General features: G+C 41.9%; 1 protein-coding gene, 1 long non-coding RNA gene and 1 pseudogene across 5 annotated transcripts; 1 reads left to right on the top strand and 2 right to left on the bottom strand.

Moving 5' to 3' along the window:
- The first annotated feature begins 9128 nt into the window (after nt 1-9128).
- On the top strand, nt 9129-28897 carry LOC138445779 (uncharacterized). 2 transcript variants are annotated; one of them, XR_011258993.1, is made up of 4 exons: nt 9129-9227; nt 20396-20750; nt 25771-25874; nt 27545-28897. It is a non-coding gene; the product is annotated as an uncharacterized lncRNA (long non-coding RNA). The 2 variants fall into 2 exon arrangements; XR_011258994.1 differs by lacking the exon at nt 9129-9227 and adding an exon at nt 19828-19994.
- RAB2A (RAB2A, member RAS oncogene family) lies at nt 20995-86454 on the bottom strand. 3 transcript variants are annotated; one of them, XM_069600081.1, is made up of 9 exons: nt 85776-86100; nt 73792-73847; nt 61297-61368; nt 52826-52893; nt 44880-44962; nt 44360-44452; nt 38263-38374; nt 24331-24399; nt 20995-22320 (listed from the first exon to the last, which is right to left on the bottom strand). In XM_069600081.1, the coding sequence occupies exons 2-9, from the start codon at nt 73808-73810 to the stop codon at nt 22225-22227; spliced, it is 612 nt and encodes a 203-aa protein (XP_069456182.1). In that variant the 5' UTR covers nt 73811-73847; nt 85776-86100; the 3' UTR covers nt 20995-22224. The 3 variants fall into 3 exon arrangements, with proteins under 3 accessions (XP_069456182.1, XP_069456183.1, XP_069456181.1); XM_069600082.1 differs by having other exon boundaries at nt 85219-85782; XM_069600080.1 differs by lacking the exon at nt 73792-73847 and having other exon boundaries at nt 85776-86454.
- Nucleotides 86228-104057, bottom strand: LOC138445854 (elongation factor 2-like; annotated as a pseudogene).
- Nucleotides 104058-121960: the final 17903 nt, after the last annotated feature.

Raw genomic sequence — 121960 nt, 5'->3', positions numbered from 1 at the left:
TTTGTGTTGCCATAAAGATTTCCTTTAAGATTAAAAATATTAATTGAAAAGGGCCAATTGTTATAAAAACCGCTTAGTTTTGTCTTCAAGATCCCCTTAATTAGTATCTATGACGATTCATGTGATATTCTCTATAAAAATGTAAGCAGTATAGATGATATATACATATATATTTGTGAAATAATTATTTTCTATACAGTACAACTTCTCTGGGTCTTAGTTTCCTTACACGTTAAAAAAGGATACGGGGCTGGTAGATTTCCAAATTTGCTTCCATTGTTAACTGAATCCAGGCGTAAAATCCTGATACATCCTATGTACTGGATCATATCTCAAGGCCTGGGAATAGATGAGACCTTTAGAAGAATCCTTGAGAAGATTATAGTTCTCCTCGGACTGTCTATGAAAATAAGTGGGAGTTATTTAAGTGGAGCTGTAATCTTTTAGTGTGTAATTTTGGCATCAAGGAAAATGAGCAGTAGAGAAATGTATGGAGATGAATCAGTTATTAGCCAACTTGAAGAGCAGGGTTTACTTTCGTTCTCCGTAAGTTTTCTGGGTAATAGAATATTATAGTAGGGAACAACCGTCTTTCCTATTTTGTTTTCAGTATCGAAGCAGTCAGAAGATGGCAAAAGAGAAGACACACATGAAAAAATCGATCAGAAGAGAAGATGTTTGGAGAGTTTTTAATAAAATTAAATCAGTATTTGCTTTAAAAAATACTGGATAGGAAAAATTATTGCAGAGTTAAAAGCAGATATGTTGATACAAATAATATTTTGTAGCTTGAGTTTCATGCCTTTTTCAAAACTTAAAAAAAAAAATCAGTGCTTCCATTTAATTGAGCAATCAACAAGAATTAGAGACTTGGAAATGACAAAATGAAGGAAGGAAAGTATCCAGAAAAGAAGATAAATTTAATGGGCATGATTCATTGCAAGAGACATGACCTCATTCTTTAATAGAGGGATTTCCACTAAACCAGATTTGATGTTAAATAAATTTAGTTTACAGACTTTCCTCAAAATTATATTAATTTGATAGTGCCCCCCCCTTTTGGTATGGAAAAGGGAAGAAATACTGAGAAAAGAAGAAATAAAAGCAAGATATTTAAACATTGTAGCTTTCTCAAATGACAGTTATTGCAGGCTCCTCACCCTCACCCATAGTAATAAAGAAATGAAAAAGCAAAAATCATCAGTATAAAGACTCTAGCTGTCTCCAGAAGTGAAACATGAATAACTGTGTGGATGTCTGTCAGTGAAGCAAATGTACGTTTGATAATTTAAACTTCTAGCATTTAAATTGTTGATTTTTTAAATTAAATGAATTTTACTTAAAAGTTACTAAATTTTACTAGAGATTGTCAAACATTGTAGTAAGTTAGAAAAGAGGAAAACAAATATATATTAATGCATACATGTGGAATCTAGAAAAATGGTATAGATGATCTTATTTGCAAAGCAGACTCAGAGACACAGGCATGGAGAGAACAAATGTATGGATACCAAGGGGGAAGAGGCGGCTGGAAGAACTGGGGAGCTGGGATTGACATACACTATTGATACTAGGAATAAAACATAACCAATGAGAACACATGGTATAGCACAGGGACCTCTGCTCTTTGGTGGATTAAATGGGAAGGAAATCTCAAAAAGAGGGGATATATATATATATATATATATATATGCATAGTTGATTTATTTTGGTGCACCACAGAAACTAACAGATTATAAAGCAACTATACTCCAATAATAATTAATTTTAAAACGTTATTAAAATTTAAAGGTTAACATGAGTGCAATAGGTTGTTTACAATCAACACAAGCAGCAAATAATATGATACAGTCTATAAGGCATGAAATGTCTTACCAAAGAAGTTTTAGACTCTTCCAGCAAGTTTCTTCCTTCAGAGTTTTGCTTTGGTATTTGATGTGTAACTATAGGCTTGTCTGTATAGAGCAGTAAGGTTTATGGAACACTTGGTCTATGCCAAACCCTGTCCTAAGTATCTTCTTTCATCCTCACAAAAACCTTGGGAGCAGGTATAATTACCCCCATTTTAAAGATTTGGAAACTGAAGCTCTAGAGGTAGGGTAGCTTGTCCAAAGTCAGGTAGTTGGTGGGTGTAGAGCTGGGACTCAGGCCTAAAATCCTGAGTCTGCTCAAAGCTGCTGGCTCTGTCATTCACTAGATAGACTTAATTATTTCTATGAATATGATTATTCATTTTTATAGTTCTTTTTGACAGTTATACATTTAAATACTTTTTTATTAGCCCTTTCATTCATCTTTTGGGTGACTATGTAGATACAAAATTGCCACCTGTATTTACTTTGCTACTGAAAGCCAAGCATCCCTGTCATTTTTAAAGAGAAAACTCCACTCAGATTTCCGTCTCCTGTTCTCTAACATACAGACATGGACATGGACAGTAGCACATGAGCAAGCCCCCTCACCCTCTGCTTTTCTCTCTTTTGTCTTTTTCTTCTTTCGGACATACTGCTTCTCATGCTGTGTGCTAAATCTCTTCAGTCATGTCTGACTCTCTGCAACCCCATGGACTATAGCCCACCAGGTTCCTCTGTCCATTGGATTCTCCAGGCAAGAATACTGGAGTGGGTTGCCATTTTCTCCTCCAGTGGATCCTCCCAACCCGGCATCTCCTGTATCTCCTGCACTGGCAGGCGAATTCTTTGAGGATCCCCTTAATACCTATTGGCTGGTTAGCTACATCTCAGACTGGTGTCAGTCTGAGAATAGATCTAGGGTGTTCAGTTATTCAGTTAGTGTCCGAATGCTTACAAATCAGCCAGTCCTTCAGAAGACAGAGAAAGGAGGAGGAATCAAGAATGCAACACAGGGACTTCCCTAGTGGTCCAGCGGTGAAGAGTCCATCTTCTGACGCAGGGGATGCAGGTTCGATTCCTGGTCGGGGAACTGAGAGCCACATGCCACAGGACAACTAAGCCCCTGTTCTGTGATAAAGAGCTTGAGTGCTGCAACTTAGACTTGATGCGGCCAAAAATAAGGAGTGGAAGCATATTTTAAATAAATAAAACGAACATAAGACAGGAATGTGGGACATTCAGTAGCATAAAGCTGAAGCAAAGGGCTGTACCTTTAAGACTTTTTCCCCCTGCCTTTTTTCTTCAGTCTGTACCTTTAGCTGAGAAGTGGCACATCCTTAATGACAGTCAAGGATGCAGAAGACAATCAAATGTCCTCACATTTACCTTGCTCTGTGGAGGCGCTGGTTCCATGCTTAGTGGCCATTGTTATCTTCAGCTGTAGCTCTGCCCAGGACGGGGAGAGTGGGCAGCCTGCCTCAGTTCTGGCCATCACTCATTCCAAGGGCTTGTACCAGGAGGGTTAAGAAATTAGAAATAAAATTATTCTGGAGGGGATCATTTGTGGTTCATTAATCCATGTGATTTCTGATGCTCATTATCACAGGAAATTGAGTTGACCAAGTCTGTTTAACTTTTGTGATGAAGGATCAGTGTTAGGATTTGATGTACCTGGGGGCTGAGCAGCATAAAAAGATTGCGTTCAGCTGTCCTCCACTCCCCCGAGCACCCGTGGCAGCACTCCCCACTCTTCGTCCTTGGTCACCAGGCCTCCTTCGTCTCCAGCGAAATGCTGGCAGGGAAGCCCCCCAAGTGAGCAGCATGCAGGGCAGCACAGTGCCAGGCAAGCCACCAGCGGGTGACAAGCACGGCCACCATCAGTGTCTCACCAGCTCAGGTGCCCAGACAGGCAGGGGAGACCCTCTGCGGGCCCCACAGAGAATCATCTGGCTTCTAATTAACCAGCGGTTGTCTTTTTATTTACGTGTTTTGTTTTTTTTTTTAAACAAACGTCCATAATTAAGCTATTATCGTCTGATATTTCTCAAATCCAAGTATTAAGAAAAATATTTTACACATTACAATTATTGTTAGGTGACTAACAAGTCCCTGTGCTGTGCTTAGCCGTGTCTGACTCTTTGCAACCCCACTGACCGCAGACTGCCAGGCTCCTTTGTCCATGGGGATTCCCCAGGCAAGAATACTGGAGTGGGTTGCCATGCCCTCCTCCAGGGGATCTTCCCAACCCAGGGATCCAACCCAGGTCTCCTGCATTGCAGGCAGATTCTTTACCGTCTGAGCTGCCAAGGAAGCCCAAGAATACTGGAGTAGGTAGCCTATCCCTTCTACAGGGATAGAAGGAAGTTCCCTGCGGGGGAACTTCCTGACCCAGGAATCGAACTGGGCTTTCCTTCATTGCAGCAGGATTCTTTACCAGCTGAGCTACCAGGGAAGCCCTACCTGCTCTCTCATTTCTTCCTGTCCTAGTACTTCTTAGCATTCCACATATGGCCACCGTCTCTTCCTGGGCTTCAGCACACAGCCAGATTCTGGAAATGCGGCCTTCTTTCTGTGATCCGCAGCCTACGCGGGCATGCTGGTCCCCGGGTGCCTTTCCTTGTCGGTGAGTCCTTTCAGTCTGCCCACACTTCTTTTTATTTGTTTATTTATTTATTTTTGGTTGTGCTGGGTCTTCATTCTTGCACTCAGACTTCCTCTAGTTGGAGTGAGGGGAGGCTACTCTCCAGTTGTGGTACACGGGCTTCTCATTGTGGTGACTTCTCTTGTTGCAGAGTGTGGGGTCTAGACAGTGTGGGCGTAACAGTTGTGGTGCACAGGCTTAGTTGCTCTGCGGCATGAAGGGTCTTCCCAGACCAGGGATCAAACCCATGTCCCTTGCATTGCAAGGTGCTTCTTAACTGTTGGACCACCAGGGAAGCCCCGTGCCCAGACTTCTTAAAAGTCTTTCCCAAAAGCCCAAATGAGTGTGCCTCTTCTTTGCTCCATTCTCTCCCACCTCCCACATCCATCAGGACCTGGCCCCAACCCACTCCTCCAGTGTAGCCTGTACCTGGCCCTTTCTGTATCCTTTCTCTCCTATAGTAAACTCCTCCTCCTCCTCTTCCCCACATACTTGGACCCTCGAGTCCACTGCTCTTTCTGTCCCAAAGACACTATGAACACAACCTGGGCGCCTTCCACATGGGCTGTCTCTCCTGTTCACTGACCACATCACGTTTGAATTAATGTCCTACCATTCCCAGATGGAGGTTCCCTGAAATCAAGAGACCACGTTTTATTCACCTGTGTACCGTGGAGCTTAGCACAGTGTGGAACGCATCAAGAACATCAAGAAACCACTGCTAGACCCCAGCTGAAAAGGTTTTGTCTCCTTGATTGATCCATTCGGGATATCAGCTTTCTAGCTCTTCAAATTTTAATCAATTCAAAATTGAAGAGTCATTTATTTCAAGTATAAGTATGTGTGCATGTGTAATAAGTCGCTTCAGTCGTGTCTGACTCTGTGTGACCCTACGGGATGCGAGATTCCTCTGTCCATGAGATTCTCCAGGCAAGAATACTAGAGTGGGTTGCCACGCCCTCCTCCAGGGGATCTTCCCCACCCAGGGATTGATCCTGCATCTCTTTTGTCTCCTACACTGGCAGGTGGGTTCTTTACCACTAGCGCCACCTGGGAAGCCCAATTATATCTTACAATTAATATTCACATGATAGCATGCTCACATTGTACACAACAGACATGCTCTCAAAGCTTGAGTAGATTAATATTTCTAATTCAAATGTTTAAAATTTAAGATAATTTGATTTATTAGTGGTGAGGCTTTTTATTTTTCTTTTGTAGAGCAAATAGTCATACTCTAGGTTATTTATTTTGGAAATACTACTTCTCTTACATCAGATTTACCTTAAGAAAAGTAACTATGTTGTACTCTACAAACTACAAGTAGATTGAACTGAGAAGTGTCATTTTACTGTAAATATAAAAGTAAAGGTAACGACGTAACAGTTGTATTTTCTCTCAAGACAGCGCATCATCTCTGTGTGCTGAGCAGTTGGAGAAGGGCGGGGGCACGTGTTCCTCTGTCCCTCCCTGTGCTTCTCCATCTCCAGCAGAGACGTTTTCTGTAATTGGTTTTCCACATTTGCCAAGAGTCTGTTTCCTCTTAACATTTAACATGTTTAACAGAAGTCTTGTAATAGTTCCAAAGACAATAAAACCGGTCCCAGCCATACAAATGATACACATACACAACACGTTGGGCTGTTTTCTTTCTTTTTTTTTATCATGGCTTTGGTTTTGTTCTTTTCAATAATTTTCAGTGTCAAATCATGCGACAGAAGTAAAAAGTCTTCCTTCACAGTAACAAAAGCCCCGAAAGAAATGCCATCCGAGGGCTGCCTGCACAGAGGCCGTCCGGGACAGAAGGGCCTCTCACTGTTCCACCCTTCTTCGTAATGATGAAGTGGGGTTATGGTTCAGTTTAATGCTGTGTCATCAGAAGGAACTAAAACTTGTTTGAGATGCATGCTTCTGATGCATTGGTAAGGCAGTCCTTAATTTGACAAAGTCCATTTCTCACACTGTCAAATGTTAACATAAAAAAGCAATGCTGTCTTCTATTTGATCCCACCCACCATCACTCCTAAGAAGGGGGTTCAAAAGTCCCTAAAACAAGTAGATGTTGGACAGGTGAAAACAGTATAGATTTCTTTTTCAATTATGATTTGATTGAAATATTACAAGTTGTATTATTATTAAAGCATCTTTATTTTAAGTGCCCAAGGAGCTGGATTTAGGAAGGGCTTTGAAACCCCAGAGAGGAATCAGAGGTACTGACAAGCTGGAAACTGTGGCGCTGATAACAAAATCTCGATCTCATGCAAGGCATTCTAACCCTGTCTTCATTAGTAAACTGGAATCTAAAAGATAAGACTTTGGCAATAAAAAGAAATAACCCTGGAGAAGGGATGTTGTCCTCTGTCACTGCAGCAGGGAGCGTCCCGGAGCTGGCAGGGTTCTGTACGCCCTGACTCAATGCATGTCAGGGAAGCCCGTTCATACATTCCCCCATCCAGCCTGGCTGTTCTCTCGAAGAGCCCAAAGTTTTCTATCTGACCCCAATGCGCCGTGAACTAAAAGCCCGCTGGTACTCCAAGCCTGTTGGGAGTGACCAACAGTACAGCATCGGGGTGATCACTGGAAATGCAGAGGCTCGGGTGAACCCCGACCTGCGGAATCTGAGCCTGCATCTGAACCTGGTCCGCGGGGTACCCCCCACCCCGACCTCCCAGTTGAAGACCAAGCAAAAGCTGGTGAATTGGGAACCACCCCCTCTCCGCTCCCCGCCTTGGATCCTGTGGGCGTCATGTGAGCAGCCGTGGCCCAGGAGTGGGAGATTTGAGGGGGAATAATAAAGAGGTACTTACCTCATAGCGCCCCATCAATACATGGAGTTCAAATTACATCATCACTCGCAAGGTCAAAAACAAGACAAAACAAAGAAATGGCAGGCGCGCTTGTCAGCTAGTGGAGAAATCTAACATTTCAAACCTGCACCCATTTCTTAGGGTTGCTGTTTTAGCAAAGAACTGGTTGACTCTGCAAGCCCAGCTTCTTTTTTGAAGCCAGGGCGCTGGTGGGCGGGGCCGCTCCGCCCTGGGCCCTGGGCGCATGCGCGCGGCCTGGTAGAGCACATTGGCTGGTACCTGCGGTCCTTGGCTCGCTGCCCCAGCACTCACCGCTTTGTCCTGGGTGGCACGTAGCCTCTCCTGGGGGTGTGCTTCTTCACAGGCTCTTTTCATCCTCTGGAAAAATACAGTCGTGTTGGATTAAGCTCCCCTCCCGATCCTCCAACCCTAGTGTGACCTCACATGAAAATATGTCATTTTTAAATAAGGTCACCCTCTGCCAGCCTCGGGGATGCGTAGGTGAGAATACAGGGGAGAGGGATGTGGGGGAGAGGGCCGAGCAGCCTGAAAGTCTTGCAGGATGTCTTTCCAGCCGGACTCTGTGACCGCCCCCATTTCAATCCTGTGGCCCTGGAACAAGCCCCAAGCGACCCTGACGCAGACAAAGCCTCACTTGCCACCCAGCGCCATGGGCTCCAGGATCCTGGTGGGGGGGCCTAGCTTGCCAGCCCGCACTGCCCCCCAGCTGGGGAGACCCCAAGGGTACAGGCCTCGTGGGGAATCATTAGAGTATAGCGACAGCGACAAGGTCGCTTAACCGCATCCCGACGCACACTTTTATTGTTCTGAGGTCCCTACACCAACCTCAGTAGTTTCAGGCTAGAGGCTGTTCACTGACTCATCAAATGTTTTTTTTCTTTTTCTTGGCCTCGCCATGCCACAAGTGGGATGTATTTCCCTGACGAGAGATGGAACCTGTGACCCTGCATTGAGATTGCACTGGACTGCGGGGGAATTCCCACACTCATCAAATATTTGATGCAGAGTTGGTGCAAAGCCTTGTATTCAGTGCTGCAGGATTTGAGGGTTTTGCTATTAAAAACAAACATCAAATTAAATAAAATTGGGAAATTAATCCAAGGTTGCAAATAAGTTTTTAAAATTTTGCCAATTATATTTAAAAATTGCCATCATAAAAGCAAGGACTTCAATTACTTTATTTTTATTTAAAATTTGCATTTCTTTAAACAGGTGATAGGAAAAAAATACTAAGGATGATCATGAAAAATAAATGTACCTCGCACAGGGGCAAACACTATTTCTTGAAAAAAGCCATTTCAACAGCAAAGAGATGGGAAGAAAATATTCTTAGAGAAAAAGAGATTTTTCAAAAAAGGAAACAGTTGGAAAAAATATATGGATGAATGAAAATATAAGCGGGTGAATAAAAAAGGGAAAATATATTTTTTAATATATATTTGTTTTTACAATATACTTGTATATATACAAAATATATATTTCAATACATATTTTTACAATATGTATATGTATACATATATATTTTTTCTTTATCCATTTTTTTTCTACAAATATTTTTTATACTCCTCATATGAATGAGGCATTGTTTTAGATGCAGGAGATACATCAGAGATCAAAACAGTTAAAATAGCATTCTCTGCCCCCTTGGACTTTATGTTTTGGTGAAAACTGAATCTGAAATTGAGACACAGGAGTTCAGGTAGATGAGGCTATAAGAAGAGCATGTCTCTGGCCAAGAGCCACCTGGTTGCCTGCGGGCCCACGTGACATGACGATGGTGTGAGTTTAGAAGTTGCCTCCCTGCCTGCCCCAGGACTCGTCAGAGCCGGGCCAGGCGGGCCAGCTGAGAATCTTCACGTGTGGTGCTGAACAGACTCAAGAAACAGCGTCTGACAATTGGTCCAGGTGTGAGTGAAGATGCAGGAAATGGGTGTCGGAGGCGGGGGTTGGAGTGATGTTATGGGGCCGGGAAGAAAGTGATGTTTAATGTTTTGATGGGGTTTCTGCTCATGCAAAGAAACCAGCTAAATCTGTCTGCCATTTGCATGCTTCCTTCTTCCTTCTTCAAGCATCTGGGTGGGGCTCTAACCTAGGGAGCAGTTAAACTGTGATGATTACTAGGCTCTGCCTGTGATTCACCCATCAGGAGATCTGGTGAGAAGCATGCACCTCACCCTTCCCATTTTAAAAAAAATTAATAGACTTAAAAAATATATGTTTTAATTGGAGGCTAATTATTTTACAATGTTACAGTGGGTTTTGCCATATATTGACATGAATCAGCCATGGATGTACATGTGTTCCCCATCCTGAACCTCCCTCCCACCTCCCTCCCCATCCCATCCCTCAGGGTCATCCCAGTGCACCAGCCCTGAGCACCCTGTCTCATGCATCAAACCTGGACTGGCGATCTGTTTCACATATGATAGTATAGATGTTTCAATGCTATTCTCTCAAATCATCCCATCCTTGCCTTCTCCCACAGAGTCCTAAAGTCTGTTCTTTACATCTGTGTCTCTTTTGCTGTCTCGCATATAGGGTCATTGTTACCATCTTTCTAAATTCCATATGTGTGTGTTAATATACTATACTGGTGTTTTTCTTTCTGGCTTACTTCGCTCTGTATAATAGGCTCCAGTTTCATCCACCTCATTAGAACTGATTCAAATGCACTCTTTTTAATAGCTGATTAATATTCCACTGTGTATATGTACCACAGCTTTCCAATCCATTTGTCTGCCAATGGACATCTAGGTTGCTTCCATGCCCTGGCTATTGTAAACAGTGCTGCAGTGAACATTGGGGTACACGTGTCTCTTTCAGTTCTGGTTTCCTTGGTGTGTATGCCCAGCAGCGGGATTGCTGGGTACTATGGCAGTTCTATTTCCAGTTTTTTAAGGAAATAGACTTTTTTTTAAGTAGAAAGTTTAGGTTTATAGAGAAGTTTCCATGTACTTCCTCAGCCATCCCCATATCCCCTATTAGCATCTTGAGTTAGTGTGATAAGTTGTTACAATGGATAAATGCATACTGATATATTTATCATTAACTAAAGTCAGTATATTGGGGGCTTCCCTGGTGGCTCAGATAGTAAAGAGTCCGCTTGCAATGCGAGAGACCTGGGTTCGATCCCTGGGTTGGGGAGATCCCCTGGAGAAGGGAATGGCAACCCATTTCAGTATTCTTGCCTGGAGAATTCCATAGACAGAGGAGTCTGGCAGGCTAGGTCCATGGGGTCAAAAAGAACTGGACATGACAGAGCAACTACTGCTACTTCAAAGTCAATGGATTACATCAGGGTTCACTCTTTGTATTGTACATTCTATGGGTTCTGATGAATGTGTAATGACATGTATTCAACATAGTAGTGTCATACAGAATAATTTCCCTGCCCTAAAAGTCCCCTGTGCTCCATCCTTCCCTCCCCAAACCTCTGGCAATCAATGATCTGGCTCTGTAGTTTTTGCTTTTTCCATAATGTTTTATCGTTGGGACCATTCAGATATGTGGCTTTTCAGATTGTCTTCTTTCACTTAGCAATACACATTGAAAATTCTTCCAATGTTTTTCCATGCTTAACAGCTCATTTCTTTTTAGCATTGAATACTCTTTCATTGTCTGGATGTCTCACAGTTTGCATTTCCATTAATCTATTAAAGGACATGTTGGTTGCTTCTGTGTGTGTGTGTGTGTGTGTGTGTGTGTAGGTCACTCAGCTGTATCCAACCCTTTGCGACCCCATGGACTGTGGTTCACCAGGCTCCTCTGTCCAGGGGATTTCCCAGGCAAGAATACTGGAGTGGGTTGCTATTTCCTTCTCCAGGGGATCTTCCCAAACCCAGGGATCGAACCCAGGTTTCCTGCTTCGCAGGCAGATTCTTTTTGTCTGAGCCACCAGGGAAGCCTGGTTGCTTCTAAGTTCCTAAAAGTGAATGAAGTGAAGTCTCTCAGTCGTGTCAGACTCTTTGCGACCCCATAGACTGTAGCCTATCAGGCTCCTCTGTCCATGGGATTTTCCAGGCAAGAGTGCTGGAGTGGCTTGCCATTTCCTTCTCCAGGGGATCTTCCCGACCCAGGAATCGAACCCGGATCTCCCTCATCGCAGGCAGACGCTTTACCGTCTGAGCCACCAGGGAAGCCCTCTAAGTTCGTACATTAATGAATAAAGCTGCTATGAATATTTGTGTGTAGCATATCCGTATGAACGTAAGTTTTCAACTTATATGGGTGAACACTAAGGAGAGTTATTGCAGGATCATATGATCAGGTTATGTCTCACCGTTATGCTTTTCTTTCAAGAAATTCTTTCTGTTATATAAAATTTCTAATGCCCCAAAAAAGCAGCATCATATTTTTATCTTAAAATATTATGTTGCATGCAATCTCTTCCTTGATATGAGTGTGTCAGTATTTGATATCAAACATAGAGCTAGAAATAAAATGTCCCCCTTCATCATTTTATGAACAAGTAAACCTTTAATCTGAGATGTTACTAAGTATTTGTATTTAATTTCTGCAGCACCGTGCATCATTCAGGATCTTAGTTCCCTGACTAGGGATCGAACCTGTGCCAGTGGGAGCGTGGAGTCTTAACCACTGGACTGCCAGGGAAGTCCCCAGAGAACCCATCTTTACATTGTCTCTAAGGTGGAAGGATGGGCCAGGGAGCCAATCAGCGCAATTTGTCCTGGTGACAGAACTAAAAGAGCCCACCTGCTGGGCAGGACACCATGTGGAAAACTCAATTAGGCCATAAGCAAGGACTCCCATAGTCATTACTTTTCAATGATTTGGAGGCTAAATATGAAACAATATCTCATTATCTTATCTAGTAGTGTATTCATATGATTCACTCTACTTGGCAAAAATGCAGTATTTGCTGCATGTTCATTTACATTGAATTGAATCAGGTGCACACTGAGTGAGTATCTGCTGTTTATTCCTGGATGACATTTCATAGCAAAAAAAATGAAAGGCTGTATTTTAGGATCATGAACCAAAAGAAGTATAGAAGAGAAAACAAATAGTTGAAAAATAAACATAAATGAGAAATGATTAAAATAAATGGAAATCATAAAATGCCTAAGATTTGATCAAATAAAAAGCAAAATGAGCAGAAATTTCCTCCCTAAAATGCACTGAATTTAAAAATGCAAAAGTCAGATTAATTTTAGATTTTTGAAAACAAACTGAGCTCCTTAAACTTCTGTTTCTGGAATGAATGTCGTTATCATAAAAGTCCTTGCTGCATAGATAGACATATCTTATTCCTGGATGACAGCATTTAATCTCATAAAAATGTGGATTTCTGTACCAAATTAAACGGTACATTTAAAACACTCTAAAAATTTTTAAAAATTCCCCATAGAATTTTGGGAGGTTTTGAGAGATGGTGCCAACACAGAAATGTAGTCATCTATGACATGATAAAAATGTCAGAAACAAGTCGAATACACACATAAAAACTTTTGTCTGAAGTCAAAGCAGTTAAATGGAATGAGAGAAAGAAGAACTACTTAATATATGACATTGAAACTAGAGATTTTCAAGTTGCCAAAAGTGTATTTTTTTAATGAAAATTCCCACTGTCAGTAACTGAATACAGGAAACAGGGAGCTCTCATGGTCTGGTGGGAATACAAATTGGTACATTTCTGGAGGGAAATTATTTATAGAAAAGCTTTAACAAAATCTATATTATTGTTGAGTCAATGGGCATGAATTTGAGCAAACTCCTGGAGACAGTGAAGGACAAGGAAGCCTGGTGTGCTGCAGTCCATGGGGTCACAAAACAGTTGGACACGACTGAGCGACTGAACAAGAATTTCTGCCTAAGGGCAAGTGTGCCTCGTCTGGGGCAGGCCTGGGAGCTGAGGTCCTGGCAGCAGTGCTCCCCTGTGAAGGAGGGGCCCTTGGCTGGGGCGTGTCCTTCTGTTTCTCAGAGAGTCCCCGGTGGGCAACGAGCCTCGGGCACCTGCAGCAGCAATACCTCTGATAACGCTGCCCATCGTAGGCATGGTGTCCTCTCCCCTTTGATTCTGCAGGTCTTCACTGTACCCCCGACATCCTCTTCCTTAAAACTCTCTTGTAACCAAATCTCTTCTTTGTGGGGTATCCAAACTTGGAGAATAGTTTCACAATTTTCTTTTGTTTACATTTTCTGCAGCAAATAGATTGCACTTTAACAAGTTATAAAGGAAGGCAAAGTTTTTTGAAAAAAGGAATTCACTGGGGACTTCCCTGGTGGTCCAGGGTTTAAGGACTTCACCTTCTAATGCAGGGGGTATGGGTTTGATCCTTAGTTGGGAAACTGAGATCCCACATACCTGGAGGTCAAAAAGCCAAAACACAACCTGTAACATATTCAATAAAGACTTGGTCCACATCAAAAAAAAAAAATCTTGAATTTACCTCCTCCCCAGTTAGTTATGTTGCTCAGTTGTGTCTGACTCTTTGCGACCCTGTGGACTGTAGCCCACTAGGCTTCTCTGTCCATGGGATTCTCCAGGCAAGAATACTAGAGTGGGTTGCCATTTCCTTCTCCAGGGGATTTTCCCGACCCAGGGATCGAACCCAGGTCTCCTGCCTTGCAGGCAGACACTTTAACCTCTGAGCCACCAGGGAAGACTTACCTCCTCCCCAAGGTCTCAGCAAATGGCATTAAAGATAAATGGACAAGCACACAGGGCAAAGAGGAAAGGAAAGGAAATTGGCCGTGTACAAGAAATGTCCACAGTACTCTGACTGAGTAGAGGGAAGGTCTGTGAGCAGGGAGCCAGTCACTGAGGAAGGGGAGCTGGAGGCACGAGGCTGGCTCCCATCATCTCCCACTGATGCTGAGCCGGGGTGCCCATCTCCATCCCTCTGAGCACAGGGCCTGGAGATGGACAGGGATGCCATGCACCACAGGGCAGGCGAGGAGCAGGGCTGAGAGCTCCAGGGAGGGGGTTATCAGAAGGGGACGGGTGGGATGGAGGATGGTTGTTTTTACCTATGCCTTCTAATACTGTTCGTCTTCCTTTTTCATTATGTATTTATTTTTGGCGGTGCTGGGTCTTCACTGCTGCACGGGCTTTTCTCTAGCTGCAGCAAGTGGGGGCTGCTCTAGCTGCAGTGCTCAGGCTTCTCATTGCAGTGGCTTCTCTTTTTGCAGAGCACAAGTCCTAGGCACGGGGGCTTTGGCAGCTGTGGCACGTGTGCTCAGTAGCTGTGGCTTGCTGGCTCTAGAGCACAGACTCAGTAGCTGTGGTTCATGGGCTTAGTTGCTCTGCAGCATATGGAATCTTCCTGGACCAGGGATCAAACCCATGCCCCCTGAGTTGGCAGGCAGATTCTTATCCACTGAGCCACCAGGGTAGTCTGACTATTCATCTTTTAAAAAATCTATGCGCAAGCATCATTTTAATACTTAATAAAATGTTGAAGCCATGTTTTTGTTATTTAAATGCAGGAAAATCAGAACTAGGTTGGCGCCAAGTACTATCAGATCATCAGACTGATTCACACACACACTTGTCCATCGTAGATGTCATCACAATAGCCACATGGTGGAAACTGGCCAAATGCCCACCAGTGACTGAATGGACAAGCAAACTGTGGTTGATGCACTCGATGGAGCAGTATTCAATCACAACCAGGAATGAAGTACTGATGCATATTACAACATGTGTGGACCTCAAAAACACACTTAATGAAAAAATCGGACACAGATGGGCACATATCATGATTCCATTTATACGAAATGTCCAGAATAGGTAGATTCACAGCTATAGGACACAGATTAAACGGTCACCAGGGGAGGGTGGAGAGGTAAGGGAGAATAACAGATGAATAGGTATAGGGTATCCTTTGGGGATCGTACTGGCCTGTTCACGCCCCATGTGACCGCCAAAGCCTAGCTTCATCATAAACACAGGCGAGGCTGATTAAAGGGCCAATTGGCTCCCTTTCTTACTGTCTAAAATCCACAATCCAAAACCACATTGGTTATGGACTTAATTGCGTAGCTCCCCTCCCAAATTCGTGTTGAAATCTTAAACCCCAGTGTTTTAAGATTGAGTGTGACCTCATTTGGAGATACAATCTTTACAGAAGCCATCCAGTTACAATGAGGTCATTAGGGCGGGCCTCAATCTATAAGACTGGCGTCCTTGTACAAGGAGGAAGTTTGGATTCGAAGACAAACACAAAGCAATGATGATGCGAAGAGATACAGGGATGACAAGGCCATCTACAATCCAAGGAGAGAGGCCTAGCACAGCCTTCCCTTACAATCCGCAAAGGGGATTAGCTCTGCTGAGACCTTGACCTTGAATTTTTAAGCCTCCAGAACTGTGAGATAATACATTTCTGTCATTTAAGCCCCCCAGTTTACAATACTTTGTTATGGCAGCCCTAGCAAACTAACAAAACATTGTATAATAATCCTTTTTACCTTAAAAGGCACATTAGTTGCATAAACACATCACCTATCATGTAATAGCTGGTTGCATGGAATAAACTCGTGGTCCCCTGAGACAGTAAGTTTCCAGTGGACAGGTTCCATGAACAGGTAGTTTTGTGGCCAAAGCCCCTGACAGAACCGTCTCTGACTGCAGTCCTTAGCAAAGGCTTTCATAATTCTGACTGCAAAGAGGATGCTGAATTTTAGTGCTTTAACATAAATCAGCACCAGCTTGAAAGCCAGATATGACACGTGGTATGTATATTTGTATTGGCCACTCCCAACACACACACAGGTGCATGAAAAGACACAGCCAAGGGCTCACTCTGCGGCCTGTTTCCACGTTCTTATGTGAATTCAGTATAGCGGCTCCTGGGGACTAGAATGTGGCAATTTGAATGCAAAATTGATTGTCAAACATTAAGACTGCAGCGGTCTTCTCCCTAGTGACCACCTCACCCTCCAGCTAGTTGTTTTCACTCTTGTTCTGGATGCTCTGTACCTTGTTGGCAATATTCAAATGATCAAAAATGATCTCAGGATCCCAAACAACCCCTCTTGATTGGCTTGAACCCTCCTTTTAATTTGTTCTCCCTTATTTTCACAACAGGATGTCATTGCTGAACTTGCTTTATCTCCACTTCCACAATCATAAGATCACTCTTATACACATTTGACAACTACTTCAATTTTAAACTGAATTCTGGGCTTAAGTAACATTAAAAACTGTATCTTTAATATCGTATCAAGGAAGTCCTGCGTTGTATCTGATTTTTCATGCAATCTCTATGTACAAATGTTTCATATTTTGAATAGCAGCCGAATGCGTATTCCAAAGCAGGAAAATGTAAAAATAATATTCTGCTTCTCTCAGGATGACTTTTATGTGTGCCACACAGTGAAGCAGGTGGTACATTTCCATGCCTCCAAATTTCAACATGACCTTTCACTGAAGGGACACAGACAAGCCGTCAAAAAATGTCTTGATTCATCAGATATAAGGGATGTATTAATTTCCTAGGGCAGCTGTAGCAGAGTGCCGCTGAGTGACTTGAAATAGCAGGAACTTACTCCTTCACAACTGTGGAGGCTCAACCGCTGAAGTCTGGAATCGACAGGGCTGTAACCTCTCTGAAGCCACAGGGGACTCATCTGGGCTGCCAGTGGTTTGGTAGCCATCTCTCAGGCTCCTGGGTTTGAGGCTGTCTCGTCACACAGCCTTCTCCCTGTGTCTTCACATGGCCACAGTCCTGCTTTCATATGACTTCATGTTAACTCATCAGATCTGCAGCCATCCTATTTCCAGAAAAAGACAAATTCTGAGGGACTAGGGGCTAGAACTTCAGTTTATTATGGGGGCAGGGATAGGGAGCACGATTCAACCCACTGAAAGGGGATAGGGTAAACTTCACATATGTAACTTTTGAGGGCAACTCATGAGGCAGCATTTTTGTTTGATGGATACAAATTCTTATTTACAAGAAAGTGCATACTGCACATTGCTTAGTCGCTAAGTCGTGTCTGACTCTTTACAACCCCATGGACTGCAGCCCACCAGGCTCCTCTGTCCATGGGATTCTCCAGGCAAGACTACTGGAGTGGGGTGCCATTTCCTTTTCCAGGGGGTCTTTCTGACCCAGAGATCGAAACTGTGTCTCCTGCATTGCAGGTGGATTCTTTATCACTGAGGAACCAGGTTAGCCATACTGCACACAGGTACAAAGAATTATACAGCAAGTACCCCTGTAACTCCCTTTCAGGCCAAGAAACAGAACACTGCTACACCAGAGATGCCCCACACACCCCTCCATCAACACCCCATCTAGGACTCATCCAGCACCCCACATTGCATCTAGTTGTCATGTTCGTCTCTTCCAATCTGTGGCTGTTCCTTATCTTTCACAGCCTTGAATTTTTTATTTGGCTATGCCACATGGCATGTGGGATGTTCCCAGATCAGGGATCAAACCTGCACCCCCTGCAGCACAAGTATGGAGTTTTGTAAATCATTGGACCACAGGGAAGTCCACAGCCTTGATAGTTTTGAAGCGTACTGGCCACTTACCTTGTAAGATTTTCCTGTTTGGGTTTGTCTGAGGTTTCCCCATGGCTGAGGTTATACATTTCGGGCAAGAATTCCACAGCATTGTGCCGTGTGGTCATGTCACTTTTTCATCCTATAGAGGTCCAATCATTAGTTTTTATTTCGAGTTCCTGGTACATTATGCTTGACTTTGGTTATTTTCAGAGTATGTAAAATATTACTATAGTTTTGAGTCAAACAAAAATGTATATTGAAAGGTGCTACTTGTCCCAAATACCCCATTCCAGTTCCTCTTTACTTGCTACTCTGACCATTCTCTGTTAGGTAACCAGTCTCTTTAGTTTTTAGTTTATCCTTGTATTTCCTCTGCACAGATGAGCAGGTACATACATATTTTCTTCTACTGCCTTTCTTATTAAAGGATGGCAAACTGCAGACATGCTTACATGTTGCTTTTCTCACTGAACAATATATCCTGGGAATGACGACATGAGCACATAGAGCTCTCCCACACACTTTATACAGCTGTGGACTGTATCCTGTGATGTTCCAGGTCACTGAATTACTATGTGTAGACATTTAGGTCAGTTTCAATGATCTTGTCATCACAGCCAATGCTGCACTGAGCAACCTTGTGCACATGGGCTTTCACACTGCTGGAAGGTATCATCCGGTATCTTCCTAGAAGTGGGAAGGCCAGGTCAACAGCTAAGTGTCTCCTAGTTCCATAGGGATTACGAGTTCCTCTCCAGAAGGGGAACGTTAAGTCTGCACTTTAACCAGGAACACAAGACATTTCACCGACAGAATGTGTTGTCATACTTGTGTATTAAACTTCTTCCAATCTCATAGGAGAGAGATGTTATGTTTTAATTTGCATTTCTCTAATTGTTTGAAGTTTATTTTTTGGCAGCACCGTGCAGCATGTGGGACCTTAGTTCTCTGGCCAAGGGTCAAGCCTGTGTCCCCTACATTGGAAGCATGGTCTTTTTTAAATTTGGCTATGATGCTTTGACACAATGGGTCTTCACTGAGGCATGTGGGATGTAGTTCCCTGACCAGGGATCAAACCCGGGCCCCCTGTGTTGGGAGCAGAGTCTTAACCAGCGACCACCAAGGAAGTTATAAGTTTCGTTTGAATTTTGAAATACATTTTAGGGGCACTTCTGTTTATCTTTCTTTGGTGAACTTTTTCCTAGCAGGTTTTTGCCTCTTGTCTTTCCGTTTTTAAGAGCTGACCTGATGATTTTCCAAAGCTAATGGATGAACACCAAGTATATACACTGGCACCTTATTTCCTATCCTGACTCCAAGCAAGTGAGCCCTGTTGTCTAGTATATACCAACACGACACGAGAAACTCTACTTCTGGGGTTAGGCTCTATTCTCATTTGAATACCAAAGCACGTGTGAACTCTAAAAAACACAGGGAGGTATATAGTCAATTACATATCATGGAAGAGGGTCATCTTTTTCCATTATTATGGTTTCCTTTTTGTATTATTTTTTAACTCACAGTCAAACCTTGGGCTGCCAACTTTAGTACTGTGCTTCACTAGCTACGAGAAAATAAATGTTTAATGTTTTCCAAAGCCAAACAGAATTTTTGGAGTGATTAGACATTTTAGTATCATATAAATTCCTACTTTCCTATTAGAAGAAAATTATGGACTATTTTCCTGTGACAAGGCTACTTTTAAAAAGCATATGTACACACGTATGTGTAACCAAATCATTTTGCTGCACACCTGAAACTAAAACAGTACCTAAATCAACTATACATCAATAAAAAATTAGTAAGTGTATGAAGATACAGTTTTGCTTTCACGTATTGTTTGAATTGTGTATCTAATTATATGCTACTCTTTCAAAAATTTGGTCTTAATTCAGTTTTGTTAAATCCAGAAGGCAAATTATAATGCTGTCTTTATGAAGATTACCACTTTGTAATGTTACATGTTGAGATATTAAAAGTTGTATTTTTTAGTGACTGATTTTCTAGCTCTTAAAATATGTCCATGGATGCTACAAAAATTGATCAAAGATCATCTGAAGACTCAAAGTTTTAAAAGGTTCGGTTCCAGGCATCACCATTACATTATCTGTGAAACAGGAGAGCAGAAGCTAGACAGTAATGCTGCTTTGTTGACTGAAGTAAAGGATTCACCACACGTTTCTTACTGGCAGGTGAGGTGTGCATAAGCGGTGTTAACTACAGAGAGGCCCCTACATGCCCCTGCTGCCCAAGTCCCGAGGCAGGGAAGGCTGTTATAGGGGTTGCATTTGAGGGCTCCAGCTCTTCTTAGGGCTTTCCTGGGGCTCAGATGGTAAAGAACTCAAGTGTGATGCAGCAGACTTGGGTTTGATCCCTGGGTCGGGAAGATCCCCTGGAGAAGGGAATGGCAATCCACTCCAGTACTCTTGCCTGGAGAATCCCATGAACAGAGGAGCCTGGGGGGCTGGTCCACAGGGTCGCAAATGTCGGCTGTGACTAAGCACATATGCATGATCCTCTTAGATTATTAAAATACATGTGCTTTGTTGTTGTTTTTTAACCATTACTTTCTGTTTTTATACTTGATTTATAGAAGAATTAGAGGAGACAGCGTGGGAAAGGAATATGTTAAGCTTCTGGAAAAATTAATGGCAGTTGAAGAATCATCCTCTTCCTGGTTGAGTGGAACAAGTCCCCGTTGTTTCAACTTGTCCTGCCCACCACCGATGAGTGAATGGGAAGACTGGGAATTTGGTAACACCACTTTCAGGGAAAAACAAGTATCATAAAAATACTCAGGAACCTCGATTTCCCCTCACCTTTCCCTCTGCCCTCGAGGAGCTCGTTAAAACTAAGATGGCATTAGGTGACTTCTCCCAAGAGCACTGTCAAAGCTTTGACAGAGCATTGCTGAATCTTCCGGAAAGACGGGCAGAAAGCTAAAGTCAGTGAGTAGATTGAAAATAGCTGCTTTCATTCTTAAAAATACTTGCTTATATATGTCATCAATAACAAAGAATTTTAATACTGTTGAAAAGATTTTTATCACATTCTAGCAAAATTTTTAAAAAGGGTAGTGTTAAAACATTCTGACCCTTTAAAAAAATATGCTTAAATACACATCAAAGCTGTGGATGGACTAAAAAATTAACTTCTAAAAAAGGATGTGGTCATAATAAAAAAAAAAGAACATTTTTATACATAGGATTTTATTTTGCACTGCTATAACAATTTCATTATAGACCAAGGGAGATAAAAGAAAAAGGGTAAAACCACCACACTGAGTAAATTACTAAAGCTTTTCTACATTTAACAGGATTTTCCATCCGGTAGATTTATTGTCATATCCCCTTCAAAACAGACAAGATGCTTACCATATTTTAAAGATTATAGGTTGCCACTGAAAGAAAAATTTTACACATTTCACTGTACATCAAGGTTGAAAAACTGTCCTGCATGAAAAATATACTTAGAAATCATGTGAATAAAAGGGAAAGAAAACATTATTGTTGAAAGAAAGGGTAAAGCCCTCGCAGCGTGCCACCTGCACACGGACACTTGTTCCTCCTGCAGCCGCTCAGGGAGGAGCCCTTGCTTCTGCGCAGCTCTCTCGTCATGCTGTGTTCCTACCCAATGGGGTGCATTAAGGCAAACAAATCCTTCTCTGAAGAGGTCTTACAGAAACTGTGGACAAATAGCAAACTTTTGGCATTAAAACAGGTTAACACATACACAGCCTTTAGTAATAATGTACATTTAAGCATATTTCTCTTGGACTAGTGACAAGGAAAAATGAACATGCTTGTTAACAATGTCAAAAAGTTTTAAAATTCGGTGTCCAAGCAATTCCTAACGATGCTTCTGTAGCTTTAAGCTCTAAACAGTATAGAATTTATGCAAATGCATTAAAGAATTCAAGCTTGGCAAATTACACCCAAGCAGGTTATTAAACTATATATACAGAAAGTAAATGATAAATACAGAATTAAAAGAGTCCTTCTGTTTTCCTTAGAGCCTTGAAAATTGACAAACTTTTGAGGACAGTTCTATAATATTAAACATTAGGTAACCACGCGTGTGGGGAAACCTAACTCCACAAACTGATTTAAAATACTCAGGATGACTCTGTAGTGTTTCATACAATTCAGTTTGTAGGTAGGGGCACGAGACAACATTTAACAAAAATAATCACATCAATTGACCTAGAAATCAAATGCAAATAGATATGAATACAATCTCCAAAATCTGTCTTTTTTAAGTGAACATTAACCATTTATTCAAAGTTATACAAGAATTTGAAGGATTAAAGTCTTCTGTGACATAAAGCCATTTCAAACAGTTTCATGTCTCAGCTGAGCAGGAGGAGAGGGTGAAAGGATAGGTGAGCAGCCCCTTTTGGGCAGCAAGACCGTACAAACAGACTCAACAGCAGCCTCCGCCGGCCTGCTGTCCTCCCTGACTGCCTGCGTGTGTGGCATTGGTAGCAGCATGCTGAGGGCCAATTTTAATGCCATTTGCCTGCAATAAAAGAGAAAAGGATAATATAAAGGTCAAGTTTAAGAAATCCTTTGGTTTCTTAATTGTACAATATTACCAACAACTAAAATATATTTTTAAAACACATCTATTAAGCAAATTTTTGGCAACAATTAAGACAGTATCTCTTAGGGAATGTTTCTTTCTTTTAAAGTAATACTGTGGAAATATTCCTGAAGACTATTCCTTATCACGGTCAGGTACTAGGTTAACAGAAACCGGAGTGCTGCTTTTAAGGGAATTCGCACAATGGAGAGACTGTTTAAAACAAAAGCATTAAAGGAGGAAAATGTGCAAATCTTAGGCCACTCCCACACAGCGGACAACCTTTCCTCTAGACAGCGTTTCTGCTCCATGTTGAATCAGCTGTACAGGCTAAGGGCATATGAGTGTTCTGTGTCATCAATAATTTCTATGATCCCCAAAGACATGGCAGCTTGCCAGGAACCCACACACAGAGTGGTTCTTTCATTCATCAAACTCACACTTATGTCTTAACCCTCACTCCCTCAAGTGGATTTTACCTAAAAATACAACGCACGGAGAAAAGTAATACAGTAGCTTCAGAAATTAAGCTCTTAAGGAAACTTGACGTCACAGTAAATCTCAGATTTATAGTGCTTGGCAGTTGTTCTGCAACAGTAGTAGCCTTGGGGTTTCTGGCACTGGCTCAGTATTGACAGCAGCTGATGTGGTTTCTTTTCGCTCTTTTGACTCCTCTTTAATAAAAAGCATGCCCTATGGCTCATTGGTTTTGCCCCCTCTGGGCTGGTAGCAACTTCTTGAGGAATCAAGGAGTCAGACTTGGCAGCAGGCCAAATAAATCGCACGGCCCGCTGGCTCCTGGCAGCACGCTACAGTCAAAGCCGCACCAGGCACAGTGGAGCAGTCAGCTGCTATAGGAGACCAGACAGACACAGTGAATGTGCCCTTTTGCACAGAGGCCCAATTACTGTTCAGTTTATACGGCATTAGTCTCTGAATGGTGTCACCGCGAAATTAACTCAAGATCTACTGCCATAGAAACTTTATCACTACAGATTAAACTTTATCACTACACATTAAAAGAAATCGAAAAATCAAGTACTTTTTGGAAACCTTGGGTGAACTGTTGCTTGTGTTAGCAAAGAACACTGAGGAAAATAAAAAGAGCCTCTTGCGTCCTGGCCAAGAGAGACACACATATAATGTCCTCCCAACACAGGGCCTTCCTCACTGCACCTGGGGGAGGTAGAAAGGGTTTTCTCTCGGAAACAAGAAAACCTAACATGGACTGGCAAAAACATTTATGTAAAAGTAAATAATATACCCTGTTCACATAAAAATTCTAAAATAAGGATAAATGCATAGTGGGGATTTAGGTCAAAATAATGGCTTTTGGTAAACACTCTGAATTATTTGCTTCAAACTTTTAATATTTTATCCTAATCATCTTGATCAAATCTGGCTCAGAATAATTTTACAAAAAGAGAGAAAAGAAAAGCTACCCACAAAAACGAAACAACCAGCGCCAACTGCCAATTACATGTATTAACTTGGTCTCCTGAAAACACGCTATGCTGAACTGGGAGTAATTTCCAAATTGGGCATTTCCCTCTTCCGCACCAGACAACAGGGGGAGCATCCTGCACTAGGAACACTGCACATGCACACTTACACACTAGGAAATTATTCCCCAAGGCAGGCGACATCATATGGATGTGTGGATCAAAGTGGATTTTCTTCTCTTTGGAGGATTTCTATTATTTTGCACTGCTTGCAATAAATGGATAGGGTCACTTACTTTAATCTGTTTTCATAGATAAACTGATGCTTTACAAAACATAAAGATTCAGCTATTAAACAACACATAACAAACTTTCAATTACATGATTATAAACTAATGTTTAACTGACAGCATAGATCCATTTTAGGAATTTTTAAAAATATAAATTCTTGACTCCAAGTAATTAAAATTCAATTATAGATTATTAGCCAATTATATGTTTATACCTCATTATTAATGTCAAAGACTCCTTCTTGGATTTTTTCATAAATTTCTTTTGCTGTATTAATAAATGCCTGAAATATAAGATAGAGAAGTTAATTTATTTAAAACCACATAGTAAAAGAACATTATATAAAAAGGTCTATAAAATATCATAATGTTCAACATAAGAAAATCAACCAATGTAACACATCATATTAATAAAGGATAAAAATCATATGGTTGTTTTAATAGATGCAAAAAAAGCATTTGACAAAATCCAACACCTTTTCACAATAAAAGCATTCAACAAACTAGATATTGAAGGGGACTTCCTCAACCCGATAAGCCATATCTAAGAAAACCCAGAGCCAGTATCAGACCCAATGGTGAAGTGTGAAAGCCTTGCCTAAGATTCAGAACAAGATGAAGATGTGTGGGAACTAACACAATCAGTCATAAAGTAGAAACAACACACCTGTTCACCAGCTGGTGAATGAAAACCAAAATGTGGTGCAACTCATACAATGGAATAATATTCAGCCCTAAAAATATAAAGCACTGATTCATGAGACAAGGTGGATGAACTTTGTGAAGTAAAGTAAGCCCAATATGAGAGGTCACATAATACGATTCCATTTACGTGAAACGTGCAGAAGAGGTCAATCCACAAAAGGAAAATAATTATTGGCTGCCAGGGATTATGGGGAGGGAGGAATGGAGTGATGAAAATATTCTGGAAGACAGTGGAGATGGTTGCATGACTCTGAACATACTAAAATCCATTGAATCATACCCTTTAAAAAAGGGTGAATTTTATGATATGTGAATTATATTTCAAAAGAAAAAAAAATCATAGCTGGGGAAAGGGGAGACCAAAACGTAAGAACAGCACACATGTGAAAAACACATCAACCAGATAAGCTGCACAGACACCCATGATGTAACCAGCTTATTCTTGGAGGTCACTGTTCCACATAGGATCCTGTTTGCCTGACAATGTGTTACTTAACATACAGTTCAGGGGGGAAAGGATCAAAGGGTGCTTATTATAAAGAGATAAAGGCAGTTCAACTTCTATGTCATGTTGAATCAAGTTTCATCCCTTTCCCACACAGCATACTACTAAATTAATTCAGAAACAGCTTACATTTATGTTAAGATAATAAGATATTTTACACATTATTCCCAGTGCTACAGAAGATGTATACAAACTCAGCTTTTAAACCACCAGATTTGAGAGGTAATAGTGTTATTCAATTAGCATTCTATGAAAATTCATAAAAGAAGGTTGTTCTCCACTACTACTGATACAGACAATTCAAAATTTAAAAAGTAAACAGGTCCATGGAGCAGAACACATCATACCTTCCGTCTTTTCTACACTGGCAACAACTGACTGCTGAACTTGCCACCAGAGCTTTTGTTTCCTAATTAACAGGACTGATATGTTTTCACCTTTAAAGGCCTTACAGCTCCCCAGAGTAATCAATCTCCTGCAGCTCAATTACTGCACCAAGAACACACCAGTCGGTGTCGGGACGTGCGCGACAGTGGCGGAGGCACAGAGGTATGAATATGCATCAGCTCTAAGTGGCTGATCGAATCATCAGAGAGGGTCATGAGAACTTGCAGCAAAATAATGAGAAGAATTAATCACTGCAGATTCACAAGGCACTCAGGAAGCCAATGTGCTTTTCATGTGTGCACACTGGAGTTAAAGTGAAGGAGCAATTGGCTTTCAGCCAACTATGAATTGATTCACATTCCTCAAAATGGAGGTTATCCTTGTAAGTAAGGGAAAACCTAACTCTATTTCCAATAACATGTCAATTACAGTGATGGCCGGGCTAACTAAACATTAAAAGTCAACAGATTCATAAATTCACAGGGTTATAATCCTTTTCAGGGGCACCCACACTGTGTACGTTTCATTAGAACATCAGACAGAACTACAAGGTCGCATAAATGAGCTATAACTTCATATAAACAAGGATTTTTATTATGAAGATCACTACATGTGCCGATGGATGTAAATAAATTGACTTTTTTGCCAATCTGTTGATGAATTTACTTAAAAAATTGGCTTAAGAAAGCTACATTTTTATTTATGCTAAATTTTCTAAATCACTATTAATTTTATCATTTAAACAGTACATTAAGCAAGCACCTTCAAGAATAGTTGTACCCAATGGACGTAGGATGTATTTTATATCTGAAAGATATGCAATTAACTCAATTATAATTAAATATAACAGTCATCTTTTATAATTCCTATCATCTCAATGAAATGCTATTTGGACAATACTACATTTACTTGTCATCCAACTCTGATTACATATTAAAGACACTGAAATAAAAATATTTCCCACTTCTTCCAGCACATTATAGAGAGGATACTATATAAATGGATCGGTTCATTTACACCATACCAATGATTAATAGTTAATATATATTACTAAGTGATTAATTTTAATGATACCTCAAGAGTTTAGAATCAATGTAACAGATGTAGGCAGTAGTATACCTCTTTTATGCACTGAAATTGAGTTCCCAAATATAATGACACATTAACAAAATACTGTTAAGGTTTAGTAGCGATAAAACTTTTAAGAGAAGAGCCTTGCCTGTCACAGATAGTAACTGTCCACTAAAGCTGCAAAGCATTTCAAAACTCAGAAAGACAACAGATACATTATCTGTTATAATAATTGACTAGAATTTTCTTTCATTGCTCATTTCACTCTAGTCACTAAAAATCAATCTCCATAAATATTTTCCTTTTTTTGTTGGAGGATAATTGCTTTACACTGCTCCTGCTGTACAGCAGTGTGAATCAGCTGTATGTATACACATATCTTCTCCCTCTTGAACCTCTCTCCATCCCCTATCCCACCCCTTCATATATATTTTTTTAAGGAACAGATGTAATAGTGTGAAATACCTCTAGAACATAGAAAAAATCGAAGTAATTAAAATTAAATCATTACAAAGCCTTTATACCAGGCTCATGTTTTGCTTTTTTATTTTTATTTTTTTGGTTGCACTGCATTGCATGCATGATCTTAGTTTCCTGACCAGGGATTGAACCCGGGGCCCCGGCAGTGAACGGGCCAAGTCCTAACCACAGGTCCACCAGGGAATTCCCTAAAGCTTATGCTTTAATAGGACAGTCTTAAATTGAAATTCCTTCCAATTTTAGACATCATTTTAACTAGTTTTACTTTTTCTACTCCCCAGGCTACCAAAGCAAATTATGAAAAGGAGGGGAAAGAAGACCGGGAAAGCGAACGAGTGAGAAGCGTGTATCTTGAGTGGCCGGTGGGGATGTGCACGCACAGCATCGGGGACCGAGCCAGGCTCTGGATTGGCTGCGGAGCCGTGGGCCTGTGCAGACCGGGCTCACCACTCCTGAGAGGAGAGGGCACCTGTTGACCAAGATAGCCCAAGTCATCAAGGAGAAAGAGGCTCAGGATTTGCTGTTTAACGTAAAACAAAACACATTTTTGAAATGCCTTCATCATTCTTACAGATTTCAACGTTACCTGGGAAAGACTGTGTAACAATTAACTTATCTGGAATAGTTATTTCCTTACTCTCAGAAAAATGAAGCAAGATGATGGCAGAACTCCAGAAAATTTTCAGCACTAGTTAATTAACATAATACTTTGAAAACATGACATCCTAAAGATCACTGCAGCTTTCTGCAACACATTAAGTCAGAACCACAAATGTTACATTCATCTCTATTCCATGTTTCAAATAGTCAAATCTGAATAAATAGGTTACAGGACAGGAAAAAAAACCCTGCTGAGAAACTGATGTGAAAGGATTTCATTAGGCCTGTGAGACAACCCAGGCACATCCATGGTTAAGAAGTATAAACAGATTTCCTCGCAGCCAACCTACCCTGGAGAGGTCTGGCCTCCCATGCAGGGCCTACGCTGGCACCTGAAGCCCAACTCTCTCCGTTTCCCATTAGCTCGCCACTCTGCTCTCCTTAATTAATTGCCATGTCCAGTTCCTTACCTTTATTAGCCATTAACTGCCTTCCACTTCAGACACTAATCTTTCAACCCCTGGCAGTAGTTACCTGAGTGATGCTTGATAGATAATACCTTGCCTTACTGAGGTTAAGTTTTCAGGGACTTCTATAGCACAAATTAAAATACACATAACCACAAGAAATAAAGCGTATATCCCACCTACCACCTGGACTTTATCTAAGGGTACCTACTCCATTGTTGACTGAGCTGGTACTTCTCGGGGTATGGATGAAAGGTTCAGGGATAAGGACGATGTAGATAGATCCTACTGCTGCTGAACTGAACCAGTTTAGTCAAAAGGATCTCAGCATGAGTGCTTATATTTCAGCTGTAGATGCAGGAAACGTAAACCCTCTGCCCTGACTGACAGAGGGAGGGTGTGTGCAGGGCAGGATGGGGGTAGGGCCGGCTGTGGACAGTGCGCCCAGAGTGCCTTCTCAGCCAACAACAGGGAGCACAAAGGGGAACATGGAATCATGGTTTGTTTTTATTAGGGGTTTTACAGTTTTTAAGGCAAAATATTGAAAATAAATTGTCTACAACAGAGTAACATTTAAATTACTTCCTTGTGTAACATGCTGCCACCTGGTGGCTAGATAAAAGTTACAGTATCTGTTAGGTGAGAATTCAAAATAAATAGAAGTACCTCAGTTTTACTTAGACATCTAGAATAGATGTAAAGAGCAAAGTGTCCTGTAAAATAAGCGACTCTTTGGTTCTCCCTGAGAACTGGGAAAAGGAACTAGAGTGTTGCTGAATTCTCACCTCCATTGCTTAATCAATGCCATGGACAATACTGGTGTTGACTTGCCAAAGCTTCTATTAACCCATATTTACCAAGTATTTACTGTATGGGCCGGTTACTATGCTAAGTGATTTACACAGGTTCTCATTATTTCTGAAAAGAAGTTCAAAGTATGTATAAAAATGAGGAAGTTAATTTTGTGGGTTGAATCTGTACCTGTAAGCTTGTCAGCAGAACAGAAGGTGGGGCTCTGAACCAGGCTTGGGGTTTGGGGGTCAAAGGCCAGTGTCGCCTCTTACCACATGCAACCTCTCTGTAAAATGGGGGCCACAATGATGCCTACACCACAGACTTGTTGGAGGAAGAAGGTTAAGCACTGAGACCAGTGCTTGGCTTGTAGGTAGACCTTGGCGCAGCTCCCACCACCACAAGGATATGAGGGCAAAGGATAGCTATGGGAACCACAAGAGCAGCAGGTACATAAGAGCAGAACCCCCAGTGAATTAAAACATCCTGATTAAATAAAACTAAGTATCAAAAGGTAAACTAGCAACACATAATGTGTACACAGTGAGCCCTCCAGAAGAAAGTGCACTGAGATAAGACTTTGATATTATGCAGAGATAGGACAGTCTTGTGAAAAGGATATCAGACCAGAATTTAAGATGGGGCAGTTTATACATGAAGCTTCTTCAAATTCTGTGACTGATTCTATCTGCTTTAGCTTCAAGGGGAGAGGCCTCCCACACACAGAAACTCCTAACGTGTTTCACGGACACCCTCCGCAGGGGCCACCCCTGGGGGGATGAGTGAGGAAGGAAGCGGCCACTGGCAGGAGAACCAGGGCACAGCCCCTACTCCACAGTAGAGCCATTCTGCTTTTTCTTCTTTCATCTAGCTTCCTGTGTTCTATTAGAAGAGAGAACAGCTGCTGAATCTACTGACCTGTAATAATTCTCACTGTACAAACACCACCGACTGAGCTGCAAAAGGAGAAATGACTTGCCCAAGAATAGGCAGGCAACACTGGAGCAGAAGCAGGATGAAGATCCTGCCCACATTTATCCTCTTTTTATTAGGATTTTTTTATCTTCAATACAACTCAAAGGAATTTTTATTTATTTTGTTTATGTGGCCATTACAACTGAACATAAAAAGCACACACTTCTCATATCCTTTAAAAAAAAACTTCTAGCTAGCTAGAAGCTGTTTTAGATGGCTAAGTTTGCTTCCGTGTTACTTATAACACAGAGATATACCCTGTGGTTAATTTAGTTCTTCCATTCAACAAGCGCGAACACCTGATTGATACCCGGCACTGAGCATGCCGTCGCATCCTCAGATACATGCATGTTTTGATCTCAAGGATGTGGCAACACGGGACAGATGTGAACCCAAGACTGGAACACAGCCCAGAAACTTCCAAAGCAGTTGTTTAGAAGGGTAATGTGGCATGACTGCTTCTACTGGTAAAAAAAAAAAAAAAAAAAAACCTGTCCAGAGAAAGCCCTGTGAACGAAGGCCTGAAGGATAAGTAAGCTCCCACTCATGTATTAGAAAAATCAGGGGAGGAAAGAGCACCCTGGACAGAGGGGCAGGTTTTAAGCTTAGTTAACGTGGAAGCTGGGTAGTGAGCCATGGGAGATGAGGATAAAGAGGTGCCCAGGGAACTCTGAAAAGGGATGAAGTCTGGGGACAAAATCAGAGGGTAGCTTAGAGGAGGAGTTAAGAGGAGGCAAGGCTGGTGACAGGAAGGCCAGTAAGGAGTTTAGGACAGTAATCAAGGTAAGAGGTGAAGGCCTGACAAATTGTAACAGCGGCCCCAGAATAGAAAGCAAAGAACAAACTTAGTATCTCCTCTGGAGAAATTAACAGGACTTGATAAAGAACGGGGATAAGATGATAAGGTTTAAGGATGACTCCATTTTTGGCTTAAGTGACTGAGATGGAAGGGTATGTCGTGATTCAGGTTTTAAGGAAGGAATGTAAAGTTTATTTCAGACACATGGAACTCTGCCGCTGATGGGGAAGCCTTGAGAGCTGGTGATCTAGAGAGTCATGTGAGTGTTTAAGTGTGTGACATGCACACAGCAGCATGACTGTCTTCAGAAATGTCTAGCTTCCCTGGTTTAGAAGCAGAGAAAATGGATTTAACTTTGAAAAGTTAGTCTGGTTCTGATCATTCCTGAAGTTCCCTAGGATGATGGCCAAACAGGGGGTGAGGAGTGGAGTAGTGGTGGGGGTGGGGGAAAGAGGAGAAACCTTCTAATTTTTGGAAGGGAGCACTAAACATTTATTACATTAAATCCCCCTAGAGGGATGCTGGAAACTTGCTAAGGTCAGGTCAGATTTACAGTGAAAAGCCCTGTGGAGAGCACATCATTCGAAATGCCAGGCTGGATGAAGCACAAGCTGGAATCAAGACTGCTGGGAGAATTATCAATAACCTCAGATATGCAGATGACACCATCCTTATGGCAGAAGTGGAGAAGAACTAAAGAGCCTCTTGATGAAAATGAAAGAGGAGAGTGGAAAAGTTGGCTTAAAGCTCAACGTTCAGAAAACTAAGATCATGGCATCTGGTCCCATCACATCATGGCAAATAGATGCAGAAACAATGGGAACAGTGACAGACTTTATTTTGGGGGCTCCAAAATCACTGCAGATGGTGATTGCAGCCATGAAATTAAAAGACATTTGCTCCTTGGAAGAAAAGCTATGACCAACCTAGACAGCATATGAAAAAGCAAAGACACTATTTTGCCAACAAAGGTCCATCTAGTCAAAGCTATGGTTTTTCCAGTAGTCATGTATGGATGTGAGAGTTGGACCATAAAGAAAGCTGAGCACCAAAGAATTGATGCTTTTGAACTGTGGTGTTGGAGAAGACTCTTGAGAGTCCCTTGGACAGCAAGGAGATCAAACCAGTCAATCCTAAAGGAAATCAGTCCTGAATATTCACTGGAAGGACTGACGCTGAAGCTGAAACTCCAATACTTTGGCCACCTGATATGAATAACTGACTCACTGGAAAAGACCCGGATATTGGGAAAGACTGAAGGCAGGAGGAGAAGGGGACAAGAGAGGATGAGATGGTCAGATGGCATCACTGACTCAATGGACATGAGTTTGAGTAAGCTCTGGGAGTTGGTGATGGACAGGGAAGCCTGGTGTGCTGCAGTCCATGGGGCTGAAAATAGTCGAACATGACTGAGCGACTGAAGTGAACTGAACGGCCCTGTGGAATTCACGACACTGAGTACAGGGCTAAGGGGTCAGCAAACCCCTCAGTTTACACCCACATTCCAGCTCTACAAAACACCTGTTCTACCACTTATAACACAGCCCAAAGCAAGGAAGGTGTCATCTCATTTGGAATTCAGTCTGCAGATCTCCAAGGACCAGGAGCGGACACCAGTATTAACAAGAGGCCTTGAAACTGGTCTTCTTGGTTACTGAGGTCTTACTGTCACGCGCTTCCCCCCAAGACACAGAAATCCACTGATCCTTCAGGTTAGATGGCCTGGCAGATTACTACAACCTGTCTCTGGGTTAGCATGCTATATTTTCAGTTATCATCTTGGCTCTTATCTTTAGTACTTTAGCAGCTAAATCAGGAATTTTCAGCCCTGATTTTTCAATAGTTTAAGATATTTTTAATTACTAAACTTTTGCCGCAATTTTTTTCACATTTATGTATTTTTCCTGGTTTCCCACAAATTTCCAATCTTAACTTTAAGCAAAACTGATGAATATAGGGGAAAATCACCCATCAAATGGCTAAGAGACTGGGAAGAATATCTGACACAGTGACAACAGTTTGACAAATAATATTTCACTGACATCACAGTCACCTTTGGGCCCTAGAGGGAAGGCAATAATGTCAAGTTTTGGTAATTACAACTCTGAGAAAAAGAAATTTTAATGTAGAGAGGAAATACAAAGAAAAAAACAAGGTAGGAATTATAGAAGCAAATATATCACTTCTAGAGCATTTGGACATCTTCAGAAAGTTGGCCTGCTGCTTCTGGGAAGGGGTATTTTCTCTCGCCTGCCGTAATCTTTGAGGCAGTTATTCCTGGGTCTGAAAAACCCTTTCAAACCACAAAGACTCCAGGAAGCTACCAGAGGGAGCTCCCCATCAAAGGAGAAGCCAGTCTATTCATCAGTGTTTTCAAGAATCTCACAGGTTTTAGAACACTTAGGGCAAAGAAGGTTTTGGACAGAATTCCACCTACAGGTTAACAAGCGGGACCAAAGCAGAAGTTGACTAAAGACTGCATCGAGGGGAGAAGGGCTAAAGAAATTAAGGAAATACTTAACCATCCACACATTTACCTACTGTGTGGGGAAAAAATGGTGCTAGATATTTGGAGATGCCAAGATACAAAGATGGTCTAGGTTTTCAAGGACTTCTGTCCTTAGTTGAGCCAACGTGAAAAACAAGAGTCGTGACGGAGTCCTGAGAGTGTGAAGATGAAGCCATGGCCAGAAGGACGCAGGAATGAGTAAGCACCGAGAAACAAGCACATCAGGGGACTGTGGGTGGCGGGTGACGGTGGAGGGGGCTGTTTGTGCCTGTCCCGTGTCACGGCATTCCATGAGGAGGAAGGAGACTCGATGACATCCTTGGAGGCTCAGGTTGGAAAGGGGGGATTTCAAGTGCCAAGAAAACTTTCTGTGAATGCACTCCCAGTTTAATAAGAAGAGCGAGGAGGGGAGGACTGGCAAATGAAGGGCCTGTCTTCCAAGCCAAGGAGTTTGATTCTGAAGTGGTGGGGAACCACTGGAGGGTTTTAATAAAGCTGGAGAGTGACATTCAATTTTCCTTTTTTAGAAAGGTGTTATAGGCAAGAGTGTGGAGGACTGAAAAATGAAGATGGGGAGTCCAGTTAGGAAGCAAACATAGAAGAGGAGAGTGTGGAGAGATACTCAGATTAATAGGCAGAAATAGTGATACACATGTGGAGAGCAACACATAGTAACTGAGTGTGAAGAGGCAGGGAAGGGGGTGCTCTGGGACACAGGAAAGGGGACTTCACAGACGAGAGGAGGGGCAGCAGCAGTGGAGCTGGACACACAGTCCAAGAAGGGTATTCCTGGGTTCAGGTGATAATTTCAACATGGAAATGTAAGACAGTAAAGGAGTCTGGAAGGCACAGATAAAAAGATTATGATATCACGAGCTAAGAGAAAAGACAGGTTATAGAAGAATGAGTGGTCAGAAGTATCACATACCCCCCAGGGATTGTTAACGTTAAGAAGATAGAAGTTTTGTTAGGTGAGGCAACTAGGAGGTCCAGCAAGACCCCGGCTGTGTGGCTGAAGTCAGACTGGGAAGCTAGTTCTGGAAAACAATGAGGAAACGGAGTGCGGTGCGCAGGCTGCTCCCTGCAGTGGCTTCCCGCGCAGCGGAGCTCAGAGTCTAGGCCCAGGGCTTCGGCAGCTGCAGCTCTCGGGCTCTGGAACACAGGCTCAGTACACAGACTTAATTGCCCCATGGCACATGCAATCTTCCCAGACCAGGGATCAAACCCGTGTCCCCTGCATTGGCAGGTGGATTCTTATCCACTGTGTTTCCATGAAGTCCCCTTTTTGTGTGATTATAGATGACACTGTATTTTAAATTTTGGTGTCCACTGTAGATATATAGAAATATAGTATATTTTAAAATATGCCTTGTATACTATGAACTTGCTGCACTAACTTATTAGCTCTAGTTTATTTTGTACATCCCTTGGCCAGAGGACTGGAAAAGGTTAGTTTTCATTCCAATCCCAAAGAAGGGCAATGTCAAAGAATGTTCAAACTACCACACAAGTGTATTCATTTCACATGCTAGCAAGGTAATGCTAACAATCCTTCAAGCTAGACTTCAACAGTACATGAACCGAGAACTTCCAGATGTACAAGCTGGATTTAGAAAAAGCAGAGGAACCAGAGCTACCAGAAATCAAATTGCCAACATCTGTTGGATCAGAGAAAGCAAGGAATTACAGACAAACATGTACTTCTGCTTCACTGACTATTCTAAAGCCTCGGACTGTGGAAAACTTGTAAAGAGATAGGAATACCAGACCACCTTACCTGCTTCCTGAGAAACCTGTATGCAGGTCAAGAAACAACAGTTAGAACCAGACATGGAACAATGGACAGGTTTAAAATTGGGAAAGGAATATATCAAGGCTGCACACTGTCACTCTGCTTATTTAACTTACATGCAGAGTACATCATGCAAAATGCCAGGCTGGATGAATCACAAGCTAGAATCAAGGCTGCCAGGAGAAATACCAACCAACTCAGATATACAGATGATACCACTCTAATGGCAGAAAGCAAAGAGGAACCAAAGAGCCTCTTGAGGAAGGTGAAAGAGGAAAGTGAAAAAGCTGGCTTAAAATGCAACATTCAAAAAACAAAGATCATGGCATCAGGTCCCATCACTTCATGGCAAACAGATGGGGAAACAATGATGGACTTTATTTTCTTGGGCTCTAAAATCACTGTGGATGGTGACTGCAGCTATAAAATTAAAAGATGCTTGCTTTTTGGGAGAAAAGCTATGATAAACCCAGACAGCACATTAAAAAGCAGGGACAACATTCTGCCAACAAAGGTTTGTATAGTGAAGCTATAGTTTTCCCAGTAGTTATGCACTATGGAAGAACTGGACCATAAAGAATGCTGAGTGCCAAAGAATTGATGATTTTGAACTGTTGTGCTGGAGAAGACTGCTGAGAGTCCCTTGGACAGCAAAGAGATCAAACCAGTCAATCCTAAAGGAAATCAACCTTGAATTTTCATTGGAAGGACTGATGCTGAAGCTGAAGCTCCAATACTTTTGCCACTTGATGCGAAGAGTCAACTCATTGGAAAAGACCCTGAGGCTGAGAAAGACTGAAGGCAGGAGAAGGGGATAAGGATGAGATAGTTGGATGGCATCAATGAATCAATGGACATGAGTTTGAGCAAATTCAGGGAGATAGTGAAGGACAAGGGAGCCTGGCGTGCTGCAGTCCAGGGGGTCACAAAGAATCGGACACGACTGAGAGACTGAACAACAAATTATTCTTGGGATTTCTACAGAGATAATCATATCATCCACAAATATAAACAACTTATTCCTTCCTTTTTGAGCTGTATGCCTTTATCTTCATGTCTTTATGCCATGTACTTATATCTTCTGGAAGGAACAAAACAGAAGAACAACACAACTTTCTGGATTGCCGCTTACTCATGACCCAACCTGAGGTGTATGAGGCAAAAATAAACCAAGGGAGCCCCTGATGCATCATTCCTCAGATCCCAGGGTCTCTAGCTGGTTGGCCGCCTTCCTGCCACCTTTCTGTCTTCTTATAACTGTTTTACATATAATGCTCAGAGTTTTAGTTGTACTCAGCAGGAAAAGTAGGTGCAAAGTCAGTCGACCCCATGTTCCCAGATGCAGGAGTCCTTTGGTTATTATTTTCATGTTCAAATGATTTCCTCTGGATCACAGAATGGACTTCCATCTTATTTTATCATGAAACATTTTTAGCTTTTAGGTAAGATCTCACATGTTATATTATGCAATGCTTATCTATGAATCCTTTAAAAATGGAATTTAAAAAGATTATCTCTTAATATCCTTGGCTTCTGAGAGGCAAATTAATTTACATGATTAAGAAAAGTGCTGTTCTCTCAAGACTGTGGAAAATTCCTGCCCTGATCAAATTTAAACAATTATTTTCATTATTAACTGCAGATACAGAATTTTTCTAATAATGCTGCCAAAACATTAATGAAATATACTTCATTTAAATGTTCAGTCAAATGACAATAGTAATTTTCTACTTATAAATAAATACCTATTGTGACTTGTTAAAAATAAGAAAATGAACACAAAGGCTTCAGAGTTAAAACTAGAAATTCAGAATTACTTTCCGGTAGTGGCTGTCTTGTCATTTGACTTCATAGGACAGCTCCTTCATAAAATATAGATAGTTCTGGTTTTAAGGTTCTCAAAATCAACAAGAAAATCCACTGTTAATAATCAATAAGGATATGTTTCATATGTCTTAAAACCACCACAACACACTAGCCCCTCCAGTTTCAAATCCAACACCTCTAAGAAAAGAATGTATCACTGAAACAGGCAGCTTTCTATTTTAAGTTAAACAAGAAGACAGAATGGATTTCTCTCTGGGTTTGCTGTGTAAAGTAAAACATTTTCATATGTCTTCAAGTTGCAATTAATTGGTAACACAGGTAAAGCATTAGTTGGAGCCTGTAACAAACATATTAAGGACAATCACAGAGCACCTCATTAAGTGGAGATGAGCAGGATATCTTACCTAAGAATTCTTCAGTAAAAATACCAATGCTGCTGAACTACTATAGTCAACTTCTGGGTTCAACAGGTAATTAGACAAGTATTATTCTTAATAAATATGTATTCACTGTTTACTATGTGGAAGGCACAGGGCTAGCTGTGGCCTAGGACCCCTATCCTTAAAGCATGTGCTTCTCCAATCATTGCAGAATCCCCTTCTGCAGCTGCTTTTAAAATTCTTACCCAGAAGGCAGAAACTGCAGCATTACACTGTGCAAACTACATATTTTCTTAGGTCTCATTTCTCCTTTTAGAGAGGATTAACTGCCTACTCCTGCATGTGCAGTAAATAAATACCATATCCCACATACACAAAGCACAGGAAAATATGGTGTGTTCAGAAAACTTCCACAGTTCAGGTTGACAACAGAAATAATTGAGATACCACAAATCTTATTTATTAAATATGGCCATGTTGTATATAATGTTACATAGCAATAATACTTCCTCTATTTAAGCAGAAGTGGATGCAAACAGCTACAAATGTTTAGTGTCTTGAAACACTTCCAAATTTCATTACTGTTCTTTTTTTTCCCTCTTCAGCCACATTAAAAAAGATTTTAGGGAAAGTATATACAAAGATCCGTTAAATCATTCTGACTTCAAGAGAAGCATCAGAATATAATTTAAGAATCTAATATAACATGAATGTTACAAGGTATTTCAAAGGAAAGAAATTTTCTACTTTCAACAACTATCTGTGTCTAAAAAGCTTATGGGGTATAACCAACAAATGATTAACAAATGATTGCTATTATGCAGAATGATAAGCATTTTTAAAAGGCCTTTTATTTACCTCTTCTACATTAGAAGCAGTCTTAGCAGAAGTTTCCATGAAGATAAGTCCGTGTTCTCGTGCAAAAGCTTCACCTTCTTCCTTTTTAACTTCTCTTCTAGATTCTAAATCACTGAACATGGGAAGGAAAGGGCTCAGTTATCAACCAACACAGTACAATTAGATTCAAAGTTGTGCTGACCATTCTTCCAATTAATTTTTCACACATAATCATCAACTGCATTATCCTGCGTATTACGAGAGTCGAAGTGCACACTGCTGAGCTTCAAAGAACTAACAATCCAAGCAAAGAAAGATTCTAAGTTAGAGTCCTAGAATGCTAAACCCAGAGAAACTCAAAGTGAACATCAAGCCTCAAATCCCACCTTTGAGTACAGCAGGTTCCGAAAGAAGGAACTATCTTACTCAACATAGTTCACTAGGCTCCTCATCCTGCAGCCAGACTCAGAGTCTGAACATGATTAAAAATAAGTCACACAATCCTCAGAGACTACAGGAAGTTGACTGATAAAATTCAAAGTACTACTGAAACATTATTATTCACCCTAGTTGGTTTAATTCCCAATAAAACTGTTAATGAAAGAAGAGAGAGAGAAAAATAGAAGTCTAATTTAGAAAGTTTGGACAGAAGTACAGTATTCATTTTTATCATACTGGAATTGTATTAGTTAAGGTAGGGGTAAAAAGTAGCTGTCTCTTCTTCAAGTATGTTTTATTGTTAAAAAAAAATTAAACTCAGTCTGCATAACTGGATGAAGATAATCTATCCAACAGGATCTGGGGACAGACCACTCATCAAATCAGACATTAAACACCTCGCCCCCACCCACCCCGGCCACCTCATGGAGCTTATATTCTAGCAGGAATAAAAAATAACGGTTGGGGTATACCCTCAACAATGATATGGCAGTGTGCTACTGTCAGCTCCCTTTTCTGACAATCATTCTTAAGACTTTTGTTATCTGAAATTAGCCTTAAGTTACACAAAATCTTCAAGAAAATACTTTCCCTTAACTGCCCTTCATCCCATTTTATGTGTATCAGTTCAGTTCAGTTGCTCAGTCGTGTCCGACTCTTTGCAATCCCACGAACCGCAGCATGCCAGGCCTCCTTGTCCATCACCAACTCCCGGAGTCCACCCACACCCATGTCCATTAAGTCGGTGATGCCATCCAACCATCTCATCCTCTGTCGTCCCCTTCTCCTACCCTCAATCTTTCCCAGCATCAGGGTCTTTTCCAATGAGTCAGCTCTTAGCATCAGGTGGCCAAAGTACTGGAGTTTCACCTTCAACATCAGTCCTTCCAATGAACACCCAGGACTGATCTCCTTTGGATGGACTGGTTGGATCTCCTTGTAGTCCAAGGGACTTTCAAGAGTCTTTTCCAACACCACAGTTCAAAAGCATCAATTCTTTAGCACTCAGCTTTCTTTATAGTCCAACTCTGACATCCATACATGACCATTGGAAAAACCATAGCCTTGACTAGATGGACCTTTGTTGACAAAGTAATGTCTCTGTTTTTTAATATGCTGTAGAGGTTGGTCATACCTTTTCTTCCAAGGAGTAAGCGTCTTTTAATTTCATGGCTGAAGTCACTATCTGCAGTGATTTTGGAGCCCAGAAAAATAGTCAGCCACTGTTTCCCCATCTATTTTCCATGAAGTGATGGGACCAGATGCCATGATCTTACGTTTCTGAATGTGTATGCCATGTTTTATTTAAATAATCCCTTATTTGGGGATATTTCAAGTTACTCACAAGTTTTCCCTACCAGTATCTCTGATGATGTCTACATTTGCAAATGTTATATTAGCAGAGGGTTAAGGATGTGTACATATAAGGGGTTGTTTGAACAAAACAAAGTGGCACTTCAGTGTTCAGTTCTTCTGTTTTAGCATGCATTTCTTCAGTTTTCCAGGCATAAAATCATATTATTGTCTTTGAGCTTTCACCCCATTAATCCCACTCAAGTCACTTTTACTACTTAAGTATCTTTCTTTCCTAAAACATTTTCTTAACTTATGCTTTCTTGTTTAGGGTATTCTAATCCTTTAACTATTAAAAACTTTCATCTTTGTAGACTCTGCTTTCTAATTTTCTGTATAATCAATTCCCAATGCCACAGTTAAGAAATATCTATGTCATCTGTCATTCTGACTAGGTCACTACCTTTCTCAGATGGTTCCACTGGCTCCCTACAGCTTAATTCACCTAACTCAAAAACGGCTTACTCTCTGTCTCCAGGTTTACCCCAATTCCCCTTATCTGATGATAATCCCATTTATCTCTGTCCATTGCCATTCACTCTTTGAATGTCATACATTTCCTTTTTTTCTTAGTTTCTTCCCTAAAATGTCTTTCCATAGCTAGTGTATCCTAAAGAACTACCCTTCTACAATCATTAGAAACATGCTTGGTATACACTATATTTTGCTCTTTCTTTTCACAACTGAACTTACAGGCAGCAACCAAATTTAAGCCACCTAAGTGGCTTCCCCAGTGGCTCAGTGGTAAAAAGCTGGCCTGCCAATGCAGGGTTCGCTCCCTGGGTTGGGAAGATCCCCTGGAGAAGGAAAGAGCAACCCACTCCAGTATTCTTGCCTGGCAAATCCCATGGACAGAGGAGCCTGGTGGGCTATAGTCCATGGGGTCGCAAAAGAGTCAGACATGACTTAGTGACTGAACAACAAGCTGCCCCAGTCTCGTTTTTTTTTTTTCCCCAGTCTCGTTTTAGACACAAGGAAAACACTGGTAAAAGTGTGAAAATTTTCTTTATTCCTCAAATATTCTCCTCTTATTATTTCACACATATGGTAGTATGAATACTTCCATATTACTGAATACAAAGACCAAAGCTTCCCTCCAATAGCCTTAATCTTAAAAGAATTTTGATATCTGAGGGGAATGACAGAATCAATCCCCCCTGGATATGGAGGGACAATTGTATGTTCTCCTAACAGCAAACCTCAATTAAAATAACACTAAAAAAATTTAATCTACTCAGTATAATATTTACTTGTTATATTACTTTTTTAAAAACAACTTTATAGCAATATAACATTAAAAAATACATTTAATAGAAAACTTGATGAGTTTGATATGTGTATACCCTGTGAAGCCACCATTCCCCACTGTAATTCACCTGTTCCTCCCCCTGTGCCCTAGGCAACTAATGATCCGCTTTCTGCTATTAAAGAACAGTCTGCATTTGCTAGGGTTTTACATAAATGGAACAACATAACATGTCTCCTTTATCCTCTTTTTTCTCGGGTAAATACTTAGGAGTGAAATGGCTAAGTGGTATAGCAAATGTGTGTTTATTTTCTAAAGAAACTCCTAAATTGTTTTGCAAAATCATTGTATGATTTTATATCCCCACCAGCAGATGAGAGTTTCAATTTCCTCTAAATCCTTGCCAATACTTGTTAAGTTGATCATTCTCTATGTAAGTAATGTTTGACAAAATCAGAATCCCTAAAATTTAATATGCTTTCTTCTAGAGTTTTTTTTTTAAATATCTTTAGCTCTTACATTGAGGTCTATAATCAATTTCCAGTTAATTTTTGTATATGGTGTGAGGTACGGATCAAGGTTAATCTTTTGCACATGGCTATTCAATTGTTCCAGCTCCATTTGAAGAAAAGATTACCTCTTCTCCTACTGAACCATGGCATCTCTATCAAAAAACAAACTATATATGTATAGACTGACTTCTGATTTCTCACTCTGTTTCACTCATCTATGTCTATCTATGCCAATATCAGAATTACAGTAGTTTTACAATAAATCTTGAAGTCACTTTACTGAAACCAGCAAATCCTCCAATATTAGCTATTCTATGACCTTCACATTTTTAAAAAAATTTTAAAATCAGCTTGTCAATTTCTACCTGCTTAAAAAAGGCTGAAGCATTTTGATTGGGATTACAATGAATCTGCAGATCAATTTGGGAAAAGCTGACATCTTAAAAATATTTATTTTCCAATCCATGAACATGGTATCTCTCTCCATTGGACTAAAAGATTCTACAGATAAGAAAGCAGTCATCTAATAGAGGAAGTTTACAAAGACTATGGTAACTACAGTTTAGAACTGGGGAATCAAACAGCTGTGAAAAATATATATTTTTAAAATTGTTTAGGGATTACTTATTTTTTGAGACACAGTTGACATATAACACTGTAAGTTTAAGGGATACAATGTGTTGACTTGAAGCATTTATATAACACAATATGACTACCACTGTAGCATCAGCTAACACTTCCATCACATCATGTGTCATTTTATTTTATGGTAACAATGGTTAAGATCCTTTCACAACACCTGGTACACAGTGCAGTACTGTTAACTATAATCACAGTGCTGTCCATGAGGCACCCAGAACTTACTCATCTTCTAACTACAAGTCTGCACTCCTTTAACCAACATCTCCCCAATCCATTTGTTTATACTACTCTCTTACTATCCCTTTAATATCTAAAGGATCTGTGGTGATGATACTCTTTTATTCCCAATATTGATACTGTATGTCTTCTTTTCTCAGTCTTCTCAAGAGCTAGCTTTTAGTTTTACTGGTTTTCTTTTTATTAACCTCCTTATTTATTTTTGTTTACCTTAGGTTTAAATTGCTCTTACCTTTCTAGTTTTAATCTTAATGTAAAGTTTAGGTTACTGATTTGAAATTCTTCCCTAATAAAAGTGTTTTGTGTTATAATCTCCCTCTGAGCACTGCTTTAACTGCAACCCTCAAGTTCTCAAGGATTGTAGACATACTAAAAAGAAACTAACCTACGAAAAACAGCCACTAATGCAAGTAATTCTTGCCCATGGAAATGCACGCTGAGCCCTGGTGGGATACAGCTATCAGTCTGTCAATTTTGTGCAGTTTTGTATCCATCTGTAAATTCACTTCAGCATTCCTTATTTGATTATCAACGTGTGATATTTTGAGTTCTCTTTTGAACCAACTGTATTATCTTACTGGTTCCCTCATTAGTGGATAAAATAAATAAAAGCTTTGTTGGGTTCATTACCATGTAACAGTCATGCTTTTACATTTCTAAAAATATTATCTTTTAATACTATTTTATAAACCTGAAGAATGAATGAATTCTGTATCTAGCAATTTTAAAATACTAGTTTTAATTGTTACCACTGTAATTTTCTACTAAATTAGTGAAAAATTTCCTACACTCTTTAAAGTTTATAGAAACTATGGTCAAGAAACTGTTTTCTGATGTATTATACTATCATTAAAAACATAAATACAAGGACATTCATTGTAATTAACAATACCTAGAGATATAAAGTAAAATAAGATTGTAAAAACAATATTAAGATGACACTAATATGTAAGTCCTAGAGGTAGGCTTAAAAGTACTAAACATGGTATCTATTAAGCAATATTATTAATAAAAGTGCTTCGGCCTTCAAGGAGAAATACACCTGATTAATCCATGTATTGCATTAACTCATATAATACATATTATTAAATCATTGAAAAAGGGAAAAAATGTTTTTCTGAGTTCTACACAGATCCTTATTTCTATTGCCAAGTATTCTGGATAATACTGAACTTAGCCAGCAAACAAATCAGTGGGTTTGATTTTAAATTACTTATCAGATCTGGTAGCTCAGATAGTAAAGCATCTGCCTACAATGCAGGAGACCCAGGTTCAATTCCTGGGTCTGGAAGATCTCCTGGAGAAGGAAATGGCAACCTACTCCAGTATTCTTGTCTGAAAATCCCATGGACGGAGGAGCCTAGAAGGCTACAGTCCATGGTGTTGCAGAGTCGGGTACGACTGAGTGAATTCACTTTCACTTTCAATCAGATAAAACTCCACAAAAATATTCTTTAAAATACACCTTCCAACAAAAACTATTTCAAATAATAATAAATTCCAATAAAGCTTATGATCTGTATTTTAAAAACCAAAAGAAACCTCTTATATTCTAAAAATTTCATCATTTAAGAAATCAATTACTTATATTTTGGACAATGTACAAGACAGGCACTTTAACAGTTACCACATAAACAGCTATCCATCTTCACCATTATGCAATAAAGATTTAAAGATATAGTCTTTTTACCTTTTATTTCCAATAAGCATAATGACCATGTTGGAATTGGAATGCTGGCGGGCATCTTCTAACCAGGTTGTCAAGTGGTTGAATGTGTCTCTCCTAAACATAAATGATAATCTGATGACTATTTTCAAAGTATTTTCCCTAGTGCTATACAGTGAACAGTATACATTCCATTAAAGATTATTTTTAGCCATATGCAATGATGAAACAAGAAACAGATTTTAAGTACAGTATCTGGAGTCATGGCTCAATGACTTTAGTTCAGTTTAGGAATTAAATGTAACCTCACTTCAGGAAATTCCAATGTATAAATATCATTACCAAACTGATCAACTTGGAATGCTTATTTATATAAGAGAGAAACTAAGTTACAGATTTCTGTAGGAAATTTAAATTTAATTCAAGATACACAGGTTTTAAAGTCAAGCAGTCAGGACAAAAAGGCAAAGTTATACTTTTACTACTGATACTTAGAAAAATTCTCTGCATTGACCACTGAGCGAAACAATCTGCAAGTTTTCACCTTGTAATATCATACACTAGCAAAGCCCCTGCTGCTCCTCTGTAATATGACCTTGTGATGGAACGGAAGGACTCTTGCCCCGCCTGTGAGGAGAGAAGAAAAGGTTGAGAGTTGCCTTTAATAAGCAGTCCTCTACGATTTCTTATTATTCAAATGTGGAATATATGGACAGGGAGAGAGTACATAAAGGAAAAGAAGAAATCCTAACTTCACCGGTCTTAGGAAAAAGTCACATCATACCACTACTGCTCAAGTCAACGAGACGCACATGCAATCCACACCCCCCACCCCCCAAAACAAGACCTCGAAACCTTTTTTGGCAATCCCTGACAACCCAATTTACTGAATGGCTTCACAATACATGAATCATTATTAGAACACAGAATGGACTCCTAGCAACTAAGCTCTGAAGACAAATTTGAAAGGAAGCAAATAACCCAGAGCCTCACATTTGAATTCAATAACCCACTCCCTGGGGCAGCTGTTGACACTAGAATAAATAAAGTCCATTGTAAATAAATGATGAATGACATCTTTACGCCCACCATCTGCTGGTATAAAGGTTGTTGGAAGGCCAAGGATGCAGATTTTACCAGTTATATCATAAACTGCAGTGAGCTTTCAACAGCGATCAGATGGAATTCTTTGAGCAATCATTTTATTATGAAAAACAGAAAACGGTTCTGAATTTATGAAATTCTTTTCTCTACACTTAATCAATTTCCTCTGTATTTGATATATAATGCTTGTCAAAAGGCAGGAGGGCATAAAAGTCATCTTAATACCCACTTGTGAAAACAGACTTCAGAGATACTAGTTAATTTCTCTCTTCTACTAGTGGCACTAGTGTTCTGCTTTTTAAGAAAGGCTGGTGTGGGATATGCCTTTTGCCTCTGAGTTTAAAATTGAGGCAGTTCTTATCGAAAGTAACTTCATTTTCAATCATTTCAAACTTTGAGAAAAAAATGGCATGTAAATTAAGTACACAACCAAGCCTGTTTTCACAATTTTTTAATTAAAAATCTAGAAACTCCTTGCATTCTGAGTTCTGATCTTCCAGCGTAAATATTCAGTCCATCCCACCCTCAGAATGCACACGGACAGCTCAGGTTCTGCCCTGTTTTAGTAGTAATACTCAGGTGCTGTTACTGTGGTTCTTACTATCCTCCCAGGGCCTAGCACTGGGTCCGGCACACACCAGACATGCAGAGAAAGCCTGCTGAGTGAAAGAATGAATTCTAATGTCTCAGGCAAATGCACCACACGATTATCACTCCATCCTGATGTCACATCCATACTGATGTCCACCTAAATGAGTGGACATCAGTAGGTCCTAACATACTAAGATTCAGTAAAAAAGAACTCCTCCCAGTGGAAACTAAAGAATGAGACCTTCTTTTGGTAACTTAAAAGTAATTCTGGCACTATGTCTTGCGATAAATTAGATACTGAGAAAGCCATCACATAAAAGGGCTGTAAAAAGAGCCAACTCATTTCACAGAGTTTGAGGTTAAAACACTAGATACTAGCTGGAAGTATGAAACTCCTTACAATTATTTTTATAAAATTTATTGGGACACAGCTTAAAAAAATTCTCTCAAATCCAAGTTCAAAAGGCCAGTCTTACGGGAATTTGCTCTTTAACTGCTGAGCATGGGAAAACTAAGGACTAGATTTTTAACAGATTTACTTCACTGTGAATGATATACACCAAGGAAGGATTACGTGGTAAACAATACAAAAAAGGTAAGTATTTTATGTGTTCAAGACGAAAATCACGTTTAGAGCTCTTCTATCTCCCAAGTCTATACAAAGAGCAAATGTAAAAGTTCTTTAAATCGATCTTGGTGGGATCTTCTGTGGGATGAATTAAAATGAATATAGTTGACCTTTGAACAACATGGTTTTGAACTCTGTGGGTCCACTTATATGCGGAACTTTTTCAATGGAAAATAGTCTGAGGTTGGTTGAATCCACGGACGTGAAAGAACCAGGGATAGGAAGAACCATGGAGAAGAAGGGCCAACTATATATCCAGATTTTTGACTACAGAGGGTTGGCAACCCTAACCCCACACTGTTCAAGGGTTAACCGTACATTGCTACAGGTCATACAGAATAACTCTTATGAGATCAGCACATATCTGTATATCATTCCCATTCCTCCTAAATTGTTTTACAAAGAACAAACATGTTGCAATATGGAAATAATGTATATTATGCATCACTTTATACTAAATCCACTGGATCTGGATCTTGCCATAATTACAAAATCAAACAAAAATTCAAGCAAAAAATGACAACATTCCAAGTGATTGTTATGAACGCAGCTATGCATCTTAAAATCTATGGTTACTCTGTAATAAGCAAAGATCAGTATTCACAAGTTTCTTGAGACCTGATTTGTAGGAACAATATTCCATACTCTGGCCTACTAAACAACTAACTGCAGAAAGCTAGCCCAATGGTTAATTATCTTGATCATATTAAGGCAAAGTAATCTAGTCTTAAAAAAACACTTTAATATAAACCTGTCCAAACTGTGATCAACTGATACTGTTTTAAGTGAAAAGAAAATCAATTTATGATATGTAGATGTTTTTCATCCTCTTCACTCTAAGATGGTGGCTTAAAGAGACTTTAGAAATTTGAAACTTAACAAGATACAGCATTATTTGCAGAAAGGGACTCCTAAAAGCAGCCAAGGATATAAAGATTCCCCCAAATTGGTTTCTCTATGTGCCTTTCTGTTGATAACAATTTTTGTAGTAACCCGTTTGGTAATTTAACTGCTCCTCCTCTTCTGTTACCTCCATTAATATACAACTCTACATGCATCAAGCTAGCGTTCACAAATCCTTACCCTGAATGTAAATCCTAACCTCTTGGGCATCTGATTTCTATTTGTTTCTCTAGAATTTTACATTATTTTTCAATAAAAGTCTTATTCATACAGCCATTTTTTTCCTACTGGTATTCTATCCATATTCTGAATATTCCTGCTTCTGTGCCTCTGTTTTAACTCTTTGTCTGAAAATTTTTCTCTTCTACTTCCCCACTATCTATTCCCTCTGAGGACCAGTCCAAGCTCCATAATCTTCTCACAAAGCTAGGAAGCTTGTCCACCAGAGCCTATACTTAGCCTTTCCCCCTCACAAATCCAAAAACAACTTCATGTGATCATTTGGGTCTAATACTATTGATTAGATAAAATGAACACACTATTCACATGCTTATCTTTTTTCCTCCTTAGATCTCCTTGTCAGATAGCCCAGTTCAGAATCGTGAAGTTTATTTATAGCAGACACTCAAATGTGTCATCTTGAATGATACCAAACAGCCAATAAAGTTAGAAAATTAACATTTGTGAGAATCAATACTACAGTAATACCTTTTAGTTTCATTGTTAGTCATTTATCTAACAACTCTAGCTACATGGAACACAGCTGACAGCCAAAAGAGAAAAAAGGATTTCTAAGTAGCCAACTGAGCTGTCCAGGGCCCAAACATGGAATCTCAGGTACTTTACTCAACTTAAAAATCTAGACCTGTGATCAAGGACTGCTGTTATCAAGGAAAAAGATTCTGAAGTTTACATGCAAGAGTAAGACTTCTGGTTTGGATGACGGCAAGATTAACAAGAATAACAGTAATTTTTAGGCTGTCTTAGTGTCAACAGCCAATGGCACCCCACTCCAGCACTCTTGCTTGGAAAATTCCATGGACGGAGGAGCCTGGTGGTCTGCAGTCCATGGGGTCGCTAAGAGTCGGACACGACTGAGCGACTTCACTTACACTCTTCAGTTTCATGCATTGAAGGAAATGGCAACCCACTCCGGTGTTCTCACCTGGAGAATCCCAGGGACGGGGGAGCCTGGTGGGCTGCCGTCTATGCGGTCGCATAGTCGAACACAACTGAAGTGACTTAGCAGCAGTAGCAGCAGTGTCAACAGCAAGGATGGAGAAAAAGTCAACCGGGACTATTTAATTCTAGGTTTTTAAAGGGAATTTCATATAGAAACTTAAGAAGATTCTGAGAAGAAAAATAAAGGTTGCAAAGATCTAGGAAAGAAGAGATGTTGAATGGTTTGACAAATTTAAGAATATTTACTTTGAAAAAAAGACTTAAGAGGATGTAACTGCTGACTTCAGATTCTTTTAACATTATCATGTAAGAAAAACAGGAGACCACAGGTGGGAGGTAGACATTAATGTAGAGTGACTTCAAGCAAAGCATTTATGCGAGGCACAACATATGAAAAACACATTAAAGAATAAATAAGTAGTTTAGTTCACACTACAGTAAAGGATTTGGGTTGCACAAGAATGTTTTATTAGCTAAGGAAGGAAACTGGTTTCTGTAAAACAATCACTTCTGGAAAAGAAGAAAAACTATCAATACAGAAGTAGACAATAATTTCCTTTTGGTTCAGTTCAATTCAGTTCAGTCGCTCAGTCATGTCTGACTTTTTGTGACCCCATGAATCGCAGCACACCAGGGAGTTCACTCAGACTCACGTCCATCAAGTCAGTGATGCCATCCAGCCATCTCATCCTCTGTCGTCCCCTTCTCCTCCCGCCTCCAATCCCTCCCAGAATCAGAATCTTTTCCAGTGAGTCAACTCTTCGCATGAGGTGACCAAAGTACTGGAGTTTCAGCTTCAGCATCATTCCCTCCAAAGAAATCCCAGGGCTGATCTCCTTCAGAATGGACTGGTTGGATCTCCTTGCTGTCCAAGGGACCCTCAAGAGTCTTCTCCAACACCACAGTTCAAAAGCATCAATTCTTTGGCGTTCAGCTTTCTTCACAGTCCAACTCTCACATCCATACATGACCACATGAAAAACCATAGCCTTGACTAGACGGACCTTTGTTGGCAAAGTAATGTCTCTGCTTTTCAATACGCTGTCTAGGTTGGTCATAACTTTTCTTCCAAGGAGTAAGCGTCTTCTAATTTCATGGCTGCAGTCACCATCTGCAGTAATTTTGGAGCCCCCCAAAAAAGTCTGACACTGTTTCTACTGTTTCCCCATCTATTTCCCATGAAGTGAAGAGACCAGATGCCATGATCTTCGTTTTCTGAATGTTGAGCTTTATGCCAACTTTTTCACTCTCCTCTTTCACTTTCATCAAGGGGCTTTTTAGTTCCTCTTCACTTTCTGCCATAAGGGTGGTGTCATCTGCATATCTGAGGTTATGGATATTTCTCCCAACAATTTTGATTCCAGCTTGTGCTTCTTCCAGCCCAGCGTTTCTCATGATGTACTCTGCAGAGAAGCTCAATAAGCAGGCTGACAATATACAGCCTTGACGTACTCCTTTTCCTATTTGGAACCAGTCTGTTGTTTCATGTCCAGTTTTAACTGTTGCTTCCTGACCTGCATATAGATTTCTCAAGAGGCAGGTCAGGTGGTCTGGTATTCCCATCTCTTTCAGAATTTTCCAGTTTATTGTGATCCACACAGTCTAAGGCTTTGGCACAGTCAATAAAGCAGAAATAGATGTTTTTCTGGAACTCTCTTGCTTTTTCCATGATCCAGCAGATGTTGGCAATTTGATCTCTGGTTCCTCTGCCTTTTCTAAAACCAGCTTGAACATCTGGAATTTCACAGTTCAGGTAGTGCTGAAGCCTGGCTTGGAGAATTTTGAGCATTACTTTACTAGCGTGAGATGAGTGCAATTGAGCGGTAGTTTGAGCATTCTTTGGCATTGCCTTTCTTTGGGATTAGAATGAAAACTGACCTTTTCCAGTCCTGTGGCCACTGCTGAGTTTTCCAAATTTGCTGGCATATTGAGTGCAGCACTTTCACAGCATCATCCTTTTGGTTAGAGATCATTAATTAAAATCTCTAGGAAAGAAGGGAGTTTGCATATTTTACTTTTCTCTTTTCTACGCAGTTTTGAAGTCTCGTTGCTTGAGAGAACATAAATCCTGAAAGTTACAAGATGCTACAAGTTGGGGGTGGGGGAAACACTAAGAAATGGTGTATGCATAAATCTGCACTGCAGAAAGAGGAAACAAGGAAGCATAAAAACAGGGTCCCATATATGATTCTGGAACAGAGCAAGGCAGAGATTTAGGGTTTCGCATTTTGGGATGACTGTGTGGTACACAGGAAAGATAAGGAAACCTAGGTCTCGTGACAGCCTTCAGAAATTCGCTCGGCGTTCTTGAGAATCCAGTCTGAGAGACTGAATATTCTCCAAGGTACCTTCCTTCAGTAATGGCTATTAAAGGTGACAGGTGAGACACTGAGACTGCAAGATTAGGAAGAAAAAAAAAAGACCAGGGGCATGCGGCAGTAAAATTCCCTGTATTTTCCATTTCATTTACTAGTTTAGAGACACGCTGTTTGTCATCTTAAACCTTTTGGGTTTTCTCAACTAGGGTTCAGTGAAGAATTAAGTCCTAATTGCCCTAAGGTAGTGGTGCTTACAGTGGGATACTTGGACCCCTGGGAGTCCCCGAGACTCCTGAAGGGCCCATGAGGCCCCCCATTCCCCAACTACCTATTTGTGTGAGGCTGTATTCTCTTCATCAGTTCAGTTCAGTTCAGTTGCTCAGCTGTGTCCGACTCTTTGCGACTCCATGGACTGCAGCATGCCAGGCCTCCCTGTCCACCCTCACCAACTCCCGGAGTTTATTCAAGCTCATGTCCATTGAGTCGGTGATGCCATCCAGTAGCATACTGGGCACCTACCGACCTGGGGAGTTCATATTTCAGTGTCTTATCTTTTTGCCTTTTCATACTGTTCATGGGGTTCTCAAGGCAAGAATACTGAAGTGGCTTCCATTTCCTTCTCCAGTGGACCACATTTTGTCAGACCTCTCTACCATGACCCATCTGTCTTGGGTGGCCCTACATGGCATGGCTCATAGTTTCACTGAGTTATACAAGGCTGTGGTCCATGTGATTAGATTGGTTAGTTTTCTGCGACTGTGGTTTTCAGTCTGTCTGCCCTCTGATGGAGAAGGTTAAGAGGCTTATGGAAGCTTCCTGAGGAGAGAGACTGAGGGGGAAACTGCATCTTGTTCTGATGGGCGGAGCCATTCTCTTCATAGACTTCAAGAAAACAACACACAAAAGACTTGATGCAGAGGGCAACACAGGAATCCAGCTGTCTTCTACTAAGCAGAGTGTAAAGACAATTTTCAAAATGTAACAAAATGACACTCTTCACACTGGAAAATAGCTTTTTGTCTTGGGAAAATGGTCAACTTCCATAAAAATTGCATTGTTTCAGGGTTATTCTATAATCAGTTAATAATGAACTGTTTAATATGTTTCTCAGCTTTAATCTCTAGTGATAGTGATAGTTATAAGCCACATAAGCAAAGGCTCTTTGAGGTCTCTACATATCAAACGTATACAATAAAGTACTTCTCTTTTATGCAGAAGATGGGAAAATAAAGAAAATAGTCATGCAAATAACTTTCCGTGGTTCAGATGAGAAACTGCCATTAAAAACTATGTGACAGGATGCTGAACTGGCATTCAATGAATGTAAACGACAGGACTGGGAGCAAAGTAGCATCAAGTGCTCAGGACTAGATCACACTTTTAGAATAAACTAATAAACTATCAGATCAAGTGACTCTATGGTACTGACATTCATATATTTTAATTCACATGTATACTTTAGACATACTGCTTGTTTTTCTTAAAAACATAGTTTCTGGAGCACTTCTATTTATATCCCATAGCCTGAGAATTTGCTCAAATATGTTCCCCTATACCTGACACCCAGCATACCTCTGTTGAAAATATTGCATGATAAAAATGAATCTTTTCTGTTACCACATTTTATGTCATGGTTGCAGGAACGCTGGTGTCTAACAAACCATAACAGTCATAAGATAACATTAAAACTGAACAAATACACAACAATGTACTTTTACAAAATGACTTTACTGAGGTCATACAAGGTATTTTCGCTATACTTACCGTATCCCATATCTGAAGTTTTATCTGTTTTCCATCAATAGTTATCATTCGAGCACCAAACTCAACACCTGAATAGAACAGAAAGTGTTTTGTTAGGCAAATTAGTGGAAATGTATTTCACATTTAAGGATTTTTTTTAAAAAGGGTATTTCTAGGACATGCTATGCAAAATAATACACAGATTAACAAATACAACTCCCATCCTTAGAAAATGTATAAGTTAAGGCAGAGGTATTCATAAGACATAGGCTAAGAATATAATTTAACACTAAGATATCTGAGTCTTGTGTAGACATCAACTGTGGCCTTCATGTTTTGCAGGCTCAATAATATTAAAAATAACTAGAAATGAGATTCAAGAACCAATTTCTTAAAAACTATTAATGTGGTTTAACAATCACTAAAATGGACAGATGAATTTCAACATCATAGTCTTAGTTCCATCATGGGTTATCAACTAGGAAAGAAATCTGCAAGTTCATTCACTAGAGATGACCACTGTTTAAACATATTTTCAGACATCTCAGCATGAATAAATACACATAGAAGCATACAGTTTTATATAAATGGGAATACATAAATGCTGTCCTGCAATTTGCTTTTCAGTCACTATGTCATAAACATTATTCCATACCACAAAGTACTTTTTCAATTAAAAAATTATATAAAACTATACCATTATTTTTAATGGCCACATAATAGTCCTGTGTGTTATGTATCTTTAGATATACATGCATTTTATTAAGTTGGTACTCTACTGCTACAAATTTTGGTTGTTTTCAAATCTTCACTAAGTAGTTAATGCTGAAATGAATTTTCTGCATATATTTTTCAACTTATGATTATAATTTTTGGCAAATTACAGGAGACAGGATTGCAGGTTAAGGGAATACAAACTTTACACTTATCAGCTTACTACTCTGGCTTTTTTCCTTGAATTTACCATCTTTGAAAATACTCATTCAATCATCAAAACAGGAGGAGGAGAAAAAGAGGGGATAATTTCAGAAGAGCAAACAGCTGTGAAGGAGACTCTGCAAGAAGTCTATCACTTACATTACACCAAATCATTACTGCTTGGAGTGTGTTCTTTCAGTATTTAGATCAGAGTCAGGGTGACGGGGAGACACACATGGTCCCCAGAAACCAGATGTCATCCTGGCAGAAAAACAGCTTTTAGTTGCCCAGGGAAGGGCATACTGCCCAGTGCCAGAATTTCATTTCAGCATCTCCTATAATTCCCCCAACTGTGATCAGGAAGGTGAGATAGAAAGGTGATTTACCCTTTCAGGATATGTAACTTGATTGAGTTTTTATTCTGTATTTTATTATTTTTTCCATACTAGGGGCAAAGTCAATACAAAGAAACTAATGGTATGTTTCTCAGACTCAGAAATACAGGAAAAGCACAGAGAAAAGACCTAGGAGTCAGGATGTACTAGAAAGAAAAATGCAAAACTATACAATTAACCTCATATAAAACCACTACAGTGTTTACACATCTACCTATCTATATGCATATAGTCATATACCGTCTATGCCACAGGGTGGGAGGATACCCAAAACAACAATCCACCAGCTTACTCAGTGACACGAAAATGAGTGGCTGAGGAAAGAAACTAGCGGCTAAGGACGGTACAGGTGCTCTTTGAAATGCCCACTATTTAAAAGGAATGTCCTAAAGTACAAAATTCTACAGATCAGCAAGACAATTGAGAAAATGGAAGCCTTTTCATGAATCTATTGTAGCCACAGAGAGAAATCTCAGTTTTCCTCCCACTGCCATGGGAAGGCTTTTAACCACTATCCAAAAACATCTGCACTGCTCAGTGGGATTCAAGATTTCTTAAATCCAATATGTAACGTCAAATTTGATGAAAAACAACGGCAAATTAGAAACAGACCCTTGACTGACACCATGGATGGGTAGGCAAAGGCAAGCAAGGACCAGCACCCTGAGCAGAGGGATGAAGGTACTCAAACTGACTGGCAAACATTCGGTCCTTTGACGGGAGGATGGCTGTTATGGTTTCTGCTTTCCAGCCTCTTAGGATGCTTCACTCCTGCCCATTTCCAAGTCCATGTTCCCAACCTCTTGTGAATTCTACATTAAACTCCAGACACTTTAATATCCCTAATAATCTAGATACTCTAATAATCCCTTTGCTTAACTTAACCCATAGTTGAGTTTTGGCATATTTAGCCCTTTATTCAAAGTACATACAGAGACTACTGATGCTTAAAAAGTCTTCAAAAATTTTGCCTCTAAAAACACACCTAATTTTAAAACCACGTTATATGAAAATCAAGACTGTTTCTAAAGCAGGAAAATACAGAAAGATTGCCATTTTAACTTCACTTACTGATCCTATTAGTAACAAAACAGACAGAGAACAAAAACAAGAAGCCAAGAAACTAGTTTTAAAAGGCTACTACTATATTATCCAGGAATGAGATAAGAAAAAACTGACAAGCACAGTTGATTACTGAAAAACTATGATTTCTGTTTTCCTATCAAGTGAAACAGAAACAAAGAATTCAAGTTTAGCTTCAAAAACATAACTCTTTCCAATTTACCTTCTCATAACTGGGTTCATCCAGTGCTGGCTTTACCTTTGTATTCTATATGGCAAAAGAAAATGCTGAAAGCTGAAGTGTCCTAGAAATTTTAGAAACAAACAAAAACCCCAAACCTTACACATCTCTGGACTGAAAAAATTTTAAATCGTTTTAGTTAAGTATATATTTGTGTGTGTGTGTGTGTGTGTGTGTATGCTTAAGAAGCTTATTTAGAAAGTTTTCTTTTTTTCTTAATGAGATAAACCATCATCCCCTACGCCCTTGAGCCTCTCTGCCCAGATACATTTTCAATTAACAGCCAATTCTGGCTGCCAGAGAAATTATCTGTGGAGCCAAAGGCCAGGCCTCATTTACCTGACACTGTCAGGGAGTGATGCTTATTTTTTCAGATGTTACTTACTCACTTCCAACCTTCCAGGACAAAACACTCTGAGCGTAAATACACACTTTCTAAATTACCTCTGGATCGTGATCATCCTTGTAGAGTAAGTGCTTGCATCCTTGCATAGTAAACATTTATTTAGTATTTAACAATCAATACCAACTAATTGTGTGACCCTGAGCAAGTTACTATCTCTCTTCTGTTTTAGTTTTTCTTATGTGTAAATCATATTAACGATACCCATCTAAAAATTTCTTCAAGATTAAGAGTTATTACATATGTAGAATCTAAGAAATGATACAAATGCACTACAGACACAGAAAACAAACTTATGGTTATCAAAGGAGATGGGGGGTAGACATAAATTAGGAGTCTGGGATAAACACATACACACTACTACATTAAAATAGGTAAACAACAGAGACCTACTATATAGCACAGTACCCAAGATCTTGTAACAACCTATAATGGAAAAGAATCTGAAAAAGAACACATATATGTATATATGTATGACTGATTCACTTTGCTGTACACTTGAAACTAACTTAACATTGTAAATTAGTTATACTTCAATTTAAAATAAAGTTACCACATGCCTTAGTTACCATATACTTACTGCCTGGCACACAGTAAGTATTTTGCATGGATGCATTATTATTTCATACTATACTCCAAGATTTCTAACTAATGATGACACAACCTCATGAGGTGACTGCTGCTGACAGCCCCAGTGAGAAACGGCCCCCTGCCAGAGCCAGGGCACGTGGAGGTGCGGAGGCAGGGTGAGGCTCCTCCCCGCAGATGGCACTGCCAAAGCAGACAGCAGGGCTGGTATCAAGTTAACAGCCATAAGGAGCCTTCCTTAGACCGTCTTGAGAAAAAAAAAGGATGTACTCCTGGAACTTAGAAACTGCAGAAGTTCAAAACAGAGACTGGTGGCAAAGAAGGCTGATACTCCTAGAAACAAAACTATAGATACTAGCAGAAACAAAAGGTATAGATATTAGCTAGGAAAAAACTGACTTACAGATAAGGCCAAAATGTCTACCTAGAACATGCAAAATAATTAAACAGTAATAATGGTGGGAAAAACCTGTTTACAATAGCAACAAAATCCGTAAAATACAAAAATAATGTCAAAGCACAAGACCTTATATAAAACTTTACTTAAAAGCATTTTAAAAGCTGGAATAAAAGAAAACATCTTATGTGTATAAACTGCTAATCTTAATACAGTAAAAGCATAAACTGTCTCCAAACTAGTCCATAAATTTAATATATTTCCTACCAAATTTTAAAAGCCTCACTAAATTTTTTGCAATTTGGCAAACAGACTAAAGTTCAACTGGAGAACAAATATACAAAAATAAGAAAATTCAGAAAATTTTTTAGAAATTTAGAAAATTTTTAGAAAAGGAAAACCGTCAATCACACATTAAGTAACTAGAAAGTGACTGTAAATGCCAGTATGATATTGCCTCATGAAATAGGAAAAAAAAAAAAAAGAGAGAGTCCCCAAACAGGCTGATATATATAGAGATTTAGCACATAACAAAGGCTAAATCAAACAAGAAAGAAAGAATGGCTTATTTAATTAATGATGTGGGGCCACAAGTTATGTAGGGATTAAAGAAAATAATCTACATGACCATATACCAGATGAAGTATAAATTTATAGTATGAGAAGAATATTTTAAAGAATATGTATATAATGCATACACACGAAAGGGGATCCCTTCCTTAGTAAGGCTTGAAAGTCAAAACAAAAAGCATCAATGAATTTGACTAAAGAAAACTAGTAGAAGAGAGGGCAAAGATAAAACCACATAATTCAAAGAAAAGACACAGAAGTGTTTCTTAAACATATTTTTAAAAGTTCAGCCGCACTAAAAACTAAAGAGTTGAAAAGTCAAATAGCGACTTTTCTTCCTCCAGTTCACAAATATTAACGTCATTCACAAGCTGCAGTCAAGGCAAAGGTAAGAACAGGTACTTTAGGACATCTGCGGAGGAAAAGCAAAAATGAGAACAGCTCTGTATGTGTGTTTATAATATATTTAAAAACTCAACAAGGTGATACACATACCAAATTCTTCACAGTGGTTGCTGGAGGGCCAAAGGCAAGTTTACATGGGGAATTTAACTTTCTTTGGATTTTTACAGTGTTTTCATAACAATCACACGGAGAAGGCAATGGCAACCCATTCCAGTGTTCTTGCCTGGAGAATCCCAGGGACGGAGGAGCCTGGTAGGCAGCCGTCTACGGGGTTGCACAGAGTCGAACACGACTGACGCAACTTAGCAACAGCAGCATAACAATCACAACCCGTCAGGAAAGTATCCTTATGTTCTAGGATCAGGAAAATGGTCTTTGTGAGATCTGAACTGGATGCTCAGAAGGTTTTTTAAGCTATCTTCCTAGTTCTCGGCAATGACATTCTAAATAACTTTATCAGAAAACTGAATTCCAAATAAATGAAGAATACTTTTAATTGATCTCTTGTGGGGCACCTGATATGGGAAACAATACCACCTTTTCCCCAAGAGTATACTTTCACTTTCAGCAGTCACTTCTTAGAAGCTGATGGTTTAAAGCGGGGGAGAGAGGAAGCAAGGTGTAATGAACATATAAATGGCCTAGCTTCTGGATCAGGATTTGTCAAACTGTCCACTACAAAGAAGTAAAATAAACATAGTGGGAATGAGTGGGCTATAACTAAGAGGGAGGACAAGGCAGCTGAGGGTGTACACAGGGGTAATTATAATGATGTAACTATAAGGCTTAGAATTAAAGCTGGGTAAGGGGAGAAGTAAGAAAGCAAGAGAGGTGAGAGTACAAAGATGGCAGAATCAATGGATTTTACATCTGATGGGATAAATAAACTTTTAGTGTTAGGAACCAGGTGTGTGAGCTGAAAGGATGGCAGGGGTGGTCAGATAGCCAGTCACATGAATCCAATCCAGAGTAGTTCTAGACTCTGGTGACAGAAAGGTCCTGGGCAGGACTGTGCAGATGAGGAGCTCAGTGGAAGCAGGATCTCAGAAGAAGCGCAAGTAAAGGAAGCCAGGGGCCAGGATGTGTGTGGGCGTGTGCACAGGGTCAACAATATGAAGCCTATTTCCACCTGGGGAATCCACACACATACTCACAAAAGCCACTGATCCAGTGATTCTCAGCCTTTAACGTTCATGTGAATCACCTGGAGACCCTGTTGAGCTGCAAAATGGGAGCCAGTAGATTCTGTAACAACTCCCACACAATGCTGATCCTGCTGGTCTACAGAAACAGCCCCTAAGCCATCCTCTGGATGGCAAGGCTGGAGTCTGGATCCTCAGTGAAATTGTGCCCAGGAAGCTATTATAGATGGCTCTTTGATTCCGGCACAGTTCTCACTGAGATAGCAGTCAAAGGGTAAGGAACATTTTATATAGTCTTCCCTTGCCTTTTATTTCCTCTTTGCTATCAGTTAATAATTCTTCATCACAACCCAACCTTAACCTTGTCACCTTCCTCTATTCATCAAGCAAAAGGCAAGTATGCAGCAGGATCAAGACACTGCCTCATGCCTACTTTACCAATCATTCTACACTCCTCGAAAAAGTATGTACTAAGGACCTTCTAAATGATTTCTGTGTCAGAAAAAGAAATTCTAGTGATGGGTGTCATGAATATAGTAGTTGGCGTCCAACCAGAAAAATAGAAACCATACTTAAGCATTTAAAACAGAGGGGATTTAAAGTACGGAATTGGTTACATTGAAGGAAGGGCTGAGAAACCCAAGGAGCAGAAGGTAACGCAACCCAGAGATCAGTAACAGCCGGAAGTTGCTGCTGTCCCCAAGCCGGGGGGCTGGGGGGCGGGGGCAGAAAGAGAAACCAGGATTTCCTGAGCCCAGGAACCAGACAGCCAGTGACTCTGACAGGCAGGGGCTTGTACTGAAGCCATGGAGGACACACAGTAAACCCTGGCAGAGAGGGGAGAAGACCCTCAGCTTTTTTTGCCTTTCTCCTCTGAATTCCCAGGGCCTCCCATCAGCGAGCCCAGAGGGAAGCCGGCCAGTGCAGTCACATGAGTTACGGTTTGCTGAGAACGCCTCCCGACCTACTTCCCTATCTCTCTCCACAGCAGAGCCTATCCTCTGCCAGCAGCGAGGCTCAGGCCTATCCTCCCTACAGGGTGCGCTTCAGTGAAAAGGAAGACACTTTTGACAGCACCCTATAAAAAAAACAACTGGCTAGCTGTCTCAGGACCTAGTCATGCCTAAGAGGTGGCCTCAAGGTGCAGACCTATTAAAGAACAGATCCTACAAAAAAGGAGCTCACCCAAGTTAAAACGCATCATGAGAACCAGCATGAAAGAGCAACACCTGTCTTACCCATCATTAGCAGATATAATTAAAACTGCCAAGATGAAAATGGAATCTGCATGTTCTTACTATAAGTAGCCAGTAAGGAAAGATGTTTAATATATGCACAAAGTACATTAGGCTTGGGTGAATACCATCAACTGATCAAATAATCTGATTTATAAACTGCATCTTCGACTTGGTACTTTAAAAATACACAGGACATGAGAATCAACTTATTATGACTAGTGAGTTAATGATACCTATAGAAAACAAGCAGACGCTGGCTGAAAACACACACTAAGCTATCAGCTGCAAACTTTAACTAGATTTCCAATTACCTTATTTATACATGGCTGACTAATCTCTATTGCAGCCACAGAAGAAGAAATCTGGATTCTTTAGCTTTCGGGGTGTAATTTTTTAAAACAGATTAAGAACCCTGAAAGAGCACACTTACTTCAAGTTTTTTGTTTTTCACTTAATTTTATACTTTTGCATATTAATGAATAACATCACTAAAAACAACCAGTAGAGCTAACAGTAATAATAGCTAAAATTTGTTGACCATCTCTTACCAGGAACTCTCATTTATTCTTCACAATTGAGGAAACCAAAAAATGCTTGATGGTAGTTTTTCTGGGTTAATAATTACAGGCAGGCCTGGAGCACTTACCACACTGCTAGGCACTGCTTCAATGCATCACATTTATTAACTCACTTACTGTTCACAACGATTTTGTGAGATGGTCCTACTACTTTTCTCATTTTACAGACAAAGAAACTGAGGCATGGAGTGGGGAAGGGGTGTGTCCAGCTAGTGGCAAAGCCCTGATCCGAACTCCAACAAACCGGTCCACAGTCTCTGCTGTTACCCAGCCGTCTTGAGATACACTGTCTCCCAATCTTCTGTTCCATCGTTAAACACAATCAAGATCAAGTATGATTGTCTGCTGCATTCCAACCACTCTTACAGAGTTGTGTAATATTATTTTTACTATAGATAGTTATTTTAAACCCAGTGATGGAGACTAAACTCTGGTACAGCAACAGATCCAGTTTCACTGATTTCTGACTCCTTATTAATGCAATGAGCTCTCTAGCATATTCCATGTCCACTATCCCAAATTTGTGAATGCGTCTCATCTCTTTACAACACTTACCAATAGTAAGGTCATGCACTGGCTGAAACCTCTTGTCTGTAAACTGTAGCAATAAGCATGATTTACCAACACCTGAAAATTAAAAAAAATAAATAAGTAAGAGAAAAATTCACAGAAATTAAGAAATACTTCATAAAAGCACTTGGAAGAGAGACATTCAGGGTTCCCAGTGCTCTGAGAGCAACGTGCCACGCTTTCTCAGTGCTCTACCACTGATCTGAGCGGAAGGTGGTGACCAACCCAAAACAGCCTTTGCATCCTTCATGTTCATTCAGCATTTCACCCTGAAAGATGGGAGTGGCAGGAACTCCCGGAAGACAACCAAGCAGCCTCTACCCCAGGATTCATGCAGGGAAGTGTTCCTGCACTCTTGCTTTTTCTTTAGTAGTGAAAACATTTTAAAAACAGCACTTTCCTCTTTTTACAGTTCATTTTACCTTGGTCTCAGAAAACAAAGAAACAAGAAGCAAGTGTCTGGGATCTGCTTTAGTGGGAAAAGCTGCTTGTTCTACCTTCTGGCTGATTCACTTTGAAAGTGAAAGTCGCTCAGTCGGGTCCAACTCTTTGCAACCCCACAGACTACACATTCCATGGAATTCTCCAGGACAGAATACTGGAGTGAGTGGCCTTTCCCTTTTCCAGGGGATCTTCCCAACCCAGGTCTCCCGCATTACAGGTGGATAGATTCTTTACCAGCTGAGCCACTAGGGAAGCACTGATTCACTTTGGAATCGACTTTAATCTGAATGGTATTCCTTTACTCTTATCATTGAAGTCTTGAATAACTTCCCAATATTCAAATTAAAGGCAAAATTTCTATATATATCCTACTTGCCCTCTGAGAAGAACTGAATATTCATACCACTTCCTACTCATTTTCAGGCCCATAACCTTACAGGAGACCAAATCTGCTTACTTGGTAGCATCGTGCACTTATGAAACACAAAGGCAGTCACCATTCATTCGTCCATTCACTTATTCAAATAGTCTCTGGTGAATGCTAACCATGCACATGGAAAACTGATTCGCTTGCTTCCTTACAGCCTAGCAGAGGGAGAGACATTGAGCAGAACAAATGCCCGAATAATCTGTATGAACTGGAACTTAAAATAATTATAATAACTGCCATCTGAAAGAAGAAAATAAAGTACTATGAGAAGAGTAACAGAAAAGACTTCATTTAGACTGAAGGGCTGAAGAAGGTCTTTCTTAAGTGACACAAACTGAACGGTTCAATGTCTTCTAGGTTATTCACTCAATGAGAGAAGGACAATGAATACCTTGTCACTTGCTACCTGGCTTAAGGCAGAGAGAAGTCACTCAATTTTGCTGAAGTGTCAAAATGAACATAACAAATCAAAGATAAATTCTGTGTGTGTGTAAGTTATATAAGTTCTCTCTGTGTGTGTGTATCTATATATAGTGCTTTTTTTTTTTTTTTAAACTTTTCTTTTAAAAAATGTTTTGGCCTTAAGGGGCAGCACATGAGATCTCAGTTCCCCTTGCGGTGGAAGCATGGATTCTTAACCGCTGGACCACCAGAGAAGCCCCCCATATGGCTGTGTTTTAGGAAGTATTTTATTTGCTTCAAGTTTTTTGAATGTTTTAAGATTCTAGTTAACTGAAAAAAAGATGGAATTTCAAAACATTTGACTTTTTTTCTCTTGTATTCACAATTTCTCTTTTACATTACAAAAGGCACAAACCCATTAGATTTCTAATACCCCTTCAACAGCCTTGCAGGTCTAGGAGAGAAAGGAAAATTATTAAGTGTTAAGGTACAAAATAGGTGAGCAACTGAGATATGAATCTTCCGTTCTGCTTTTAAAAAGAGACTTTATTTTTGGGAGCAGTTTTAGGTTCATAGCGAAACTAAGTGGGAAGTACAGCAAGATCCCACAGCCTCCCTCCCCACGGGAGCACAGCCCCCTTCACTACCAGCCTCCTGCACCAGAGCTGTAACACCTGTCCCAACTGATGAACCTGCCTTGACATACCATCACTCAAAGTCCGCACTTCACATCTGGGTTCTTTCTCGGTGTTCTCCACCCTATGGATTCTGACAAATTATCATGTATCCAGTTACAGTGTCACACAGAACTTTCACTGCCCTAAACATCCCCAGTGCTCTCTCAGTCCTGCCCCCTCACCACTCATCTTCCTGCTCCGTAGTCCCGCCTCTCTCTGACTGTCACATAGCTGGAATCATACGGTATGTAGCTTTTCCAGACTGGCTTCTTTCATTTAGCAATATGCACTTAAGATTCCTCTTTTTTCTTCATTTCTATTTTTAGCATTCAAAATTTCCCCATATGGTAGAGAAAAAAGTTATAATTAGAAATCACAGATTTTATTACTGAGGGACCTCAAGAATCATCTCACAGTCTGGTAATTACTCTAGGGATACAAGAACCTGAAACCCTCTTATCATCTCACAACAGAGTATGGATTGCTCTGCTAATAGCAATACCACTTACTCTGGCCAAGTACTGACCTCACTTTCAAGATACCACATCCTTTCTTCAGGGAATCAAAGTATCTTTCAAAGCAGAGACTATATCCAAGGGCCACTATGGTGTTTCCCAGGCCTCCTTAGTCACCCACCTACTGACCATTTGTCAGGACCAGTTAAGTTTCCAGATAGCTTGTCTTATTCAATATATGTTGACTTCTACTATTTTAATTCTGGATAAAATACTTGGGGGTTCTGGGTCACAATCACGAACACTTTTCCAAATTGCCAAATTGAATTAGCTAGGCTTTTTCTCAGTCCTCAATTTATTTGACCCAGAAACATGATCTATTTGTGCCATAAAATATTTCTGTAAAATTTATCTACCTACAATCTCCTTAAAAATTACCACTTCTGGCTTTTTCAGGCTGTAATCATCTCCTTGGTCCCTTAATTCTGTGACAACTGCTCCTTTTCTTAAATACTGGAGGTTTCACCACCATTTCATCTTTGGTTATCTTTTCTCTTCAGCTGACAGAACTAACCCAGGCCTATAGCCCCAACATATATCTATAAATTAGTGATTGGCGAACACATCTCTCTAGCCACCATCTTAATTAATTTCATTCTCATTATATCCAACTGCCTTCTGAACATGTCCACTTTAACTCTTTCAGGTTGGGAATGCAAACTTGTAAAACCTAATCCATTCTGTTTCATGTTCCTGCCTACCATTCTTCCAACAACTCAAGAGTCACCTTCAGTATTTCTTTATCTCTGGAGTTGGTTCCCAATGGATCACATCAACAAGAAAATCTCTTAATTCCTTTTCTTCCTACAGCTAATGGCTCACCAATCTCATCAGTTTCTTCAGAAATACCTTAAATTCCATGCTTTCCCCTCTTAATCCTCAGTGCTCCATTTCTGGCTCTCAATAAGACATGGTCTTGGCTTCCCTGGTGGCTCAGAGGTTAAGCGTCTGCCTCTAATGTGGGAGACCTGGGTTCAATCCCTGGGTCAGGAAGACCCCCTGGAGAAGGAAATGGCAACCCCCTCCAGTATTCTTGCCTAGAGAATCCCATGGATGGAGGAGCCTGGTGGGCTACAGTCCACGGGGTCGCAAAGAGCTGGACACGACTGAGCGACTTAACTAACTTTCCACCTTCAACCTCTGCCTCAAATCTATTTGTATAAACCTATGAAAATTTTTGCTAAAATGCACATATATAAAATATAAGCCCTCCAAAACAGTAAATGATGTTCTTTGAGAAATTGTTATCCCAACAGATCATATTATCACACCATGGTCTACAGCCTGTGGTTAAGCACAACACATCACCTTCTGTCCTCTGAAATGACACTACATTCTTCCTCTGGCATCTCTTACCCAGGAACTTGTCACTCCTTGGCAACTCTAAACTCATGCTTAGAGATTCCAATGCTTTCTTCACTAAAGCATTCCTGTTCCAAAGATGCTATCAATTCCCATGCAGAGCTAATATGGGGATTAGTTCCTTGGGTTTCCATAGTATTTCCTTTATGCCTCAAAATCCTGGTAAGAATCCTAGCTCTGTCACTTACTAGCTGTAACACGGGGCAAGGAAATTGACCTTCTGAGCTTCAAAATTCTATCTATAAAATTGGGGAAATTCCTATACTTTCTTTGGTGCATTGTTGCAAGAATCAGATGAAATAAATTTAAGAGGGCTCCTGTACAGTAAGAGTTACCTGTGTCCAGTTTACAAACCTTCTCTGAGCTATGTATTTAGGACATGTGCCTTTTTCTATAAGCACAATATACTTTAATAAAAATGAAAACACTGTGATGATCTTTCTGATGCATCAGCTTGACTAGGCCTTCCAATTACTGGGTGCTGCCGTGAAGGCATTTGGTAAGATGTAAGTCCACCCTCAGTTTCATAAGGTCTAAGTTTCATTCTTTTGTATGTGGCTGCCCAGTCTTCCCAACATCATTTAATGAAGACTGTCCTTTCCCCACTGTATATTCTGGGCTCCTTTGTCAAATTAATTGACCACATATGAATGGGTTTACCTCTGGGTTCTTTATTCTGTACCATCGATCTATGTCTGTGCCGATACTAATACCATACTGTTTTGAGTACAACAGCTTTCTAATATAGCTTAAACTCAGGGAGCATGGTGCCTCCAGATTTGTTCTTCTTTCTAAAAACTGCTTTAGCTACTCAACCACTCTTTAATAGAAACTGCTGCACTTAACAGCTGTTAGAGTTTCTACTGTGAAGTCACCTTACCTTCTTCCTTTGCTGCTGCTAAGTCGCTTCAGTTGTGTCCGACTCTGCGCGCACCCACAGACGGCAGCCCACCAGGCTCTGCCGTCCCTGGGATTCTCCAGGCAAGAGCGCTGGAGTGGGTTGCCATTACCTTCTCCAATGCATGAAAGTGAAAAAAGAAAGTGAAGTCGCTCAGTCGTGTCTGACTCTTAGCGACTTCATGGACTGCAGCCCACCAGGCTCCTCCGTCCATGGAATTTTCCAGGCAAGAGCACTGGAGTGGGGTGCCATTGCCTTCTCTGACCTTCTTCCTTTACTCAGGGTCCAATACACTGTTCTCAGTAGGCCTCAGTGTTGTGGTGAGAACTGACTACCTGATTACCACATCAATGCCAAACAATTTTAAGTAACACTCATTAAAATTGTAGATTCCTAAAGCCTCGCCCCAGAGATTCTGATTCAGTCTTTGGTTAGACCCAAGAATCTAATTAATAAACCACCAGCGATGTTTTTAGGCAATGGAGCCTTCTCCACAAGGAGGACTGGTAAAAGTACTAGGTATTCTACTGAAGTTTATTTTTCTAGTCCTAAACCAACTTCTACCAATTTCAAGATAATTTTTAAAAATTGATGATTGCTCCATTTTAAAAATCATAAGACAGTTTAATTTAAAATATGTGGGGGAAGCAAAGATCTAAAGTTTCATCAACTTTTATCCTGAAATCATAGCTACACACTGTCATCTATGATGTTGGGTTCCCAAAAGCAGAACGAACCAGATGTTCTACAAATGAATGACCTGTCTTCATGACTAAAAGTAATGCATTGAAGAACTCTATGTTTTAAAGTCATACCAAAGAACTGACAGACCTCAAACACAGACTATGCAGAGAGGTGGCAATCTGGTGTAAATATTTGTGGCTTATTTTGCAAAGAGAAAATTTTATTCTTCATGTTAACATTCCAAACCAAGAAACCCGTGAAACATGACAGAACAATGAGGTCTGCTCTTTTAAACAGAAAATTAATAAACTCAGCAAGACACATTAAAAAGAACATAAGCTTCATAGTTGGGACACCAGGGTTCATCTGCATTATTTCATAACTTGTAACCTCAGACAAAATTCATTATAGAAACTAAGCTCCATTTCTACATTTGTAAAATGGGAAAAAGAAAAACATGGCATTTCTACTTCAAAGGAATATCATAAGGTTCAAATTCCAAAATTTTGAGTTCTTCATATCCAAAATTTTTAATGAAAACAGTAGAGGATTCTTCAAGATGAATACAGTTGAGAAGCAAAATCTCCAACCAAACTGATCTGACCTTGAGTTCACATTTTTAAATATCTAGTTTCTACAACTGAAGAAAATATTCACAATCTATAATTATCTTTTAAATAAAATGACTTCAGAGTTGTTTTCATGCTGCTGGTTTCCCACACATCATCCCCCTCACATCTGAGACAGCAATCCTTTCATTTACTGCTATTAGATACTGATCTGATGCTGACTGGAGTGGGTTAAAGAGACATGTCTAAGTCCCAACTGCTGGAACTTCTGAATGTGACCTAACTTGGAAAAAGATCTGTTCAGGTATAATTAAGGATTCTGAGATGTGATCAGCCTGCATTCAGGTTGGGCCTAATTCCAGTGATAAATGGATACGCAGGGGAGAAGGCTGTCTGAAGACAAAGGAGGAGACTGGACTTGTGCTGCCACAAACCCAGGAGCCCCTGGAGCCACCAGAAGCTGGAAGAGCAGCAAGGATTTTCCTTGGCGCCTTCAGAGGGAGCACAGCCCTGCCCACCCCTAGATTTTGGACTGCTGGCCTCCAGAACTGTGAGGGAATAGGTTTTTGTTGTTTTGAGCTCTGAGACAAGTTTCTTAAAATGCTTAAGTAGCACAAGAAACCCTATAAAAATGCACTCGTGAGGAGCAATTTTTCCTTCCTCCCCCTCCTTGGACTCCTTGGTCTCTCAGTCTTGTTGACTCCATCTCCAATGATTCCTACTGTGGTCAGTAAAAAATAAAGAGACTCAAACACCAGAAATATTAAAATAAGGGAAGAGGCAACAGGAAAGACAGAGCATTTACTTGAGAAACCTCTCAGTGAAGGCTAAGGGGGCAGGGAGGAAGACACTCTGGACCCTTCTATGAAATGGCCAAGCCATCTCCATCTCCAGAGCTCTGATGGACTCTACCAGTACTGCCAGACCAGCAACCCCTAAGGACAGGAACACATCTAATTCACTTTTGAAATTCTTCTCAGAAATGTGCTTTACATTTGGTAAACTTTTACCATTGCAGCCTCCTGTATTTCAATGTACACCACCAATTTAAGAGAGAAACACTGGACTATATTTGGATCCCACATGCGACAACGGTAGAAAAAGTTGTTTCAGGTCTCAAGGCCTTGTTTGCTTATCATATCACGGTAATCATACATTCACTTTACTCAGAAAGCTACTGCAAGGAATAAAAGAAATGGCACGTAAAGAATAAAGGTAACAAACACATCTATGCTTCCTTCCCTTTCCTGGCACAAATTCAGACTAACACTTCATTGCACGCTGCAGCCATAGTGCTCTCTACACACTTCATTAAGCACCTCTTGTATCATACTTCTATTATCAATTCACACATCTACCTGCCTCCCTTAGGAGCAATAACATTCTGCATTTAGAAAACCACTCTGCTCTGTGGCCTGGCTTAGAATTAATAGATGCTCAGTGAATGCAGAATTTATGTCCTGAATGCGCGCTGAAAAGATCAAACAGTGACATACTCGCATTTTCTATATAATGACAAACAAGTCTACATTTTAAGAAGTCAATTTCTCAAAAAAATTTTTATTCCCAACAGTGGCTTTTTCAGGTAGAAAAATGATGTTGGAGAATGAAATCATGACCACGTGACATTAAGAACTGTGTCTCTGACACTATCCACCCCTGATTTAAGTGTAATTTCCCTCTGAAAATGTGAGGTCTCCAGGGAGTGTTCCTTCCTCCCACACTCTGCCTCTGTCTTAGGGACAGTGGCTGGGCCCTCCACCTGCTGTTCTGTATTCTTTAGAATTCTCTTAGTCCACTTCCCCATTACTCTAACCCCACATTAAAGTCAGTGGTTCTTTATACCAGACTTCCCCTGTTCAAAATTCTGTTTGTAATTTCCATCTCCTTCGGACTCTTAGAATTAGTATGATTAATACATCCTTCATCAGAAGAAAATTTTAATTTGGTGAAGCTGAGGGTTTTTTAATATAAGCTGAGTTTAGATATTCTTAAGAAAGACCTAGCTTGTGCAATATTTTCATGAAAACAAAGCTAGGTGCAATTTATAACTTTTTAAAACTTAAAAAATAAAATGGAGCACTAGCTAATTTACATAGAGAATAAATGACAGATTATTAAATTTAATAGCAAGTAACAGAGCAGAAATGTGGTTAAAAATAGCATCCCTTTCCTTTTTCTCCTCCCACTCTTGGGATTTTCTCGAACTAGTTTGTTTTAATGGTGGAAAATGGCTTAGAGTGAGAAGAATCAGAATGAAGGAAACTGAAGTATACCTCTCAGAATCTTAGAAAGTCACAGTATGTTGGAAGCAAAGGGGCCCTCTGTGCAATGTTCTCTAAATAGTAGGTTGTAACCAGTGAAATCAATTTACTGGATTACAACTAGCATTTAAAAAATGAACTAGAACAAAATAGCAAATACTAGACTGCAGGGACTCAATAAAGATAGGACAAGTGCTATATGCAAGCTACTGCCATACACACACACACACACATATGCACTTACATACATATTTAAACCCTGGGCTGCAACGTAAGATGTACCTCTTATTGTGCTGATAAGACACAAATTTGGAAATTATTCTCCAGCATCTCATCCAATCACACACCCAGGCAAAGAACCCATCCACAACATTTATGCTAGGATTCACAGCAAACAAAGCAGCTGAAGAATCTAGAACACTTCTGTTCTCTTTTAATGAATATTTACAAGGACAGGGATCAAGGAAAAAACAAGACTAAATCATCACAGCTGGGAATTTAACATAAACCAATCAACCAACCAACCAACCAACCACCCAACCAATCAGCCAGCCAACCAACCAACCAGCCAGCCAGCCAAACAACCAACCAACCAACCTTGGGTACCATGAGTCATCTACTAGGTGACAATTCTATTGTATAACCCTCTTTGTAAAGATTTTTCAAACAGGTAAAATGATGATGACACTGTTTCCTTGTTTGCCAGGGACAGGCTTAGTTACCCCTGGTGTCCTGATGAATTAGGGATCAGCCTAGATGATGAATTACATGCCTTCACTAAAGCGCTGATTCCCTAAAGTGCGCTTCCCCAGAACAGCAATATCAGCAGTACCTGGAAACTTTTAGAATGCAAATTATCAGCTCCACCCCACTTAATGAGTCAGAAACTCTGGGGTGGAGTCGTTAAATCAGTGTTTCACCAAGCTCTTCAGGTGATCCTGATGTGCCCTGAAGTCTGAGAATCACGGGCCTAGCTATAGTCGACTAAAATACTGGTCTCAGTGTCCAATCCTCTTTAGTTTTCCAGCTACAACTAATATGACACCATTACCTGCTTGGTATAACAGATAAGTAACAAAAAATAGTGAAGATATGCTGCTGTACCCCGGTACAGGTTAAGTTCAAAACAGGGTTACCCTGGTTTCCACTTAGAATCTCTGGCGATCACTGAGCTTAGAATAGTGAGACTACCTGATACCTGCCTAATTCCCAAAGGACCCACTTCAATATGAACAAGCAGTTTTTACTGCAGCGATGGACTTCTATAATTGAGTTCAAGCTAACACACTCTTGTCTTATGTAAAATATATGCATGACTTTTGAGATTTTCAAGGTGAAAACACGCTCTCTCTTCACACACAATCTTATTTGACCATAACAGTAAGCCTATGACATCAGTAAAGCAGGAATGATAATCCCTCTCTCTCTCTTTTTTTTTTTGCCACACCACACAGCTTGTGGGATCTTAGTTCCCCAACAAGGGATTGAAACCAGGCCATGGCAGTGAAAGTGCTGAGTCCTAATCACGGCCTGCCAGGGAATTCCTGATAACCTTATTTTAAAGATGAAGGAACAGAGGCTTAAATGACATGCCTCAAGTTAAAGCACAGTAAGAAGCAAAACTGAAACTCAAAATAAGGTTTTAAAATTTACAATATAAGTCATATTTTTCCACTGTACCACCCAACCTCCTGAGTTTGTTCTTCTCTGATACATATTACTACTTGCAAACAATACCTCCTCTAACTAAAAAGAAGCTATCTCCCTCACCATGTATTAGCATCAATAGTAAGATAAAGAAAGGAAATATTCTATACGCTTAAAGACTCTGACAGAGCAGAAATTTAACAAAGGAAGGTTTTAAAAAAGTAACAGATCAGGTGTGTCAACGTATTTTAACCTGACCATTTTCCTGACTGTTTCATAAAGTAAAGATCTCACAAATAAATTTCAGTGAAGGAGCTTGAAGAGGATACTTTCTCATGATGCTATGAAAGGAAGATGTCTGGATGTAAACGTACAATATAATCACCATACAGTAAGTTTACTGCACATGATGTCTAAGTAGTATGTTATGATGTAAATGAGTATCAAAATCAAAGGCTGTAAGCAGAACGATCCATTTCTTGCAGTGCTAGGTTAATAAGAAGTACATGATAACAGTAACTAAATCAAGCTCCTTAAATCCCTGCAGACTTGGTATCAGTCGACACAGACAATGTTGACGCTAGCCTGTTGAATTTAAGTATTGATACGTGAATACTTAAATTCACAATTAAATACTAATATTCTTTCTAAATTCCTATTCTTAATGGAAGATGATTTATGACCTTCTGTTGTGGTCACATTTGACCTCGGCTGAGCCAATCAGATGCACCTGTTCAGAATTTGGAATCTTGAAAGAATGCGTCAGTATCAGGAACCAGAAAGAAAGGATCCACAGCGGCTACAGAGGAGGTGCCGGACGGCTGGCAAGCACCAGCACCTGCTTCAGCAGGTTGTACTGCCAGCAGGAGTCTGGCTGTGTCTTGCCTTCCCTGGTTGTGCCATTTTCAAGCTTGATTATACTGCCTTCCTATCAATTCTATGGAGCATCCTATCTTTCCAATAAAATGCTGCTCTGCTTAAGCTGACCACAGCAGGTTTCTGCTGTCTGCTAGCACAGACCAGGACTAAGAAAACTGAGGACTGACTGAGGTAATAATGATTCAGCTATACAGGTTTTTAAAAAGAATGAGATAGATTAATTCGTGATATGTTAAGACACCCAAGATTTACCCTTAAGCAAAAAAAAGGTGAAGAACAGCACCATTTATATAATCATATTGGTGGGACTGGGACGGATGGACACACACACACAAACACACACAGACATGTTTAAAGATGCACAGAAAATTTCTAGAAGGATACACAAATCATTACTATTCTATGTAAAATGGTGGAGTATTTAAATTTTCATTTTTCACCATAAACATTCATCGTTTTTATTAAAAAAAATCTGAGTTTTTCAAAGGATCTATTTTAGCATCAAATACTATATAAGCAATACTTTCACTAGCCCCATCCAACAACCTCCAATGTGATGTGGCATTTAAATAACTAGCACAACGTCTAGTGTGACCATAAATAGTCACATTAAATACTGGTCTGCTAAGAAAATTAGAAGCCTGAAAGTAAAATAATGCGTTGTGAAACTGAAGATTTTGATTTCCTTTTTTAACTCCTAAAAGCCACTAAGGAATAACTAATCAGTAGTACTTTTATGGCTAAGGCTCAACATTCACACATTCACATTCAAATCCAATATGATTTTTCCATTTCTTGGGTAAATTCTCCAAGAAAGGAAACTGTAAGCCAAAATGGATGGGGGGAGGGGTGGGGGGTGGGGGAAATCAAGAAAAAAAAAAGGTTAGATGGTGGAAAGGCCTCAATAACTCCTGTCAGAAGTCTGAGTGAAGAGTTAGTTATCCCATTCAGAGATGGAGAATAAAGCTTCTTTTATGAAGCTGTACCCAGAGCATATGAAACCAACTCTTTATACCACACAATGCTCTTCACAGTGTGGTCCCAAGATTCCTGTATTTCTGAGCCTCCACAAATTCCAACAAAAAGCTCCATAGGACCACACTCTGCAGAACATTCCTGGTATAGAGTCATCCCACCTTCCTGGCAAAACAGAAGACTGAGGAGCTCAGTTCCATTCTCTGTTCTCCATACACAACAAATACATAAACGGAGGCAAAAGCACAAACTGATTCTACAGGATTATCAGGTAGGGAAGTTCTCAAAGCGTCTGTGTCACATTTGACCATTTGTAAAATGGGGTCAAGAGCTATCTAGGATTACTGCAAGCAATGTATGGAAGCTACAGCACAGTTCTCAGCATGCAGTGGGTCCTCAATAAATGTTTACTGAAAACCTGAATGTCATGAGCTGTTCACTCCAGGGAGAATGAATGAGTCTTCTCCATGCTCCTTCAGTACTCTGCATAGACAAGTCTCTATTACACCATCTTGTCATTGTGGCAAACTTGTCTCCCTCTTAGGGTAGGGCAGTCCTGCTCCTTTTTCTTAACTCCAGCACCAGGAATGCCCACATAATACCTTAACTTTCTTTAAAAAGAAAAAACATATATTTGAATCCAATCCCCTACTGGTTGCATAAATTTCATCTTCCATGCCCTAATGTGTCAATCAAACCTCTGCCTGAACAGCCCCAGTAACCGACCTACTCACCACTTAACACTCTTTCCATTTCACAGCGAGTCGTCTACTTGTAGTCCTGATTCTGTCTGCAAAAAGCCACAAAGGGTAAGTTGAAGCCCCTTTTTAATATGACAGTCACCTAAGTATTTGAGGTCATTGTTATATTCTCCTTTAACTCTTTTTTTGTTAAAATGTTTCAGTTATTCTTCCTTTCCTAAATATGTTGGGAAATACGGTTGACACACCTTTGTACCACCCTGACTGGTCTCTGAGCACAGACTCCAATAAGCAGATGTTCCTCTGAAACAAGTTTCCATAACTGAACTGCAGTTGAGTCCTGACTGAGCACAACTACTACCTGCCTTGTTTGTACATTACACTTTTCCCGAGAACCACACTTCTTCCTTTGTGGACTCCTACTGGACTTAGTTATGTAAAACTTCTAAGTTTTTAGACATGTGTTGCTATTTAACCAGCTACCTCCATCTTTTATATATATATATATATATATATATATATTTTTTTTTTTTTTTTTAAGAAAAAAGTGCATAGGGCTTTCACTTCATTTTTATTAAACTCCACTTTGCTAAATTTAGTCAGCCATTCTGGATTCTGTCTGGTGTAATCTACACATTAGCTCTTTCAACCAAAGTGGAGTTTATCCAAGTTGTTGCCAATATAAAATGTAAAAATCTAGGATTGAATATAGCAGCATTCCCTCTCCAGGTGGACTAGATGGACAGTACTTAAGGATAGTTATTCAACCAGTTAAAATTCCACTTAGCTGCAAAACCAGAAGAAATTCTTCACCCCATACCAAAGGTCATCCTGGAAAAGTGTAACAAATATTTTTCTTAAAGGATTGGTCAATTATCTCACCAGGTAAACAACTACTACTGCTTCAGTTTATAACCTAGTAACTAATTTCCCTATTTATTAATATCTGTATCAAGTAAAGCTTTTAACATAAGTGATTGTGGACAAATGTACTTTTACTTTGCCCTTTGAAATGGTTAAAACTGAACCAACAATACTTGGGCCAAACAGAGAAGATAACTTTTGATCAATAGATTCATTTATACTGAAGATTCCTGCAGATCTATAGAACTGCCTCTTTCGAAAGGGGTTCAAAATTAAGAGAAACCTTATCAAGCAACCTCAAGACACCATGAGTGAGTACAGGAAACAACTCTCCGTCTTACAACCTCTTTTCTGGAGACCAGTGAAAAAGAGCACCTCCTACCCAATATTCTTCTCATCCAAGTTTGGAAAAGACTTTTTCTTTTATAGAGTCCAGAGAGAATTTCAAGATCAAAGAACTGCCATTTTGCAGGTTAACATGTTGTTTTGCTTCTTTCAACTCAAGTAATTATACTTTAAAGTCAACATGCTGCCAAGTCACATCAGTCGTGTCCGACTCTGTGCGACCCCATAGATGGCGGCCCACTAGGCTCCCATCCCTGGGATTCTTCAGGCAAGAATAATGGAGTGGGTTGCCATTTCCTTCTCCAGTGCATGAAAGTGAAAAGTGAAAGGGAAGTTGCTCAGTCGTGTCCGACTCTTCGAGACCTCATGGACTTAGCCTACCAGGCTCTTCCATCCATGGGATTACCCAGGCAAGAGTACTGGAGTGGGTTGCCATTGCCTTCTCCGTAAAGTCAGCATAGTGAATACCTTTTTCCATAAGCAAGACACCCCCTCAAACACACAACTTAATTTTAGGATACTCAACATATAAGGAAAATTATCTCTAAAATACTACCATTAATAAAGCACCCTGCAGCTTCAAAGCATCTGTGTACAAGGTTTATTTCAAGCTAACAAAAATCCTGTGAGGTAGGTAACTTAGACAGTACTACTGACATTTTCTACATGAGAAAACTGAAGCTAAAGATGCCTGAACTTTACCAAAGCAATGAGTAAGCAGGAGCCACCATGCCAATCCAGATATTTTTCTAATCACAAACAGCAGGCACTTAAGAAATTTTTAAGAGTGCAGTCTAAGCTAAAATACCCAAGAGGACTTAGAATAACGTATTATTTGCCTCCTAGATGCATAGTAGTTACTGTTGCTGCTGCTAAGTTGCTTCAGTCGTGTCCAACTGTGCGACCCCATAGATGGCAGCCCACTAGGCTCCGCCGTCCCTGGGATTCTCCAGGCAAGAATACTGGAGAGGGTTGCCATTCCCTTCTCCAATGCATGAAAGTGAAAAGTGAAAGTGAAGTCGCTCAGTCGTGTCCGACTCTCAGCGACCCCCTGGACTGCAGCCTACCAGGCTCCTCTGTCCATGGGATTTTCCAGGCAAGAGTACTGGAGTGGGGTGCCATTGCCTTCTCCAAGTAGTTACTGCTAAAGGTGGACAAATGTTAACGGGGAGCTATCCATCAATGTTAATAATGTCAGAGGCTGCAGAGCAGACATAAATGCACCACTTACACTGGTTTTATCAACTGTAAATAAATGAAGGGAAACAAACTACTGACACTTGAGTTTCAAAGACAGCTACAAAGTTAGAGGGAAAAAACCCAAAAACTTAGAACACTGGTGGACAACTCTATAGAGTACACTAAGCCAGTAGTACTACCCACGTTTTACAAAGAGAAAACTCAGGAATTTAAATGAATTGTTCATTTGCACAAATAAGTTGTGGGCAGGTATCCTCTACCCAGATTGTCCTACAAGGACACTACACAAGCCTGGGAGGTCTGTCTACCATACTGTTTCCTGTGTGGGACAAGTGTGTCTCCCCAGGAAGTCCACAGCAAAGGGGCAATCTGGGACCTAGGCCGTGACCCCTGCTCGTGACTGAAATAGGCTGGTGCCGGATGGCAGGAAAAAATTCAAATTCACTAATGATTACATTCTCCTGGTAAAAGACAACCTCTCAGACTGAATTTTTTAAAAAAATAAGAGTACTGGGCTACACAAAAAATAGACTTTAAAAAAAGTGAAATAGTAGGGCTGAAACAAAGATGAGAGTTGCCAGATAAACACTCTGGAGAAATGAGAGTCAAAGATGGCAGACTCTTTCAAGTTATCAGCTGGCCACAAATGAGCAAGCTACACAAGGAAGTGGAAAAAAAAAAGTCAACATAGTAACTATTATGTGAACATATTAGTTCACACGGAGGGTGAAAGAAATGATTTTTGCTATGAACAGCATTATTCAAACACTATATAGCATTGGTCAAGTTTGGTTTTTCAAATGCATATGGGGAAATTCTTGAAGACATTCAAAGAAGTATAAAAATGACAAAAAAGATAAAAAATGAAGATGAACTATTAACCATTTATTTAGTCAGGGTCACACACAAAATCTCATTTAGTCATTTCATTTTACAGATGAAGACACTGAGATTCAGAGACTGAAGAGGCTGCCCAAGCTCACAGAGTTGCTGAGGAGCAGTAAACAGACTATCCTTGTTTTATTGATAGAATATTTCTGCTCAGTTTTGCAGAGTGGAGGTAGTTTCTGTTTTAGTATAAAAGTGAACTGAGGGACTGTGTACTTCCACATCAACTCAACAGACCAAGCAGCTGATAAGCCAACAGAAGAGGTATGATATGGAATATGTGGGAATTAAGAAATATGTATGACATGGGAGAGAGAGCATGGCCTTTGGAGTCAGAAAGATCTGGGCTCAAATTCCAGCTTGGTCAGTTAACTAGCTGTGTGATATGACAATCAGTCCACCTTTCTTCACTGTAAAGTAGAGCCTTCCTCATGGATATAACTGTTCAGATTCAATGAGTTGCACCCCTAGAAAAGGCCCCATATGTTCAAATATGCGAGTGTGCATGATAAGTCACTTCAGTCGTGTCTGACTCTGGAGATACTATGGACGGTAGCCCGCCAGGCTCCTGTGTTCATGGGGATTCTCCAAGCAGGAATACTGGGGTGGGTCCCATGCCCTCCTCCAGGGGATATTCCCAACCCAAGGATCCATCCAGCATCTCTTATGTCTCTTGCATTGGGAGGCAGTTCTTTAGCCCTAGTGCCACCTGGGAAGCTCATGTTCAAATATACTACTTGTATATCTACATTTTTCACCATACTGTATTCTTTTTAAGAGAACCAGAAGAAAATGTCTTTCAAGACTCAATTAAGGACTAAGTATATGAGTACATATACTTTTAAAAATTGATGATTACTATAAGTAAGTAGATGAGAGAGAGTTCTCTGCAGTGCAGTTCACTTTAGCCCCCGAGTTGTGTCCAATTCTGTGACCCAATGGACTGCAGCACGCCAGGCCTCCCTGTCCCTCACACCTCCCGTAGTTTGCCCAAGTTCACATCTACTGCATCGGTGGTGCTGTCCAACCATCCCATCCTGACATCCTCGTCTCCTTCTGCAGTGGTGCTAAATACAGTGTCCACTTCAAAAAAGTGTACAAAGCATGGATATTAATGCTATTTCTGACTTCAATTTGTTTCTACCTACTGCTTCTCCTCAGCCTGATGTAGTAGGGAGGATAAAACCCCCCACTCCCCCCTTCAAGATACACACACTCTAATCAATCCCCAGAACCTATGGGTATGCTACCCTACAAGGCAAGGTGCCCATACAGATGTGATTAAGACTACAGACCTCAAGATGAGGAGATTATCCTCGATTATCCAGGTAAACCCAATCTAATTATATAAGTCTTTAAAAGCAGAAAACCTTTCCAGGCTTCAATGAGAGACTGGATGACTCAAGAAGAGTCAGAAACACATGGCACAGAAGGGACCTGACCCACTGTTGCTTTGAAGATGAAGGAAGGGGGCCCTGGGCCAAATCACGTGACTACATGGGTAGACTCAGGAAGCCAGGAACTGATGACACCAGCAAGAAAACGGAGACCTCAGCACAGAACAATTCCGCCAACAACCTGAATGAGCATGGACCCTCCAGAAGCGAACCCAACCTGCCAAGAACTTGATGGTAGCGTAGTGAGACATACATCAGACTTCTAACATGTACTGCCACGTACATGAACTTATGCAGAACTTCAGAACTCTAAGATTTGCATTGCTGGAGCTGCTAAGAATATGGTGGTTTGTTAGCAACATAAACTAATACCCTCTCTCTTACTTGCATTTAAAACTGTAGAAAGGGCACTTATGTAAGTGCCCTTAAATCCTTTTTGAAAGGAGAAATAAACTGGTCAATGTGTGCAGCCTAAGCAGCAGAGGCTGCCTAGCACACGTTCATCGTGTTTTGAGGCACTAGCTCTGTGCCTTCAAGAACTTCACTCATCATCCATCAACATTCATTTTCTTCTTTATTCCCTCAGATTGGACCAGAAACACAGTGACAGTCAGCTGCCCCTAAGAATGGCAACACTCAAGAACGAACTGGAGAAACTTAGAGGCACAGCATAGCTATGAAAAGTAGAGGAGCTTGTGGGAGAGGAGAAATAGTTTGCCCCAAAGGACACAGCTCAGTTTCTTCATCTACGGAACGGTTACTTCACACAAGGCAGTTAAAGGATTAAAAGCTTTCGATACTGCGCATGAACTACAAAAAGTGTAGAGAATTCCTAAGAATCCACTAGGTAGACAGAGTGCCAAAAACTAATGTGATGGAGATTTCTCCAGGATATGCCTCAGTGGTGGTAGTGTTAGTCACTGAGTCATGTCTGACTCTCTGTGACCCCACAGACTGTAGCCCACCAGGCTCCTCTGTCCATGCTCCAGGTAAGAATACGAGAGTGGGTTCCATCCCCTTCTCCAGGGGATCTTCCCAACCCAGGGATTGACCCGAATATGCCTTAGCAATTACTTGAAATCCCAGAGAGCAGAACACCTGACAGTAGGAAGGAATTAATTTTAGAAAAAGTCAGGCAGAGAGGCTCAGCATTGGCAAGGAGAGGAGCGCCACACACCACTGCAAAGGACGGTTTCAAAAAACACAGACGTCCAGGACTCGCTGCAGAGCCACAAAAACAGCATCTCCAAGGGCGAGACCCAAGTTGTCTGAGTTGAGGAACACTGCAGGCACTAAAGGAGAAGGCGATGGCACCCCACTTCAGTACTCTTGCCTGGAAAACCCCATGGACAGAGGAGCCTGGGGGGGGCTGCAGTCCATGGGGTCTCGAAGAGTTGGACATGACTGAGCGACTTCACTTTCACTTTTCACTTTCATGCATTGAAGAAGGAAATGGCAGCCCACTCCAGTGTTCTTGCCTGGAGAACCCCAGGGACGGGAGCCTGGTGGGCTGCCGTCTATGGGGTCGCACAGAGTTGGACACGACTGAAGCGACTTAGCAGCAGCAGGCATTAAAAAGGGTGACTATGAGTGTATGACAGCAGAGGGAACTCTGCATCTCTTTGCTGGGTGTCCTTTACTTACAAGAGAGGAATAACAGCTAGAATGTGGAGTATTTTAAAACCTGCAAATGAACGTGACTGATAAAAACAAATGGGGAAGTGTCACAGAAAACGAAAAGTCAGAGAGAGGGACGGGGCCAGTCAGTACGTGGTTGTATCTTTTGTGGCAAAGGACACAGCCTCCCAGACCGAGGATGAGCACAGAATAACAAAATGGAGCAAGCACAGCTGGGCCAGAGTGAGAAGGAAAAACAGCTGAGCTGGCAAAATTAAGATCTGCTCAAGTCAAACAGCAAAACGACATGCTAAGAGGAGAGCTGTTGAGATAACATGGGGGAGGAGGAGCAGGGGGAGAGATAAAGGAGGAAATTAATTTCACGTTGGAGTGGGAGCAGCAATGGAGTGGGGACAGAAAGGACAGGAGCACTAGACAGAAGAGTGGGGCATGACCGGAGATGCGGAGGCAGGTCCACCAGGGAAGAAACGGGCAAGGGATGAGAAACCCAGGGCCGCGGCCTCTGTGGCTCAAAAGGAAGTCTCAGGAGCAATGTAACTATTAGGGGAAGCAGGCAGCAAATACACTGTGGGAAGCAAAGGGAAAGGGGAGTCAAAAATCCTGAAGGACAGTAAATAACATGCAGAATGCAAAAACCTCCAGTAGATTCTGGGTGACATTAGAAGATATGTTTTAGGAATGCAGCTCTCATTAATAAAACAACTAAACACATCCAAAAATGGGCAGAACTAGGCACTATAGTTTAGGGATGTGTTAAGTAAGACATCTACGAAGAAAAGCTAAGGAAGGAGGAATACAGAATTCAGGTGAGAGGAAGCCTTGTGGAGACTCAAGTGATGAGGCTCTGTATTTCTCTCGCATGGGTTATCTGATTCAACTCTATTCTCTAAACTGTGTTAACATATACTATGAATTTGTTTTACATGTATGATATATCTTATAATTTCTAAAAAGGTAATGAAATTTTTCTGCCTCCCAACTTCCCAGTTTGTTTTCCTACTGTGTATTTTCCGAAACAGTCTAACAAACTTGCTCATATAATTATATAAAACGATTAGTGTTTCTGGCCTTAGGTTTTACAACATGAAGCTCCACTTCAGATAGAGTGACTCAAAATCACTGAGGGTTAGGCCCTCAGTGAATCCTTAAAAGAAAAAAAAACACCAAAAAACCAATACACCAGGTGACTCATAAGAATTTAAAGAAACTCAAATTAGAGTGTCCCAGAGGAAGACGTCTTCCTGATGTTACAGTTCCAAACCTACAGAGAATCAAATACTGTTCTTTCCCAGAATCCTCTGGGATTTAGCCCCTGCCCTTTCTCTAGTAATTTCAAACTTTTGACCTCAAGTCTCCCCTATCCGAATAAACACACACACACCAGCCAATTTGATCTTTCAATCAACTCTAAACTTCTCACTCTTTCCTTCTCTTTCACATGCAAAGTCTTCAATAAAATGGCCCATGGTACAGCTCTGTTCTCAACTTCCCAGTATCACAGGGAGGTCTGGCGTGCTGCAGTCCATGGAGACACAGAGTCAGACAACAACAAATATCACTATGTTTTAAAAACATCAATGACTGAGCTACAAACATGTACTTGCAATTATCTATTAGATATCTCCCCTTTGCCCACCTAGCAAATCAAGTATTATCTTCCAGGCAGAGCCCTGCAGCACCTCCCCCAAGAGCCCATCCACTTATCTATTAAACATGTCTGATACTGAATGCCTACCCTCACTTTTAAAACAAAGTCAAAAACATTCCAAACAAACAAATAGATTATTTAAGATGCTGTAGCAATGGCACCCCACTCCAGTACTCTTGCCTGGAAAATCCCATGGACAGAGGAACCTGGTGGGCTGCAGTCCATGGGGTCGCTAAGAGTCGGACACGACTTAGCAACTTCACTTTCACTTCTCACTTTCATGCACTGGAGAAGGAAATGGCAACCCACTCCAGTGTTCTTGCCTGGAGAATCCCAGGGACGGGGGAGCCTGGTGGGCTACTGTCTATGGGGTTGCACAGAGCCGGACACGACTGAAGCGACTTAGCAGCAGTAGCAGTAGCAGTAAAGGCGATCAAAAAGTACAAACTTCTAGCTATAAGTCCTGGGGATGTAATGTACAGCATGATGAATACAGTCATCAACACTGTATGGAACAGCTGAAAGTTACCAGAGTATATCTTAAAAGGTCTCATCACAAGGAAAAAACAACTTTCTAGCTATGTGTGGTGATGGATGTTAATGAAACTTATTGTGGTAATCATTTCGCAACATACTTACTTACCAAATCATTACAGCTGTGTGCCTGAAACTAAAACACTGTATACCTCAATCATATCTCAAATTAAAAAATACATTCAGATGTTATTAGGATAAGGTGTGTTCAGGCTTGTCTTGTTTATTTCGACTCCACTGTCGGTACCCATCAGGCTTCTCTGTCCATGGAATTCTCCAGGCAGGAATACTGGAGTAGGTTGTCATTCCCTTCTCCAGGGGATCTTCCCGACCCAGGAACTGAACCCAGGTCTCCTGCTTTGCAGGCAGATTCTTTAATGACTAAGCTACGAGGGAATCCCTTCTCATACAACACTTGTCCTTAGAAGTTTTTAAGCAAAAAACAGGCAAACCAAACTGTGGGGGTGGTTAAATAAAGAAAGAGAGGAGGGAACTAGTACAGGGAGCTAGGGAAGGGTGGGGTTTGTTATCACCCTGCAAGAATGAATGAATGAACAGGAGCTGCTAAGGTAATAAAAAACTCTGACCTGACTTTCAGTTTGGCTCGAGTTGGGTTTTGGGGAGTGGAGCCCAGAAGAAAGGGTATTTCAGATAGAACACCACTAGGTTTGTGCTTCTGTGTACCAAGATGAGAGGCAGGAAACGAGAAGGAGGGCAGTGATGAGATTGAATGGGAGGCAGATGCCAGAATTTAGAAGCAACAATTAAAGGTTTATTATAATTTTTCTCTCCTTCTGCATTTGATAATTATCTGCTTATGATATTAATCCAGGCTTGTTAAAAACCAATTTCCACTTTATATCTAGGTTTAAATGACACATTTTCCTAAATGATTTTTCAGGAATAAGGCGTTACCCATGAAAAATTTTAAAGCTATATTTTAACTGCACTTGGCCCTATAGTAAGAAAAGGAACATTTCAGCAATATTTGCAGTGTTTTCATATCTGTCCTTACTTAATCTATGGGGGGGGGGCATGATAATAATGACTGTTTCAATAGGGAGGAAAACTGAAAATCAGGAAAAGGAGTGATTTTCTTCATTTTAAAAATGCATGTTTTCCACACTATGACGTGAAAAAAAAATGAGGATGGCTCTCCCACTATTGATCTACTATCATTCTTGTGTGGGGGGGGCCACATTAAGTGGGTCTACTTTGAATTAAGAAAACATGGTAAAGGGGTCTGGTCAAAGTTGATATAAATAGAAAGTGGCAGAACTTGGCTAAAAAATTCTTCTGTCAAGTTATCAATGTATACTAATAGGAACATTATGGCCTGTTTGGCTATTCTTTCAATTATGTAATTCAGTACCTGGGGCCTACCTTCTACTAAGCTCTTCCTGGCATACAAAACCATGCAAAAACACCTTTTCTGCCTGCAAGAGATATGTAATCAAACACAAATGCCCACCCAAGTATCTACAAAACAGTTAGGAATTAATACAAAGGGGGATACATCCAGATAAGGAGGTGGAGTCACTGCCAGTTGGGATACCAGCAATGCCTAACACATCAAAAGAACTTAATAAATGCTGACTGTGAAATCATTATGTAAGACTCTAGTCAAACTTTGAGGACAGACAAATTTGGACAGAGAGGCACCCCAAACAAAGTGCAGGAGCAGCAGTGACCAGGTAAAAGCACAGGGCCTCACCGGCAGGAGGAAGCCAGGGACTAGTAACAGTGGGAAAGAAGACCAGCGTGGGAAATCATGCTTAGACCTGGAGGTCCCTGAAGGTCAAACAAACGAATGGAAAGGGAGGGATGGCCCCTAAGAGCCCTGTCTGCTCTTCCTGGAGGGGGAGAAAGGCGGCGCAGTGGACAATCTATTGCCAAGTGTACCTGAACCAGGTGGCGACAGCAGCAACGGCAAGGATGAATGTCTTCCCTCTGAACTGCCTGGACACTGTTTTGGCATGAGGGCAAATTCCCAAGTTACCAACTTGCTAACATTTGCAGCCCCACTACTCCCAGCACAACTCTTCACCCACAGTAGATGTTTGGTAGGTATGCTCAAAGAGAGAGACCTGCAAAGGCTAATTTCAACGGTCACTACTGCTGATGTCCATAATCACCCCTTCCACTTCCCAAACCCACTAGTATTACAGTTATTGGGAATTTCCTCTTCCAATCTCACGGATACAACCTAAATTAAAATGTACCAGTAGGCTTCGAAACCCCACTTCCTTCAGCATTTTAAAAAGTATATAAATTTGCTACTTGAACACCTGCAAAACATTGCTTTATCCAGGATTCTGCATAGAGAACCATCAAGTTTCCACGCGCACGCCAAAAACCATTGCTGAAACACTATTTACAGCAGAAAATCTTTCTTTTAGGCAGCAATCAACATGCCTCTTGTGTTACTTATTCAACCTGACATATCACTAGTACAACCACAAGCTGCTGCTTACATTTCCAAAGTTGTGCAAAGGGTCCAAAGTTGTGCAAGAGTCATCACTGAAATCAGACTCTGGTATATTAATAGTTGTAACACCTGAACACGTCTTAGTTTTATTATTAGATTCACAGTAATGCCAAAAAATCCATAATTAAAAAATATATTTTCAATGAGTTCGACTGCTTTCTCTGCAAAATACACTGGGATGTCATTTTAAGTGAAAAATAGCTGTATGTCTTTCTGCTTCAAATGGACATTAGGTCACCTGATTAACTGGCATTTGTGGGCCTGGATTTCATGTATCGGAAAAAAAGCCAGTATCCCCAACACGCACACGCACGCATCCGAGAGCACTGAACGGCCTTGCATTACTATCAAACAACGCGAGTTTACACGTGGCAAAAGTCGACAGAGACAGAACTCTTCCGTGTTTTAATGACCTCGAAAAGCATTCCCCAGGCGTCAAGTAATGGGATGTTACTTACTCTGACTTGGCAGTTCAGTGATAAAAAAAATCCATACACACACATATACATCTTTTTTTTTTTTAATGTCTCCTTCTCAGCTAGCTGTCCCACGCCGGGGAGCGCTTTGCCCAGGCCGTGGCAGATGTGAACGGGTCGGAGAAGGTGGGATGTGTCAGGGAAGCCAAGACCCTCCTTCCATCCCCTTCTGCTCTCCCTGGGCCCCCCTTTTCCTTTCTCGGGGGCGGCGGCGAGGCCCAAGGTGAGAGGCTCCGGGTAGGGCGTGCAACCCTCAGAGCCAGGCCAGCTCCCCTATCATCTACTCCCCAGACCGGGCGGTGAAACGGCTGCCGCGGCCCCCGGTTGCAGGCCCGGCCTGGGCCGGGGCGGGGGCGACGGGCCAGGCCGCGGCCGCTCGCAGTGCCCACGTCACCAGCTCCAGCACTGCGGAAATGGAGCGGCGGGGAGGCGCCCGGCGGCGACCGAGGCTGCGCCGCCGCCCGACGCCGTTTGCCCCTCGGCCCCGGCCCCCGGGCCGCCGCCTCCCGGCCGGTCGGCCGCCGCGCCCCGGGCCTCACCTGTGTCGCCGATGATGATGTACTTGAAGAGATAGGCGTACGCCATGGCCGCGGCCGCTCGGTGCCAGGGCACACGGCTCCTCCTCCTGCTGCTGCAGCTCCTCCTCCTCTGCGCCCCTCACCCCGGCGCCACTCGGCCTCGAAAAGCCAGGCCCCGCCCTCCGCAGCCGCCACCGCCGCCGTAAGCCGCCGGGAGTGAGGGGCCGAGGGGAAGCTGGACAAACTGACAACGACCGAGCCGAGGGAGACAGCGCCCGGCCGAGCACACTCGAACAATAACAGCCGCCGCGGCTCCTCCGCCCCGCCTCCGCGCCGACCCGGAAGTGCTGCGGCCGCTGGCGGTGCCGGAGGAAAGGGGAGGAGCCCTGCACGCCGACCGCGCCCCGCCCCGCTTGCTGGAGCCCCGCCCAGCCAGAGCCCCGCCCCCGCAGGAGCTCCTCCCAGCGCCGCGCCTAGCTGGCCGCGCCCATCCTCCTGGTCCACCCCGAACCGGGCAAGGCCGGGCGCCGGTCCTTCCGGCCCCTCTGAGCGGGCGACGCCGGCGACCGAGAGACGCTAGGGGAGGGGAGGGGCCGGGTGGCTCCGTCGCCGCGACGCGCGCTGGGCCGCGTCCTTCCGCTCTGCGGCGGGGACGCGGGGTACGTGGTGGAAGGCGGAGATCGCTTTCGGCGCTGGGCCTGCCCTGGGCTCGTGACCAGGGGTTTGAAAATGATGGAGCCGCTGGGACGGCGGGCGGGGGGGAGGGGTTTGAGGGCGAGGGTATTTCTGCACTGGGGGACGGGGCTTTGACAGTGAAAATAATGGAAGTGTAAATCTGAAACCCTAAATCAGGGAATGTGAGGGGAACCTTGGTGTACCCCTACGGTGGAATACTGCGTTGTCTTAATTAAAAGGAAGAAAAAGCCTGTCTTCTGCCAAGTGAAAATAAGGCACAGGACTCAGTCTATAAATACATACTTATGCAATGGCACCCCACTCCAGTACTCTTGCCTGGAAAATCCTATGGACGGAGGAGCCTGGCGAGCTGCAGTCCATGGGGTCGCTGAGAGTCGGGTACGACTGGGCGACTTCACTTTCCCTTTTCACTTTCATTCATTGGAGAAAGAAATGGCAACCCACTCCAGTATTCTTGCCTGGAGAATCCCAGGGAAGGAGGAGCCTGGTAGGCTGCCATCTATGGGGTAGCACAGAGTCGGACACCACTGAAGCGATTTAGCAGCAGCAGCATGCTATATGTATTTATAGATACAGCTATTATATGTAATAAGTGATATATATATTTGTATATAAGCTGTATTGTTATGCAAATATAACTTTTTTTTTACTATTGTGTAGAAAAATGACAGGAATACACTTAAATACCCTTATGTACATAGTCTGAAAGGACACAACTGGGACCAAGGGTCGGAGGGAATATAGTTGGGGGGAGATCGAATCCCTGGGTCGGGAAGTTCCCTTGGAAAAGGAAATGGCAACCCACTCCAGTGTTCTTGCCTGGAGAATCCCAGGGATGGAGGAGCCTGGCCGGCTACAGTCCATGGGGTCGCAGAGCCGGACATGACTAAGTGAGCTCACTTCTACTTTTCACTGAGTTTTTCAAGTGCAGTTTGGATTTTCAGTGCTCATGAATTACCTATTGAAAAATGCACTCAAAAGAACACAATGACTTCTTGATTCATTCAACTAACACCAAGTACATACTATATTTCCTGCACTGCTAGGCATTGGAACTAAAAGCAGAGTCTGTTCTAAAAGAGCACAGATTTTGGAAGAGGAGATGGAGAATAGGATAGTGTCAGAATAGGTTATCGAAAGTATATCATCTCTGAACTAGACATATGAAGGATGAGTAAGAGTTTGTCAAAAGGACAAAAGGTCTGGAAGGGAACTGAAATTTAGGCGCAAGAAACAATGTGCAGAGGTCCTGAATCTGTTGAGGGAATTCAAAGTTGCCTAAGGGAGCTCATTTGCTAACCCATGGCTTCTGCCCTTGGCAGTGGAAGGAGAGTTGTTGTTAGGGCAGAAGTGACTGGGAGACAGTGGCCCTGGTTCCTGTTGCCTAATACTTTCCTCTCCCTTTTGAAATCTGTCATTCTACTGCCACCTTCATGTGGGGCTGGCAGTGGTTCACTGGTATGTGGTTGAATGGCCTTTCCAAACATCAGCTCAGAGGGATTTTTCTTCAGTGTTTGGAAGTGGTTTTCAGAGATAGCACTCAAAAATTTGACATGAAAAATTACCAGGCATTTCATAACCTGGTTCACTTATCTTTGGTTTGGGAGGTGGGAGAGACGGTCTCTGCTCGAGTCCTCTGGAATTTCAAAGGTGATTTTGTCTCTCCCATCTGAGTGCCTTCACTCAAATCTTTCCTGACAACAGACATTTAGAAAGTCCCCGCCTTCCAGAAGAGACTCAGTTCCCTGCTGTTCCCAAAAGTATGTTCTTTATCCATAGTCTGCACAAGACCACTCTGTGAGGATGTTACCCAAAGGTCTAGCGTCCTTACAACCAAAAGCATTCCCATGCAGTTACAGGAAGTGAGCAATGGGAAAAGTCACTGGTGTCAGGTCATCCGGGGGCTACCAGGGGTTGGTAGCCGGCTAGTTGGCATGCGGCAGTTTACTCAGTGAACGCAAGGGGAACTGGGGAAAGAAAGGTCAGAATTGCATATGTAAAAAAAATTATAGAAAGGGTATGTATGGAGCTATAGAGGCAATGAAGTATAAAGAGGATTCAGGAAACCTGCCTTTGACCCTGGCCCTACCACAAACAGATAGAATGATTGTGGCAAATCTTTTGGCTTCCTAGAGAGTTTTGATGCACTCATCAATAAAGTGATCAAGTTACCTGAAAGGTCTATTCCAAGTCTGAAGTCCTTCAGTTTTATGTCTGTCCATCTCCAGATCTAAAGCACCTGTAAAGAGGTCGTAATCCTCTCATGAAGATGTCGTGGCCACAGGAATCAAGTGTTTGTTGTTCTTCCACAGAACTGAGAGGCATCAGTTACTGGTCCGCGGGAATTGTAACAATCAGTGGCGTTGAAAACACAAGGACTAGATTTTCCAAGTCCCTCCCTGAGCCTCGGTTTTCTTTTCTGGACAATGTAAAGAATAATTGCCTCAAAATTATTGCCTTTCCAGTTTTGGATCAAATGAGATAATGTATATGAAGGTATTTTGTAAATTCTGAAAAATGTATACTTAATATGAGAAACCCTTCAGTTCAGTTCAGTTCAGTCTCAGTCATGTCTGACTCTTTGCGATGCCATGAATCGCAGCATGCCAGGCCTCCCTGTCCATCACCAACTCCCAGAGTTCACTCAAACTCACGTCTATCGAGTCAGTGATGTCATCCAGCCATCTCATCCTCCTGTCCCCAATCCCTCCCAGCATCAGAATCTTTTCCAATGAGTCAACTCTTCGCATGAGGTAGCCAAAGTACTGGAGAAACCCTTAGTGCTGCATAATTTTTAAAAATTACCTTGAGGAAGTAGAGGCCTTATCAGTATATAAATTCATGTTATAAAATCAGCTCCACTCCTGTCTCTCTAGTTTATGTCTCTACGTTTATTTTCTTCTATGTGTAATTCATATTTTATTTTATTTTCTCTAAGCCTATACGCTATCTTGAATTCTCTTTTAAATAATACAGAGTATAAATAAAAACCACACAAACTTCATCTCAAACATTTTATTTAGCCCCCAAAATCCAAAGACATTTTTCAAGAAAAATTTCTTAGCAAAAATGATAGAAATAAACTGTTCTTCCCTTAATTCATAGGATACTTCCTAGGATTTTCCATTCAGTTTATTTTCAGCTATTTCACTCCCCTGAGGATGAATTCTGATAATCTCATCTCTCAGTCTTACCTCACATGTGATCTGAAGATCATGACTATGAAATTCAAAGATAGTCTACATTCTCCAAGGTCTCCTTGTTCAAATTTTCCACAACATTTTTAAGTAGAGCATTACATTAGAATTTTGAATTTGCTCTTCCCAATCAAACTTTTCATGTGTTTAAACTTTCTCTGGTTTTGATGGCTCTCAGACTGTGGGAAGAGAGGTAGGGGGGAATAGGATAGGAGAAGAGTGGTTTGGAGCACTGTCATCATAGGGTCTTACTTTGGTTTCCATGGTTTCCTTGGCTAGCCCTTGATGCGCTCTGGGAGCCGTGTGATCCTTGTGAAATGGTATGCACAATGCTGTGTGTATTTGCATATATGTAATATTATGGGAGAGATCCCTGCATGAGTCCATGACCCAGAAATAATTAAGAACCACAGTGAAATGCTTTCAGCCATTTCTAAACACCACGCCAGAACTAATTTTCCTGCAAATACTAATAAGCTCAGTACCAGTTTTGGAGGCAGAAAGAGGTTCAAATCCTGAATTTATCTCCTATCAGTTGAGTGATATTGGATAAATTACTAAACTCTCTAAGCCTTAGATTCCTCATGAGATGACGCAAGTGCAATGTCTAGCAAAGTGTCGAGATCGAAGGAGACGCTAACTCAACACTGAAGTCATTTCTGCCTTCCCTTCATCCTCTGCCTGTCCTTTACCTCTAACTCATCGCTAAGAACTGTAGGAGTTAAATAAACCCAACTAAGACACTGCCTGGAGGAAGATTAGAGTCTCTTTGTGCTAAGTCTTGGGTAGTTTTGGCTTGATGAAGGCTAACGGGAGAGGTACAGTGTTATCTTAGAAGACAGAATTTTGTTCTGGGAAATAAGGGTAGATTTTACAGGAGAGCCATCTAAACTGAGCCTCAAAGGACATTATCTTTCATGGTTACTGCTTTAAACCTAATCATTCCAAATGCTTCAACAGCCCTCTCCACTGTACTTCATTCACCTTACCCATCGCATCAGCCATTTTTATTCTTGCTGGGTAACACATTTAGTACTCCCTATCTTACTTTTGTACTTGTGACCTATTTGTGACCACTTGTCAAAGCCAAAGATGACCGTTTTCTCTCTTCCATTCCATTCTGCTCCTTCTTTAAAGGTTTACTTGAAGAGACAAAATGGAATGATCGCAAATTCACATCCTTAATCAAAGTGTGTGCAAGTGAGTGAAGAAACTTTCTTTTATATGTTGTTCAGTTGCTCAGCCGTATCTGACTCGGCGACCCCGTGTACTGCAGCATGCCCAGCTTCCCTGTCCTTCACCATCTCCCGGAGCTTGCTCAAACTTTGTTTGTAGGTTAGTTTTTTTAATCAGTGGACTTAACATTAATGATAGAACGGGATCTATGTAGGTGCGTGAATGAGAGAAACAGTGAATATTAGAATAATAATAAGCTCGTAATAAGCTCAACCAAAATTGTGTTCTTAAATTACCCACTTTTCTAAGTCCTTAACAGTGGCCTGGGGAAAGGCCCTATATTAGATTCCAGGAGGTCTAAATTATAGTCTTTCTTGCCACCAACAAGCTGACCCTGAGAATTTTTGTCATATACTCAATAGAAATAATAATTCCAGCTGCTAATAGAATTGCTGGGAGGTAGATGTGAGGGAACTCTGAAAAGTATGTTATTCCTGGTAGAAAGTCTATATACCAAATCTCAGTTGAATGATTTTCTGCAAATGTATCTAAGTACATTAGAAGACTGACCCTTACAGAACCGCATTAATGTCAGCGGTATTTTACTCTCTGCATTGGTGGGTTTTGTCAGCAGAGACTAGACCATGCAGTTACTTCAAACCCTTCCCTCCACTTATCCTTGTTATGTTCTATGTCCTGTGTTTATTGGTAGGGACCCTTATTTTGGAAAAGTCAGGATCATTATAAGAATGAGGAAACATGAGACATATACCTCATGTAGTGCGAAGAGAGAACCAATTATCACTCCCGTGAGTACTTCAATTTATTTTAATCATTACCCATAAAGGTCTTTAAATTTTGATAAAGGGAAAACCATTTCTCTCCATTTTTGAGGACATGATAAGCTAGCTATGTCCCAATGGGAGATGTGGACACAGAAAACCTTCTGTCCCTGATATCTTTTGTTAGAGATGGGTGCCAGGAACTATGAGATCACATGTCAACCTTCTTCCACTTCCCCTTCCTCCTGTATCAGGAAGATCCCCTGGAGAAAGGAATGACAACCCACTCCAGTATTTTGCCTGGAGAATTCCATGGACTGAGGAGCCTGGCATGCTGCAGTCCTTGGGGTCTCAAAGAGTCGGACATGACTGAGTGACTAACACTGTCCTCCTCTATACCCTTTATCTCTGCATCTAGCGATCTCATTATCAGAATATTCAACACATGGAGTGAGAGAGGAAAACGATATCAAAGAGTCACATTTTCACTTCTAAAATGGAGAAAATAGAAGTCTGTTTCTTCCAGCTTTTTGATTTAAAAAAGTTACTAAAAGAATAAATCTTTTCTTCCAAAATTGAGATTGCCTCTAAAGACTCACGTTTAAAAATCTTCAAGGTTAATTTAGACTTGCCTAAGAATCATTGCTGCACTTTTACTGTTTTAAATTTCTCAGTTTAAGGAATCTGGGGATCAATTCTCAACAATTTCTTCAAATAAATAGATTTTAAAAACTATGGTATAACCTTAAAACAGCAATAAACATTTATTCTCACACAAAGTTTGCACATCAGAAATCTAGGAGCAGCTTAGCTCAGTGGCCCTGGCTTGGAGTTTTCTCACGGGGTTTCAGTTAATCTCTCAGCCAGATCTGTAGCCTACAGACACCTGAAGGCTTGACTAGGGCTGGATGGTTTATTTCCAAGGTGGCTCATGCACATGACTGAGGCCCTAGTTCTTTACGACGTGGACCTCCCAGAGAACTGCTTACTATCTTTGTGACATGGAAGCTGATTTCTCCCAGTGGGAGGGAGGTAAGAGAGTGAGCAGGAGGCCAAAACCTCAGTATCTTTCATGACCTATCCTTGGAAATCACTTCTGCTGTATCCTAGTTGCTCAAATGAACAGCTGGACATTTGGGTCTGGAGCTTAGGGGAGTGGTCTGAGCTCCAGGCAGAAATACCATATAGCTGGTTATGGTTATTGGGGCCAAATGTTTTTTTCAAGTGTCTGGTAGAGACTTGTGGTTCTTTTAGTTTTGTTTTTAAACCTCTTAATGCATTTATTTTAAACTTTTTTTTGGACATTAAGTTTCCCTCTCAACAAAATGTATTGGTTGTCCCATCCCCTCCCCCATCCCCACCAGCCAGATCAGTCCCTGCTGTAAGGGCACTTCTGTTGCCCCTGAAATCTGGAAATAAATATCAAAAGAAATGGCATCAAGTCTTCATGTTGAGCGATGGCATGAAGTGGGCCCCAGAAACCTGTCATGCAGAGTGTTACCAGGTCTGGACAGCCTCAAGGTGTCGTGGAGAATGTGGGGGCTTGTTGCTGTGGTTACCCGTCCCTGGGCGTGGGGGCTGCGCCGATGCCACCAGGTGGCTGGCTGCTTGGAGGCTGCCTGCAACCTGTCTGGGAAGTTGTCCAGGGCTGGGATGCCTTCCTTCAGGCATTTGTGCTTGCGTGTCTCCACCACCACTTGACTGGGCAGTTGGTGTTTTTGAAGGGGTCGCCAGGCAGGATCTGCCTGTGGTTGAACACACACTGGGGGAAGGCCTGGCCACCCGTGTTGGACCTCAGGTCAGTAGTAAAGCCAAAGGACTCATTGACAGGCAGGTAGGCCTTCCACTACAAACATGGGGGTGCCAGCCAGCTGGGTCTCCTCGAAGACGTGGCCCCGCTTCCGTTCAGGACACCATAGATACCACCAGCCACTTGTTTTGGACACTGTATCTCCACAAGGTAGATGGGCTCCACGAGCCGGGGATGGGCGGTCAGCACACTGGCGTACAGGCAGCACCAGGCCATGGGGATGTTCTGGCCACCCCCACAGTGGATGGCATCAGTATGCAGTGTCAGATCGTGAACACCAAAGCACATGCCCCACATGTACTTCTCGCATAGCACCCCCTCCTTGGTGGCCCACTGGAAGCCAGCCACCACACTATCCTTGATTTCACTGAGGTATTGCATGCCCTTGGCGATGTCCATGAGGATGCTGGTGCCCATGCCGTCAGGGCCAAAGCACCAGATCTTGCGGGCCTTGGCCACATCCTACTCATAATTCTCGGCCAGGTAGTGGGCTCCCTGCTTGAGCTCCTGGCGGACAGACACCTTGCCCTTGTCGATGTCCTTGGCCAGGCCATTGGGGAAGGGCCATGCCTTCATGTAAAACCTATTGGGCTTGATGGGGGACTTGGACAGGCAGAGCATGTTCGACTACTCGCTGACAGTCTTCTGGTATGAGACAACTGGGTCAGATTTCTCTTGATGGGGATGCAGACATGGTCCTCCACGTCCTTGAGGCAGATCTCCAAGTGCAATTCCCCAGACTCCCATGATGATGTGCTCCCTGGACTCCTCGCTGGTACACTGCACCATGGGGTCCGACTTGGCCAGCTGCTTCAGGCCCTCCACCAGCTTGGGCAGGCTGGCTGGGTTCTTTGCCTCCACAATGACCCTGACCACAGGGCTCACACTGAACTTTATCACCCATGTGTTGTGGCTATGCTCAAAGGTGGTGATGGTGTCGGTCTTCACCAGGAACTGGTCCACGCCCACCAGGCCCATGATGTTGCCACAAGACACATCCTCGATGGGCTCCACATAACAGCCCATCATCAGGATTGTCCTCTGGATTGGCTTCAGGTACAGGTCCTCCTTCTCCCCGGAGTTGGGCCCCATGATGCAGACCATCAGGCCAGTGTACACTACCCCTGAGAAGACCTGGCCAAAGGCATAGAACCGACCTTTGTCAGAGGTTGGCACCATTTTGGAAGTGTACATCATGAGAGGGCCTTGGGAATCACAGCTTTTAATGCCCATGGCTGCCTCATCGCCTGGGGGCCCCTCATACAGGACCTCACAATGGTACTTCTGGACCGTCACAGCGGAGGGCAGATGGATGGTGATCATCTGTAGCAGGGTGTCCCCAGCAGGCAGCCAGCAGTGCATCACAGCCTTCAGAAGTGATTTGCCCTCCTTATCCTTATCTTTGCTGTCCAACTTGATGTCTAGGTTTTCCAATTAGTTTTGCTATCTCCTCTTTCTTGAAGTTCGTGATTGCATCAGACACCTTGAAGATGGGGTCCAGGATGAGCTGGCAGAACATTGGCGGCAGCTTCTTATCATTGAGCTGTTGGCTGACTTGCTGAACTTGCTGGTGGGTGGATCAAAGTACCAGTCTCCCCACAGCTTTTTCATTATGTCCTCCACCTTCTTGGCCCTCTCAGCAGGCCTCAGCTGGCCTTCACCTTTGGCAACAAACTTGGCCACATACAACTCTGCAAACTACTTCAGGGTAAAGGCCCAACTGTGGAGACCAGACCCGAAGCCAACAGTACTGAGGACAGGGTTGGTTATGATATTGCCCATGGGGCCACTCTCGCCCTTGCCATAGGTGGAGATGATGACGTTGATGTTCTCCACAATGTGCTGGAAGGGCTTGTAGAGCTCCCTGGGCTCCTGCTGCAGTTCGAGCAGGGCCCAGTCCATCTTGTTCATCATTAGCACCAGCTTGATGCCCTCGGCGACAGCCTGGCACAGAACCGTCTCTGTCTGCACACACATGCCCGAGACACAGTCTACCATCACCAAGGTGCTGTCGGTGACACGGAGCGCAGCTGTCACCTCTGAGGAGAAGTCCACATGCCCAGGGGAGTTGATGAGGTTGATGAGGAAGCCAGAGCCATCCCTGCTCTGCTTGATGAAATTCAAGTTGTTCTCTGAAGGCTTGTAGAAAAGGGAGATGGCCATTGACTTGCTGATGGAACACTCCTGCTCATCCTTCCGGGTGTTCCTGAAGCAGGTCTCCCCAGACCGGGCAGAGACAATGATACCCGCCTTGCACATCAGGAAGTCCATCAGAGTAGACTTGGCATGATCCACGTGGGTGATGACACCCATGTTCCTGATGTTGGCTTTCTTGTCCATGATGGCCCGGATCTGGTTTACTGTGAAGTTCACCACGGTGGTGGATGGTGGTGGTTTCTCCCAGGCAGATCTAAGTGAGCTAGTTCTTGCCGAGGATGGTGATGATGATGTTGGAAGAGAACCAGATCTTCTATTATATGTTAACTATATGTATGTTCTGTGTATCTATTAAGTATCTGACAATTATTGTTAAACTTCACATACATTTAATACAATTGAAAATGTGTAACAAACCACCCAAATCATCTAATCTTAACAAACCTGGAAGCCTTTAATTTATGTATTTTTATTTTTTGCATTTTACCCTGAGAGTTTTATTTTAAATTGGAGTATAATTGACTTTCAATGTTGTGTTGTTTCTTGGTGTGCTGCAAAGTGGTTCAGTTATACATGCATATGTTCTTTTTCAGATTCTTTTTCCCTACAAGTTGTTACAAATATTAATATAGTTCCCTGTTCTATATAGTTCCTTGTTGGTTATCTGTTTTACACATAGTAGTATGTATATGTTAATCCCACTGATAGTATTTTTTTCTTTAAATACTTATTTAAAGAAAAACAATAATAATCAGAAATGAAAAAAAATGTGAGAAAGTGAGAATTCTTTTGTAAAACTTGAAAGGGCAAATTGAGTTTTACAAAGATGGTGAAATGAGTATCAAAATGCTTTAATACATACAAACTCTTTAACCTAAATTTCCAAGTTCTGATACTATAGCTAAAAAAATACAAAATAAATATACAGAGAAAAAAATTTTTTTGATGGAAAAAGGGACTGAGGCTTAAAGAGATTAAGTAATTTCTCATATCATGATAGCTAGTAAGTGACAGTGCTAGGGGAAGCTGGTTGTGTGGATCTAATGAGAGTTCTGACCTCCGCATACAAATTTAGAAGTCATTAGCATATAACACGTAAGAAAAACATATTTGTCCTCCACAAGGAATTGATGAAAGCTTTATGTTCATGAAAAAGGGTTATATTCACTGTCCCAAGAGAACTCACAGGACGGTATATATAGTAAATCAGGCTTAGAAACCTGATTTCTCTGCACATCAAGAGTGAATCCATCTTTCAGAAATGGCTCACTTTAACCTAGTTTATGAATCTGATTTTTAAAAGTAGAATGTCAATTGCAATGAGAAATCACTCTCCCGGAGATGGGAATACATAAAATTAATGCCACTAATTTTTTCTTATCCTAGACAAAGAGTAAAATGTATGGAAATATTTGATGACTTTAAGCAGAGGGAACATGAAACATTCATCTTATGTTTGGGATGGCCTTTCTGGGGACAAGAATCTGTGACTCCTAGTGCCTTTCATTCTCTCACTCATTTCTTCAGCCCGACTATACCCTGATGTCTCATTCTGATCTGAAAGCTGTATTTGGCCTCCAAAAGCATTTGTAAACCTGGTCCAATGCCCTTATGCCTGGGCTCTCAGTCTCTCAGTTGTGTCCAACTCTTTTCAACCCTAATGGCCTTACTCAAGTACCAAATACTTGGATGAGTCAAAAACTCCCCTAAGTAACGTTTCAGTGAAAGTGAAAGTATAGTTGCTCAGTTGAGTCTGACTCTTTGCCACCCCATGGACTGTAGCCCACCAAGCTCCTCTGTCCATGGAATTCTCCAGGTGAGAATACTGGAGTGGGTTGCCATTCCCTTCTGCAGGGGATCTTCCCAACCGAGGGATCAAACCCAGGTCTCCTGCACCAAAGGTAGATTCTTTACCTTCTGAGCCACCAGGAAATCTATAATATTTCAATAGAGAATATCAATTTTTATCTCCAAGATTTTCATTTTTTGAGTCTCTAAGACTGACTAATCCTCCTTCTGACGGACTTAGCTGATTCAATCAAATTACCATCAAATTCTGTCCCCAGGATTCAACCTGTATTTTTAAGTCTCTCCTGTAACTTCATTTTGCAGTATATTAAGCCCCCAACTCATTAATTACCTGCCATCTGACCTACCAAAGACATCGATCCCATCTGTACTTGAGTTCCTTAGTCTGTAGAATGGGAAAAAGATCCCATCTGTACTTGAGTTCCTTAGTCTGTAGAATGGGAAAAATAGCATCAGAATCATAGGATGACCGTGCAGCACCTTGGGCATGTGAAGCTATCTGTGTGTTATCACTACGTGGTTGTCATCATTGTTAACATGTTGAATTGTTAACATTAATTCTCAGGGCACAAACTTACACCTAAGTTCTTAGGTGAATGCTTGCTGTAAAACCCAATGGTTGTAATGTCTGTCATATGTAGTTCTGATGCTAAGAAAAAAATGGTACAGTGGGCTCTGTAACTTGAGCATCAAAACTGAACTGAAAAGCAGTAATCAGAAAGATTTTTAAAATTAGGAAACATGGTGTTTTGGTGTTTTCATTTTTCTTTTAGCAGTAGATCCCATTAGTATTCAAGTAAAGTTCATGGATAACTGCTCAGAATAATGCTTTAAAAGGTATAAAAAAAATAAGGATTACAGGAAAAAAATTACATTAGAGTTGTATTAAAATATTCCCCAAATAAATTCCTGTTAGAGTAATATGTGCACTTCTTTATAAATATATTAAAAACCAAGATCTAAGAAGAGATCTAATAATGACCATAACTTAGCAGCTGGGATGTGTGTAAATGATACGAGATATTCGTATTGATTGTACTGTTGGTGACAATATCCATATTCCTGTTAGTGACAAAGCCATAGATACTGCTAATATACCATAGTGTTGGCAACAATCATAACTGAATAAAATGTTGAATTTCAACTAGAGTTAATACAAATAAAGATCCCCTCATCCGAGGGGCATGTTCTTTACAGAGAGACAGCAGGACCTAAGAGCCTAAGAAAGATATTATATCAGGTAGGTTACTTGCTGTGGTAAACAACAGAAAATCAACATTTTGAGATTTATTATTGATGTAAGGAATACAGGTGATTTATAGCCCTCGCTCAACAGAAAAACTCCAGAGAGGAGCAAAAAGTTTTACAAGAAAATTTCCAGGGTAAAAAAAATCTATTTCTTCCAGATGTACTCTCTCCAGAGAACTCCCTAGCAGACCTCCGTTTACACTTCATTGACCCAAACTGCATACTTATTCCTGGACCATGTCCTGTGGCAGAGAAATTCCATTCCATTGGCTTACCAACCACTGGGTGAGTTCCTGAACAGTCATTCACAGGAAGCACCGTGCTCCCTCTGGACCAGTTGCTCAAGCAGAGCTTTAGCATTCAAGTGTGTGTTGGGCATTTTAGGTTGCTAGAACAACTATAAGAGGAAGTTAGGGGTGCAGAACACCCCAAGATGCCTGAGACAGTTCTGCAAAGAGTTGCCCAGCCCCAAATAGCATTGTGCCTGGTGCTAAGAAATACTGCTGTAGATACCACCCTTGAATGTCACTGGCATCTTATAGAGCTGGGGTATAATAAGAAATACTTTTGGTTTGTCTCCATTCGTGGCACATAGCTCCTAAAACCCTTGGAATTTCCCGAGTGATCAGAGAGTCCTTTGTTATTCATGTGTGTGTGTGCGTTTTGTGTGTGTGTGCGTGTGTGTGTGCATGTGTGTGTGTGTGTGTGCTTGCTTAGTCACGCACACACTCTTTGCCACCCCATGCGACTCTTTGCTACCCCATGGACTGTAGACTGCCAGGCTCCTTTGTCCATGGGGATTCTCCAGGCAAGAATACCGGAGTGGGTTGCCATGCCCTCCTCCAGGGGATCTTCCCAACCCAAGGATTGAACCCAGGTCTCCCACATTGCATGCAGATTCTTTACTGTCAGAGCCACCAGGGAAGCCATTGTTATCCATAAAGAACTTCTTTTTTGATCACCTGGGATTTTAAGCTAATGCGATGACTTAAAGCTGTGTCCCTGCATAGCCTCAGGATTGGGCTGGTCACCAGAAAGACTGAGTGATTAAAATGGTTGGAACTTTCAGGCCCACCCACAAACCTCTAGGAAAGGGAGAGGGTGCTGCAGATTGAGCTCTATGTAAATTTTTGTTGTTGTTGTTTTTAATTTTCTTTGGAATAGAAATTGCTTTACAAAGTTATATTAGTTTCTGCCGTGCAGCAAAGTGAATCAGCTGTATGCATACAGGTGTGTGAGCATGTGCTCAGGCCTCAGTCTTTGCAACCCATGGACTGTAGCTCCCCCATGGGATTTCCTAGGCAAGAATACTGGAGTGGGTTGCCATTTCCTGCTCCAGGGGATCTTCCCAGCCCATATCTCTTGCATTTCCTGCATTGGCAGGTACATTCTTTACCAATGTGCCACCTGGGAAGCTAGGCCACCACAGAGCATTGAGTAGAGATCACTGTGCTATATAGTAGACTCTCATTAGTCATCTATTTTATACATGAGGTGAAGTGAAGTGACAGTTGCTCAGTTGTGTCTGACTCTTTGTGACTCCATGGACTATACAGTGCATGGAATTCTCCAGGCCAGAATACTGGAGTGGGTAGCCTTTCTCTTCTCCAGGGGATCTTCCCAACCCAAGGATCAAACCCAGGTCTCCTGCATTGCAGGCAGATTCTTTACCAGCTGAGCCACCAGGGAAGATTTTTATATATCATAGTAGTAGTATATATATATGTCAATCCCAATCTTTTGAACAATGAGACATTGATGAGCTTCTGGGTTGGTGAACACATGGAGATGCTGGGAGGGTAGGGGATGGGGAGAGTGCCCCTTTTTCATCTGGGTGTTCCTGAGTAGTATCCTTTTTTTTTTTTTTAAGTAGTATCCTTTTATAAAAGCCAGGTAAATGTTAAGCAAATGTTTCTCTGAACTTTGTGAGTCATTCTAAAAATTATCAGACCCAAGGACCTCTTGGCTTTCTGGGAACTCATTTATTACTCGTGGGTCAGCAGGAGGCCCCTGGACTTGAGATTGGCAGTAATTCAAGTTGGGGAATCTGGTGGGACTGAGCTGTTAACCTTGGGATGTAATGGTTTCTCCAAGTTCAGTTCAGTTCAGTCGCTCAGTCATGTCCAATTCTTTTCGACCCCATAGACTACAAAATGCCAGGCTTGCCTGTCCATCAAGTAGAGAGGATCAGAAGTGTAAGTGTTACCCCTCAGCCTTGTCTGACTCTTTGTGACCCCATGGGCTGTAACCTGCCAGGCTTTTCTGTCCATGGAATTTTCCAGTCAAGATAGAGTCAGAATTGAATTAAATTTGTAGAACATCCAGTTGATTATCCACTGCACCTTGTAGAATTGCTCGGAGGTGATGGAGAACACTTTCGGGGGGTGAGATGGATATCTGAGCAAAAGTGTGGAAAGAATGGTAAATGGGTTTGGGGAAGACAACCGGCTACAGCTGCTACAGATATTATAGATTTCAGAAGCAGAGAGCCTGGGGTTTAAATCCTGGTTCTTCCTTTCTAGCGCTGTGTGATCTTGAGCAAGTTGGTTAATGTTTAAAAGCCTTATTTTCTTTAATAAGTAAAAATGGAATAATAAAACCTACCTCTGAGATTTCTGAGAGGATTGATTAGGGAATGTATGCAAGTTTGTCAAACGTCCTGGTCCCTGGAAGGGATGCCGTAGAGTGTCAGCTTCCTTTCTTCCTGCTCTGATATGCCTGCATTTCCAGGATCTGATAGGATCCAAAGGGATCAGTACCTTGCTGTTTCCAGCAAATGTTTTTGAGGTGCTAAGATCTTCTAATGACAGCACCAGCCGTCATTTAAACCATTAGATTAGGAACATTACAGATGGTCCCAGCACAATGTGTTCAGTGTCACAGATGGCTCATAACAGCAAGTCAGTAGTAATAAGCAAGAAGACACGTATCAGTTTTAGCTCTGGGCTTTCAACCACTTCTTAAATGTGCTAGTACTGTATAAAATAAATAAAATACGTATGTACACGTATGTTTGACTTTCTGTATACTTCATTTTAAATTATTTTATTATTATTATTTTTTGGCCAGGCTATGTGGCTTGTGGAATCTTAGTTCTCCAAGCAGGGGTTGAAGCCAGGCCACAGCAGTGAAAGCGCTGAGTATAACTACTGGAACACCAAGGAATTCCCTCTATATGTTTCATAATCAGGTGAAGATGCATAGGAAAATGAGCTCAGTTCCATTTTATTTTTAGTTGGAGGATAATTGCTTTACAATGTTACGCTGGTTTCTGCTGTACAACAACATGAATCAGCTGTAAGTATACATATATCCCCTCCCTCTTGAGCATTCTAGTTTTGAAGGCATCTTCTTTCCTTCAAACAGAGGTCTTTGTGCACCCTGCATCCTGCCCTCCTTGTCTGGAAGAGAACTCTTATTTTTCTTTCAGAGTCCACGTGAATGATCAATTCCTCTGGAAAGTCCTTCCGATTTTCCAGACTAGGTAGGAGCTCCTGTTTTTGTTCTCATAGCCTCGCATTTTTTGTTATCTACTGATGTATTACAAACCACAACTACATTCAGTGGATTAAATACTCACAGGCTATGATTTCCCATGATTCTTTGGGTTGATCCGGTGGTTCTTTTGCTTTGTGACACTTTGACTGTAGTGCAGAGATAGCTGGAAGGTCCCGAGGCCAGCCTATCACACTGGACTCCAGCTGGGAGCTCAGTTGGAGTTGCTGATCAGGGCCCTTGGTGATCCTCCATAGGGACCATCCATTTCCAGAATGGCAAGTGGATTCTAAGAAAGTGCATTCAAAGAGGCCCAGTCTCATTGAGCAAGTACTCATCAAACCCCTGCTGGTTCCATGTATATAATGTCCCAACAGTCACAGTTAATTATGTGGCCAAACCAACATCAACATGGAAGAAGACTGCACAAGGTTTGGTTCACTGGGGGCCAAAGTCTGCCACATCCAGTGAAACTTTCCTTCGTAGGACTCATCATTGTCTGCAATCATGTGTATATGTATATGCCAGTTATTGTGGAACAGAACCTTAAATGCAGTTGAAATGATTTGCTGAGGCCCATGCATGCATGGATGCTCAGTCACTTTCGTCATGTCCCACTCTTTTTGACTCTATGGCCTAGCCTACCAGGCTCCTCTGTCCGTGGGACTCTCCAGGCAAGCATACTGGAGTGGGTTGCCATTTGCTCCTCCAGGGGATCTTCCAGATCCAGGGATCGAACTCATGTCTGCTGTGTTTCCTGCACTGTAGGCAGATTCTTTATAGCTGAGCCACCAGGGAAGCCCTGCAGAAGTCCAAGTGACTGAGAAACTAACAGGAGGTGCCACAGTGCAGGTCTTACAAAAGGGACTGGTCCTGTCCACTGTTAGCTGATCACCTACCACCACACTATTTCGAGGATAATCATAGGTATTCTGTGTTCCCTCTCATCTCAAGCCACGGGAGGATTTCAAAATTTATTTGGAGACCTTAACGTGTGATCCTTGAATTTTGATGCACCATTCCTGTGAGCATCCCAGTGCTTGCAAGCACCAGGATTGTTTGTGGGCGTCAGACTCTACAAGGGGATTGGCTCAGGATTGTCTTGCCAGGCAGCCCCTCTGAATAAAGGAATCTGTACATGTCCTTGACAGACACCCAATGCTGTTTTTTACCAAAAGACATTAGCTGCATTTATCAAGGGCCTCTCTTTCCAGGATATCACATACATTTTTTCCTAATGTGTAGGACAACCCTGCAAGGTATGTAGATTTTATTCATGTTTTACAGATGAGAAAGCAAATTGAGATTGAAATACATGCCACCATCATATAGCTGATAAATACCAGAGCTGTGTTTCCACCCTAGGTCTGTCTGTCTTCAAAATTCCAGTCCTTTCACCAGCGCCCCACTGTCACAGTTCAGGCAGACACAGAGAAGACAGCCCACGTGCAGCAATGAAGACCCAGTGGGTCTTCCCCAGTTGTGGTGAGGAGGGGCTACTCTCTAGGTGTGGTGCGTGGGCTTCTCATTGCGATGGCTTCTCTTGTTGCAGAGCACGGGCTTTACGTGTGTGGGCTCAGTAGTTGCAGCTTCCGGGCTTAGTTGCCCTGAGGCAGGTGGGATCTTCCCAGACCAGGGACCAGACCTGTGTCCCCTGCATTGGCAGGCTGATTCTTCACCACTGGGTCATCAGGAAGGTCTGACGCATGTCTTCAAAGGCTGACATGGAGAACAAGTTCGGGGTATATTTGATAGGGATCAGTGCCTATAAAAAGAAGGGGGTGGAAGCAGCGTTGGGCAGATGGAGAAGCTGCAGTGCAGGCATCAGGAACCATGTAGCAGCTCTGGGACATGTAGTGTCCACTGTGCGTCATCCTTCTGGATGGAAGACTGGACCTGATACCTCTGCCTTATGCAGGCACAGGATGCGCATTGCCCCCATGTAATAGTTAATTTTGTCAACTTGATGGGGACATGGGGAGCTCGCATACTTGGCTAAATGTTATTTCAGGATGTGTCTGTGGGGGTGTTTCTGGATGACATTAGCGTTTGAACTGGTAGAGTAAGTGAGGCAGATTGCCTTCCCCATGTGGGTGGGCATCGTCCCCTCAGCTGAGGACCCGAATAGAGCAAAGGTGTGGGGGAGGGGTGGATTTGAGGTCTCTGCTGGTGGTGAAGCTGGGATGTTGGTCTTGTGTACTTGGACTGGGACTTAGATCATCACTTCCTCTGGTTCCCAGGCCTTGTGATTTGGACTGGAATTGACACCACTGTTTTTCCTGCTTGCAGATGGCAGATCATGGGGTTCTCATCATGTGAGCCAATATCTTGTAATAAGTCAGTCTCTCGCTGTGTAATTTCAGTCTTTTTCAGGGCTTTCCTGGTGGCTCAGTGGTAAAGAATCTGCCTGCCAATGCAGGAGACGCGGGTTTGATCCCTGGTCTGGAAAGATCCCCTGAAGAAGGAAATGGCAACCCAGTCCAGTATTCTTCCCTGGAGAATCCCCACGGACAGAGGAGGGTCCCCAAAGAGTCAGACACAACTTAGCAACTGAACAACAATCTTTTTCTATCTCTATATCCTATTGACTCTGTTTCTCTAGAGAATTCTAATACACCCAGGAAACATCTGTCCTCAGGCAGGGTTCTCTCTGCAGCTGAGACCAGCCCCAAAGTGGCCAACAAGTGGTGTTACCCGCAGCTGGCAGCTCGTCTTTCCTGCGCTTGGCAGCACATCTCCATGTCTACCACACATCTGAGCTATTTGTTTGTGGCATTTTTATTATTTGACTTAAAATTACACCTTATTAGTATTTATGTTTTAACAAAAGTTATCTTAACATTCATTTACTATTTTATCAGATTTGAGCATGTGATTTAAAATCTGACTGCTGGTTAAAATGATCACTTTCATGTTATGTATATTTTATAACAGTAAAATAATCTATGACTCCTACACATTACTTATATGAGAGTCTAAATTCCTTATCATGGTCCATGAAACCTATCAGAGTCAGTTCTGAAACTATATTTACAAGCTTCTACTGTTGATCAGTCTTGCCCCATTCTCAGCCTCCCATCCCGGACTGCTCCTGCTTCTGGACAATGCTTCAATGATACTCAACTTTTCACTGATCCCCAAACAGCCCATCTTCTTCATCTAATTACCATTTTGCACAGCCTAGATTATTTGCATTATGCTTCCTTGACTTCTCTGCCTGATGAAATCCTACTAATACCATTCAAGACAAAACATAAAGGGGGCTTCCCTGGTGGCTCAGAGGTAGAGAGTCTGCCTGCCAGTGCAGGAGACATGGATTTGATCCCTGGTCTGGGAAGATCCCACATGCTGATGGGCAACTAAGGCTGTGTGCCAAAACCAGTGAGCCCGGGAACTGCAGCTACTAAGCCCATACTCCCCAACTACTGAAGCCTGCACCCTGGAGCCCATGCTGTGCAACAAGAGAAGCCATCTCAATGAGAAGCCCATGCACCGCCGCTACAGAGAGGCTCACCACAGCTAGAGAAAAGCCCGCACAGCAGTGAAGACCCAGCACAGGCAAAAATAAAAATAAGTGAAATCACACTGATAAGCCAAAATATAAATGTTATTTTGACTCTTGGCAAATTTTCTATATCCTTGTGCTTTCCTGTTATGTAGTGTCTAAGTATTCTTGATTTACATATACATGCGTGGGTATGATTGCATTACATATACATGTCACATCATTGCATTGTGTCAGGATGATTTTGGCTGCAAGTAGCAGAAAAATAGAGAGGTTTTGCTTTTCTATTGGTTCCATTCTTTTAAACCAATGATTCTATTTAATGTAAACATTGGATATCTAGTGGCTACATGACACAGTTGGGCACCCTCCGTCTAAGGTCATCTTCAGTGAAATCTGGCAGACGTCGGTAAGGCACCATGTTCCATCCTGTGTAGCGTTTGAAGAGCTGAGAAAGTCAAGATGAATGAGGCAGGGAGGAGTCCAGACAACCGAGCAGTGACCTGGGTGACAGAGATACAGGATTGTTGCCCTATGCAGTGAATTAACCACTGCTTCTCATCTGAGGATTCCAGGTGGAAGGAACACAAGTGAGGCATGGAACAGGAGTTCAGGCTGCGGTTGGGGATGATGAAACCCTTGGCTAGAGCACAGAGCATATGCAGGTGGGCACCAAGCAAAACAACTCAACAGAAATCTGGGGCGGCATCGTGGAAAGCATTGTTCAGAGAGAGCTGAGTCATCGAGGCTTTTGAACAGAAATGAGGCTTGCTCCCAGTCCTGCTCCATGACTATCTCCTGGGGAGCATCATGTCAGCCCTTGACTGCATGGGCATCTTATTCCCATTCTTTCCTGACAGCAAAGGCTCCTTTTAAAATAAAAAACAAAACAAATAAACCAAAAAAGCCCTGTCCTTGAACTGAATCTCTTTCTAATAACTTTCTCCTAAACAACCAAGCCCATGAGAACAGGCTAGAATCTCTGTGTTGGAATCCCTTGCTTTTTTGTGTGTTTTTATTTCTGAGTGGGGGCCTCAGCTGGTGGCTTGGGGGTTCCCAGGTGGCCTGAGTGTTAAAGAACCTGCCTGACAATGCAGGAGATGTAAGAGACGTAGGTTCAGTCCCTGGGTCAGGACGATCCCTTGGAGGAGGGCATGGCAACCCACTCCAGTATTCCTGCCTGGAGAATCCCAAGGACAGAGAAGCCTGGCAGGCTACAGTCCACAGGGTCGCAAAGAGTTGGACACGACTAAAGTGACTTAGCATGCATACACTGTGGCTTGTGGAGGTTTTATTTGCCCACAAAAGGTTGAGTCAGAGCCCTTGGCAATGAAAGCCTGGAGTTCTAACCACTGGACCACCAGGCGGTTCCCATCCCCACTTCTGTTATACCTATATATCTATTGATTGTCTATGCATGTGTGGTTAGCCACTCAGCCGTGTCCGACTCTTTATGACCCCATGGACTGCAGCCCACCAGGCTCCTTTGTCCATGGAATTTTCCAAGCAAGAATACTGGAGTGGGTTGCCATGCCCTTCTCCAGGGGATCTTCCCAACCCAGGGATTAAACCTAGGTCTTCTGCATTGCAGGTGGATTCTTTACCGTCTGAGCCACCAGGGAAGGTGGCGGATTATCTATCTATCTACCCACACACGTGTGCGTGCACACACACACACATACACACACACACATCTTACTGGTTCTGCTTCCCCTTTCCATTTCCTTCTCCAGGGGATTTTCCCTTTCTCTGGATCACCTGAACCAACAGCTGCTGCGGCTCCTGCTGCTGCTAAGTCGCTTCAGTCGTGTCCGACTCTGTGCGACCCCATAGATGGCAGCCCACCAGGCTCCCCCGTCCCTGGGATTCCCCAGGCAAGCACACTGGAGTGGGTGAACCAACAGCAGGGGATCTCAAATTCCAGGTGTGTTAGACTCATGCAAGGTAGCTTTCTCATAATGCCAAAGATACAGTGAGTCCCTTTCACATAGTTTGGCTTCAGTGAGTCTGGGATGGCCTGAAATTGTGCATTTTCACAGTCTCCTCAGTTGATTCTCATACATGTGGAGAGAGAGTCACATCTGAGAAACACTGCTCTGCATACTCTTTCTGGAGGATCTCATCAATTCTCCTGTCTCTAATGTTGTCTATGAGATGATTACTTTCAGATCTACTTCTCTTGACCAGAACTCCCCTGATTCCAAGTTTCTATAACTGTTTCACATTCAGCTACTTGTTCCTTAAGCAACTAATCTCACTATTTCCCCTATAACATCTTTTTATTTTTTCAGTTGACAAGTTCACTTTATTTTTAATATTTATTTTTATTTATTTATGTATTTGTCCACACAGGGTCTTAGTTGCAACACATGCAATCTTCCATCTTTGTTGTGGCAAGTGAGATCTAGTTACCTGATCAAGGACCGAACACGGGCCCCCTGCATTGAGAGCATGGAGTCTTAGCCACTGGACCACCAGGGAAGTCCCTGTAACATTATTTCAGTGAAGGACACCAACATGTATCTGTTCATTTAAAGGAAGAACCTGGGAGTCCTACTGAAACCCTTCCTCCTACTTCTCTACTTCCTTAGTATCTTTTCTATCTTCCTCATCTTTCCACCCCACTGCCATTGCCGTGGTCTGAACCCCCAAACCTCTGGAACCTGGGCAGTTTTAATTAACTCTACTCCCTACTCATCCCCTACCCTCCCAGTCCAATCTCCCCTGTTTTGCCAGATCCATTTTCTAAAATCAAATCTGATCACAGTTAAACCCTTTAATTGCTTCTACAGCTCACAGGATAAAGCCTCAATTCCCAGGATGACGTAAAATCTGCCCTCTTCGTTTAGCCCTGCTCCCCTTTAGAGTAATGCCTCCCTTCCCTCTCAGGCTTGTGCTATGCCCAGCTGTTTGCAGCTACCAAAACACACGAGGCTGTTCTTGGCATTTTTGTGATACTGGTTAACCTGATTCATCTACCTAGAATGTGCTCTCTGTTCATGCAAAATACATTTCACTCATCTCACAAGACTCACGAATCATCTTTGCCGTCAAGCCTTTTCTGATATTTTCAGGTAAAATCAAACATTTCTAGTCTTACTTTGATCATATCACCTGAAATACTTTTTTGCACATATTTATTCACATTTGTGGTGTGGTGGTGGTTTAGTCGCTCAGTTGTGTCTGACTCTTTGCAACCCCGTGGACTGTAGCCTGCCAGGCTCCTCTGTCCATGGGATTTACATGGGTTGCAGGAAACAAATGAGAAATAATTTCCTATCAGATTGGGAATTAATTGTTCACTTTTATATCCTGGACACCCTGTACAGAGTCAGACATAAAGTACAGATTATGTGTGCGCCTGTTGAATATATATGAATTAAGCATAGTGGAAAGTACATTATTCTACATAAGGTCTGAGGATCTAATATATACCATCATGACTAGGGTTGATAATACCATATTGTATAACTGAACTTTGCTACAGAGTAGATCTTAAATGTTCATACTCCTCTCCAGAAAAAGAAAAATATATATAAGTATGTATATGAGGTGACTGATATGTTCATTAATTAGGTGGGAGAAATCTTTTCACAATGTAAATACATCAAATCTCGATGTACACTTAAAATATCTTAGAATTTTGTCAATAAAACTGGAGAATAGTTAAAAAAAGAAAGAACATTGTTCTAGAAGTTCAATTACATGAGTCTACTCCTCGCTCAACACTAATGAACTTACTGCCTAGGACAAGTCATTAATTCTCATGCACTCCAGGTAGCTTTGTGATTTGCTGGAAAGGAAGTAGTCAAAACAGCAAAATGATGACAGAATTGGCATGTGATCCTGCTGAGACTGTCATGAGCCGCTCTAAAAATTATTATCGGTACTGGTTTATGTACCAATAATCCATGTTCTGTGATGTCAATACGGTTTATAGCGCTAAAAGGATTGGGGCCAAGAGTGACTCATGGTGCAGAAATAATACAGATCTCCTTCCGATCAATCCGGAGGGTATGAAAGGAGAGACTTGGGGGTAATCAGAAGTCAGGTGGGGGTGCTCAGCCCTCAGAGGGATGGAGGGGGCCTCTGCATCACACAACGTGCAACTGGTACAGCTGTGGGGAGGGGCTCCCCCTTGTCTCCCATGCAGGGCACATGACCGCAAACTGCCCATCACTGATCATGAATTAGAGACCCTGGGTGGCAGTTGGGTTTTCTGATTCTATGCCGGGTTTAGGGTGGATCTATTGTTTGAAAAGAACCCTGTGTTCAAGCTTCCTTTTGCTCAACCACTGGAGGAAAAGCAAATGAAAAGGAGAACTGGGATTCTCAACTAATCATTGTTTTGATTTCTTTTCCTTGATTCAGGCACAATTCCCCTAAAAAGTTAAAGGACACTTTTTACTTGAAGCATGAGTAGGAATGTCCCCCTTTCTTTGGGAGGGGGCGGGGAAAGGTGGTTTAGAATTAGCTGTTAACCTAGCAACAACAACAACACAACACAACAATGGTAGCAGCTACTGTTTGGGGGACAGATACTGTTTTCCAGGCTTGGTACTAACCATGTGGCACACATTACTCACTTAATATCTGTGATAATCCTATGTGATAAGATCACTTGTTACCTCCCTTTATAGATGAATAAATAGGCTCAGATGGATTAAGGAACCTACCTGAAGCCACACAGTGAGTTAAGAGGCAGAGCTGAGAAACAATCCAGATCTGACTCCAAATTCCTCCTAACTATAGTCTTCTCTGAAAGTATCCCAATCCATAGCATATGCTCAAAAATTTATATTGAGGATTCTATCAATATATTCTTTGAATTTCATCTTTGAATTGATTGAACAGTTACATGCATAGACACGTACATGATGTATAAGAAAACGTATGACAACTGGAAAATATGGGTGTTTGGATTTTTCTGATTAAAAAACCCCTCAAATGTGGGACCTCCCCAGCAACTCAGTGGATAAAACTCTGCCTTCCTATGTAGTTGGCATGGGTTTGATCCCGGGTTGGGCAACTAAGTTTCCACATGCCGAAAGATTCAACCAAAAAACACCAAAACCATCACCAACAAAAACCAACCAACAAACAAAAAAACCCCCAAACAACCAACTAACCAATCAACTAACAAAGATCTCTTATGATAGAAACTTTCTCAGTACTGGTGAAGCCACAGGTTCATGGACTTGTGAGTCATCTGTTGAATCATTTTTACCCTCTGAAGTACACTCCATTCTCGAACACTTTATCAGTGAGAGATTAATGCATGAACTCTGAAAGTCTTAAAAATTATTTACTGTACATCTTACTTGCTCATCAGCTGTTTTCCCCACTTATGGGTCTGACCAATCATTGCTTCAGATATGTTATATTTCCAGTGATAATGTTGTTCACTCACTACTCATACAAGTTCATTTCTTCTGAGCCCTGTCTTCCACTGAGTGCTCCTTTTAAACATTGTTTTGTGATTAATAATTTTTCACTGCCGACTGCTGTGATTCATGGGTAATAAGCCTGGAAGTTGAAGACATTCTTTTTTTTCCTTAATATTTATTTGTGGGCTTCCCCTCTCGCTCAGTGGTAAAGAATCTGCCTGCAGTGCAGGAGACACAGGAGACATGGTTTCAATCCCTGGGTCAGGAAGATCCCTTGGAGGAGGAAATGACAACCCAGTCCAGCATTCTTGCCTGAAGAACCCCATGGACAGAGGAGCCTGGTAGGCTACAGTCAAAATATTTATTTGCATTTACTTATTTATTTGTTTGACTGCACTGCATCTTTCTTGTGGGAAATTAGTTGAGGCATGTGGGATCTAGTTTACTGACCAGGGATTGAACCCGAGCCCCTGCATTGAGAGCGCTGAGTCTTAGTCACTGGACCATGAGGGAAGTCCCAGGAAAGACATTCCTATTTTCCCCTTAATGTGGCTATTCCAACACTGCCTTCTGGTTCACCCCTCTCACTCCTATACTCTTTTCAGAGCCCAATTGTTGTTGAAATCGTAAGCTCTGTGAGTTATACAGAAAGATCGTTCCCTGTCTAAACACTGCCTCCATCCAGACGCAGATGATTCATCCAAAAACACTGGCTATACCCGTCACCCCGCAGGACCAGCTATTACTTTCCAGCCTTGGGAATCAACACCTCCAGGCTTCAGAGATTTGTGGCTCATTTTTATCCTCTTGAAATTAGGACGCCAGGTTTCACGCTGCTGCCATCCATGACAGACTCTAAATTCCCACGGGACACTACCGTAAAAATTGCTTCCAGGCAGAGCCCTAGGCTTCCCTGGTGGCTCAATGGTAAAGAATCCACGTGCAAGGCAGGATACTCGGGTTCAAACCCACGTCTCTTAGGTCTCCTGCATTGGCAGGAGGGTTCTTTCCACTGAGCCACCTGAGTGTGTGTGTGAGTGTATTCATAATGTGTTTATTATTATATTTTGCAGTAATAAATGGGGGTTCTCAACTTGCAGGTGAAGATTATGATTTGATGGATCGTATCAGGAAAATATTGAGTCCCTTGGACTGCAAGGAGATCAAACCAGTCAATCCTAAAGGAAATCAGTCCTGAATATTCATTGGAAGGACTGATGCTGATGCTGAAACTCCAATACTTTGGTCACCTGATGCGAAGAATTGACTCATTAGAAAAAACCCTGATGCTGGGAAAGATTGAAGGCAGGAGGAGAAGGGGACGACAGAGGATGAGATGGTTGGATGGTATCACCAACTCAATAGACATGAGTCTGGGCAATCTCCGGGAACTGGTGATGAACAGGGAAGCCTGGCGTGCTGCAGTCTATGGGGTCGCAGAGAGTTGGACACGACCGAGTGACTTAACTGAACTGAAAGGCATATCAGTCTCTGGAGGATTGGGGTAGGTATGTGTGTTTGTTTTATTTTATATGAAAGTGAAAGAAAGTGAAGTCGCTTAGTCATGTCCGACTCTTTGCGACCCCATGGACTGTAGCCTACCAGGCTCCTCAGTCCATGGGATTTTCAAGCCAAGAGTACTGGAGTTCTGCTCACAGCAAAGTGATGCAGTTATACAAATACATACATTCTTTTTCATATTCTTTTCCATACGGTTGATCGCACGATATTGAATATAGTTCCCTGTGCTACACAGTAGGACCTTGTTGTTTTTTATATGTGTAAAGTTCCTGATTATAATATACTTCTCTTGCTACTTCCCCAGCACTGGCACGGGTATGCATGCACACACACACACACACACACAGAGTTATACACACACACACACTCTGCTGTTGTTGAGAACAATCATGTCTTATGCATCTGAATAGCCCCTATTCCTGAAACAGTGCCTGGCGCTTGGGGGTACCCAATCAATGCTTATAATTGTCAAATGGCAAAGCTTTGAAGGGTAAAAGGTGGAATCTATGGAGTTTTCTTTTACCATGCTCAGCACACACTTGGGACTTGATAAATCACTGGGTGTGATCGTGATGACTTAGTGAAAACAAAAATATAGCCATGAGAAGCTATATGAATCAAGGGCACAGGTGTGATGAACAGCCGCAGAGCGGGGCTGGCCTTCACAGCAGAACAAAGCTCTCTTTACCCCTCAATGCACTTCAACAAACCCATCCAAACCAGGAAAGCTCGGGGACAGAGTGGCTGTCATCTCCCTAAGTAATAGGGCCTATCTCCTCTTAACCTTTGTGACCCTCAAAAACCAGTAAATTCCTTCTTTTATCTATCCCAAATCCTTTATATTACCCTCTAAGCCAATTTTCTGTTGTACTGTATTCAATGGGAATTGAAAACAGCTGGTCACCATCTGCTGTAGATTAATTCTTCATGTACTTGAAGCCTCTAATTAGGTCATTGCTCAGCCTTCTCTTCTCCAGGCTAAATATCTTATTTCCTTTAGCCCTTCCCCAAAGGTTTTATTTTCCAATTATTCAATTGTCTTCCTAGTGTTACTCTCAACATCAGGCTTTGTGTTCTCTGCACACCTCAGGTGGAGGGGGGCTGATCAGTGTGAAGGGTTATAGGTGTTGAAGGTCACCCCTGCCACTTCTGAGGAGCTATTTTTTTTTTTCCCCCTGTGAGTTGTTTACTTTCAGAGGGCCATTTAGAAATGAACAGCAGCCTTGACTGCTATGCTGAAATTGCAAACAGAGGAATCAGACAGTTGTGCTTTGCTTCTACAGTAACTTCAGACATGCTAGCCCATCGCCTTGATGGCACACCCCGAACTATGAGATGGTCATTGCAAATTTACAAGCAGTAACTTCACTCCTGATTACAGATGCATCACTAGAAAGGCACTGTGGAAGTGCCTTGGGAGCCTGGAAGTTCAGTGACAGCTGGAGCAAGAGTTTTAACTTGACCAAGTTCAGGAAACAAGTCTGGTAGAGAGAAGTGTCCTCGCTCTTAAGTTCAGGAAATAGCCCACACAGGGAATGGCCCAGGTGTCCAAGCACCATTCTCCAAGGCAGTGGTTCTACTACCTGTCTCCCTTCTGGAATTACATACATACAAGGCATTCCCTAGTGTCCGATTTTTTATGAAATTCAGAAATATTTCACGGATCGATTGATTTTTGAAATGATTGCAATTGTATCTTCACTTCTGGAGCTTTCTTGCTCTGTCTCTCAAAAGTGTGTTGAGGGACTTTCCTGGTGGTCCAGTGATTAAGAACAATCATCTCCCTTCCAGTGCAGGGGGTGTGGGTTCAATCCCTGGTCAGGGAACTAAGATCCCTCATGCCTTGAGGTCTAAAAATGGAAACACAAAGCAGAAACAATATTGTAACAAATTCAATAAAGGTTTAAAAAATGGTCCACATCAAAAAATAAAATAAAGCATGTTGGACTTTTGGTTGGAAGAAGTTATCCCCTGTTTATCTGTCCTGTAAAGAATCCGTCATTACTCAGAAATGATGACCAGGCTAGATGTACTTTGCTTAACGCTATAGGCCCTCCCTGCTCACTGAGAGCACCAGGGCTGGGTTAGAAACAGCCCCGAATGCGTGGATTCTGTGATGTAACGAGCACAATCCCTTCAAGAGGTGAATAAGCATCACTCTCATTGTTACAGATGACACAGACACAGAGAAATTGTCTTTAAATGTGTTTCAGTTCAGTTCAGTTCAGTCGCTCAGTCGTGTCCGACTCTTTGCGACCCCATGAATCACATCATGCCAGGTCTCCCTGTCCATCACCAACTCCCAGACTTCACTCAAACTCACGTCCATCAAGTCGTGATGCCATCCAGCCATCTCATCCTCTGTCATCCCCTTCTCCTCCTGCCCCCAATCCCTCCCAGCATCAGAGTCTTTTCCAATGAGTCAACTCTTCACATGAGGTGGCCAAAGTATTGGAGTTTCAGCTTCATCATCAGTCCTTCCAGTGAACACCCAGGACTGATCTCCTTTAGGATGGACTGGCTGGATGTCCTTGCAGTCCAAGGGACTCTCAAGAGTCTTCTCCAACACCACAGTTCAAAAGCATCAACTCTTCGGCACTCAGCTTTCTTCACAGTCCAACTCTCACATCCATACATGACCACTGGAAAAACCGTAGCCTTGACTAGACGGACTTTTGTTGGCAAAGTAATGTCTCTGCTTTTTATATTTATGATAGCTTAGCTTTCCAGGTGGCTTAATAGTAAAGAATCTGTCTGTGGTGGAGGAGATGAGGGCTCCGTCCCTGGATCCAGATAACCCCCTGGAGGATGAAATGACAACCCACTCCATTATTCTTGCCTGGCATATCCCATGGACAGAGGAGATTGGCAGGCTGTAGTCCACGGGGTTGCAACGATTTGGACATGAGTGAGCCACTCAGCGTGCACATTTGGCTGCTTAGGCGACAGAGCTGAGATTTGGTTCCTGGTCTGTTTGGTCTCTAGTGTCGTTATGACCTCCTCCGTATACTTGTTAAACTTTAGACCTCAGGATCCCATCTCAGACTCTGAGTCAGGAAACGGGGCCCAGGAATCTGTATTTTCAATCCAGTATTCCAGCAGAGCTGATGCAGGAAACCCAGGTCCCTTGTGTACAAAAACACTGTCTAACTTGGTCCCCGGATGAGGAAATCTAGGTCACTCTTCCTCAGACTCTGTTGTACATCTGCCCAGGAGCTGGTTGGGAAGAGGCTTGGATTCCACTTCCCAGCTACTGAGTCAGAAGCAAGGAAGGGTTGAGCCCAGATGCTGCATTGTTACTGTGCAACCTGCGGTCTATTCTGTCGTTATTCAGTCGCTCAGTCGTGTCTGACTCTTTGTGACCCCATGGACTGCAGCACGCCAGGCCTCCTGTCCATCACCAACTCCTGGAGCTTGCTTAAACTCATGTCTATTGAATCTGTGATGCCATCCAACCATCTCATCCTCTGTCTCCTTCTCTTCCTGCCTCCAATTTTCCTAGCATCAGGATCTTTTCCAAAGAGTCAGGGTCTATTCTAAGTCATGCTGAATACTGAAAACTGCTTCTGTCAGTCTCCCTGCCAGAGATTTCCTGTCCCCAGCACTTCTAGATGCTTTGTGGAAGATGGAGTCTGGTAGGGTGAAAGACAAGAGGCTGTGGGCTTAGGGGTCTTGGCTTCCTGATTGTGGAAGGAGCTCTTGATTAAGAGAACAGTTGAGGTAACCCCTGAGAATGCCTGTTGCCTCACCTCCCACAGAAGAAACCTTTACCCTAAGGATGAAAAGCCAGGGTTTTGAAAGTCAAGTGTTATATTTGATATCAGAAGTCCAGCAAAGAGATAGCCATTCCTTGCAGTGATGTAGCAGGTAGTGTTGCCTTGGCAACATAGCAGGGGACTTACCAAGAAGACAGACGACAGATGAACAGATGGGCAGGTGTCATTGCTTGGAGAACGCAGGGGTGACAAAGAGGTTTACTAAAATGAGCAACTTGAAAAAAGACTTGGCACCCTCAGAAATCCAGTCATTGAAGATGAAAACTCACAAGTTTTGGTTCTATGAATACATTTTAAATCTAAAAAATATGTTTTAACAGCAGGAGCAAAAGTGTCATCACAGACGTCTGAGAAATCTTTATTCTACGGACCTCCTTTGCAAGTAGCTTTCTAGTAAGTCACGTTTTGTACCATGTGTGGGGAGAATGAGTGGAGTGTTTGCACTTAAAAGCCAAAGCTATGCCAAGATAATTAAACCGTCACTGGAGGACCTGAAGAGAATCAATTTGATTCAGCACGGCAGTTTCTTGAATCAGTATTTATCAGGTAGGTAGGTAGTAATAAGTTTGAAGGTTCGGGTACACTTATATTTAAATTTCAGTTTTATAATATTCTGTTTAAAAACAGATCTAATTTTAATTCCCTCGATGAATTCTGACTCCTATTTATTTAATTCATTCTTACTTTGAACTAAGGAAAGTTTATTACTTGACACTTCAACATTTATACTCCATCAATTTCCCAGATACATGATAACCAAAGCAAGACTATTGGGGTGAAGGGACCCTCTGGACGTCAATAATTCAGCTTCACTAGTTCTTAACGTACCACATTTAAATTGTTTAAAGAGGAAACATATGCATTCTATACAAATGTTTATCTCATCACTTGATAAAGATCAAGCAGGGTTTTCTGCTAAGTTAGGCAGTAAACAGATGCTGACCTTATCAGCTAGGGCAGGGGAATTCCTTACATTTTTCTCCTTTGAATTGGCCCCTGAGCTCTAAGGATGCAAAAAAGAAGGACACTTTACACACATGAATGAACTCGCCTCTGAACGCTCCTTGGGATACAGGGAGAGCATGCTTCCTGTAGGGAGGTGCGTAGGGCTGCTCCTCAGCCCTGTGCAATTGTACTCTTCTTCCTCGTGTAATTCACCTATTCAAAGTCTCCCTTTGCTTCAGAGAAATGAAACAAACACCTTCCAATCAGAGCATCTCTCTGCCTGGCGTGTCTTTGGGGGCATTAGGTACTGCCTTGGGTCCCTGTGTTCCAGGCTGCCTCACAGATCACATCTTCAGCTTTCAAGGATGACTCTCCCTCACTGCTTCTTCCTGTGAGATGTGGAGCTCTTCAAATCCAATTCTGAAGCAGGCAGACTTGCTCAAGACATCAACGAAGAATGGAACTAGGCTCATGACTCTGTGGGACCCACGCTGTCTGTTCCTGGTCACCAACCCCCACTTCCCCCAAATCCTACCCTTTCTTCATGTCAGCACTGAGGAGGGTAGTCATGGTGAAAACTGAGACCAGCTTTTAAGGTATGACCAAGTGAGGAACTTGTAATTCCATGACACAAACAGGTTGGGATAAAGATGGTCAGAGTGAGGCTATGACCTACTTAATGATCTAACATGCTCCGCCTGTCTTTCTAGTGAGTCTGTGTTTCTAATCATGCTGACGGCTTCAGTCGTGTCTGACTCCTTGTGACCCCATGGACTGTAGTCCACCAGGTTCCTCTGTCCATGGAATTTTCCCAGCAAGAATTCTGGAGTGGGTTGCCGTTTCCTTCTCCAGGGATCGAACCCAGGTCTCCTGCACTGCAGATGGATTTTTTTCCTAACCGCTGAGCTACCAGGGAAGCCCTTCTAATCATTCCTGTAGCCTTAAAAGTCTCAAAATGGAGCTTGTTTCTACAAAAAAAGGAACGCCTCAAATTCTGGAATGAATCTTTGTTACTTAGGACTCTTGCTTGCAAATCACAAAAACTGATTAGAGCTAGCCTGAGCAACAGGGGAGATTTTATTTTCAGGTGAGGGAAATCAAAGGGCAGGGCTGCAACCCAGGACTTGGGTAGGTACGAGAGAATAGAGTCCATCGAGGGTCAGTCTATGCTGACCCGTGCTGGTTTACATTCTTGCTCATCCCTTTCTCTGTCGACTGGTTTATGCTGCTTTTCATTCTCCACATTGGAAGTGTGGGCATGGCCACAGTCAAATTGTCCGGTTTTGTTTCTTCCATTCAGGAGGGAGCCTGGCTGAAGCGCGCACACATCTGGCACAAAATTGAGGAGGGAAGATGGGACTTTGTTCTTGTTTCGTTGCTAAGTCGTATCTGATTCTTTGCGACCCTGTGGACCATAGCCCGCCAGGCTTCTCTGATCATGGGATTTCCCAGACAAGAATACAGGAGTGGGTTGCCATTTCCTTCTCCAGGGGATCTTCTGGACTCAGGCATCGAACCCGCACTTCCTGCATTGGCTGGCGGATTCTTTACCATGCCGCGAGGGAAGCCCCAAGATTGGAATAGCCTCAGTAAAAAACCTCCCACTTAGAACACAGAAAAAGAAGAGCCTTCACTGGTGAAGAGTCCAGAGCCTGTGCCTTCTATCTCTAAATAACAGGAGCCCAGAGTCTCAGGAACAACAGTGCCACCTCCCTGGTGGTGGTGCTGTGAGTTCTCTGCTCAGTGGATCTGGAGGTCCTGAGCAGGTCCTGACTGCTGTGTGCCTGTGCCCAGTGTCTTTCCAACCCTACTGTGGACGCACATGATGTGTGTGTTCAAAGCAGCCCACTTTCTATCGGTGCAAATACTTGGGCTTTGGGAGTGGTTTAGAAATTGAGAAATTGTGGGGCCTCCTGCACTTTTTTTTTGTTCAGTCGCTCAGTCATGTCAGACTCTTTGTGACCCCATGGACTGCAGCACGCCAGGCTTCCCTGTCCTTCACCATTTCCCGGAGCTCGCACCAACTCATGTCCACTGAATTGCTGATGCCATCCAACCATCTCATCCTCTGTCATCCCCTTCTCTTCCTGCCCTCAATCTTTCCCAGCAACAGGGTGCTTTCCTGTGAGTCAGCTCTTCCCATCAGGTGGCCAAAGTACTGGAGCTTCAGCTTCAGCAGCAGTCCTTCCCTAGATCTGAGTATTCTTGGGTTTTGTTTTTCTTTCCTGTTTCCAATGCAACTCCCTTAAATCATTCTTTTAAATTCTGGGGACTCCATTTGCTAATAACACTGGAAGAAATCCTATGTGTCTGTCTCCTAGCATGGGGGCAGGGCACGCTCTCCCTTGCCCCTGGCTTTCACCTGGAGTGATGAGTTTCCTTCTTAATCTGCCCTGGAATGTTGCCCCAGCCTAGTCTGTGAGCTCCATCACCTGTGTCTGCCAGGGGAGACTTGGATCTAATCCCCTGCTCCTCAAAGGCTGTCTTCAGAAGAGTCTATCCAGGTCTCAGGAATGAAGGGTTGAACAAAGAGCAGCGATTATTCATTCACTCCACTCCCCAGCCCTGGAAACTGGACAGACTAGCCACATAGCACACATGGGCTGCCTTTCCAAAGCAGAATGCACGTGGTTCTGGTGGAAGCAGTTGCATATTCTAAACAATATAACAATATCCACCATTAAATACAGTTTAAAAAGATTTAAGGCCTATCTAATCAAAGCTATAGTTTTTTCCAGGAGTCATGTACAGATGTGAGAGTTGAACCATAAAGAAGGTTGAGCACCAAAGAATTGATGTTTTTGAACTGTGTGCTGGAGAAGACTCTTGAGAGTCCCTTGGACAGCAAAAAGATCAAACCAGTCAATCCTAAAGGAAATAAACCCTGAATATTCATTGGAAGGACTGATCCTGAGGCTGAAGCTCCAATACTTTGGCCACCTGATGTGAAGAGCTGACTTATTGGAAAAGACCCTGATGCTGGAAAAGATTGAGGGCAGGAGGAGAAGAGGCGGAAGAGGATGAGGTGGTTGGATGGCATCAATGACTCGATGGACATGAGTTTGAGCAAACTCCAGAAGATAATGAGGGACAGGGAAGTCTGGCGTGCTACAGTCCATGGGGTCACAGAGAGTTGGACACGACTTGCTGACTGAAAAATAACAACAGTGACAACAGTAAGATTTAGAGACACTTCCTTGATGATCCAGTGCCTAAGACTTTGCCTTCCAATGCAAGGGGTGAGGCTTCAATCCCTGGTCTGGGAGCTGAGATCCCACATGCCTCATGGTAAAAAAAAAACAAAAACCAAACAGAACATAAGCAACAGAAGCGACATTGTAACAAACTCAATACAGACTTAAAATAATAATATTTAAATAATGTTCTCTCTTCTTCCTCCCAAAAGTCTGCTCACACTCACTGTCTGGTCTTCTGGGCTGAACACTTAGCCCTGGAGTCAGAATTCATTCTCTGTGTCCTGTAACTCTGGGCTCCTTTCTTGGCTGTGTGAATGGTGGCCTTGCTATTGTTTCCATGTGTGTCTGTGGCCCCAGTCTTGCCCTTTTCCTCATGATCTCTGATCTCACTCCAGCCCTATGACCCAAGAGATTTTGGGCATCCTCAGGCTTGGGGTGAGGGGAGGGAAACACACAGTGGGGAAACACTTCCTTGTCTTCATTTTTGCCGAGTCTGTACTCAGCACTTGGGTATTGGGTCCTCCCTACTGTGGTCAACCTAACTGTGCTGTCTTTTTTTTTTTTTTTTCAAATTATTATTATTTTTTTTTTTTCTTTGACCGCGCTTGGTCTTTGTTATAGCACATGGGCACATAGGATCTTAGTTCTCTGACCAGGTATTGAATCCACATTCTCTGTGTTAGAAGGCAGATTTTTTAACCACTGAACCACCAGGCAAGTGCCTGGTTTGTCTGATTTTTAAAAAAGACAAGGGTGTCATGGTTTGGTGGTTGTCTCCCTCCTTCCCTCTTTAACGTCTTTCTTCTTCTAAAGATTTGTGCTAAGCCACTTCAGTCATGTCCAACTCTTTGCAACGCCATGGACTGTAGCCCTCCAGGCTCCTCTGTCCACGGGATTCTCCAGGCAAGAACACTGGAGTGGGTTGCCATTCCCTTCTTCAAGGGACCTTCCTGACCCAGGGATCGAACCCAGGTCTCCTTCAATGCAGGCAGATTCTTTACCAATTGAGCCACCAGGAAAGCCCATCCCCATTTTACAGTTAAGGAAATGAAGGCCTAAAGAGTTTAAGTGGGGACTTCCCTGGTGGTCCAGTGATTAAGAGTCCTCCTTTCAATGCAGGGGATGTGGGTTCAATCCCTGATCAGGGAAGTAGAACCCCACATGCCGTGGGGCAACTAAGGATGTGCACCTCAACTAAGATGAGATGCAGTCAAATAAATAAATATTTAAAAAATTTAAAATGGGATAAATTGAGAGAGTAGCATTGACCTATATACACTACCATGTGTGAAATAGCTAGCTAGTGAGAAGCTGCTCTATAGCACATGGAGCTCAGCTCAGTGCTCTGTGATGACATAGAGAGGTGGACTGAGGGGGTGGGAGGGAGGCTCAACAGGGAGGCGATATGTGTATACTTATAGCTGATCCCTCCGGCGCAGGAGGGCCGGGAGGAGCTACTCCACGTTCAAGATCAGAAGGGGCGGCAGTGAGGAGATACCCCTTGT

This window comes from Ovis canadensis, chromosome 9 (assembly GCF_042477335.2).
Source record: "Ovis canadensis isolate MfBH-ARS-UI-01 breed Bighorn chromosome 9, ARS-UI_OviCan_v2, whole genome shotgun sequence".
NCBI lineage: Eukaryota > Metazoa > Chordata > Mammalia > Artiodactyla > Bovidae > Ovis > Ovis canadensis.
The sequence above is the reverse complement of the archived record's forward strand: the minus strand, read 5'-3'. Positions and strand labels throughout refer to the sequence as shown.

Bases quoted from the DNA above. Each gene is read 5' to 3' on its own strand.
- RAB2A (XM_069600080.1), bottom strand. From the start codon at position 85,821: ATGGCGTACGCCTATCTCTTCAAGTACATCATCATCGGCGACACAG. The intron at 38,375-44,359 runs GTAAAAAGACTA...TCCCATGTTCAG, and splicing joins ATGCTTATTGGAAATAAAAG to TGATTTAGAATCTAGAAGAG. The intron at 22,321-24,330 runs GTATAAACATAT...CTTTTATTGCAG, and splicing joins TCTTTGACATTAATAATGAG to GCAAATGGCATTAAAATTGG.